Here is a 102668-nt window from a genome sequence, read left to right as displayed (position 1 = left end):
TCCTTTGCATTTCAAAGCTGCATCGTAGCTGACCAAGAGCAAATCTAACTTTTTGAATGCTGCTGTGCTGGGAGGCAGCTGGAAGAGCAAGATGCAATTCACTGAAATTGTTTGTGGCCAGGTAAATTGACATGTCCTGAAATACCTGTGTGTGAGGTCCCATCTCTTATGTAGGAGGGCTGCAGTGCACATCCAAAATTAAAAGTTGGGGAGGGAGTTCCTGGGGTACCGGGAAGGCCGCCTAATTTTTCCCTCAAAACTGAGAAGTTAAAAGCAGAAAGCAGAAATGCCATTTACTGCTCACAAAAGAAATGAATACACAAAAGGGGATCAAAAAAAGACCTTTCAGAAAAATCACCTGCAATTTGAGTTTTTGTCAAATTCTCCATTAAGCTCTTAAGAGGTTTTAAAAACAGCAGTTGACAATGCTTGAATAGCACAAAATGTCACTGGCGTGATGCAGAGCTTTCTCAGAATTCCTGATTTATACATAAATATATGTATTATTTAAAAACACATGGAATTTGGCGTGAGCGGGAGGAAGTGGTGCTTTCTGCAGGATTTTGTAAGAGCTGCTGGCTCTTTGCAATGCAACAGGGTGATTTCCCAACTCCCATGGAGTGGGTTTGGACTCCTTGGGCAGGCTTGATCTCCAGGTGGGAGAAAAGGGAGGCATAGTCAAGTCAAATGCTTGGGATTAATTCTAGATTATGATTTATTTTTTTTTCCCTCTTCAGTCTTTACCTCTGTTAAAATTCCAACTGTTTGAGCACATCCATGAGGAAACTGAGACAGGCTGGAACCACACAGGAAATAATAAACACCAGGGACTCAATGTCAAGGGCACGTTTGCAAGAGCAAAGAAATCAAGTGCCCACAAGCACAAGTGCCAATTAACAGATTTAAGTTTAATACAAAAATAAGAGTTTTCAGCAGGAAAACGGAGCAAGTGAGCCTTGAAAAACAGAAACTCCACCACTAAAAACGTCCAGGGTTTCAGCCTTGCTTTCTTGGGACTGGATGTGGCACCGGCTGTCAGGGGTGGATAAAAGCCAGCATTCCATGGCCCTGCCGGTGACACACGAGAGCCACCAGGGCTGCCCGAGCGTTCCCTGCAGTGACACACTCCGGTCACGCCCCTTTCCCCACTGGTCCCGCCCCTTTTCCCCACTGGTCCCGCCCCCTTTCCCCACTGGCCCCCGCCTCCCCGTGTGGCCACGCCCCCTTTCCCGCTCCGAAACCGCCCCCCTCGGCTGCGGCTCCGCCCCCAAGCGCTCCGCGCACCTCCCATTGGCCGGCGGCGCCGCCGCGCGCCCGCCGCGGCCTCCCATTGGCTGCGGGTGCCGCTGTTGTTGTTATTGCTGTTACTGCTGTAAACAGGAGCGGAGCGGTGCCACCTGTCAGCTCCGGTCAGCTCTGGCCACATTTGGTCACCTCTGGTCACCTTTGGTCACCTCTGGCCACCTTTGGTCACCTTTGCTGAGCTTTGGTCACCTCTGACCACCTCTGGTCACCTTTAGTCACGTCTGGTCACCTTTGGTCACCACTGGTCACCTTTGGTCACCTCTGGCCACCTTCGGTCACCTTTGGTCACCTCTGGACAACTCTGGTCACCCTTGGTCAGCTGTGGTCACCTCTGGTCACTTCTGGCCATCTTTGGTCACCGCTGGTCACCTTTTATCGCCTCTAATCGCATCTTACCACGCCACCTCTCACCCGTCATCTCTTTTCACCTCTCGCTTCTTGTCACCTCCTTGTCCCCTGTCGCCACTCGTTTGCCGGAGCTCGGCCCTCGCTCGCCCGGGCCATGTCCCTGCGCGGCGCCCGCGGGCTGCCCGTGTCCCCGCTGCCCTCCCCGGGCACGGCCCCACTGCCGCCGCTGCCGCCGGACGGGGCTGAGAGCCCGCACAGGTGAGGGGTGACCGGGGGAGCCGGGCTGGCTTTGCCCAGGGACACCCCGGATGGGACATGGGACACTAAAGGACGCTTTTGGGATGCTCTCGTTCCCGGGGCACTGACCCTTCCCCGTCCGACCGCCCGCAGGTTCCGGGACACCCCGAGGAGGGGACACGGGCGGCTGTGGCACTCGCTGGCCCCGGAGCCGCTGGCCTCGGACCGTGCCCGTCCCCGGGACTGCTGGCAGCCCAGGGATGCAGGTGAGGGGCGCGGCCGCTGCGCCCCACGGCTGTGCCGAGGGTGTCGGGGGGGGTCGGGGGTGTCCGGCAGGGCTTGGCCATGGGAGTGGCGGCGGGGCAGCTCCTGGGGGGCGTTGGGCAGGAGCCCGTGCCCGGGGCTCAGGCGGGAACCGCTCCGCTGGGGACACGCGACATTCCGTGCCGCACCGCTGCTCCCAACGGCGCTGCCACCTGCGGCTCCCGGCCCGGCCCCATCCTGCCCCGGCTGGGGCCCCATCCCCACACCCTGTGCCTTGTTCCCCGCAGGATCGCGGCCGGAGTCTCACACGCAGCAGAACCCCGCGCAGGAAGAGTGAGTGGCGCCATCCCCGTGTCCCCCCGGGGACAGACAGACAGACAGACAGACAGCCGCTGTCCCTGCCCCACCGCTCCCGAGCAGCAGGGCCTGCGCACCCTGCTGTGACCTCCAGTCTGTGTCTGGGGGTGACAACCTGGTGGGGGACGCGGATGGAACACCCGTAAATCCCATCTCTGCTCCCCCCGCAGCTTCCAGAAAACCATCGCGGAATTTGGGAGAGCTCTCAAAGAGTACTTCAGGGGGCTCTGTCCTTGCGGCAGGACATCAATACCAGGCTGTCCTCGAACTCGGGCTGTCCCTGTCCCTGTCCCAAAAGCCAGGCTGTCCCTGTGCCAAGGCTGTCCCCATGTCTGGGCTGTCCCCATGTCCAGGCTATCCCTGTCCCATTCCCAAAAGCCAGGCTGTCCCCATGCCCAGGCTATCCCAAAGGCCAGGCTGTCCCCGTGTCCCTCCTGGGGTCCCACTCAGGCCATCGATGTTCTCTCCGTGCCTGGACGTGCTGTTGCCCCAGGTCCCTTTGGGAAGCTGTGACAGCCCTGGGGAGGTCTTACCCCACCCTGAGCTCATCGGGAACAGAGGTGACAATGGCAGAGGGGTGGGACACAGCGGTCGGGGACACCTGCAGTCATTCGACGCTTTCCTTTCCCGGCTCTTGCAGCAGGAAGCTCCTTCACCAGAGGATCAGCTCCATGCCGGTGAGTGCTCCAGGACCCTGCCGGGTGTCCGGCCGAGCCGGGGCGAGGAAGATGGAGCCAGGAGAGGGGACAGGGCCGTGCAGCGCCGCTCACCCCGCGGCTGTCCCGCAGCAGCGCCAGCTGGAAGCCAGCCCGGTGCTGAAGGACATCTCCCAGCTCCAGGTGCGCAGGGACAGAGTGCGCCAGAGCCAGCCCGAGGATGAGGTGAGGGGCGCGGTGACACCGGGGGGGGTCAGGGAGGGGACACGGGTGCTGGGGGGGGTCAGGGAGGGGACACAGCGGTGCTGACGCCGTGTCCTCCCCGCTGCAGGAAGGTTTTGTCCCCAAGAAGCTGCAGAGGCTGGGCCAGCGGAGCCGCCTGCCCGCCGGCCACGACGCTGCCAGGAGAGATCTCCTTGCCAAGAGCCCCTGCGGCGCTCCAGGAATGCAGGTGAGAGAGGCTGGAGCGATCGGGAGGAAGCACGGATGGCTGATCATGGGAAAAGTGGCATGCGCCGCTCCAGCCTGCCCTGGAGGCGTGTGCGTGCGGGAGATGGGCGGGCTGGGGGCTCATGGGGACACGCTGGCTCCAAAGCTGCGAGGCACTGGGAGGTGGATGGACCTGGGCTACGGGACCCGTCCCTAACGGAGGGTGGGAAGCAGCTGGAATTCCCTCCAGGATCTCCTCTGCTTTTTCCCAAAGTTCCCCCAGCTGCCGCCGCCCCAGGCCATGGAGAAGCCGCTGACCACGCCGGTGATGAAGAAGGAGGAGGCAAAGCTGGTACGTGGCCACCTTTGGCAGTGGATGGAGCTCCACAGTCCCCTCCTGGGGGCTCCGAAGGGGGGTCCCTGGGCTGGGGGCAGCTCGGTGAGCAGCCCCAGCCCTGTTGCTTGCCAGACCCCCCAGGCAGCAGCGCGGGCTCTCCCCACAGCGCCCGGGCAAGCGCGGCCACGGCCGGCGGCTCTTCCTCTCGCCCTCGGTGCCCCGCAGTGTCGCCGGGCCCCTCCCGAAGCGGGGACTCCCCTGGGACAGGGACAGCCCTGCCAACGCCCAGCGGCAGAGCAGGGCGGCCGGCAGCCCTGAGCAGGAGGGGTCGCTGGAGCCGGTGGGTGATGGGGAAGGTGTGGGGGCAGAGCCAGCGTGTCCCCGGCAGCGCTGGGACACTGTGCCAGAGCCCCTGGTGACATCTGGGGCTGTCTCTGGTCGGTGCCTCCGCAGGGAGCGTGGCTGGAGCCCTGCGGGTCTGCCCAGCTCCAGGAGATCGAGAACCTGCTGTCCAGCGATGACCAGGAGCTCATTGGGGACTTCTCCAAGGTAGGGCCACCAGGATGGGGCAGCTCCGGGGGCACTGCAGGGGCCATCATCAGAGCAGGGACCATCATCGGAGCCCCACAGTGCCGCCACGGAGAGCCCAAAGCCAGCTGGTGACCCTTGCTTGGGGACACGGGGCCTTGGGGCTGTGACCTTGCACGGAGTGAAGAGCCCCTTCACTGCTCCTCTCCTCCGTGCCACAGGCACGTTTGTCTGTCCCTTCCCCTCCCGGGGCTGCAGAACCGGCCACGGGCTGCTCCTGGGCTGGGGAGACAGTGCCACCCCCTGGGACAGAGCTGAGCCCAGGCTGTGTCTCCTCCAGCCTCACCTCCTGCCCACGGTGGAGGGCAAGGACCCGGGCCTGAAGTACATCTCCCCTGGCACGGTAAGAGGACGGCCGCCCTTCCGCAGCCCCCGAGGGGCCGCCTGCCTCTCCCCAGCCCCGTGTATCCCCTCTTGGTGACCCGGTCCCCCCACAGCTGGCGGCAGTGCTGTCGGGACGCTACAGCAGCTTCATCGGGAGCGGCGTCGTCGTGGATTGCCGGTACCCCTACGAGTACGAGGGCGGCCACGTCAAGGTCAGAACCCCCCCCCCGTGGCCCCGGGGCTGGGAGAAAAGGGGGGTGTCCGACCTCCAACCAGCCCCAGAGGTGCTGAGCCCATCCCGGAGACAACAGGGATTCAGATGTGGAGACAACAGGGGAGACATTCAGGAGGCCCCGGGATCTGTTGGGTACCCTCCGAGAGATTAAGCAGCCCCTGCAAAGATGCTGAGCTCCCAGAGAGGAGTGAAGCAGCCCCCCAAAGATGCTGAGCTCTCTGAGAGGAGTGAAGCAGCCCCCCTAAGATGCTGAGCTCTCATCAGGAGTAAAGCAGCCCTTCCAAAGGTGCTGAGCTCCCAGAGAGGAGTGAAGCAGCCCCTCCAGAGCCCCTCTGGGGGTTGAGCAGCCTCCCATGAAGGGTCCCAAGCCACCCAGAGGGATGGGGCAGCCCCTGAAAAGCACCAAGCTGCCCCACAGAGGGTTGATTACCACATGGAAAGAGGAGCATGACGGTGGGGGAGGCTGGGGGGTAATGTTCTTGGGTCCCTGGAGAAAATGAGGTTGGAGAAAGAGGGGAAAAAGACACCTGGTGTCCCTCCCCAGGGTGCTGTCAACCTGCCGCTGCAGCGGGACGTGGAGGAATTCCTGCTGGAGCGCCCCATCGTGCCCCAGGACGCCAGCAAGAGGGTGATCCTCATCTTCCACTGCGAGTTCTCCGTTGAGCGGGGGCCCAAAATGTGAGTGAGGGCACGGGGAGGGGGCACAGGGGTGAGTTGTGGGAATTCCGCACATCATTCCTGATGTCCAGAGTAGCCGAGACAACCCTTGGGGGGCTCGGAAGTCCTGGAATGCGACCAGAAGTGCTTGGTGGCTAGAATTTGATCCTGCACAGGATGTAACACCTGTATGAGGATGAGAGGATCACACGGGGATAAGTGGTGAAGGGATAGATTAATTATAGAGTGAAAACACAGGTTTTAGAATCTCGGTACAGGGGGGTTCTAGGAGCCAAGATGGAGGAATTAGGACGTGTCCTGTCCTTCTTCTTGTCATCCATCTTTGATGGTGATGGTGGCACTTTGAGATTGGTTCTTACTGAATTTGCACTTGTCAATAGGAGTGAAAGGTATTGGGAGGAAAAGGTAAATATCCTACACGTAGTTTTTGGTATAAAAATAAGCGGCTGCCCCAAGGGAGGTCAGTGTGCCCATGGCTGACTTGCTGTGCGGACCTCTGTCGGGCCGGGAGACAACACTGTAGATAAGAATTAATAAACAACTCTGAAGAAATGAAAAACCTGAGGACTCCTTTCGTCCTTTTGAGCGTGGGCTGCCTCAAGGCCATCCAGAGCCTTACCAGGCCATTTCAACAGCCGAGACAGGATAGTGAGTGAGGGACCCCCAGCCGGGGCTGATGCCATGGGCTTTGCCCGGCCACAGGTGCAAATTCCTGCGGGACAGGGATCGCTCCTGCCACAAGTACCCGCGGCTGCACTACCCCGAGCTCTACGTCCTGAAGGGAGGGTACCGCGAGTTCTTCTTGCAGTTCCCGGTGAGTTCCTGCCTGCCTGCCGGTGTCCCCATGGGGGCAGGAGGGCAGGAATTGGGAGGGGATAGATGGATGGATGCATGGATGGATGCATGGATTCATGGATGGGGGGCACAGGGCAGCGGGGAGGGGCGGCTCTGGGCATCTTCCCTGCCATGGGAGGGGATGATGGAGCTGTGCGTTGCAGGGACACTGCGAGCCCCGGGACTATAGGCCCATGGAGCACCCGGCGTTCAGGGAGGAGCTGCGCAGGTTCCGCGGGCAGAGCCGGCGCGGGCGGCGGGCGCTCTCCATCCTCTGAACGCGCTGGGAGAGCGCCGGAGCCAGGACTGTGGGATGGGGATGCACCTCAGCTTGGGCTGGCTTATGGCACGAGCTTGGGGTGGTATTTAGTGTTAGGACTGGGTTTGTGTTTGTTTGTTGCTATAAATATTTTTGTGTTACTTGTTATAAATAGTTTTGTGTTTATTATGCTTTTTTTGGTTGTTGGTATAATAGTTTGTTTGTAGTTATAAATATTTTGTGTTTGTTGTTAGGCTTTTTTTGTTGTTGGTATAATTGTTCGTTTATTGTTATAAATATTTTTGTGTTTATTGTTATAAATATTTTGTGTTACTTGTTATAAATATTTTTGTGTTACCTGTTATAAATATTTTTGTGTTTATTGCTATGAAATTTTGGTTATTGATGTATTGGTTATTGTTATATTGGTATATTGATATATTTTGTATAGATATACTAGGTTTTGGGTATTGGTTATTTGCTTATTTGTTTGTTTGTTCATTATAAATATTTTTTTGTTTATTGCTATGAAATTTTGTTTTTTGGTATATTTGCTTATTGGGTATATTGGTATATTGGTATATTGGTATATTTACTTATTTGTTTGTTCATTATAACAATATACTTTATAAACACTTTTGTGCTGACTGTTATGAATACTTTTGCGTTTGTCTGTCGTTGGGGCTGTTTGTTCCAGTCTCTGTTAATAAATTCTTCTTGCAGGAGAACAAACCCGACTCCTGAGCTCTCCAGTTTGGGGTCAGGGCTCATCGGGGCACTCAGGAGCATCAACCCCTCAGATTCTGAGAAACAATTCTCAATGATCTGTTAAAACATTCTGGGGGAAAAAAAAATAATATCAAAGCAAATTAACTTTATATAAAGGGTTGCCACAACAGTTAGGCTGTCACACAATACATTCCCTCACTTGTAAATAGGAAGGGCTATTCATTTAATTGCTGATATCTTTTACATTTCCCTTGAAATGCTAAAAGTTTGACCTTCTGGTTTACATGTTCCTAGGCGCTTTGGTATCCATGGCACCTGCTTTGGTATGGATCTGTGTCATAGTAACAAAACACAAAACGTAACTCTTTCTCCAGGAATTTTAATATGCTAAAGCTTCAGTGGGCTTTGGTCTTCGCCAGCTGCCATAAAATAATGATCATAATATTGTATCACTAAGTAATTTTTCATTACAGAGAGGAATTTAACACCACGAGAAATGGCAAATACAATCTACACTGACACCCGTTGTGACGTGGCTGTGGAATACACAACGACTAAACAGTAAATAAAACCAATGGGTATGGTAATGCTTCGTCATAGCCCCATTTTAAACAGGCTGCTGACTAACTTTGGCGTGGAAACAGCATGACAGCAAATGCAAATTCCCTGAAACTCGCTGAGTGTTTATCTGAGGCGCGTCACAAAGAAGCCAGGAAGGAATTTTCATCGTGGGCTGCCAGCAAGAGGGATTTCCCTGCAGGGTGCTGTGCTTAGACCAACGCTGAGGAGCAAACTTTCTGTGTGTTACCCTTGTCCCAGCACAGACAGGAGGGCACGGTTATAAAAGCCACCTGCAAAGTTTTTAGGCTGCCCTCATGGACCTGCAGCCACACAGTGTTAGGCCCAGCTCTGTAAAATCCTCCATAAATAATTGCATTTGACCTGTACTTATTATTCTGGCCCACTCTTTACCCTATGCATGATCAGGAAACCAAACCAGACCTGCTCATTCTGCTGCAGATCCTTGCAAATTGAGTTTTCTGGGACTGCTGGATCTCCCTGACAGCTCAGAGCTCATTAGGGAATCTAATTTAACATCCTGGCAGTGTACAACTGCTTCCCACAGCATGCAGGGACACACAGCAGCCCCTGGATTTGGAAGCCCCACAGCAATGCTGCTCCCACTGTTACAACTGGAGGCTGATACAACTCTCTGAAAGGAAATAGTGATATTTTTTCCCTCCTCTGTTCTTTTTTCCTCCACTGTTCTTTTTTACATCTGTTCTAGGCCTCTAACAATCCAGCAAAGGGCTGTTAGTGCCCTGAGTGCAAATGACATGATATCTTTGACCAGGAAAAATAATCCAAATAATCAGTCTCCAGTCTTCAAAGGCATTTCCTGGAGCAGCTGCTGCTGGGGACAGCCCTGTCCTGAGTGAGGTGTGTTGTGTGACTCAGTGTGCCCAGAGTGCTGCCAGAAATAAAGAATGGAAGTTTGTTTCTCAGGTATTCCAGCCCAGAACCAGGAGACGATCTTACCAGTGTGACCAAACTGCTCTCCAAGAGGTGGCAGAGGATCAGCCTTTGGCACAAAGCCCATCTTCTGCCTGTTTCATTTACAGAAAGAGTAGGAAGGGTCAGAACAGCCATTTCCTGCTCCCCAGATTTGTGTCACGTTATCATGCCCAACCTAACTGTGGAGTTTTCTTCTTGCTGCCAATCTTTAGCCCTGCAAGATCTGGGAAGCTGAGGGGTCAGGTCCATCATCCACTGCTCCTCTTCTAAGAGGGCACACAAGAACACAGAGAGGTGCAGAAATGCAACTTTCAACCTTTTAGTAATCCTCTTATTGTCCCCCAGGCTCACACACCCTGAATTTTGCTTTGTACCTTACCTCAATCACTGTAGTCCTAAATTTTTCTTTTCTTTGAACACGCAGGATGTCTTCATGCCACGTATAAAACTCAGCCTGGCCTTCTGCTAACGATTTCCTTCCCCACCATCTGCCTCAAGCCCCTTCTCTCCCCCACATAACTCTCACCTGGTTGTTCCTCCCTCTCTTTTCTGCTGCCCCATCATCCTCCAAGACCAAGTCCATGGTCCCAGCCTTGCACACCACGTGTGATACACGCCTCTCCTCTCTTGGGGTCTCTAGGTGGTCAGAGTGACCCCAAGAAAAGTTAGAAAGTCTCTTTTCCCAGCCTGGCAGTCGAAGAAGGAGTCAGAGCCCTTCATTTCTCGGTCTCAAGGTTGTTTATTGTTTCTTATCTGTAAAATTCTTTCTCCTGTCCAGCTGAGGTCTGCTCAGCAGGACAGTCAGAGACACACTGCCCACCTCAGAGGTGGTGTTTATACTATAGTTTTTTATACTAAAAATTACGTGTACATTATTTAACATAACTTCCCAATACCTCTCACTTATGTTAGACAGTGAGTTTCTACTCTAAACCAATCCAAAAGTGCCAGAACCACAGCAGAAGATGGAGGCCAAGAAGAAGAGGGAGAAAGGCTGGACATGCCCAGATTCCTCCATCTTGCCCCCCTGAATCTCCATTCTAAAAACACCAAAAAATCTATTTTTCACCCCGTGATAAATTCACTATCATTGTACGTAAACTTTCGTGGCTTGTAATTCTTCATACAAGTTTGGCAATTGTTTTTTCCATGGGTCAAGATCAATCCCACAGGTGTTGCGGGCTCCGTGCCGGGGTCTCTGAGCCCCCTGACAGGGTCTCCAATCCTCCAGGGCAGCCAGAGGAATTTCCTGGGTTCTGACACTCCTCCACCCAGACCTTCCCTCCAGGTCACTTCTCCTCCATCTCAGACCTGAGGTGTCACACAGCCACGGCTGCACACCCCAACCCTGCTCCTGACACCTGGGACAAGATTCCTCCCTTTCCACCTCTCCCTCTTTCTCTCTGTCATGTGTCAAGCCAGATATAAAATCTGTATGTGTCACAGATTAAACATCACCTGAGAGGAGGGAAAAAAGAATGGGAACTGTCTCCAACTCCGGCTTGCCCTGATGGGGAAATGTATTGAAATCTCTGCCCTGCCTTTTATGAGATCAGTCGATGACCTGTCCTGCATCTGTTTTAAACTATAAAATAGCTGTTCTGCAGCTATTTTAAGCTCTAATCTCCTTGCTTTCTGCTGGCAACAGTTAAAGTGGCTGCATTGCTACCTCCTTGCACATCCCTGCTCCAATTCCTCTCTCTGTGGAGGAAACCAGGGGCGCCAATCCCTATAAAATGTCTTGTTGGGATTTTCAATTGCTCTTGGCTCTGACCCCTTCAGCAAGCCAAAGGGGAGGGCAGAAAGGCACTTTCAAGTAGTTTTAACCATCTCACATTAAAATTACTTAAACAAGGACTCTTATGTAGGGTTGGTTTGAATTTCACTCTTCAAGTACCATTAAGGTGGAGGTGGAAGATGCAGGGTCTCTTGTTAGCACTGCAGTCTCCAAAAGACAACAAAAAACACAAATAGAAGCATCACTTTGTTTCATTCAGAGGCAAGACCCAGATTCAGGTCTTGTGGTGATGTGGCAGAAGCCCTGGGATGGTGCAGGCCGTGTCAAAGGCAGCAGAAATGCTGGAAAATTCACACTCTCTATCTTTCTGGCTAATCTTTGCTTCTCAGACCTTTGACAAAGCTCTCCAAATGTGCCCAACAACTTCTATTGGCCTGAGCAAAACTGCAGCAAACTCCAGAAGAGCTCAAAGTCCTGGAAAGCCACAAGCCAGGCCTTGGCCCGAGTGGTTGAATTAAAGGCTGTGGCCATGGCATTCCAGACATTTTCTCAATAGTACCTGATAACTGTATAATGTCACACCTGATTAATTTCAAATAGTTGTTAGTAACTTTCTTTAGCAGTTCTCTGTTTCAAGATTCATCAGTTCTCTTCTGAAGAGAGCTGCAGCCACACATGGCCCCAGGAGGATCTGGGTAAAAACACTTTTAAATATAAAATGCCCAGCGGATTAATTAAACCCTGTGATTTGTTCGGCCAGCAAAAGTCATGCCAGCTTTTCTAGCTGGGAAAAAGGTGCATCGCCTTCTCCTTGTTATGAATACGAAGCTTGACTAGGCCAATATTCAACCAACAATTAATTTATTAATTACTATGGAAAAGTATGAGCAATACAGCGCTGGGTACAGTGGGGGAAGTTTTCCCTCCCACTGCACACTGAGAGTTGAGGCTTACAGATATTTATAGGGGTACTCATCAGCTTTCTCAGCAGTTTCTATTCCCAATTTTTACTCATCAGCAGTTTCCCAATTTTTACGTCACAATTCTATACAATACTGTGATTTAGTTTTTCTCTGGATGTATCTCAAAGGAGTATCCCCCGGTGGTGGTGGTTTGGTTTCTGAAAGAAGATGAATCCCATCTGGTGAGGTCCAGCTCCACAGATGTGTCCACCTTTTAATTGCAGAGACTAAAAATCTCATAACAGTGATGTCCAGCTTCCCTTTGGTCGAAACCATAAATCCTTGAGGTGATGTTCATCTTCCTTTCTCAAGCTGTTTTTCTCTGCTTTATTAAGGTGTGAGATAAGCATATTTCCTTTATATATATTCCAAAGCTATAGTTTCAAGGACACAAGCAATATTGTAAAATTATACTTCAAAAGGTTATTATTGCAGAACTCTTCAAGGATTAACTACAAGCAAAAAGCAACATCCTTAACGCTTTAATTCCAGTGCTCCTAAATCAACCAGGATTAATTGCAAACAAAGGATGGGTTCAAAGGCCTTCTTCCATGCTTTACTTTCCTCAGTTATTATTAGGATTTGCAACTGTCCCATGGTTGGTCTCCACACATATCACAATCACAAATACACATATTGCCTGTATGTACCTAAAACACAGCTTTGTATTTCACATCCTCGGGCCGGGCAGACAGAAGGGACACAGTGCCATCAGCTGGGCGCTTTTCCAGCCGCCATCCAAGCGCTTTTCCAGCCAGGAAGGGCGGCAGGAGCTCAGCCCTCCCTGAAGAAGCTCCTTGCACAGAGAGCAGCACACGCAGAGCCTGTGCCCGCCCTGGGTGAGGAGGCCGAGCCAGCACAAAACCAGGATTAGCAGCTCCTGAGCCCATTAGGAGGACAGCAGCTAATCCTTGCTGCAAGGAGCTTTAGGGACCTTGTGTCCTGCAAGGTGCGCCAGCATTTTTTACCTGGTTTGGGCTGGGATGGATTTAATTTTCTTCCAGGCTGCTGGGCAGGGCTGCTTTGGCTCTGTGCTGGACACAGTCTTGGCAGCCCCGGTGTTGGAGCCCAGGGCACAGGGAATGTCTCCCTGCCTGTCCTGAGAAGTCCTGATCCCCGGGAGTACCCTGCTTTTAACCTTGGTCCATGGGGAAAGCTTCCAAGACTTTGGGATGAATTGGAATCTACGAGTGTGTGAAGCAGATTGTAGTACAGGTTATCACAGGGTGAAAAATAGCTTTGGGGTTTTAACATGGAGGTAGACAGAAGACAGGATGGAGGATTTTGGGTGTTGTCTGATCTCCTTCTTGTTCTTCTGTGGGAATACAGGAAATTCCTCTGGGACTCAAGACCCTGACCAGGGGGCTCAGAGACCTTGGCACAGAGCCCAAGACCCCTATGCCTTTGATTTAGCCCCTGGAAAAAACAATTGCCAACCTTGTATGAAGGATTACAAGCCACGACAGTTTAAATAGAATGACAGTGAATTTATCACAGGGAGAAAAATAGATATTTTGGGAGTTTTTAGAGTGGGAGTTGAGGAGGCAAGATTGGGGAATCTGGGCATATCCAGCCTTTCTCCTTCTTCTTCTTGGCCTCCATCTTCTGCTGTGATGGTGGCACTTTAGATTGGTTTAGAGTAGAAGCTCACTGTCTAACACAGGTGATGGGTATTGCAAAGTTATGGTAAACATTGTACATGTAGTTTTTAGCATAAAAAGATAAAACTGCCCCGGGGCAGGCAGAGTGGCTGGATTGTCTTGCTGAGCGGGCCTCGGCTGGACAGGAAAAAGAATTTTATAGATAAGATACAATAAACAACTTTGAGGCCAAGAAATGAAGAGCTCTGACTCCTTCTTTGACTGCCAGGCTGGGAAAAGATACTTTCTAACACATCTTGGGGTCACTCTGAACAGCCAAAGACCCCGAGATTCTTCATCTACTCCATTTTCTGCTGTGCCAGGAGCACAGAGTAGTTTGTTATAAAAAAACACAATGCAAATGTTGCATGAAGAGAAAAATAATCAGTTATTTGGTAGAAAGGTAAAAATAAAATATGTTCTAAGAGTTAAATGGACAAAACAGTTTTAAAAGGCCTTGAACCTGTGTGTCTTGTGACTTTTGGTGCCTTTCTCTTTGTACGCTGTCTTGTGTGCAGATGGAGTGCTGAACTGTTGATAAGAGAAAAAATAAACAGCAGCCAGAAGACCAAAAACAACCCCAAAAGTGCCATTTGTGTCTCAATCCTGGCTCAGAACTTTTTAGGGGTCTCCCCATCAGGGGTTACTCAGGGAGGGTTTCCACACTCAGGGATCTATTTGTTACTGCTGAAGAGCACTTGCACAGCATCAGATCCTTTCCTGCTTCTCACAGAGTCCTGCCAGCGGGGGGATGCACAAGGATTTGGGAGGAGGCATAGCTGGGAGAGCTGATCCCAGCTGACCAGAGGGATATTCCAGAGCATATGGTGTTGGGGCCAGCAGGCAGAGCTGGGGGCAGAAGGAGGAAGGGGCTGTGTTTGGAGTGATGGCTTTGTCTTCCCAAACCACCTTGGTGGAGCTGAACACCTGCCTGCCCATGGTGAATGAATTCCTTGTTCTGCAGGTACAGGATGTGTCCTTAAAGGCTTCAGACTCCCAAGCTTTTCTGTCACATTGATGATGTGAAGCTGGGGTTGAGAACAAAAAGATTTCACCCCACCTAGCCTGATCTATGATGTACTAAGTGATGACTGTGGGTTTTACATCAATCTCACCAAATTGTTTCCCTCCCTCCTTGCAGTTCCACTGGAGACAGCTTTACCACTGACTTACAGTGCTTTAAATGATACAGGTACTATTTTTAAAGATTCAAACCCTCATTTGACACCATATTTATACTGGAAATGAAGGTAGCGCTAAATAAAGAGCAATTCAAATCTCGGGGTTTGTGGGGTTTTTTTTGTCTCATCCCACAAGTTTTCTCACTTTCACACTTTTGATTCTCTCCTCCATCCAGCTGGTGGGGCAGTGAATATGTGGCTGTGTGATGGTTGGTTGCCAAGTGGGGTTAAAACTACAATATGTGTATAAAACTAGAAAGGAAACGGATTTTAATGGGAATTCCAGGGGAGAGAAAAAAAAAATCTGTATTTATCTTTAACTTTTTTTTTTTAACTTCTAAACTTTTATAAACTTAAACTGTATTTATCTTGTCCCATGAGTTTTATCACTTTTACCCTTCTAATTCTCTCCCCAGAGAATCCAGAGAGAATTGGAAGGGTGAAGGTGATGAAACTCACGGGTTGCAGGGACAGTGAGTGAGCAGTTGCTGGCCGGGGTTCAGTCAGTGACAGCAGTGGTGGCCCTGGCCCTAGCAGCAGCCCGCCATGGAAGCAAAAGCTTCTGCCCACAATTTGCTTTGGGACCTCTGAAAAAGGAACGGGAGGTCCACATGACAAGCTGGAGAAACAGCATTCCTTAATCTTTAATGGCCAGAGGAGTGCAGCTGAGGGTACAGCCCAGCAAAAAGTGCACGCAGCCTTGAAAACCTCATTAATTCTGCTCCTTGTCTTCCCAGCCACAACTGGCCTCTCCACTGGAGTGTGCCAGCACATCCCTCCCTGAAGGGGACAGCTCTTGTTTTCTCTTCTCCTCTTACCTTCTGCTACATGAAAAAGCCAGGCACCTGCACACCCTTTTCCCCAGGTGTGCTTGCTATTATGCCAGGTGAAAAAAACCCTCCCTTTCTCTTCTTTTCCCCTCTTTTTGTTACCTCTGCAGTTTATCTCCCCACTGCCTGCCTTCCTTCTGCTGCTGGCTGGCTGCAGGGCTTCTCAAACCTGGTTTTAAAATGTAAAGTGACTTTCTGACTGTGTGGCTCTGAGCCAAGCCTTCACAGGCAGTGGCTAGGCAAAATGCACTTATTCCCTGTCCTCTGAGGTGGGTCAAAGCTTATTCCAAGAGGTGCTTTGGCATGAGAGCAAAAGAAAGCTTCAGAAACGGAGAAAGTGATGTGATTTGAAGGACTCAGAGTTCAGCTTCACGGGTGGGTGGCTCCTGACCAGTGTCCATGCAGGGAGTCTTTTTGTTTCTTTCCAGCAGCTCTCATGAACTCCTCTGGCTCTGCTCAATTCGAGCCATGCATGTGGATGTATCCTAGCTACACAGGAAATGGGTATATCCTATTTATAGAGGAAATATTTATACAAATATTTTCTCTCTCCTAAGAGCTTCTCTCTCTCCCTTTCTCTCTCTCTCTCTTTCTCTCTCAGGGGTTGTTGAGGAAATTTTCCAGCCTGACCATTCAGGCTCTCTGGGATGAACCACACTCCCACTACCCAAATCTTCGACTGCTGAAGCCACTTCACAGCACGCAGTCAGAGAGGTCAGAAAAGAAAGAAACTCACAGCAGTTAAATGAAATTGAAGGCCAAACTCGACTGAGCCAGGTCCCTTTGAAACTTACCCAATGGAATCAATAGTAGGAAAATGAAATTCACAGCAGGGCAGTGTCCCAGCTGTGACACCAAAGCAGCACAGGGCAATGCATGGCATGAACAGAACTGATTTTGCTGGGCTTGGATATTCCCTTTTATCCCCACAGCTCACGAAATCTAATGCCAGGCCAATTTTCAAGGACGGAGAATGTCTGTTTTCTTTCAGTCCTGGCTACCATGAGCTCTGTACCACCTTGTGGCACTGAAGGGTTGTTTCCTGCAGGCTTGGATGTCCCCAAAACGTGCAGCACCCATTTCCCCTGCAGCCACATGCAGGTTGTGTTACCACTCCAGTGATCTGAGCAGGACTGTGACCCAGGCACAGCCCTGGGGCTCTGTGACACCTCTGGTGCCATGGCAGAATTTTGTCTCAAAGGGGGACCCAGGCTCTGACAAAGGAGCTGACTTAAAAATCAGATGTGAAATGGTGAGTGGTGCTCAAGGGAAAGTCATGCATGGTGGCAATATCCAGAGTGTGAAACCTAGGGAAGTGGGATAGAAAAGGAATGTGGATTTTAACAGTTAAATGTGTCGCAGACATCTTTTCATTAAAATTCTTTCATTAGGCTTTTTTCCTGCTGAAGCTGAGAAATTTTAGCAACAAAATGTAAACAATGGTTACCTGCTGCTGTGGAATGCAACAGGTGGATCCGTGCTTGGTCTCCTGTGGATGTTTGGATTTACTGACCACTCATGGCAGGGCTGGGTCTCTCTCTCTGCTGGGACACAGAACTTTGTTATTGATTCCTTTTCTATTCTTAGCTTAGCTAGCTTCTGAGAACCTTTCCTTCTATTTCTTTTTAGTATAGTCATAATGTTATATATATATGATAAAATAATAAATCAAGCCTTCTGAACATGGAGTCAACATTTTCGCCTCTCTCTCACTCTGAAGACCCTTGTGACCACTGTCACAAAAATGTACTCAGGAAAGCATAAAGTGTCTAACTGATTCGTTTAGGTGTCTAAACTCTACTCTATAATTTCTTCTGGAATATTTTTAATTGTAAGAACAATTTGTAAGAACATAAGGAGTACCAGGAGCATGTACGGGTGTTTTCAACAAAAACCCATAAAATTAACCTGCATCAGCTGGGATGTTTATGTCCCCTGGAAGAGGCTGTGGTCAGAAATTCTCTTCTCCAGGAGCTACAGGGCTCCTGTGGGGCAGCCTGTCCTGCATCCACTGTCTGTCCAGCTCACTGTGCTTACAGGAATCAGGTTTCTACCCAGGCAAACAGCAAAACTTCCAAATCCAAGTGCTGTGTCTGACAAAGGAAGTGCTCCATGCCACATTTTTTTGTTTGTTTTGTGGGGGGTTTTTTGTGTGTTTTTGTTTTTATTTTTGTTTGTTTATTTGTTTTGTTTTCTTCTGGGTTTTTTGTTTGTTTGGTTTGGTTTTTTGGGGATTTTTTTCTCCCCTCAGAAATATCCAAAGTTTGAACTGCAGCCTGCAGGGACCAGTTGGGGAGAGAGCCAGGACAGCCACTCTGCTGCCTGGTACAGGATGTGTCCTTAAAGGCTTCAAACTCCCAAGTTTTTCTGTCACGTTGCTGATGTGAAGCTGGAGCTGAGGACGAAAAGATTTCACCCCACCTATCCTGATTTATGATGTACTAAGTGATGACTGTGGGTCTTACATCAATCTCACCAAATTATTTCCCTCCCTCTTTGCAGTTCCACTGGAGACAGCTTTACCACTGACTTACAGCACTTTAAATGATACAAATGCTATTTTTAAAGATTGAAACCCTCATTTGACACCATATTTATAGTGGGTATGAAGGTAGCATAAGTGAAGAGCAATTCAAGTCTCGGGGTTTGTGGGTTTTTTTGTCTCATCCCACAAGTTTTCTCACTTTTATGCTTCTGAATCTCTCCCCCATCCAGCTGGTGGGGCAGTGAGTGCGTGGCTCATGATTTTCTCTTCTCATGTGTGATGGCTGGTTGCCAAGTGGGGTTAAAACTACAAAATGAGTATAAAACTAGAAAGGAAACGGATTTTAATGGGAATTCCAGGGGAGGAAAATCAGTTGCTCAAGTCTCAGAACACATTTTACTTTCCTCTGTTTCTAACTGGAAATTACTACTATGAAAATCCGTGAAGAATCAAAGCTCTGCTACACTAAGTGAAGGTACATAACGCACAGTTCTTATCACAGAGCTGTGCTTGCGTGCAGATTTTAATTTTAAATAGTAGTAAATAATTTTAAATAGTAGCAAATAATTTTAAACAGCAGAGCCTACTGTAGAAACAATAAAGCAGTTCTGACAGTCACAGATCTGATAGTAGTAAATAATTTTAAACAGCAGAGCCTACTGCAGAAACAATAAGCAGATCTGATAGTCACAGCTTTTTCTGCACACAAATAAAACCTCACTGTGTCTCCTCCAGTGCAAGGGCTGATTCAGAGGCTGAGGGAAAGCCTGTTTTCCTCTGCCCAGCCTTCTGCTCTTCTGAGCAGCAGAAGCTGTTAGTGTGGAGCAGGGAACTTGACAAACCTTGTTTTCTCGGGTTGCGATGGAAACGCTGCATTAATTACGCGCAAAGACAAACGAGCCATCGGCAGAGTGACTTCTTTCTGAGCAGCTTTGCCGCTCACGGAGGTAATGAAGTGATAAACAAGCATTGTCATGATCTCCAGGCCCACCCTCAGCGGCTCCCTGCCGGCAGCTCGGCCATTTCCAGGTAGTTTGATGGGAGGAAATCCGAGGAAATCTTTATTGTTCTCGGATTATTTCATGCCCTGTTCACAGAGGTTTCTGTGACCTGCCCCTGGCTGGCTGCTTGTGCTGCTGGCTCCTGGCCTTCTCCAAATAGCGACAAAATAGGAAAAAACAGGAAAGGAATGATGCACGCACAGCGCAGGGCCTGCTGAGGCAGTTTGTGACTCACTGCTTGCTTTGTCCGCTTACAGGCCCCCAAAACCACAGGAGGGCTCCAGGTCCGTGATTGTGGATTTAGTTTAACCACCCCAAAAAAGGTGTCTCCAAAGTCACGGTGACCTGGAGATGCACAAGGAGAGGGCACAGCTGGTGCCAGAGCCACGCTGGCATTAGAGCTGCTTCTCAAAGCCAGCTCAAAGAATATTTACTGTGTCATAAAGGCCTTCTTCCTCTCCTGTCATTTGGTTAGCTTGGTTTCTCAGAAAGAGGTTTTGTGCCATTTTTAACTACTTCCAAGCCTTTTTCCATACAGAAATGCAACAAGCTGCTGCCTCCTCTTCTCAGATTACATAGATTCATCTGGCACTGTAAATAAATTAAAGTGCTGTGGCCTGGCTATTGTTTGAAAAAAACCCACAAAAACAGCCTTATCTTACACCTGAAGCAGCAAGAATGGTGTGTTAATATTCTGTTTCTTGTGACTTTCAAGATAGTAAGTGCTTTTAGGAGGCGGCCAGGTGAGGCTAACTCTTGGTTTATGCTTCAGGGGTAAAGTGTAAGGAAATATTGTCTTTGGTGGCAGAAGAAAACTGCTCTGGGGAAAAGGCCTCCCTTAAGATTGTAAGCCTTGTTACAAAAATAAAAAAAATTGATAAAGAGATGCATCTAATTTACCACCCTGCATGGAGATGGATAAAATGCGACTTCTGCTTGTATTATTTGTGGTAGCCCAAGCTGGTCCATTATTGTTTTTCTTCCTCCTTCAGCTTCTTGCCATTGTTTCCTTCAGGTCTTCTGTCTGTGACATTTCTTTTTGGCCTAAAATACATGAAGATTGTTAACTGTGAGGATATTTTTTATCCTTTCTAGCACCTGACAGGACCTTACCACCCTCAGAGGGAAGAATTTTATTCCCCATGCTCAATCTAACCCTGCTCTGTGCCAGTGTGAAGCCATTCCTTAAGTCCTTCTAAATTCTCTCTCTCCATCTTTCTTGCTGGCTGCTTCAGGTATGGGGATTAGTTCTGCCCAGAGCTTTCTCCTCTCCAGGCTGAGCAATCCCAATTATCTCAGCCTTTCCTCGTTTGGGATGTGCTCCACCCCTGTGGTGCCCTTCTCTGGACTCATTGTCACAAGAGTGCTGCAGGAACCCATAAAATATTGTGGAAATATTTCTCCATGGTTACATGGAAACTCCTTTCACAGTTTGGAAAGGAATTTATGATTGAATTTTCCTGCACAATCCAACCTGGGATTAAGAAGTGGGCCCACAACTGCAGAAATCAGTTTAACCACCCACCCCAGAACTCAGCAGAGGGTTCCAGTATCGCCCCTGCGTGTCTGACCACAGGCACCATTTCTGATCCTGCTGCCTCCCAGGCCAGGAGATGAAAAATCCCTTTGGATTTCAGTATTTTGTTTCTAAACTGTTTGGGGAAAACCGCAATTCATGGGCTCATGGTCATTGTCCTTGCCTCTGGACAGCCTGAGGCACGGCATGACCAGACTTGATTTTCTCTCCTCATCTTCTGACTGGCTGCAAATTGAAACTACCACTACCAGCCCAGGTTGTGGGTGCTAATTGGAAAAAAATAAAATATCAGGTACTTGGAAAAAACACAAATATTCAAACCACATCCAAGGCCCAGCCTGGTGCCAGTGAATGCTGGAGGTCTCTGATGGAGTTGGGAGACTGGAGCAATGCTGCTGCATCCTCCTGCCCTGGATTTCTGTCAAGTGCAATTTATGCCCTTTGAACTGACTGGAGTCTCACAGCATTTAATTGCTGTATTGTGATATAACAATGTTTAGGGTAAGCAAGAAAAAGCTTTAAGAAGATAATAAGCAAAAATATTATAGTAAGGCTACAAAACGCAAGTAATAAATGACACGGTTATGAAGGTTTCTTTTTGGGTGAACAGAGAGGGGGAATTGTGGGAATCCACAAAATCAGAGGGTTTTGGGAAAGCTGCAAAAGGCAGGCCTCAGAGACATTAGAACTGTGATTAGAGCTAAGCAGCAGCCATGAGATAGGTCAGCAGAAAAGTTATTTAAACTGTAGAAAAGCATGGACAAATAGAACAATAGAACAATGGTCTGTGTATTAACGCTTGTCTAGAATAACTCTCTAAGCTACTGAAAAGTTTATCTAGCAAGATATTAGGAAGTTTGAAGCTTAATAATAGAGCTCTGTGCATTGTGTTTTAAGGCTTACAAGTAGGTGTTGTATTTGAAATAAGCAAGCATTGTTTTAACCAAAGGTATGTGTGCTTATAGTGGTTGGATAGAACTACTGTCAATGTGCTTTTGCTTTGTGTGATTGGTCAAAAAACTTATAAAGTGAGTTGTAACATTAAGTTCTTGGTCTGCTGCTGGGGATGTGAGCTGCTGGCATCTTCCCATTGTCATAATCATGTAATGAGAGTGATGCTGGAAAACAAAACAGCTCAAGGCACGTTCCACAGCAGTCCTGTCCCATTTGTGATTTGTATATAAACCCCAGCTGGTGTCAAAGCTGATAATGGAGAAGGCACAGCTGTGCTGGGAGGGGACTCACAGAGGCAGAGAAGCCCTTAGAGAGGGGCTTCACTGGCAGGGGGCAAAATCTCCCCACAGTGGTGAACTTCCACACTGGGAGTGGTTTCCTATTGCTGTGTCCATGCAAAAAATGCTGCATTTTTGTGGGGGCCTGAATAAATGTATTCTTATGGTGAGAGTCCCTGTTAAGATCTGTGTATTGTAAGATCTGTGTGGGTCCGAGTTGCTCCAAATGAGCTACAGCTGCAAAGTCCTTAGTTGGGCAGCAGCTGTAGCTTGTGAAGGTAACTGGAATAAATAGGGGTGGGTTGAGAGCCCAGGAGGAGCCTCTGAGAAGATACATGAAGGAGTGTGCTGTAGAGAAGAACAGCTTGGTACAGTATGGGACTTGAGAAATATGAATACAACAAGAATACAACACATTTTAATTCCAGCACAGTGCTCAGAACTGCCAGGAAAGCACCACGCTGCACTCCAGCCCAGTGGCTGCATCTCTGCCAAATGCCATCATCATGAAGTTACTATTCCTTTCCAACACCACAGCTTTGGGGAAAAATAAATACTCCCTAAGATTGGATTAGTAAGATGTGAGGTAAAGTAAAGCTACCTCACAGGACATCCAACTTCATACGATGGAATGATGTCCAGAGAAGGGAATGGAGCCCCAGGGGAGGCTGAGGGAGCCGGGAAGGGGCTCAGCCTGGAGCAAAGGAGGCTCGGGGGGCCCTTGTGGCTCTGCACAGCTCCTGCCAGGAGGGCACAGCCGGGGGGGTCGGGCTCTGCTCCCAAATCCAACTGGACCGTCCAGTGCAGGGACACCTGGAGCAGGAGATATAGGAGCACGTCCAGATGGGGTTTGAATGTGTTCAGAGAGGCAGCCTTCCACAAAAGTGTGGAAAAAGATTGCATTATAGACATGTTATGTGACAGTGTTCACAGGGTTCCGAGGATGAAGGAAGAGATGAGGATCTGACTCCATGCTTCAGAAGGCTTGATTTATTATTTTATTATATATATTTTATTAAAACTATACTAAAAGAATAGAAGAAAGGATTTCATCAGAAGGCTGGCTAAGAATAGCAAAAGACAGAATGAATAAAAAAGGCTTGTGGCTCGGACAGAGTCCAAGCCAGATGGACCGTGATTGGCCATTAATTAAAAACAACTGCATGTAACCAATCACAGATGGACCTGTTACATTCCACAGAAAGAGTAAACCATTGTTTACATTTTGTTCCTGAGGCCTCTTAGCTTCTCAGGAGGAAAAATCCTAAGGAAATAGGATTTTTCTTAAAATATCATGGCTGCAATGTAATATGTCAGAGGGTCTCCTAGGCAACTTCCAAAGCTCCTGGTCACTCAGGGCATGAGCATTTCGAGCACTGAGAACAGGTAAGCTGCATTGCATGGTAATTTCTTGCACAGCTATCACTGTTTCCTGTGTTTAATGGCTCTCCACAAATTTTGACAGCCTTTTCTGTGCCACTGTTATTATCTTTAGGTCTCCTCCTTCACCTCTAAATAATTTCATGCACTTAAGCATCATTATTCCTTTGGTTGCATGACTATGACACCCCCTTAAAATCTATGCTGTATGTGGGCAAGAAGAATACACTGTTGGATGCATTCACTCTTTTATTTCCTTTTAAACCAAAAATAACAGGTAGTGAAAGGAATAAACGCCCACACATCTCAGCATTGCCCTGTTACACAGCAGCCACCGAGACCCCAGGTCAGAAGCAGCTTCTTCAACAAAGACTCGCTGGAAGAGATTCAAAATGAGAGGAATAGCAGATTTGTCTTTACAAACAAGCTGTGGGTCTGCTGGTGGATAAAATCAGCACTGGGGGATAAAAGAAACAACGGGAAGGATTCTACTGATAGATGAAAAAAGATATTTGTTTTTACAAATAAACTTTAGGTTTGCTGGTAAATGAAATTATACATTGAAAGATGAAAGAAACAATGGGGAAGAAAAACCCCCTAGATTCAGTAAGAATTAAAAAGTAAATGGGAGGGTTACACATTAGAGGGAAATCTTTGGTATCAGGTGTTCAGGGAGCCTGTACCTCTCAAGTACCTCAGCCAACGGGGAAAGAGAGAAGGGAAATGCGGCTGGGAAATTGGCATAAAAAGGAGGCAGCGTCCTCCAAAATGTGAGATCCCTGGGGAATGCCCCATGGCCTCTCCCTTTATTTGAATAAAGTAAAAAGACTCCTCTGTCTCCTTTTTAGACATAAACCTCTGGTGTTTATAGATTAATTTTCCTAACAAAAGAAATGTTGGTGGGTGAGCTGACCAGTGACCTGCCATCCTCAGTGGAAAAACTGAGGGGGAAGACCTGGTGTGAAGTTTATGGCACCAGCAAAACGAGTTTGGAGGAATTTATATAGATTGGAGGTATCAATATGGGCTGGAGATATTGATATGGATTGGAGGTATTGATATGGTGTGGAGGTATTGGTATGGATTTGAGATACTGGTATAGATTGGAGGCATGGAGCTGAATTGGAGATATTGGTATGGGTTGGAGGTATTGATATGGTTTGGAGATATGGGTACTGATTGGAGGTATCAGTATGGATTGGAGATACTGGTATGGATTGGAGATATCGGTATGGACTGGAGGTATTGGTATGGATTGGAGGAATTTATATGGATTGGAGGTACTGGTATGGATTGGAGATATTGGTATGGGTTGGAGATAATGGAATGGATTAGAGTTATTGATATGGTTTGGAGACATTGGTAGGGGTTGGAGGTACTGGTATGGATTGGAGGAATTTATATGGATTGGAGATACTGGTATGGACGGGAGATATTGATATGGATTTGAGGTATCGGTATGGACTGACGAGACGCTTTCTCAGTGCGAACTGGGCACCGCCTCTCCCGCCGCCCATCTCCGCGCCGGGGCCGGGACTCGAACCCGCGGCGCGGGGGCTGCGGGCGGGGCGCGCAGGCGCGCGCAGGCGCGGTGCGTGCGGGGCGGGGCGCGCGGGCGCTCATCCCGCGGGAGCGGCGGCGGCGCCGGGAGCGCGTCCCCGCTCCGCGCGTCCCCGCTGCGCCGGCCCGGCCGCACCGAGCCGCAGACATGGACGAGGAGCGGGTGAGTCCCGGCGGGGCAGGGGCTGCGGCCGCCCGGGAGAACGGCGGGGCGTTTCCCCGGCCATCCCAGGCGCTCGGCCTGGGAAGAGGCTTGGCGCGGTGCGGGAGGGATGCTGCCGGCGGAGTTGTGGGGGATCCCGAGTGCGCTTCCCTGCTGGGTGTGTCTCCCTCCGTGTGGAGACGTTCCGGTGTGAGCCTGCTCTGCCGCAGGGATTGGGTTGGTGCTTCCGAGCCCTGGCTGTTCCGCCGTTCTGGAATGAAGTGCTCCAGCGGTTGTGGAGCTCTTTCATTCTGTGTATTCCTGTCATAAGTAATTATGGTGCGTGCGTAAGCCCTTCTGTTTGCCGTTGATGTCATCTAGTGTTGAAAGGAACTAATGCATAAAAAGCGTTTTGTTGGGGATTTTTATTTTTTTTTCCGCTGTGGTTGCTGCCCTGTAATTCCTTCCTCCCATTTCTTGCCATCAGACCCCTCGGAGATCTCACCGAAGGGCAGAGATGCGCGCACCCAAGCGTTGGGGCTTTCTTGAACAGATATTCCTGTGCAGAAAGTTGTGGCTCAGCCTCTTGCCTTCCAGTCCCTCAGTGCAGAAGGGCATCCTCTGTGTCCTGTGGATGCCGTGCTTTCCTCAGCTTGGGAATGGGTCTGTGCATGTGGGCCTGAGTGATTTGGTGCTGGTAATGAAATGGACAGATCTGAAATTTGGTGCTGATAATGAAATTGACATATCTCAAATTTACTGTAAATTACGGAAATTGACAGTAATTTTCTCTTGCTAAAGCCAAGCCCCAGCGCTGTAGGAACTGGGAAATTACTGAGGAAATTAACCTTATCCCTGTCAGATACAGAACTTGGTGTGAGTTCACAGCTGGCAGCCCAAGCCTTCAGCAGATCCAGCTCCTCATCCTAAGCAAGCAACACCCTAAATCACAAAACACTGTAATTCTGTATAACTTATTTTGTGTAAAGCTTATTTATGCTAATATCTCCAAAGGTGTACTTTGGAATGTGAGATGTGAAATGCCATAAAAGGTGTGTTTCTGGTAGAAACAGTCAATTTGGGTCTGTCTGCCTGCTCCATGTGAGATTTGTCCCTCTGGGGGAAGAATAAATGAGGAGTGCCCCTGTTGTGGGTGCTCCCGGTGATATTTCTGAGTGGGGTCATTGATCATATTTGAATTCCATAGGTTCTGGATGCAGCAGTAAAACTGCAGTGGATCTTGTATTTTACAGTACCTTCTCTGCCAAGGGTTAATTTGGTAATGTCACCTGTACTGTACGAACTTCTTCAAGCTCTGGCAGCCTCGCTGTGTTGACAAGTGCAGGAGTTTAAATTAATGGAAGCTAAGCAAGCATGACCTCCTTGAAATTTGATCTGGATATGAAGGTTATAATGTCTCATGATTTTGTCCTAGACCCAGGACTGTTTCAGAAGCTGTTCTGCCTGCAGTCAGCTTGTGAGCCTTCAGTGTGATCTTGAGCAACTTTGTAACTTCCTTATTATACAGCATTGCCGTGATTGTTTAATTTATCAAAATTTAGTTTTCTATGAGGTGCCTGTCTGCTCCAAGAGGTGCCATGTCATGTTAGTTACTCACTTTCAAAGATGGGTGTTCTGTTTTTATCCACCTGGCAAGACTACAAACTACATGTTGTAGGGCTTCCTTTTATTTTTTCTATCCATCCTTTGCTCTACACGCTCTTGCTTTACCAGTGGCATGTTTGGGTTGTTTTTCTTTTCTCCCTTAGCAGAGTGCATCAGATTCAGAGAGGAAAATTAGGACACAGAAAGGAGAAGCATCTGAAGCTCCCTGGCAGCAGCAAAAATTACCTCTGTAATAAACATTTCATAATGCTTTGAAAATCCATTTGAAACTGACCTCACATAGAGAGGTCAGAGAGAAAGCTCAAAGAAAATTGGTTTAATAGAATTCTGTGAAATACTGCATTCATCAGTGGGCAGTAGAATTAAATGCAGAAATACCAAGAAACTTTGCTGGGCTTAGTGCTGTTGAGATTCTTCTATAAACTAATGTAAAACGTAGGCCTCATCTGCTGCTTACATTGGTAATTTTTCTAGAAGCCTTTTTTCCATTAAATTACACTGGCTTTTCAGAAATTCCTCTTAAAGGAAGAAATGGAAATATTGGAGCATGTTTTTAATTTGGCATGTATGGTATGCCAGGAAGGAAATTTATTTATTGCTTATTAGTGAAGAGAAAATTATGTTGGAAAATAGAGTAAGATAGTGGTTCCCAAGGGCAGCCTTTGTTATTCTGGTGGCTTGTGCATTAGTGTTTTAGAAAAACTCTCTCTAGTATTGGTGGATACATTTAAAGAGCATTCAAACTCATTAAAATTTCACCAAACTTGGTTGAATTTCGTAACAGAGAAATTGCTAGCTTACTTAAAAAGAGCCATGCCAACCCACATTTAGTCAGCCAACTGTAACTTTAGGTGGAAATCTTCTTTAACAGCTGGCTTGCAGTTGCTGCCGTGCATTTGGCTGTGCAAAGGCCTTTTAAATGTTCCTCACACGTGGATACTCCCCTTTAACCAGGATGTTAAAGGCTATAAAATGAAGGAAAATTTTCAGCACTGCACACAGGAACACTTTTCCCCCATGTGCTGCAGCTGAGTAAGCCCTGAGATCCGTGCTGAAAGAGGATTGTGGGTTTTCCGTGTTCATCCAAATTGACAGTTGTGCTCATAGGATCTAAGGCTTATCTCCAGGCTATCTGGCCCGTGGAAACAATTGCCCCTGGTCAGTGGTGAATGCAGAAGCAGCTGGCTGGACAATGGCTATTCATCGGGCATTCTGGTGTGTACAGAACTGCCTTCAGACGTGCTCGGTAATGAAGTGGTCAAGATTTTCTGTGCCTCTGTTTCCTGTGAGAAGCCAAGGTCCTGTTTCTGTTCCCCCAGAGCCCAGACCTGAGTCACTGCTGTCTGTTCTGTTCCCTCTGTGTGTAACACCATCCAGCACCTGTGGTAAAGGCACAAAAATTTGTTTTTTTCTATTTGTGGTTTAACTTCCTGAGTTTGGCACTGTTAAACAGGCAGGGGCTGGAGTGCCCATAAATATCTCGTGGGAGATTTGTTGGCAACTGCCCTGAGAGGTGTCAGGGGAAAGAGGAAGGAGCAGATATTAGGAATAATGGAGAAGTTCTTTAAATCTGATGTAGTGTTGAGGTTCACTGTGGATGCTGTGAAAGGATAAAACATTTTTCTTGATTTTTAGCAAATAAATGTGATCTGGGTAGTACATGGTTATTAAGAAATTGCTTCTGGGAGGGACTTCTGCAACATCCCTTTGGTGGTCTGGCTGTTTCCAAGGTGTATTTTATTATCTTCCTGTGCCTTGGTTTTCTAAATTTTATCAAGTAACAACATGAGGATGAGGAATTGAAACTCTGGATTAGCTGAATAATAATGTATTAATTAAGACAATGTTTACCTGTCTTTTTAGAGTTAGATTTGCTTCTAAAACTTCTTATCAGCCACCCTGAGTTAAACTACAGAAAATTCTTAGTTAACTCCTCATGTTATCCTTTATTTTTACTTACATATCCTGATACGCTTTAATAATACAACTTCACTTAAAATTCTTGAACTTGAATGCAATACAACTTGACTTAATTTTATTAAGTACCAAGCATTGATGTGTTTTTGTCAAATTCTTAGACTATGCAACTAACTGCTCAACAAAATTAGAGTTGGTGCTCTTATTTAATTTAAAGTAAGTTTTGGTGTACTTTGATGGTTTTGCTGGCTTGGTATGTATTTTGTATGCTGAATCTACTGCTTTTTGGACAGCTCGGATGCACATCACTGTAATAACCTTCTCTTTCTCAGCTGTCAGTAAGCTTTCCTCTTTGAGGTCCCTTTTAATTGGAATATAGAAATTACTCACCCAAAATATTTTCCCACTTGTAGAATAAGTTTGCAAATGTCTTTTATGGATTTATTCTGCACATAGAATAAACTGTCAGCGTGGTTATTTCACAGTAGCGTCTTTTGACACAAGGAGATCTTCAGCTTTTCTTCTGGGTTTCCTTTTACCAGCTTTAAAAATTTTCTTTATTGGTTTTCTGTTTGGCTGCACAAGCACCAGTTTTTTCATCTGGAGAAGCTGTGGTGCCAGTGGGTATTTTGGTGCAGGACACTTATGAAGAAAAACATGTCTAACAGTGGGGTATCTTAAAGCTGGTTCTTGATTTCTCTCAGACTAACACCTCAAGATCTTTAATGCTTCCTAGAGGTCTAATATTCTTTCACTGTCCTGAGAAAATGCCTTTTCTCTTCCTGTCAGAACTGAGTTTGCTGCAGCTGGAATGTCTGTGGTGAATTTTCATGTATGTTTAAATGGTGATGATTTGAGAAAAAAAATTGCAAGACAATTTTTTACAACTTCTCTCACTTGTTTTTGTAATTCTAGGAGACTCTGCAAAGGATTGTCAGTACTCTAGTGAACAAAAATGATGAAATTCACAACTTCATTGACATGCTGAACCATACAATATCAAATGTTCAGGTATTTTAGGCTTCCTAGCTTGTATCTGTGAGGGGGGCACCTTTGCACTTTTGTTAGTCTCAAACTCTGTGTAGTGTCTAAAAGATGGACTGTGAGAATCCAGTTCAAAATACATCTTCATGTTGGACCTAGATAGAAGAACATTTTATTTTTTAAGTCTGTCTCTAGATGACAAGTGTGGTGGCTTTGCATTTTGTCTGAAGATGTTTTGTAGAAAACAAAACCTCTTTTCCTTTGTGTGGGAAAGATCATCTTTAATCTGATGCAAGATCTGAGTCTCCCATTAGTGGGAAATAGTCTGTATTTTCAGATTCCTGCTTTGTTTGGCAGACTGAAAAATGAAAACCAAGAGAGAATTGTTTAGTCTTTCTGTTTTCACCAGTTTCAAATTGTTGGGCTCAAGTTTAGAGTTAGATGTTGTTGTTAGAGCATCTGCATGAGGATGAGGTTTAGGTCCCTTCAGCCTGTCAATCAGCCAAAAGTTGTTTCATCCTAAAGCTGAGTCAGGTTGGCTGCAGGAATGAAAATTATCCAGCAAATCTTTAAACTGCCTTCTTGAGTGCAGTTTTTAGCATCAAATGAAATATTTTTATTTGGAACTGGGCAAACTCCTCCTCCCTCCAAATGTCTAGTGATCCATATACAATTTTGTGAGGAAAATCAAGGTTTTTGGCATGGAACAAAGTTGCCAAGTGTGCTGATTTTGTGCAAGTTAGGAGACTGTTAGATCATTCCTAGTATTTTTTCCCTTTTTGATAAGCTGAGAAGCAGTTGCAGGGTATCCAATGGTCGTGGCAAAAAGTGTGTGGGGAGTTGTGTGACCTTCAGTTTCTTGGCATTGTTTCCAGTGTAAACAGCATTTTCAATTCTCCTCTCAGGTAAACTCCTCTAATGCCATCAGTGAGCTGGATGAGGAGTTTGATGGTCTGTACTCTGTGCTACATGAGATGAAGGGGAGCATGGCTAACACTATTCAGCAAGAAGAAGCTCGTAAAATTCAAGCTCTGCAGGTAAATAATTAATTCCTCCTGAAAAAATCTTGCAGCTGAAAAGAAGCATTTTAAAACTTCCTGTGTTCCTGTTATGCTATCTGCATTTGTTACACAGCAATATTGATTTTCAGGATTGTCTTGTGACAGTTCTAGAGCTGGTAAAGTCACCATCTTTTTCAAGGCTATTGCTACACAGTCATTCAGTGATGAAGTGCAGCCCTGTAAATAGAATTTGTAGTGCACATGAATGTAAGTGTTTATTTCTCTGCTTTCTGAAACCCTGAAGCTGGGGGAAACAGGACATTGAAATTAAATCTGGCTTTTAAGTCAGGCTTCAGCTTTCCCCCCCTTGGAGTTGTGGGATGTGCCAAGTGTCACTGTGCACTTGTCAAGCACAGTGAAGCGAGGGCACTGTCAGGGGCCTTGGTTATATAAGGGAATAAGTTGTCACAAATGCAGAACAAATCCGTGGAGTTCCTAGGACTGGTGCCTCACAAACTGCTGTTTTGGTGGGAGCACATCACATTATTCTTTCTGCTTTTGCTCCAGGATCAGCTGAGCCAGTGCAGCCGTGCCCTGGAGAGCTCAGAAGAGCTGCTGGAACTTGCTGTGCAGTCGCTGGACATAAAGAACCCCGTGGAGCTCTTAGAGGTAGAAAACATTGACTGGATGTGTGGGAGACAGGTGTTGGCATCTGTCTTTATTTGAAATATCCTTTGCATTACTCTCCTGGACACTGCAAACTTACCAGCTGTACTTGGAGTGAGGATAGGCAGGCATATAAAATACTGCTCTGCTGAAAAGCCTAGTTAAACATTGTAGTCCTGAATTTTTATGCAATTTCTGATAAAACCAGTTGGCTTTTTTCTTATTTAGTGTGATGGGATGGGAATACAGTACCTTCTCCTGGACAGCTGTCTTTGTTAAGCAAACTTGCACAATGACCCAGAAAACGAGGGTGAGATAACATGTATCTAACTGGAAGAATATACTTGCAAATTAAGGAAACAGTTCCCCATATCCACTGAATAAGTACAGTCATGCTTGCTACAGTAATCCCGCTGGTAGCACTGGGATCAGCCACGCCAAATCCAAGGCCCAATTACTTTTTTTCTCTCTACATTTTAACAGGAACAAGGACACAAGTCAGTTTAAAAGAGTGAGGGGGAAAGCTGTCTTCCTGTGTCAGTTTTACTTTTGGCTGCATGTTTGTGTGCTGTCGTGCTTTCTGGGTGCCAGCTTTGATTTATTTGCCTCTAAGAACACCAATTCCTAAACAGTATTTTTCTTCAACTGGAGTTGTCCTTTCTGCCTTGTAGCAAGAAATTAATTTGGCTCTTCAACTCTGTGCAAAACGCAGCTTTGACTTTCCTGGAAGTTGTTCTATTTCATTAGATTTCTCTAATGCTTTTTTTTTTTCCAATCAAACACACCAAGGAAAACTGTCTGAGCATTTGCTGGGGGAAAACCTCTTCAGATTTGAAGTCTGAAGATTAAGATACTGAAATCCAATTCAATGAGCTCTAATATGTAGGATTTGATACTGGTATTACACTTGTGCACTAGGGGATGACATTTTAAGGTAATATTGCCTTGGCTATTAGGCAGCTGATTGTATTGCTCTCCTGGTAGGAGAAGCACGTGTTCCTGAAGGGGCAGCTCCAGCCCTGAGTGTTGTATATTCACAAATTTTCCTTGGATATTCCAGTAAATCAGTTCAGGAGCAACTAGCATAAGATTATTTTAATTTTTTTCCCCCTATGTTATATTTTTGAGGCTTTATTCTCAGAATTAATTTACCTGGGAGTCAAAAGAAACATGAGTGGCAGATTGCAGGAGGATTCAGTGTTTAGGTAGGATGTGATCAGGCACTGCTGGGCAGCTGCTGTGGGGTGGGCTGATCCTGCTCTGTCAGTGGCCTGGAAACAAAATTAAGTCAGTGAAGTTAAGCTGGGACTGTCTTGCAGAAGATGTTGAGTTGAGTCCTGGCTACGTCATGTTTTACAAGACATGGAAGTGAAACCCAAGGATTTTGTTGGGAAGTATCTCTGTTTTATGTCGTGTAGGAAAATCAGTAATTCTTACAGTAACTTTGTTTTGAGGTAAAGCGAAGCTAAAGTGGAGTTCCTAGCACATTGCTCCTAGACCTCAGTAGAACAAAGAAGGAGGGTTGTGTTATTCCCAAAGTACAGGTTCCTCCCCATTTTTGAGGTAACTCACTGTACACTCGTTGCCCACAAATCCAATATATCCCATCTGAGGCTTTCCATTTCTTATCAGTTTTCTCCAGTTGTACCCAATAAGACCTCAGGCTGTCGATGGATTGGTAGGGGTTACCTCCAGGACTTCTGTACCAGCATAAATTAATCTGTTCATCCCATTCACAGTTTATTTCTTTTATTGATCCCCAATGTCCAACGGGGGTTTCAGGTCACCAAATTTTTGAATGATTATCCATATTAACCACCAATTTGGATTTACAAGGAGTATGCTCTACTATTTTATTAAATTTCCTTCTTTCTCGAGTTATACAAATGATTCCAATTACTTGATGGCTTGAAATCCATCCTTCAGGTCTCTTCAATGTTCCAGAAATTTGGGTGTGGTTCCACTTTAAAAATTGCTCTGGAGCAAAGCTCTCACCTTTCCACAGCCATCTTTCAGCCATTTTTAGACTTTCACAAATCCCACATTTGGATAATTCCAATTCTGTAGCAATCCTTTGCATCAATCCCACAAACAGATTCTTATTCGAGGCTGGCAAATCCCAATCTTTGTAGTACTGTTTTAGCTGTTTATACAATTCACCTAATTCTGTTGACTCTTTTCTCCTGTTCTTTCCTCTATTCTCCTTTGTTTCTTTTTCTTCTTTTATTTTCTCTTTCAGTTTTTCTCTTAGTGCCTGGTTTCCCATGCCTATACTTGGATCATCTCTATTATCATCTTTTTCAAAACAAAAAAATCTTTTCATATTGAGGGCAAATTTGATTACCATGGGGATAAGGAGCTTGTCCATTATATTCCAAATTTTCCCCTACCCAATACTTCTTTCCTTCCTTAATACAAACATCTATAACACTGCTGTGATTGTAGCAGACAGAACTAACATACAGGTGTGTCACAAACACAGATTCCATCTTGTCCTTAATCCACACAGGGTGATTGCAATAATCACAAATGTTGAAATTGCTGGGACTTGGTTTTTGCCCTGTTTGCCTTTTCATTGCTGAAACTCTGTCCAGTGTGGCTCTCTGGCTTTGGCCAACTGCCAGGGGTACCAGAATGATCACAGTGAAAATAATCCTCAGGAAATCTACCTTTCTACCTTTCTCAAGGCCCCTTGGGTTGCAACCAAGGGCTGAGATACCAGTCTTCTTGGTAGCAAAGGTAATATTCCGGGATCTAGTCACTGGTGCTTTTAGTTTCCTTGGTACCCATAGCCCCACAGAGTTTACTTGTCTCCTTTTAAATGCCATTTCCCAGTTGTAGCTGGTTAAGAAGCAATAATTAAAACAAAAAGAACAGGGAAAAGATTAGGCCGGAATACCATAAACTTATATTTTCCAAAATTTCAGGGATGTGCCAACCACAATAAGATTTTACTAATTATCTTTCTGCTTCCAGAGCAGGGAGTTTATTAAATCACTGTCTCCAATAGGCACACTTGTGTGCCCTTGGAATGCACCTATGATGTGGTATATAGAATTCTTCTCCACAACAACTATCAATTATGAGACGCTGGTCTATAATGATATTAGTTGCTCATTTTCTTATTTGTGCTATAGCAAATATAGCAAGAACCAATTGACCTAAGTTTTCTATTAATCCAATTGCTGCTGGAAGGGTCCCGTCTCCTAATCTCAAGGATATTCTAAAAAAATCACTAACAATGTGTTCTATAATTAGCTGGCTAAATACATAACCATAGCAAAGCAAGCAAATCAATTGTCTCTCCTTCTCTTCTCTCTTAGTTACTTTCCACCATGAGTTAAAGCAGAGTGTGCAAACAATACATATCCATGGATGACACCCTAAACCATGTTTACCGCACTACCAACATTTTACTTGTCTCTGAGCTCTTTTAATAACAGGTGTTATCAATCTCAGTTTCTGGAATTGCAGTTCTGTAATCAATTCTAATAAGGTTGCTGGTGGGTGATCTTGGAGGAGATCTTCAATCTTTTTAGGCTGTTCCCACCGATTCAGAAAGTCTTTTATTCTTTTTCCACTGGCGTTCTTCTGCCTCCGAGCTCAAGGGAATTGCGGTCCGCAGCCACTCCAGGATGCTTAGTTCCTTCTTAATAAATCAGGGTTAATATAAATCAACTTAAATCCCAGCATATTATCACATTCTTGGAATTACATGTTGTCAAGGTCTGCCCGAAATAAATGGGTGATGGATGATTTTTTGGTGCAAAAAATAACCAACAAGGCACAGGGGCTTTGCAGTAACGAATCAACAAAATGCAATTTTATTGATTATAACCACAGCTGAACATGCATTTGGTTAGGGAATCTGGGGAAGAGAAGGGTAAGACAAGGGAAAAAGGGAGGAAAGAAGGGTGAGGTAAGGTGTAGCTACCAAAACGTGTCGTTGTCCTTCGGGGTCCCGCCACCGAAGCTCACTGGTGCACGTCTCAGGAAGATCTCAAAGGACGGTTGGATCGCACCCCAAAAATACACCGTTTTTCATTGGGGGAAGGGTGGCCGAAGTTAGGTTTCATGAGACTTTCTTTCCCAACTGGCTCAACAGTTTTTCATGGCAATTGTGAAGTAAAAATGAAGGATTTTCGGATAGACTCTCACACAACCCTGTGACTCACGATTGTCTTGAGGAATCTTCATCAGCAGAACTCTGGAGTGTCCTTGATAAATCTTCGAAACTCTTTGCACATCGGTAGCATAACCCCGGAAAAGTAGAGATGACAGGAAAGAGGGGATAAAAGGAAAGAGAAAGAAAAGGAAAAAGAGAGAGGGGAAAGGGAACCAATAAACATAGACATAATTAATATTGATCATCATAACAATTTCCACACATGGTTATTCTTGTATTACAATTTCAAAAATGGTTAATTAATTACAATAATATCATTTGTTTAACAATTTCAAAAATGATTAAAACAAATCACCAATAATCAAAACAACAAGCACATCACAGTATAAGCACTGTCTTTTAAAAGTTATTTTCTAAAAATCAAAGTAACTTTCTCTAAATCATTCTTGACAATTAAGAAATTGTTCTAAAACACATATGCTTGATTCATAATTATTTTGTGTCAAGTGTTTCGAGGACATCTGGTGTATAGAGTACATCAGCTAAGCGGTGTGCATTGATTACAGTTGGCAATCTGCTAAGCTTTTTCATCATGTTCCAATTCATAACGAATAGGGCTGCTGACAAGATAAAGCCAAGCGTAACTAGGATCAAAAGAACAACAATTGGATGGCACACGCTGTTCAGGACACCTGTGGCAGTAGGTGACCACCCAAAAAGAGTACCCCACCACCTATGCTCAGCATCTTGTTTTACCCTCTCCATAACCCGGTGTATTTGTCTCACATTGTGATGAACAGTCACCAGAGTCTTCTGTTCGTTCTCCTTGATTTTCTCGAGGATGTCAACCAGGTCCTGATGGAGCAGCAGTTGTCTCACGAGGGTGGGGTTCATTCCGATAGGAGTGGGCATCAGCTTCTGGATCAGTGTGTAGTTGGATTGCAATAGGTAGTGAGAGGTAACTGGAGCTTTGTAAAAGAAATCACATCCTACAATCTCAGTAAAGTTACAAGCACAAAAGTTTGAGTGATTCTTTGTATCTACCACAACATCTTCTACAAAAACAGAATCACATGTGGTTCTAAAGCATGCACAGCCATTGCCTATGTATATAAGAACTGTCTGGGTATCCTCATATGGACGAATCTCAAAATGACAGATATTCTCCTCTGTGTCTAAACAGATATCCTGAGCTGCAATTGCATTGCTTTCACAGATGAACCCTTGCTGTTCTCGGACAATACAAGATTCCAGATTAACAGTTTGCCATTTATCATTGACCTGACGGGCCCATCCCCTATGTTCAGTAGGATAGAGAACAGCTCCGTCATGGTTTAATCCTAATGCAATAACAGGGAAGACCAAATGTACACAGGCATTGCGTATGGTTAAAACAAAAGCAGTGGCTGTGTTTGAAATGGGATCATAGGTAAAATTCACCAGTTTCCACCAGGATTGGAATTCCCTTTCAAATTCAGTGGCACTGTCCCAGATTATTTTCTGAATTTCTGTGGGGAAGGTGCCTTCCTCGCCCTCTCTTATAATTGAAGCAGAGACTGACTGCATCCACAATTGTGCCTGGATACAGCTGAGGGCTAGGGAAACATTGTCTTGTGTGGCACTTAGTGCATCAATTACCAATTTGTGATCATTCACATTCACTCTTTCCCAATTTGGCAAAATGTTTGACAGCAACCCCTGGTGCATCCCCAAGGCTAACAGAGATGACCTCAGTGATTGCTGCAATTTAGTCAAATCTCTAGTTGTAGCAGCCAATTTGTTCATTAGTACTTCAGAATCAATGCTATTCAGAATTCCCAATCCTGTACCCACAACACCGGTCACATCTGTTGGTGTTCTAGTTTTAAAGGAGCTTCGTTTCCGAAGCCAAGTGGTCCAGCCTTCAAAAGAAGTTTGCAGGAACGGAGAACAGGCTGGCTGAATATCTGAAACGTTGTTCTGCATTAGCAATTTGACCTGTTTGAGAGACCATGCTGGATTGAACAATATTTGTTGTTGGCCAGTTTTCCTGATCACATAAGGTCCAATCTCGAAAATTCTCGGGGTGAGTGTGACCGGTGGTACAGGTGAAGTGGTGACAGTGGTTTCAGCATTTATTACAAATTCAAAAGAAAGGCCTTGAGTATCCTTGGCCCAGAGACAAATTACCTCTGTAGTGTCAGTTAATGTAAAGCTGTACCAGCAATCTTGTATGCTTGGGTGCGTACAGATTCGCTTCTGTTTGTTTTCCCGATCTGTAGAAGCACTGATTGACATGGCTTTGCTGTAGTCAGACCCATTAACCATTCGGCACCCAACACTAATTAGTTCACCCACTACTCCTTGAAGCTGCCAGGTTTTGTGTTTCTCCCATTCCTGTCTAGTGTACAACTTATCCTCATGTGTAACTACTGTTAGTAAGTTCAGACCTGTGACATTTCCCATAGATCCGGTGGATTGTAGGAAGGCTTGAGACCAGGGCCAGGTGAAATGGCTTCCTGTTGCCTCTGCCAACTGGGGTGTGACATTAGAAAAAGGATTCACACTTTGGGTCTGAGAGAGTGTAATTACAGCACTTGGTGTGGGTTTTGGTACGGTGTTTATCTTAAATGTGTAAACCAAGCCTCTTAGTCCTAATGGACTAGCTGTTTCATTCTCCCAGCGACATGTCACATAAGTGGGTTTGACCAAAGTAAAACTGTACCAGCAATCTAGTGATTCATCATTGCAATCCCTTGTAATTGCAACATTGGTGGTTTTGGTACTGGAAACATAACTACCAACATGTTCCTGGCGGCAACACAAAGTAACGGGACTTTCTATTTTGGAACACCCCCATTTCTTTGTGGGACACAATTTTGCTGAGGGGATGTCCAGATGATTCCTTCCACCTGCTTCCATAAAATTTCCAGCAATTATGATGGAGGTGGCTTTTTCATGGAGGGTTCCTTCCACCTTTCTGCATGTTACCACAATTGACTCACCAACCGTTCCCATCAGGGTCCACATCAACTCATTCTGGTCCCATCTCCACTCATTTGGGCGGTACACCTTGGAGTCATGCTGCACTAGGGTTGCCAGGCTTGGGTAACGGCCCTTGGGATAGGTTCCAAGAACATTGGTGTGCTGAGCGATGGCTTCCGGCCACAGCTGCTCACCAGGGGGTTGTCCATGAAATTGTGGTAAAATGCAGAAAAGTATTAGCAAGGTTATCATGTTTTCAGATGATTCTCATGTCCCTCGGGGTTCTCCTGTAAAAGCAAGAACAACAAAAAATCCTGCCACTGAGAGGCAGAAAGGAGTTTAAAATGAGGGGATTATCCAGCGTGTGTGTATGCGGTGCTCTTTTCCAAGAGTGTCAGAGGCTACCCATGCATATTTATTCAGAAGGGTTTTCAGCACAAGTGGTACCTCGCCCACCGTGGGGAGGTCCACTAAGACAAACAATCCTTTTTCCCAGGTGGTATATCTTTTCTCAGCATCTTTAAAACCATGGGAAAAGAAGCTGGCAGGCCTTGTTGGACCCTCAGGACCTCGCTGCCAGATGTGTATTGATAGCCCTGAGGAGGCAAATCCCCATTCCACTTGGAAAGGATCTTTTGGATGAATGGGCCCCAATGCCTGATGTGCAGTGGCTTCAAAAATCAGTAATTGCAGTGCTTCCTCCTGAAAGGAGTCCAATCCCATTTGACTGCTTTTCTTAGTAAATTGTAAAGGGGCCTAGAAATTGAGAAATCTGGGAGATGTTTCCTCCAGAATACCTACAGTCCTGAAGCTTGCTGGAGGTCCTTTTTGTTTTCAGACATTTTCATCTGCTCTAAAGAAGTTAAAGTGTCAGGTGGGATGCACGTGCTTCCAGATCACCACCAAATTCCCAGAAATTTTACTTCCTGAGAAGGCTTTTGAATTTTCTCTGAGGGAATCTTTAAATCAAGGCTGTCCAGATGAGAGATTATATTCTGTTGGAGATCCCCCACCTCTTTAATTTCTTCTCCTCCTACCAAAATGTCATCAATGTATTGGTACACAGCTACAGTGTCAGGTTTAGGTATGTTTTCTAATTCCTTAGCTAAAGCATGATGTGGTAGAGCGTTTGTATGTTGGAGAGTGTTTGTATCCCTGAGGGAGTCTGGTGAATATGTACTGTTGTCCCTCCCATGTGAATGCAAAGTGGTCCTCTGGTTGTATAGGTATCATGAAGAACATGTCTTTGACATCTATAGTTGCCATGACTGTGTGAGCTTTTTCTTGTATTGATGTTATCAATTCAGCTAAATTTGGCATTGCTGCAGTCAGAGGATCAGTGTTGGCACTGAGCCTACGGTAATCGACCGTAAGCCTCCACTTCCCGTTGGGTTTTCGGACTGGCCACACAGGTGAATTGTATGGGGAGTGTGTGTTAATTATTATTCCTTGATCACGCAATTCCTGAATAACTGGTTTGATGCCTTCTCTAGCTCCAGAAGGCAAGGGATACTGTTTCACATTGATTGTTTTACTGTAAGGCAGTGTGGGTGCAGTCTGAAGCAGCCTAATGTTAAGTGGCGGAGTGCCAAAAGACCACAGAAAACCCTCGGTGTCTTCCCACTGCCTTCCTGCAAGGACATCCATCCCTTGCAGATTATTCGGGATGTCCCCAATTACCATTTTGACAACCAATTGATTTTCTTCTCCAGGGAGTGTTACTTTGACTAGAGCAACATTCATGGGTTCTATGGTTCTTAAAGCATTAAGAACACAGCATTGCCTTTTTGTTGGAACAACTCCGCACTTCTGGGCATCTCTATGTGTTACTGTGGAGATCTGGGCTCCCGTATCAACAATGTAGGTTACCAGAACTTTTTTGGGGCCTGTGAGAGCTGTAATTAACCTGTCTCCTGATTTACTTTTTGTGAGCATTCGTAAGTAAACCCAACCTCCACCCCTTCGCTCACCTGTAAGCGGTGGAGATATTAGTCTCCCGAAAGCTCTGTTGGTGAAGATTCACTGTTTGTGTTTTGGGGCACGGGCGGGTGGGCAGTTATGTTGCTTAGGCTCTGTGAAAGAAGTTGTAAAAGAGTTACTTCTGGCTTAGTGCTAGTGCTTTTCAGGAGACATGCAGCCAGGGTTTCACTGTCCAAGTTCTGTGAAAGAAGCTGAGAAAGAGTTAATTTTGGCTCACTGGCTGTGTTCTGCGGGAGAGGCTGAGACGCAGCTTCACTGCCCAGATTCCAAGGGAGAAGCTGGGAAAGGGTTAACTTTGGCTCACTGCCTGTGTTCTGTGGGAGAGACTGTGATGTACTGTGTGTACTGTACTGTGTATTGGTAGGAGTGTTTGTTAGTTTCTGATGAGGGAGGGGGATAGGTGCACTGGGGTGGGTGGAGGTATTTGGTCTCCTAAAATTCCAGTTAGTTATAACTTTCTGCAATTTTTCAAGTGGTAAACCATCCATTATGTCCCGGGGGACCCCTTTTCTTATTCCCAGCATCCACCAGCGTTGTCTGTTGGAAATCTGTTTTCCTGGTTCTGTGTTTTCAGTGTTAGAGATTCCCATAAATCGGACACCTTTTGTTTTTTCTGTTTTTTCCTCCAGGTTTTTTACAGGCTCATACTGTCTACAATAATTTATTAAATCAACTGCTACTTCACTCCAAGTCCAAAACTTACAGCTGCTACTAGGTGAATCAGATGGTGTTGTGAAGATCTGTGTTGGTGTATAGGGTGATGGTGCAGAGTCCGTAGACTCAGACGGATCAGTGGAGTTAAAAAATCTATCCAGTCTATCTATTGGGCTTAAAGCCATAATTGTTTTTTGAATAGTAATTGCTGTTGATTTCAATGTTTCTGGAAGCCCACGAATTAAAGGGGTCATAATTTCAGGCTTCACAGGCAGTTGCATTGGGGATTCAAAGCCAGGAATTAATTTTTTCTCATTAATCATTTGCAAACATGCAGCTTTTTGTACACTTTCTAGGATTTGGTCAGGGGTAGTGGCAATTGCTAGGGGATCACCCCTTTTCAGGGGATTTATTCCCCCAGCCCAATAGGCTGCACGTTGTGTTAGAGACCAGGCGTCACGCTTATCTCCTGTTGTTAGGAAAACACCATGTCCCCAATATCCACTGGCTTCTTGTTCAGTTAACTTAATCTGGTCTCTGCCAGTGAGACACACACGGAACACATATTCCGTTTCTGATTCGTGGGGGAGGCGACCGAATTACTTTTTCAATTTAGCTAATTTGGTAGCGCTGAATGGTGTTTGTTTAGTTGTTATGTGGGGATCCAGGTCTTCATCATTAATGTAATTATATTCAGTTTTAATAAAAGGTCTCAAATGAGGACAGCAATTTTCCCCACAGTTTTTAACTGTTTCAGATTCTTTGTAAGAATAGTTTTGTTTTGCTGCCTCGAGCTCTTTGTGTGGGTAAATTTTTTTAATGCAAGGTGTTCCTTTTTCTTCCTCCTCTGTAGAGGAGTTGATTTTGTGTATGTTTTTGGTGTGTTCTTCCCTGAGAGCAGCTCGCAGCATGTAAATTTCATTTCTGTCCTCATTTAACTGTTTTTGCAAGATTTCAACTAAATTTTGAAGGGAATCTATAATTACCATTTCCTCACTTCTCCGTTTACAGCGGTTTTCTATGGCCGCAGTGAGACATGCTCCGAGGACTGAGCAAAGAATGTTTTTATTTTTACCCATTTTGAATTTTGATTTGTGTTGCAGAGAACATATTCTATCAATGACATTTTCTAAATTAAACCAATTGTTCTCTACCCAAGTTTCTCCGCCAGATGACGGTTTTGCATTGTGTTTAGCAAGCAACGAGTAAAAATCAGCTTTTGCTTTAGGATTGAGATTTTCATTCATTTTGTGTGAAGGGACCAAAACTATACCAGGGAGCTGATTTGCTAACTCAAGTTACACAATCATACAGACCTCTTTGTCCCCTTCGTCTCCCTAGATAGCTGAAGAAACAAAATCTGTCTGGAAGGCACTGTGTTAATTGCTTCAGATTGTCCCTTCCTTTCCAGACAGTCCAGATACATGCACTTACACACACACACAAGTGTTTTCTTTGTGAGGGGACCAGAACCTAGAACAGGAGGAAAGCCACTCAGCATTCACTGGGCCGCCCCTCACTCCCCTGTGTAGGTGAAGGGACAATATCTGTCTAAAAGGCACAGCTTAATTTCTTCAGGTCTGTTCCTTCCTTTTTAGACAGTCTAGGTACACAAATACAGCAGTAACAACAGTAACAGGTTCAGATTCAACTCAAATACAACAATAACAGTATCAATATCAATATCAGTAACAGCATCAATATCAGGATCAGGAGCAGTATCAGTGTCGGTGTCAGTGCCCGTATCAGATCAGCAACAGTAGTGATAGTAACAGTTTCCCCTGCTTTTGCACCGAAAATATCTTTTGTGTCAATTCCGGAGCCTGAGTGCTCAATTGAGCATGAGATTTGGCTTTGATGTGTGCAGTCTGCGGGAGATTAGAATCAAACACTTTTTCAGGGCAGATCTTTCTTTCCCCTGATACAGACTACACAGAACCGGCAAAATCCCACTGGCTACCAGAATCCTCTCTGTGACGCCAGTTAATGTCGAGGTCTGCCCGAATGAACGGGCGACGGATGATTTTTTGGTGCAAAACAAAAAAACCCAACAAGGCACAGGGGCTTTGCAGTAACAAATCAACACAATGCAATTTTATTGATAATAACCACAGCTGAATATGTGTTTGGTTAGGGAATCTGGGGAAGAAAAGGGTAAGACAAGGGAAGAGGGAGGAAAGAAGGGTCAGGTAAAGTATAGCTACCAAAACGTGTCGTCGTCTTTCTGGGGTCCAGCCGTTGAAGCTCACTGGTGCACGTCTCGGGGAGATCTCAAAGGACAGGCGGACTGCACCCCAAAAATACACCGTTTTTCTTTGGGGGAAGGGTGGCCGAAATTAGGTTTCATGAGACTTTCTTTCCCAACTGGCTCAACAGTTTTTCATTACAATTGTGAGGCAAAAATGAAGGATTTTCGGATAGACTCACACATGTTCCAACAATATTGCTCCTAATGTCCTTATAGCTGCCAGGTCTGCTAGCAGAAGGGAGAGTGTCTCTTGCTGAATTTCTATTTTTTTGTAAGGTCATGATTTCAGTATCTCTTTTTCTTAAGGTCACTCTTTTTGCTTCTTCGTTGGCCAAATTATTTCTTTCTAACTAATATTCTCTTTGGGCCCTTTAAAGCTTCAAGTATCTGAATTATCAATCCCCCGTTTCTTAACCCTTTCCCTTGAGTGTTTATAAGTCCCCTTTCTTTCCAAATTTTTCTAAAAGTATGTACTACACTAAAAGCATATTTGGAGTCTGTATAAATAGTCCCTTCTTGCCCTTTTAGTATTAATAATGTACAGAGTAACGCATAAATTCACAGGCTTGTGCTGACCAAGAGGGACTAAGGGGACCAGACTCCTTTATCCTGAACTTTTTCCCTCTCCACCTGAATGCCAACCTGTGTCATTAATTTCTAGATTATCTTCTTCAGTTAAAGAATAAATTTTAAGTTTTCCTTCACAGGATTTTATCTGTAAATTTAAGGCTATTATTAGATCTCTGCCTAACAAATTATTCTCGGCCTCTGGTATAAACAATAAATCATTTACTCCAACTTGGTCATCTGTTTCAATTTGCACTCCTTTTATTACATGAACGGGGAAAGCATCTCCCGTAATTCCGATTACTGAAACTTGCTCATCACTTATCTCACATCCCTGGGGTAATTTTGTCACTGTTGACCGAGAAACTCCTGTATTTACTAAAAATACAACTTCTTCACTCTGAGGACCTACTTTTAGTTTTATTATCAAAGGCTCTTCTGGTTGTAATTCGGTCCTCCTCATTAAACAAAGCTCTTGCCCTCTCTGATTCTCCTGAGAAGTTTTCTCATCTTGCTGTTTCTTGCTGCAATTTTTTTTCATGTGCCCCTTTTTATGACAATAAAAACAGGTGGGTCCTGCACCCTTCAAAGTGGGGCAAGAATTTTTTAAGTGTCTTTTCTTGTGGCGGGAAAAATGCACAGCTCTTGTGTTCCTAAAATTAGATCCTGACATCCACTGCTTGTTTTTCCCTGCTGATTTTTCTATATTCAAAGCTGCCTGCATTTCTTGAACTGCTGCCACCAAAATTCTGGCATCTGCTTTCTGCTTTTTCTCATTTCTCTTTACAAACACCCTTTGTGCTTCTCTCAGTAACTCTTGCAGTCCCCTGTCCTGCCAATCTTCTAATTTTTCCAGCTTTTTCCTAATGTCACTGCAAGATCTGGTCACAAACTGAATTTTTAACAGAACCTGCCCTACTGCAGTATTAATATCTATACCTGAATATAATTGCAAGTCTCTTTTTAATCTTTTTAACCATTCTACCGGTGACTCATATTTTTTCTGATGCTCACTCGAAACTTTTCCTATATTATGTCTCTTAGGCACTGCCCTCTGAATTTCTTGATTTTCTTCCCTTCGGGATTCCCATTCATCCCAAAACCGCATTAACATCCCCAGTGGGCTGTCCTGAGGAACGCTCCCCCCCTGAGAACCCTCCTCACGGTTCCCAGATACCTCAAACCCCTGTGAATTTTTCACACAATCCGCAGCCCCTGGGTCAAGGAACTTGCTTTTTCCCTGACCCATTTCTGGCGGCAACAAACTAAGAAGTCCCCGGTACCAGGAGAATCTTAGTTTCCCACACTCAGCTTGTGGCTCAACTTCCTCACCTACTACTCTGTCACACTGCCTTTTCAATCTACCTGTTCCACTCCTATGTCTCCCTCTGCAATCTACTTGTTCCACTCCTCTCTCCCTCTTTCTAAATCTATTAGCCCCGTCCTCTCACCATCTAATCACATACTAAATTGCCTGCTACCAACCCCTCCAAGGAAATTGAACCTATTCATTCGCTCTCTCAGTCTCCCTACTGAGTCAATCCGTCCTGCCCAAGGACCTTCCCACAGGTGCCTGGACCAGGGATCCCCTTCTTCCCCCTGGGTCAAACCCTCCCGGGGTCCCCACTCTTTCACTTTTCTTTCGCTTCCCTCCTTTCCCGGCCGGCCTCCTCTCGGAGGGCGCGAAAACGCGGTACTGGGAGGTCCCACTTGCTTCGGGAGTCCGGGACTGCCCAGCCCCCGTCTCAGACGCTCCACACACACTCACACACACATACAGCCGCCCCCCGACCCAAAACTTCGTGATACTCACAGCCTCCTTTTCTCACGAGGGTCTTTGTGCACAAAGCAGTTTTCTATAGGTACTCTCTCTCCTATAAGCTGGCACTCTGATGGGAGCCTCTCTTGTGCGCTCTTAAAAACTAATTTGCTTATGCGTTATTGTAAAAAGGACTCTCTTTTCCCAAGGGAGAGTGGTCTAGCCTTGGGACCACTTAAAATTCTGGTGGGGAGCTCCTTCCCAGAAGCTATCCACCTCCCCGGAGTTAAAAGAGTCCCAGGTTTCGGCACCAAAATTGTTATGCTTGCTGAATTATCCTATCAAAAAAAAAAAAAAAAATCTAAACAATATTAAAAGTAGTAACAATTTTAATTGTATAGTTAAAATAAAAAAAATAAAATTGGATACAATATAATTCAATTAAAATAAGGGATAATTTGGTCCCAATAATAGCGCATAAGCAAAAGGTAGCAGAGGGGTACAGAGCGCAGGGCTCATGGACCCATGTGCCACCTCAAGTACAAGCTTGCCAAGTGAAAATCACCCCTTATATGCTATGTGTCAATACTATCTCCTCCCATTTTCGGTTCATCATATTTTTATCTCCGCCCTCATTATTACCTTTTACATTATTACCTTTATTGCGCGTGCGCCACCACTCAGTTCGGTGGTTGCACAAGTCTTTGGGGGGTCGTTTTGGATGAAGACCTCTCCTCTTCCTCTTTGTCCTTTAATTCACCTTTGGGTTACACATGCACACCAAGCCAGTACAATGTAAGCCAGGACTAACATATCACTGCATCTACATATCAAGGCAATAAATCCCTTATAATTAGCATTTTCTGGGACCCAACCAGGTTCTTGTTCATTTTTAGCAACTGCATCTTCAGCCTCTTCCTGTGGTCCTTGAGAGCATCTGCTGGGAAGGGGGGGGTGCAGCCCCTCCTCTCCCTCTCCTCTTGTGCACTACTACTTTTAACTATTTTATTCTCAACTATTAATTACTGTATCAATATTGATTACTGTTTCAATTTTTATCAGCACGAATCATACCTATTTATCACATATATAATCAATTTTGTAGCAGGGACAGCCTGATTTTCTATTTATTTTTCTCAGTGTGATTTGTATTTAGTGAAAAATTGGGAAGTTCTCCACTTTTTACTTCAAACTGGGAAGCTGCCTGATGATTCTTGTCTCTTTGAAAGGGAAAATAATTCAGCTGAGTGAGCAACTGGATCAAGGAGCAGTGTTGAAGTAAGACTTCAACAGACACAACAAGCCCTCACTACTTCAGCAATAACTTTTTTCTTAAGTTTGCAACTCATTTTGGTGAAGGAGAGAGAATTTTTGCCTTTCAACATAGCAATTGATATTTGTCTTTTAAATGTCATCATTTCTGCATCTGCTTCAGTGCTATTATTTGAGAAGAGCTAATTGCTGTTATTTTGAATGCTGACATGCAGAGAGTTTTATTATACCTTTGCAACAACAATTTCAAACTTTTGGAACAAAAGGTAGAATAACTTGCTTTTTTCTTATTGCTCAGGGCATCCATCCAGGGTGTGTAGTTCAGCAAGTAAGGCATGGTTAATGTCACAAATAAGCACTTAGTTTCACAGAAAATAACATGGCAGTTAAATGTTAATGGCTTCGTTCTGTAGCTCTTTTAAAAAGCCATGGATAGTAACTCTGATTAAGAGAAATCTGAGAACACAAAGTCACACTCAGAAAGTTGAGTAATTTGGAGTTGGTTTGGTGTGGTTCTGGAAATCAGTTTTTTTCCCTACCAGATGTTACAGTGTTGCTGTGCTAACCCATGCTATTAACATGCTTCACGGGGCAGTTCATTTTGAGGAAAATGTTAAACTCATTTTGAGCTTTAAATCTGAGCAATGCAGCAGAGATTGTTCTTGGCCTTCTTGCATGTTACTGCCATTGATACTTGCATGGAAATACTAACTACTTTTTCTCTCTTCTCCCTGACATGCATCAAGGCTTCCAGACAGATCAAAGATAGGTACAGTACAAAATCTATCACTTTTGTGTCTTTGAATTAATCTTATCCTTGAAAATGCATTTACTGTAAAAGGGCCATAGTCAGCTTTAATCAAATTCATTGACTCTTTCCTAAGTGTTAGTTATCACAACTTCTTAGAGGGAACTAAAAACTTCTGTGCTGCTCATGTAGTATGGTTTTTCTTGGCTTTCCATAACTTTAAATAAAAAGATATTTCTGATGCAGGAAAGTGGAGCTCTGCATCAGCTGCTGCTGCAATTATTGTCTTTGAATATATATGTATATCATTAATTATTATTGTTAATAAGCTTATTATTAATACCTCATGGCTGAAATTTAACAATGTTTCAAGCTGACTCTGACCCTTTTAGTTGTGAGAGAATCTTGTTGGGTTTTTTTTGTTTTTCAAGTACTTAAAGACTTTGGTAGCTAATTTTTCTTCAAAATGTAAAAAGTCTTGTAGCTGTTTAAATACTTCTGGTTACACTAGTACCATGAAATTATTTCTGATAGCTTCTCTTTGAACAATTGTTTAAAAAGCAAAATTTGGCTGTATCAAAATCAATACTAAGGCCATTTTCTTCACTTGGAAGAATGTGAACTCTATTCCAAGAGTATGACCTTTTGGTTCAGAAAAGCTTCTATGATGTACATAATATTTTGAGAAGCAGCTGACAGGATGTTGTTGCTTTTTTGGACCAAATAGGTTAGCTTTCAATGTTCAGGGTTTTCAGTGAAGGCTCTGATTTACTACATTCTCTGAACTTCTGTGTAAAATGAGTAATTGTTAGAGTTTAATTTAATCTTTGCTTTTCCAGAGGTAAAGATTTGGTATCCTTAACAGATCAGAGGGAGAGTGGATGTGTCAGTGATGTTTAGTACTTTTTGTCAGTAATAAGTATCCTCTTGTGGTTTCCTGAAATTATCCTGAAATTTGAAATTATCACCAAATCCTTTGTGGTTCTCTATCCAAGACTGGTGTCTGAGCAGAAGGTGAAAAGTTGTCTGAAGCCCGCTGTTCCCTGGTGTTCTCTTGCTGCTAATAAGAGGATTATTCTTCCTTAAGGAGAGATTTTCTCTACCCATCTGGCTGAGCACTGATGTGCTAGGCAGCCCGTGCTGAATTTCAGAGCATGAGCTTTGTCTTGGGAAATCAATTGAATTGTCTTTCATGATGTTCAGCTCAGTCTCACAACTGTCTCATACCCCAAAATTGCAAAGCTCATCACTCCTTACTTGCATATAGCTTTAATATCCAACTTCACATTTCCTCTTCCTTCCACACTACCAGATATTTTTTGGTTTTCAGTGTTCTTTGATGTATCTGTGGTTAGCATGCAATCTCTCTTACATAGTAGTGGAGTGCACGAAGGAGTATGTATTAGGTGTTCTAAAGGCACCACACATCAGTGGGTGTAAAATGCATTCGGGTCTTGGCAGTTGACTTTTGTGGTGTATATATTACTTTGTAGTTGAGAATCTTTTTTTTAAAGGAGGAGTTGGGATCTCTGTGCTGTCTGAATCAGTGTTACTCAAAATCTGCTTCATAGCCTGGTACCTTCAGAGTTAGAAAATTACATGAGAGCCTTGTTTTTTATTGGGATTTTTTGGTAGTGTAATTGGAGTACAAAAATGTCTTGGGAGCCTTCATAATAGTATTCAGCTAAGATTTCAGGAGTGGAAATGGGAGCTGTGCTTCACAGAATCCCAGGATGGGTCAGGTTGGAAGGGCCATGGTGGTTGATCTGATCCCACCTCCGTGCCCCAGCAGGGTGACCTCAGAGCATGTGGCACAGGATTGTGTCCAGGTCCTGGAATATCTCCAGTGAAGAGGAACTCCACAGCCTCTCAGGGCTCAGTCACTGCACAGGAAGGAGTTCTGCCTCATGTCCAGCTGAAAGTTCCTGGGATCAGTCCCTGCCCATTCCTCTTGTCCCATTGTCCCTACAGAGCAGAGCCTGGACCCTGCTCTGCCCCACCCTGCAGAAAGGGACACCCAGGGCTGAGGCCCCTCTCAGCTGGGGCTCCTCTCCAGGCTGAGCAGCCCCAGCTCCCCCAGCCTTTCCTGGTGAGGGAAATGCCCCAGGCCCTTCCTCGCCCCCACAGCCTTGGCTGGCCCTCTCCAGGAGCTCGGTGTCCCTCCTGCCCTGAGGATCCAGAGCTGGACACGGCCCTCCAGAGGTGCCTCCAGGGCTGGGCAGAGGGGCAGGATCCCTCCCTGACCTGCTGGCAATGCCCTCCCAAGGGCACTCCAGGATCCCCTTGGCCTCCTTGTCCCCAGGGCACTCTGCTGGCTCAGGGACTGCTCTTTGTCCCCCAGGAGCTGCAGGTCCTTCTCTGCAGAGCTGTTTGTGCTGGTGCTTGGGGTTATTCCTGCCCAGCTACAGGACCCTGCATTTCCTTTGTTGAATTAAGGTCCTTCAGTGTTTAGTGTATCTTGGAAAACTGGTCTGGTGCTTGCATGTTCTAATTCACAGCTTGAAAAATCTCTTAATCCCCTGATAAGGTAATAGATAGATATAATATCAGCATAGTCATCTTGTTAATTTCTGTTTAGAAATGCACAAACATGATCCTGAGTTTGCACTACTTCAGACTTTTCGTACTTGGTGAATCTAGGTCAAGTGATGTGAGGGTTTTTTTGTTTCTTATCCAGGTTTTTTTGTCACTAGTTAAGAGTTTTAAACTCATCTCTAGTCATCTCCTTAGTATTTATTTGCTTAGTAATATGGAACAACTGGTAGCTCACATCATTATTCTGAGACAGTCACATTAGCAAAACTTTCTATTTTGAGTGTGCTAAATGGTAAACAATTATGTGTTAGAAAAATGTTCTAACCTTTGATCAGTGGTTTGACGTCAGTGGTACAGATTGTCTGATTGCTGTTTGGGAAAATGGGATATGGGACTTGACAATAGGAAATACATTTTGCTAATGCTGCTTTCTTGGCTTCAGTGTCACAGTGGCTTCAGCATTCCGCCTCTCTCTGAAACCGAAAGTCAGTGACAGTATGACTCATATGATGGTGGACTTTGCCCTGGAGAAGAGGATGCTCCAAGCTGTGAAGTTTTTGCCAGGTAAAAACCATATTCAGTGAGTTTAATTTGTTGCTACGTGAACAGCTTGCTATATTTAAACCAACCAAACAAAAGAAAATTACACCTCTCTCACTCTAATAAGCAATTTTTTCATAGTATCTAAACTCATTCTTACTCATTGTATGTTAAATTGGATACCTTGAGGATGAGAGTTTTCTAGTTTTATTGTGTTGATTTCTACACAAGACACCATTTTGGAAAACAGTATTGGTCTCAGAAGTGAGAGTGAGTCTTCTGGACCATGTTTTTTCATGAGTTGTCAGTTCCTCTGTACTCTGTGAAGTTAGCTGAGGTTTCTTAAGACTGTCCATGACAGCTTGATCCTGAATGACACTCCAAAGTCCTGCTCATGTGCAGGAGTGTTATGTGTGAAACCGTAAACTTACACATTGCTTGCTAGAGTGGTGACATAGTCTGCAATACAGGTGAGGGACAGTCCACTATTCAGTGATACTTCCATATTACAAATTGTGTATTAATCCATCTGTTCCTGTTTGATAGTAAACTTGGGTGCATTAGACCAGCGTGTATCTTTCATGCCTTTTTAATCCTATTGCTTTCCAATCTAAAGCACTTTGCCCTTGGCTGTTACTGAGAATATATTGACAAGAGCACTGCTGGCAGGGATGTAAAGTTGTTTCGTCTCTAGGTCACGAATCCAAATCTGTTAAGGACTTGGCAGCATCAGTTTTCATTTCTGCCCCATGTGTTGCAGATACAGTATGTGGTAGCAGGTGTGGTAAATGACCACTGTTATTCCTAGTGGTCATCTGGCAGTGTCCAGGCAGAAATTCACCTTCTAGTCTTGGACTCTGGGTGTCAATCACTGCCCTGCATTTCACAGTGCAAAGATCTAACAGCAAGTGTGAGCAAAGTTTTGCATCTCGGTAAAGGTATTGTTTAGTGTGACTCTTATACATTTTTCCTTGTTAAATATATAGGAATTTGAAATGGGCCTCTGATTTGTTAACAGGAAAATTCACTGTCAGGATATCAATCTTGCCTTTTCTGCTGTAGTGCTGTGCTTCCAAATTACTCAGACACCAAAAGCTCCAACTGATAACAGTAAAACTTATTTTTCATTTCCTGCAGCAAAAGTCTTCCTTGCATGTACTTTAGACTCTACAAATACTATCTAAATGCCTTCTTTTTCAAAACTTTTTTTCCACAGACTTAAGTGCTCTTTGATTTCATGTAAGTAGAATTTTGTTGCCTGTAAACAAAACTTCAGTCTTTAGTGGAACTTAGGAACTGTTTCCCCCTTCCTTTCAAGGCAAAGGGGTGAAAAGAAAGGAAAACTGGGTAACTGAAGAGAAACTAGTGCAAAATATTAATGTCTGTAGTGATGAAAATAAGTGATGCTGTGTGAGGGGTGCAGCTGAATTTACCTTCCACAGACATAGGAACAGAAGTTTGCTTCTTGGTGTTGTTCCTGTAGGTTCATATTTTTAAGTCCACTCTACTCTAGCCTTTTCAGACTGACCTGTGTGCTTGTGTTTCTGCAGTCCCTAAAGCTCCAGAGATAGATGTAGCAGCGTGTCTGGTTGCTGACAACTGCATAACAATATCGTGGAGGATGCCTGAGGAGGACAGCAGAATTGATCATTTTGTGCTGGAGTATAGGAAAACCAACTTTGATGGGCTCCCTCGACTAAAAGGGGAACAGCGCTGGGAGCTGGTTGACTACATTAAAGCTACTCAGTACACATTATCAGGTAAAGGTTTTTTATGCTTGAAACTCAAGAATATTGATATAACTCTTTATGCTTGGAAGTTTTGCAGAATGCCCATTTTTCTGCATGTAATGAAGCTTCCAATATAGCACATCAGTCATGGGTGCTTTGTACAATAACAGTTCTTTTATTTTGACTTTGAGGTTTTATCAAAAGTTGTGTGTTAAACGAAGTTCACACTGGTATTCAAGCATGTTTTTTGCAGATTGAGATAAATGAAAGGCAGCTACATGGGGATGGATCTCAGTCTTGTAGGAGTTATCAGTAATGAACACAAATTCAAATTTGTAAACATTTGCTTTGTAGGTCTGAGATTTGATACAAAATACATGAACCTTAGAGTACAAGCTTGCAACAAAGCTGTGGCAGGTGAATACTCTGACCCCGTGACTCTGGAAACCAAAGGTAAAGTTTAAAAAACCCCTGACCCTTATCTGTGGTGAAAATCCTGCACTTAAACTTCCCTGCCTTCATATATGAACCTGTTATGTTCAGTCTGCTTCTGCATGAGCCCTGCTGAAACACTTCCTAAGTGGAAAGAGAAACAACTGTAAAGGATTAAGAAGCTTATTGGCACAGAGCTGCCCTTTTGGCATCCAGACCCTGAAAAAAATGGGGCAGTTAATGTCACTGTCTCTAAAAGCTTGGCCTTGGTTGCTTTGAACTGTGGAGTGACAGTCCCATGTGCTGCTGCATGATGCCAACATACAGCAAGAAGAAGGATGAATATTGTGGGTGACTCTTCGGGCGTCCAAACAGTTGGTGTGATTATCCTGTTATTAGTGGCAGACAGCATTCTGTAACTAGAAATTGCTGGAAGAGGTTTTCTTGACTTGGTAGCTGCAGTTTCTCTTCACTGTCAATGTTTAAAAAGCTGGCAGCTTCCAATTGCCTAAGGTGTGCAGTCGTGATGTTAGTTGATGTGAGAATTGTTAGATTGGCTTCCTAACATTCTGTAAATAAACTGAAAGAGAAATTTCTTGGAAGGGATGTTTTGTGACAGGACACAAATCTTAGCTATTAAGATGAGAGAGTGATCCTGAGGTTTCATTTAGATCCCGGTCTGGTATAAAGGGCAAAATGACTTATATCAACTATATAATTTATATAAGTATAAATTCTCTTCCTTTTGAATGTTATTTCATAGGAAAAAGCTGTATACAATTTGAATGAGCTGATGGGCATTCTGGTAACTTTTTTATAATAATTTTAATACTCTTAAGCAACAGTCATTGTCAGAGACATAGTATCTGTTTAATAGCCACATAATTCCCTAGTCCAGTACCAGAAAACTAATTCTGGTTTTGATTGTCTGGGCAGTTACCATGCTTTCCATATTATTTTCATTATTCCTGGGTGAACATTTAGTTCACTTTCTTTAATAATCAACCCAGAGAAAATAAATTTCCTTGTCCATATGCTTAACCTGACTCTTGTTTACACTCATGCATTTTTGAGCTCTAAACTGTTAAAAATCTCAGATATATGTTCTTTCAGGGTCAGTCTGTAATATCTGATGATATCAGGATGTTTATAGAACAGTCTGTGAATATATTTAGGTAATTGAGCCTGTATTACTTTTTTTGATTCCATGTGTCAGCTGGAATCAAAAAAAGTAGTGAAAGCAGCCTTTCAGTGAAAAGCTGCTGTTTCTATTATGCTCAATAAAACTCTGCTCACTACGCTCAATAAAACATTTTTACTACTGCTTTTATCATTTTCTCTGAATAACCATTATACCATTTCACTGTTTTCTCTTTTGTCTTGACCAGCATTTGTGTTCAGTTTGGACAGTACTTCATCTCATCTGAACTTGAAAGTTGAAGACACCTACGTTGAATGGGATCCTACTGGAGGCAAAGGCCAAGAAAAAATAAAAGGGAAGGAAAATAAAAACAGGTAAGAATTCTGTTTTGTAAGTGTCTGGCATATCATCTTGCAGTTAAAGGAAGAGGACAGGAATGAGTTAAAGAACTTGGGGACAGTGGGACATGAAGGGAATTTTCATTCAGAAGTGTTTCTTTGGAAGAAATTTTAATTTTTTTCATTTCCCTTCCTCTGCCACACTGATGCAGAGGCTAGATTTGTGTCATAATTGTTAAATAATATTTCTTTATTTAAAAAATGCATTTGTTAGGGTATCATTCAGTGTACTGAGCTAAGGTGTAGTTGTGGTGGACTGACCTTGGCTACCCACCTCCTCTATGGCTTCTCCTTCTCCTGCTACCTACCTTGTCAGATAAGGCCAGGGCAGTAGATAAGGTAAATGTGAACAGGCAGCTGATGTAATTCTGTGTTTACTAGTGTTGCAGCTCAATTCTGGTCAATAGACAGCATTTCTACTATAAAAAAGTAAGGTAAGAGCTGACTGCCTTGCCTTTTTGAGAAAGAAGAGGTTAAATAAAACTGGTACTACATACAGGCGATGTCTGTATTTATCTCAATCCCTCATTGGAGGGGAAAAAGTAGCAATGAAACAAAACCGACAGCAAAAGCTAATGGATAATGAAACATAACTATTGTGGATGTGGCAGCTCTAAACATACTGATTTCGTCCAGGAAAAGCACTTAACTTCAGCAGAGCTCTTGGTAGGTTTGTTAGATGTCTGCTGTTCTGAGTCATTGGATAAACACTGTTGGAAGAATGTTTAACTCTGTCTACTGTGGCTGAGCCTTGAATATTTCCAGGGATGAAGAATGTGTGGATGAGGAATGTGTTAACTTGCTAGCCCTCTGTTTCAGGCCACTTTTATGGGAGGGGAGGAATATCCTGGTACCTGACTGGAATCCCCTGTGGTGCAGTGACTCCCAGGTGCTTCTCAGCCACCAGTGTGATCCCTGTGAGGACAGCCTGGCTTGATCTTCTCTGCTCCCCTTCCTGTTACCTCATTAAAGACAGCATTTGGTTCTTGTCTTCCTCAGGCAGAGCAAACCCCATTGTCTTTCTGTGCCCCAGACCTTAACTGTGGTGTTGGCTCTCCACAGACTTGCTCTGCTGTGTCAGGGTGTAAATTTGAGGAGCCCAGACCTGGACACAGCTGCCAAAAGGACAGGAGAAGTCATTTGCCTTGGGCTCCTGGTCACTGTGTTGGGACTGCAGGCTGAGTGTGGCTGTCCATGACGGCACTGGGCACTGTTGTTGTCACCTTCTGCTTCCCACACTCTTCAGTGGCTTTCCCCCAGCCTGTCCTGCTGTGTGGATTTCCCTCACCTGGAGGGCTGGGAGCCTGGTGTTCAGCTGGATCTGTGCAGAGCCCAAGCCCCACTCCCAGTCTGTGCCTCACCTCTTGGGCTTTGGGGATACTCTGTGGGATTGGGTTCACACAAACAGCTTCTCCCTCAGCCATGGATTATTGACTTTCCATAGTCAGAGCTGGAGATAATTTATGAACAAATACATTCTCCACTGGCATATATTGCCAGAAGCGTGACAGAATAACTTCTGTTAGCATTTTAAAACTGGGGATAATTTACTCTAGTCATAGAACAGTTCTTTAATGACTACTTATTTCTGTCGACAGTGGCCAGAATCCTCTGCTGAAGAGCAATAGAAGGTGATAATATACCTCTTATCCCTAGGATCTAGCACCTAGTTTTGTTGGGAATCTGTGCTACTTCCCTTTGCTTGATGTCATGAGAAGCAAATCTAATAGCCTTTATCAGTAACAGTGCACATGTGCATGTAGAAGTTATTTCGCAGTTCAATTTGGATTCATAGAGATGATCTGTTCTCCAGTGACTGGAAGAGAGTCTTTCTGGAAGGATTCATCCTAATGTGTATGAAACTTGATTTGCAATGGCTGGAAGGGCATCCTGTGTTCAAACGTTGATCCAAAGATCCCTCTTACTTACAGACATATTGATGCTTCCTTAACCCTTTGGCAAATTTGTTACAAATATGATAAAGGTCTCCTTTCTGAGAACTTTAAAATATTTTTTTGTACTTATTTTTGAACTTCAAAAACCTCTTTGCTTCTGAAATTGTGCTGTAGCTGTTACCAGACACCAGAAGGTAAGAAGTAAGTGTTTTTACATGTTTGAAGAGAATGAAGCATATGTTAAAAGCTTCATGGTCATTCCCATTGCAGAACCAAGTGTTTGAATGAGAAGGCCTTTTTTTTTTTTTGAGATGTAAAGTTAGGTAAAATATTCTCCTATTCTTCGTGCAGTTGTGTTTTTGTGGTGTCACATCTTTTCTTTTTTTTTTTTTTTAGTAAAACACCTTTTTAAGAAATTGCTTTTCCCATTTTTGATATCTTGCTCTCATTTGCTGGTTTAGAAGTCATGGGACTAAAAGAAGTGCCCAGGATCCTAATTTCTTACACATTTTAGTCCCCTGTTATTCATCTATCAGGGGGATCAATCTCTGATTTGAAATCAGAAGTAAAGAAAAGCTTATGCAAAAAGCAAAATAAGCTCCTGAAGCCATGCCGTTTCAATTGTTCTACTACACAAATTATGGCAATTTGTGCTAAACTAAATTTAAAAAATGTCTTGGAGATGCTTCTATCTGCTCAGCTCAGGGAATTTTACACCTTGCTCTGTCTTTGTAGCTATCAGTAGAGAACTTCCCTAGTTCTTGGCTCTGCTTTGCTGGAAGGACATGGTCACATGTTCAATTTTGCATCTCAGACTGAGCTTTTCTAGCAGGGGATTTAGATGAGCTTTGTTCTTGTAGGAGGCTTTTATTCCCACCTGAAAACATCTGTGGGATGTCTGCGTTAGAAGGGAAATTTGGAGCTGCCTCCATGGGAGCTGGCTCCATGGAGGTGGGGAAAAAACTGTAGTGTAGTTATTTTAAACAAAAAATGTCCCGTTTTGAAGAGTTGGAAATACACAATCACAACAAAATTCTTAATTATCTTTCATTTATTAGACCAGAAAAAAGCCTCTCAATGATTTCTGATCTCTTTCCTTGACCTTTCTTCTCCAGAAGAGAATACATGTTGTGTGGAGTATATTCTGAAATGGATAAGGAAATGGGGACTAATTGCAGTGCTGTAGGCAACAATCCTAAACCATGAGACAAGAATATCTGGCCACTGAATATTGGAAGAAATGTGTCAGTTACTGGCTAATAAGGACTGTGCTCTACTGGAAAACAGGCACAAAACTGAATTCCTGCTATGAAATTTGCTGCCTTCCATTGGAAGGGAGATGTAAACACTGTGGAGGAAAAAAAAGCCTGAGCAACTGTTTTTTTGCAGCTTCTATGTCAAATGGTCAGTGTAATTTTCTGAACTGATAAAGGCTATTAAATTGTGAGAGGACAAAGCACATGCAGTGGCCATTTACAGACTTGAGCAAAGTAAATGATACCAAGAAGCTTTTAATGCTTTCTTAACCTTGTGAAAATTCTAGCAAAGTGCCTCCATTTTTCTTATTGTGATTCTCTAAATGGCCACATTGCTACATTGCTTTCTGCATAGCCCATTTGTACTGGGTCTAATAGAAAATTTTCAGCAGCATTTGTTGGGAATGTGAGTGGATGATGTCTGATGCACATGAAGCAGGTTGGAATCTGCAGAGTGCCTCCCTCTGAAATTATGCTTTAATTCTTGGCTTTGCTATTTTTTTTTTCATGCTATCACTTGCTAACTTTTTCCTTTGGTAAGTAAACTGCAGCATCCCCCATATTTACAAAATCCAAAAGCTCTTGATGTGGTGCACCTGTGCAATGTACACTTAACCCCTTTGTGTGTCTCTTCTGAGCACATTGGAAGCAGAGTTGTCTTCTGTTACATACTAAATAGAGAGGCTTAAGTAAACAGCTTTTTCATCACTAGTTTTTTTTGTAGGCTTCTATAAATGGAATTAAAAAATGGTCATGAACTAGATTTTAGCATACATACATTTGGCAGCGTAGTATCACTTAGCTTTTGATTCCTATGTGACTTTATTTTCATGGTGGTATTAGGAAAAAGGGACGTGTCCCAAACCTTTCTGGAATGGTTTTTGAGAATAGTGAATGAATTGGAAAGAAAACAAGCTGAACTTCACTGCATTAATGGACATAAAAATAGCAAGTAGCTTTAGCAAATAGTAGCTGAAGGAGCAGCTGGAGAGAAAACTCTTTTGTAGGCTGTAGGTGATATTTCTTCCAAGGCTAATGTGTGATAGACTCCAGAGGATGAGAAATTAAAAATTACTTCTCAAGTGTATTTCAGAGACTGACTTTGTACTTTCTTAGGGTTTTTATCAATGAAATTAAACAGTAAAAAACTGTACAGCTATATCTGAGAAGTTAGAATTCTTTGCTACTGATTCCCATTGAAGTAGTAAGCAGATGTGATTCTCTGTCTACTGAGAAATATTGCAAATAGCCCTCACTCAGTTTAATGGTTAAATTATTGGTAATTATTTCTGAGGGCCTAACCAAAGTTAAAAAAAGTTTTAAAACCTCATTAGGTTAAAATTATTCTTTTATACAACTGATTGCTCATTAGAATATTCTCCATCCTAAAGTGTTTCATTCAAACCATGTGCCGCACATCTGCTTTCCCCCCCCTGCTCTGTTTCCATTCTCAGCTGCCTCTGAACCTGTTTTTTTACAACATTCTGTATGTTTTCTTCTGTCACCTCTTCCCTCTCTGCTGTTGTGCATGCATGCTGTTAGAGGCATCAACTAATGTGTCCTTTCTAGAGTGTTTGTGTGCGTGTCTCTTGCACCTGATGGGCTCAGGGACACCTGAGTGTGCACTTCTGTGGCCGTGCCCAGGTTCTGAGTGGTTGATCTCTCCTTCAGAAGCAACACAGCGTCTCCCAAGAGATCCACTAACAGCCCAAGGGCCTTGTCGAGGGGCAGCCGGGATCGCTTTGCTGGTGAATCCTACACCGTGCTGGGTGAGCTGAACTTGTTTGCTCCGTTAGGAAAGGGCAGATCAGGCAGGAATTAGAGGGAAAGTTTGTGGTTGTTCAAGGCTGTGTACTCAGCATTGCCCTGCCTGGAGCAGTTTGTCCATGTAACACCAGAATTTTGTGTTTTCAGCTCTGCTTTGGATTACAAAGCTCTTGGTGACTGGCATGCACTGCTTTTAAACATGAATTGGTGTTAAATGTATCTCGTTGTAATGAGTGTAGCTAAATACGCTCTTATTATTCTGTTTTATGTTTATATTCTATTGTACAATTTTCTTGTTTCTTATAGTTCAGATTTCTTTGCTTTAAAATAGAGAAGACATCACTGCTACCTATTAGGAAGGCAGCACACCTTAGTAAGGTACACTCAGTTGTAATTAACTACTCTCAGCTGTAATTAAATGTATTTCTGTTGTTAGGAGACACTGCTGTTGAAAGTGGACAGCATTACTGGGAAGTGAGAGCCCAGAAGGACTGCAAATCCTACAGCGTGGGAGTAACGTACAGAAACCCGGGGAAGTTTGACCAGCTGGGAAAGACTAATTCCAGCTGGTGCATCCATATCAACAACTGGCTGCAAACCACCTTCTCAGCCAAGCATAACAATAAAGCAAAGACTCTTGATATACCTGTCCCAGACAGAATAGGAGTATACTGTGACTTCGATGGAGGTAAATTTCTCCTTAGGAGATTTAGTAGAAAAGAGTTAGTTACTATTTCTGTTGAGCTGGAGCAGTCCAAGGCTGAGGAAGTGCATTACTTCCAGATGGATCCAGTCTTTTGTGACAACACAGACCCTAAGTGCTTGTCATGCCAAATGACAGAGTTCATCTGTATGACAGAGCTACTGAAATTCAGAGAAAATAGTGAATTTTCACTCTTGAGGACTGCACTTAGCATGTCCTCGAAAAGAATCAATTTTTTTGTACAAGTTAGACAGCAACTGCATCTTTATCTATGTTTAAGCTGAATTTCAACTTGTTCTCTGTCTTTCTTTCTCTCTCTCTTTTAGGTCAGCTTTCATTTTATAATGCAAGCTCAAAGGCATTGTTACACACCTTCAGAACAAAGTTTACCCAACCATTGCTACCAGGCTTCATGGTCAGTATCTATAAAATCTTGCCATTTCTAGCACTGAATTCAGTTTTACTTGTGTGTTTTTTTTAAAGAAGGAAACTGCATGCGCTTGGTTTGGCTGACTAGTAATTTTTAAAAGTGTTTAACTGTTCTCTTTCGGATTTTGTGTGGTGCTTACAGTGGCACCCCAGCAGGACTCTGCACCTGGATGTCTCAGCTGTGTAAACAGAAGTCATTAAATTTGTGTGTATGAAATTAACAGCACATTGCAGTGGCTGAGGAGCCCACTGCAATAACTGATCTGAACTGATGGAGCCCAGGATGCTCTGAGCCACCAGAGCAGGTGTCATGGGACAGAACAGCTCCCGATGCTTTCCAGTGGGAAAAAACATCTCCACCTTCCACATCCTTAAAAGCTCAGTGGGATTTTCTTGCCAGTCAGTTCAGTGCCCTGCATAACCTTTTCTTGTCGCTCCAAGATAATTGGCAACAACTTTTTGCAGTGTTGAAGGCTCAAACCTTGCCCAAAACCCACAGGGGAACGATTAGTTACTATTAGTTTTCCTTTCATTTTATTTAAGTAATTAGTTAAGCTAATTTGGGAGGCCTCAGCTGTGTTGTAAGGTACTATCAAGTGCATCATGCTTTGGGAGCAGGGTGGGTGTAGGCCTGGGATTTTAACAGGTCTAGATTTTTTCATGGCTGTTTATTTGCCTTGCTGATCCTTTTCAGCATAAGGGGGAAAAGAGCAGCTTCAGAACTACAGGGGATACACGTGTCAGCCATTCCCTAGCATAGCAAAAGGCTGACTCATGTAAATTCAGTTCCCAAGTCATCTGGGGAAACTGTTGCTTGCCAAAATTCGGGCCGTCCCTCTGCACCTCACACAGCCAGCACCTCACAGGGTGACAGCAGCCTTACTGACAGAACAGGACAAGTGAAAATGACAAACTGCTTAATTGCAGCTCTCAAACTTATTTATAATAATGAAAATACAGCATTCTTTCATGTGCAGAATAGTAGTTGCTGACACCTGTGCCCCTGAAGCTTCTTAATTTTTTTTTGTAATATGTTTATGCTGACATAATTATAGCATGATTTGACAAAAATAAGTACTGCTTTGAGGAACTGGAGCATAGTGAGAGTTGCTTTTCATTGTCACTTTACTTGCTGCTGGCAACATTTGCCTTCAAAGAATTCTTCTAGTTAGGAGCAAGTGATTTGAGTGCTATGTCTTTGTTATAAACTTAGTTATGAATCATAGTATGTGAAGCATCTTAGATTTATGGACTTAAAAATCAGCACGTCTGTGATTGTAATATTTTACAGAGAGCTGTGACAGGGGACACACAGCTGTGTTTGTGGTAGTTAATTGTGGGATGGAGGAGAGGGATGTGTTTGGTTCATAATGCAGATTTTTCTCCTTTTCTCCCCCAGATCTGGTGTGGTGGCCTCACAGTGATGACTGGATTGCAGGTGCCAAGTGCTGTGAAAACTCTTCAGAAGAGTGAAAATGGATTGGGTGGTTCAACAAGCAGCCTAAATAATGTTGCCTAGTAATGTCTTGTTTAAAACTGCTGCTGCTGAATGTTTTTGTTTCTCTGTGTAGCTACTACTCACGGAAGCTTGTGAGCATTGGATTTTACTGGGTTTGCTACCTTCTGCTGTTTAGGGCCCAGGTACTGATAGTGCAAAGGTTTTGGGGCGAAAGTGTTAGGAACCAGTGCAGGGAATCCAGAAAAATGTCAGAAAGCTGAACTGTTGCCTATTTAAAAAAAAAAAAAAAGCTAAGAGCTGTTACTATGGACTTTTCTAATACTGTATTCAAGGATTTTGTTACAGACTTGAATATTAATTTTGTTATAAATGCTATTCTTCTATGAAGAATATAGCAAATGCAATTTTTTAGCTCTCCTAATGGAAATTACTTAACTGTGTATTTAATAATTACATAATTAAATAATAATTAATGCTAGGCTTGCCATTAAAATTTGTGATTTCTGAGATGCATTTTGAAAACAGACTGATTTGCTGGCCTATCCTGGCAAAATACCACAGCAGCATGCTTTCAGAAGGATATTATAAGAATGTCTAGGCCTGGTATGAAGAAACAGTAAGAGCAGGCTGTGAATATTTCCCCTAGTGGTAGAAAATCCTCCTATTTTCCATGAGTAACTCCTTTTTAAAACCATGTGTATTGATATTGGCTCCTGTTTGTCACCATTGCGTTAATTGCATTCTAATTACATTAGAAAATTACATATAGATGTTCCATTGCCTTGACCCCTGTTTGCAAGCCTAGTAAAACAGTAGTCAAATGAGTCATAGTAATGGGAGAGCTAAAAAAAGAAAAAAAACATCATGTTATATTCTTCGTGGAAAATCCCAGCTTGTCAGTGGGAATTACTAGGTTATTACAGGCTTTTTTAATCTGCTTTCTTCCCTCTAATCAAGCCGAGGAGCCTATAAATAGTTTTCAGGTACACTCGTGAATCAGGTGTTTCCTAACTGAAGATTGTTTTCTGGTATCACCTGAAAACTGCTATAAATTCATGGTCCATAATGATTTGGCTCATTTGCTGCTGGGCCAATATATTTTCCTTCTGTATATCCTTTAACCCATAGAACCATAAACATCTAATCGTGTTAAACCTCAGTATTACCAATGGCTCCTTTCTGTCCATCACAATTTCTCAAGAGAAGGAGAAATTCCTTGAGACACCTTCTAATAAACTGGCTATGATGTTCAGTGAAAAAGTTGAAAATTAGCAAGGAAATGTAATTACCTGTTCTGGAAAGTGTTATTTTTCTTGAGGAATCATGAAGTTGACAGGTTGGCTGAGCCCTAAATGTTTATTTTGTATCGAGAACTTGAGCATTTCTTAATTATTTGCATTGTGAACTTGTAATCTCTTTTTGCAGAGGAAAGTACAAACTAGTTCTCCCAGTTTAACTGTACCTTCTTCTGCGTGTTCTGTTGCTTGGGCTTTGGGACAAAGATACTCAGAAGTGACGTGGTTCTTGGTCAACAGTGTTTGAATCTGCTTCACACATTATCTGCAGGTGTTATTGTTATGCAAGTACTCTGTGTAAAACCTTTTCTCTTTCCATTTTACTGCAATGGACACCTGACTAGGAGTTCTTGGGGATAAATTGCTACAAACTCAGTTTTGCAGCCAGCTCTAGTCCGGGGATATGGTGCCCAGGCACCAGGACAGACTGGCACCTCCTCATCGCCATTCATCCACTTGTCTTGATCATCATGGGTGTTCAGCTGCAGTTCCCCTTCAAATTTCCCTCTGTGGAAAGAAAGGGGATGTTTACAAACAGCTAATGTGTTGTGAGAACCATGAGTATTATCCAGCCCTCCACAAGAGCATTCAAAATATGCAGTTGTTTTTTTTGTTTGTTTTTTTTTCCTCTTTTTAGCAAGTTGTAGTATAGCCTGCAAGGTGAATTTGATATCCACCGATGTAAAAATGTAAATTTCTCTTTTAACAGTTAGTTAGAGGAAAGCTTGGGAGTGTTTCATACTGTGACTTGTGACTTGCAAGTTTTGGTTTAACTCATGTCCTAGGTGAACCTTAAGATGTGACATTTTACCCTTAAAAGGATGGATTTGTTATATAATAGTTTGCACAGATGTCAAATTTTTGCTGCTAACATCTAGTCCAGTTGTCTTTAGTAAATGGGGATATGAAGAATTGCCTTAAGCACTTTAGATTTTTTTTTAGACTTTTTTTTCTGGACTAGTGTCTCTCCAGCACCCATCATCATAGGAAGATGAGCGACACCACACTGCTCCCAGAGATGCTTTTTGTTGCAGTTGGTGCAGGGTTTGTGCTTGCAGCTGGACAGGGATGCCTGGAGCCTGTGGAATTACCTTTTCCTTTGGGAATCCACTTTCAGGGATTTGGAGAGGGGTGGCTCTTTGGCAGTGGATCAGATTTTTTGAAGGTCTGCAGTTCAATCCACCAGGCTTATTTACTCTGGAGCCAATATGCATGGTGGCAAAACAGGAGTTTTCTGCTCTATGACCAAAAGGAGATGCCTAATTTTTTTCTTCTTTTTCTTTTTAAGTACTTACTGCTGGTATTCTGAAGGTATTTTAACTCTGAAAGCCTGACTTTTGAGGAACGAAAGGTTTTCCTTGAGGTATTAATACATCAGATGAGCATAGCTGCTGTTGTCCTGTGGAAAACTAAGAACTGTGTTTTAACTGCAGCTAGTGATGTCAGTGTCAGACAGGATGATTTAAAAAAAAAAAAAAAAAAACAAACAAAAAAAACCTTCTGGGGATATAAATGCTTCTGCAAATACCAAACAGGCAGGACAGAGGTGGCAGGTTCATTTTTCAGAAATGCAGGAAAAGCAGAGTCGAAGCAGCTTATTTGTACACAAAAACGGGATTTTGTGTACAAATCCCGTTTCCTCACCCCTCCCACGTGTCAGATGGAGACCGGGGCAGCCACCTGGGAGCGTGTTGGGCCTGACCGTGTTTTTATTTTGAGGCGTGCGGGGTGTTGGATGGACGCTGACCGTGACTTGTGTTGATGTCGTGCTCCAGCGTCGCTATTTTTGGGTGTCCTGCGGCAGGGCCAGCCTGCCCGTGGCTTTCCTTCGGGGCGCATCCCGGTGATCCCTGGGGCCGCTCCGCGGGCTCTCTGCCCGGCTCCCCCCGCCATGGAGGGGACTGGGAAGCAGGGGCGGGTGCCGTCCGCGTGTGACGCGATGTTTTGTACTAATACAGAAATCTGCAACCCTGTGTGTGTGTGTCGCTGTGTCGTTTTAACTCCGCCTCATTTTGGGGGGATTTGGGGCGGTTTTGGGGGTTCGGGGTGGGTGAGGGACCCCCGTGAGGGGGAGGGGGGTACGACAGCGAGGGGGTGTTTTACGACGGCGGGCTGCGCTTTGCGGCGTCGCTTTCCGGCCTGAAGCCGCATCGCGGTGAGGGCGGCCGGGCAGCGGCTCCCGGGGCGCCGCGGGGCTGATGCAGAAAATCAACAGGAACGTGGTGCTGGCGCTCCTCTCGCTGACCAGCCTGGTCTTCCTGCTCTTCCAGCTGTGCTACTACAAGTTCTACCTGTCGCAGAAGGTGAAAGAAGGCAGGGCGCTGCCCGCGTTTCCCTGCGCGGCGCTGTGTAGGCGGCAGTCCCGCCCCCGCCGGGTTCCCTGGAGCGGCTCCGGGGGCGGGCGGGGAGCCCAGGCCGGTGTCCGGTGCCGGGGGTACAGTCGGGGTTGGGTTCCCAGCCTGGTTTCCGAGTCACTGTGTCAGCCAGGGCCTTCCGATTTCTCCCGCAGGGAATGATGCCCCCGCCAGCTTCCAGCCACCGCGGCTTTCCACCTTCCGCTCTCGTTTATCTGTCACTTTTATTGCCCCCCAAGTCGCAGCGAGCTCTGTGAGGGCTCTGCCGGAGGGAGGCAGCATCTGCTGGGTGCAGGTTTTCCAATGGGTTTTCTATGGCGGAGAGAAATCCCAACATTTTTTTTGCAGTCGCCGTAGGGTTTTGTGACTCAGTACTCCTAAAGTGCTGGGTGTCACAGTTTAAATCCTGGTTTTATACGTGGAATGCTGTTTGTACCTCTTTTTATACCTGACCGGAAACGTCCAGGCCAGTGGTTTTCTGCGACAGCAATGGAAGTCAATGTTACTGTAAATTAAATCCTCTGGTGGTTCTTAGTTTACAGTTTCAACTCCGATTCCACAATGGAAATCCCTTTATTTTTACAGAAGAATCGTGCAGGTTTCAAAGCACCCCGGCTCATTTTTTTGGCTTTTCTTTCCTTATTAAGTGCAGGCAGAGTCAGTGATAGCTGCTGCTGCAACCTTCAACTTCTTTCCCACCGTTTCTGGTTTTTAAACAACGACTGAGAAATTCTCCTCGCTTTGGAAAAGCCAAAAAGCTGAGCCATGAGCTGCCTTGACTCTCTCACATGAAAATGCTGTCCTTAAAATTGAATTGTCTAGGATTACACCTGGAAAGACTGAGGCACAGTGCCACTGTCCCTGCCCCTGTGGTATTTGCCTGACAGGGTTTGTCATCCTCCTATTTTACATTTGCTGGCACATTGGCTTGGAAACCCGAGGCCTCACCACTCAATGCTTGCATGTTTGGAGGTCCCTGAGGCTTGGGTTGTCCTTCTAAATATATTTAAAATATATTTAAGCCACAGCAGTTGTTTTGTGATTTCACATTCAGCACTGTAGCTGGGTAACCAGAGGCATAACTCCATTATCCATGAAGTGGATGTCATGTTAGGAAAACAAGGATTCAACTGAAACTTTGGGGGTTTTATCTTCTTTCTTCCTTCCCTTCGTTTTGTTTTGTTTTGGGTTTGTTTTTTTGTTGTTTTTTTTTTTTTTTATAGAATGGAGCAGCTTTTTCCAAAGGCCGAGGAAGCCAGTCAGGCCAAGACAGCACAAGATGGGTATGTACAGTGGCACTGGTTCATGCAGCTCTTCCACAAGTCTCAGAACTCGCTTGGAACTGCAAATCCAGGGTCCAGCTCTCACTCTTCCCACTCTTCACTGGGCGCTTTCTGCTTTGAAGGAGGAAGAGATACACTTTGTAACTTTGCTCAGTAAATACAGTATCAAAACATCACTGTAAAGTAACACTGAGAAACAGTTACAGCTTCAGAGCCTTTGCCTATGCAGTGCTTCCCTATATTGTTAATGTTTCAGGAAGAAACACTTTTTCTTTCTGAGACAGAAGTGTTGATCCAGGGTTTTGTGTCCTTTCAGGCTGGGTGTCGGACAGATTGGCTGCTTTGCCATGCAGCTTCTTTGCTGCTCTGAGAAGCTCCTGGCTCACACAACCCTGCTTTGCCCACTCCAGGTGTTTAACCTGCTGGTCACTGTTCTGTTACCTGCTTGTGCTGGGTTGTAAAGCTCTTCCCAAGCAGGAAAATGTCAATTTCAGCATTCCAGCCCTCATGACCAGTGCTGGGAGTGCTCTTAGGTGGTTGAAATGGGATATTTGTTGTGCCTTGCAAGATTGAATGCAACCAAAAGCGCCCACCCTGGGGAATCAGAAGGTCCCCTGTCATATTTGTAGTTGGGGTTTGTTTGGAAACAGTTTTGCAGAAGACTTTTTGTTAACTGATCTCCCAGTGGAAAAGCAGCACAGATGGTTAAGGAGAGGGATGTGCTGGGAGCTGGCTGCCTTTTGGTTTGGATGCAACATGATAACGTCGCTAATTAGCAGAATGGCCATTTAAAGGCCTGGTTTCTGCTGAGCAAGAGGGAAGGTGCTCTGGCTAGGAGCTGTCCCTGGAGAAAATCCAGACCAACTGCTCTGTGCACTGCTTGCTCGTGCCAGGAGTGCCTTGCTATTCTTGGAGGTGACACCCCTTGGAGCTGCCTACCCGGTGTGAGGTGTCACAGAGCTCTCCTAAAGGTTCAACTTGCTCTTCTGAGATCAGTGAGAAAGGATGTGCCATGATCCGGCCACCTGCTGCACTTCAGCCTTTCCTTAGAGTCCATGCAGTGGTGTGTCCAAAATATTAAATTTGAACTCATTTCTCTTGATGACTTAACATCAAGGCCATGTTTTTCTACCATTATTTGTGGGGTTTTTAACTTATTTATGTTTCAGCTGAAAGCATCTGTTTTTCTGGAGTAGTGATGGATTGGGAAGGTGGATACTTTTGCACAGACTTCTTTTCCTGTTCATCCTTCTGGTGGGCCAGTTTTAGTCACAGAAGTAATATGAGCACATCGCTCAGCTTTCAGCTTTGTGTAGCTGAAATCACTGTGGGGGTGGCCTTGCTTGTGCCTGTACCACACAGGTAATGCTGCTGCCAAAACTCTGTTATTGACCCACTTCCTGAACTCATGTTTTCACATCTCCCTGGAGCCAGAGCTTTAAAATCATTAAATGAAAATGTTACAGTTGAATACATTTAAGTGGCAGGGTGACTGTGGCTGCTCTAAGTGGTTTCTCTGTGCCACTGACATTTAAATGTGCTTGATTACTGTTCTCCACTGACTCAGGTTAATAACCCCTTGCATTAGGCACAGAACATTCTTGCTGCAGCTTTTTTACTCCTTATGCAACCTTGAGTGCCCTGGGAAGACCAGAATCCAAATTCTGTCTGGCATTTGCATCCCTCCTTCTCACTCAGCCTCACAACTGTTTGTGGAAGTGAAGTGTACACTCAGAGGATGTATTTGGGGGTTAAGATTTCCTTCTTTCAGTGGGTTGGGGTGTCTTTCTGTCAAAGAGTTTTAATGCAAAGATGGTCTTTCTGTCCTCTGTCAAACAGCATGTGGTTAGGAAGTTCCTGGGATTAATATCCAGTCACAATATTCCAGTGTATTTGATTGATCCTTTGATTCTGGGACTGGTTAATAAAGACATTGAGCAGATCAGAAGCTCTCCCGATGGCCCCAGCCCAGAATGCAAATACTTCTGTGCTCCAAGAGACTTCACCACCTTTGCTCTACTAGACAAAACATGGAAACATGATGTAAGTGCATGTTTTCTGTTCACATTTGTGCATTTTAATGCATTCTTTGATGTTGTCACTTAATGTTTGAATGTTTGTATCTGAATTCATGTGGTGGTGATATTGTAGGCAGAGGAAACTTTGTTTGAAAGTAAAAGTTGCCCATTTACTAGCCTGGACACATTAGGAGTAATTTAAAAAGCTGAAACTTTTTAGAAGCTGTCTGCAATATTAAGAAAAACACTGGTAGCCAGAGTCTACCAAAAGGAAAGAAAGAAGGTCTGTTAGAAAGGAAGAAGGAGAACCTGGAGCCTGTAATGTAGGTACATCTGTTATAAATCTGGAGTTTGGGAACTCATCAAGAAGAAAATGCAGTTATTGATGTGACAATTACCATAGTCTGCTAATTTACATTTCTTTTAGCACATCTTTGTAATGAATACCATTTCACTTCATGTATTGCTGATACTTAATGGTGTCTCTGCTTCTCTGTAATGTTAGGACACTTTTAATGGCTGTGTTAAAAATAGAGATGTAGCATGTGAGAAAGGACAATTTTAAATTCAATATTATTTCATCAATTAAGTGTAACCAGGAAATATTTATTAGATTAATTTCCACAGACTAAAAATACCAGTGACAAACAGGTTTTTTTTTCTTTTTTTCCTTTTTTAAATTTCATGTTTTTAAATTGTAAAATTTTATTTTATTAGAAAGAGCAGAAGGCACTGAAATGATCAGTGACTCTTTCACTGAAGAACTCAAGTGAAGAAGGGTGTCACTCTGGGCCTGATCAGGCAGCTGTTTTACCCACAGGTGTGAAGGAATTCCAGAAGCTAAGAGTAAAGTTGTATGGCAGCACACTGTGATAAATCCATTTTCCCCTTGCTTTGTGATTCAGTGATAATTTCTGTATCATTCAGGGGAGAAGCTGATATGCTCATACAGAACATTTCAAGTGGGGAAATTGAAGGGCTCTTCAGGTGCTGATTGGTTTGTTGTTTTTTTTTTTTTTTTTTTAATCAGCCAGAATTTAATTCCCTTTGTTTGTAGAAATATGAAATCCTGTTACTTGAGGCCAGTGGTCAGTGTTTGGTGAGATTTTTATTTGCCCCACAAAAGAAGGTTTTGGGCTAATCATTTTTGTGTTATTATTCAAGGACTTAGGAACACCAAATTCTGCAGAAGAACAGTTTTAGAGAATAGTTTCAGAGTGCAGGGTAGGGTGCTATGGCAAGGAACAAACCTAATCCAAACATGGCTTACAACATTAATTTGCTGTTTCATTTTGTAGTTTGAGAGACACAATTTAAGACAAGGAAAAAAGTTGGTTGGAATTGCTTGTGACTGCTGGTCTTCAAGCTCTTAGAGATTTTTGATTAATTTGTGCTTAAGCCTGATTAAAAAATGAAATGAGGAATGGTGTGTGTTAGTAATAAGCATTCAGCTTCCAGTTTTGGTTTCTCTAATCTTTAGCCTGCTCTGCCTCCTGTGTTCCTCATTTTCAGGTGGGCCTGTTTAGAGCTGCTGAGAAGATGGGGTTCCAGTGGCTGAAGATTATAAACAAGGACCCCCGCTTGGATGGGATGGATGACCTGTCTGGGATGGAAATCCCTTTGCACTACATATTCAAACTGGCATCCCATGCCATTCACCTGGTGGTCTTCTATGAGAGGAGTGGCAATTTCCTCTGGCACGGACCCCTGAGGCTCAAGCAACACATGGACAGAAAGTTTGTGCCTTTCCGGAAACTCCACTTTGGCCGCTACCCTGGGGCCTATGAAAAGTGAGTTCACCACAGGGGAAGGAGAAAGCCACCATGGCACTCCCAAAATTCCTTCCTCTGTGTGTGAAACTAATCCCTTTCCTGTAGTCAGGTCCCAAGATTCTGAGAGTCAGACCCCCAAGCTGAGAGTCAGACCCCCAAAGTGCAGGCTTTGAGAACATAGTTTCTGAGAAAATGAGAAAAATATTGAGGCATTTCACACATCAAAATAAATCTCTTTAACTTTTTCCATTAATTTGACCCCCTCCCTTTATCCTTTTAAAGCATGGAATCTGTATGAGTTATGTGCCTAAATGTTCAAAGGAAACCGTGTAAGCTGTTAAATAATCTCTCTTCCATCATTATGAAGGCTGAATAGTTTTTAATTTTTAAAAGCAAGTAGCTCCAGAGTAAAATTTGATTCTGAAGTCCATCCTGTAACACTTAGACAACCAAACAGCCTAAATTTTGATGCCCTGAACAACATCTCTGAACAAATTCAAGTCATAAGTCAGTAAAGGAATCAGTGATCTGACAAACCAGCTTGGGGTTTGGAGGTGTAGGAATTCTTTTTAAACAAAGTTTTGGAATGTATGGAGAATTTGCTGAAGCTCTTGTTGCTTTTTTTCATTTAAAATTGGTTTGGCCTGTATTTGGACAGAGGGATCACTGCCAGTAGTGCATTTAGAATATAACCTGAGTTAAAGGATAAAGTGCCATGTGATTTGTAATGAAATTAAATAGAGTAATATATTATCTCTCTTTCCATGCAGGCCAGAACTTCTGCTTGTTTCCATTGATGACTTAAAAGTTCAAATTCCAAAAAATCCGTCCAGTTTTCTAGAGGAGATGTCCCACTCTAGATTTCTTGAATGTAGGTACAGAGAAGCTCGGGCTTTCTTTCAGGTTAGTGGTAACTGGGTGGTGTCTCTGAGATGAAATGTGTGTTTTCACTGATTGACCCAAACCTAAGAACAGTTAACTCTTTTTTTTTTTTTTACTTAAACAGGACTGTTCACATGCACACAGCTAAATACAAAATTTGTTGTCATTCCACAGAGTGGAATATGGTGATGAAATCAAAACTTTACCTGAAGATCATGGCCTTTTTTTGGTTTTTTACTTTTAAGCACATTTTTTTTCCAAGAGGGAACGAACATATCCATAGTTCTTACACACCCTTACTGTTAAATGGATCTTATGTAAATAAAAATAAGTGGTTTTATTAGAGACACAAATAAAACTTGTGTCTTAATGGCTGAAAACTTTCCTTATAACAGTCCTTGAAGTTTTGAGAAATATTTAATTTTAGATGTTTTGAACCATGTCCTGCAGTTCCATGTTCCTCATTTACCTGAAATGGTCACATTCCAAAGTGACTGATTTAATTGCTTTTCTGACTGTGTAAGCTAATGTTTTCAGAGCATTGTTTTTAGAATTTTGCTACTTGATTTAGCAGATAGAAATGTTTCTGCTGTAGTGTGGGGGGCATTTTGTCCTAACTTGGAAAGGACATGAGTTACAAAGTGATCAAAAGTTCACAGTTAAGAGTACAGAGTCAGAGTCAGACCATTGAATCTGAGCCATCTCTGAGTTCATGCAAGGGGGACAAGGGCACTGGAGGCTCCAGTCTGCACTCATTCAGGTGTTGGGGAAAGGGAGGACCCCTCCTGTTTGCTCTAGCAGGCTGTAGATCCTAGTTTGGGTAGCAGGAGGGTCACAAGGACATCCATGTGTTATCCCTTCACGTGTGGAAGACAAAAATGTTATCCACTTCAGCCTCCAGGCAGAAATCACCACAGGCAGAGACAATGTGCTCCTAAATGTTTATTGAACTTTGCTGGAGCTTTAACACTGAGACAAGCAGCTGGCACCTGTTTGGAAAAATTAATTTTGGCTGCTTGATGCCCAAGAGCTCTTACAGAAATCCATCACAAAGCCCAGTGGTTGTTCCTTTGTTAGAATTGGTAATGTTTGCCCAGCCTCCTGTGTTGGTTTTGGCTTTGCATGGGTGGCAGACCTTGCCACAGTTCTGTCTGGAAGATTTTCGTGTTCACACCGTTTCTCCTGGCCAGCTCTCCTTAAAACTCAACACCCAATTCTGACACTTGGTGGCGCCAAATAAATTAATCATAGAGTTCTGGAGGTTGGAAAAGCCTCGATGTGCTGGCAGACACTGGTTCTGTCCCTGTGCTCTCCTTGGACTCCAGGAATTGACTTCAGCATGTGCAGAACAAGGGCTCACCCGTGCTGCTGCCAGCTGCTGAGAATCAGAGTCTAATACATATTTTCTTATTGTAATCTACTGTGAATTTTCATTCTTGTGGTTAGGAAAAAAAAAGGAAGGTTGATGAGTCAGTGATTTAATTTCCACTCTGTAATTCCAGTGCATGTTCTGAACATGGACTGTGTATGTAAAAAAGATATTGGCCCAGGTATTAGTTAAGTAAATTTTTAATGCTATTTTTCCCTAGGATGCCGAAAAAATGAAGGGACAGGTTTACTGTCCGACAGTAACTAGCTTACTCTTGCCTTCCAGCTGTATCCTGATGATTCCTCTCTTGATGCAGTGGAATTCAGGAAAAAGGCAAAATCCTTGCTTCATCTGGCTGCCCTGACACTGAATAATTTGGGAGTGAAGTTCTGGCTGAGCAGCGGAACATGTCTTGGTAAAAACTTGTGTTGTGTTGCATTTTTAAACTCACCTGCAACTTTAAACACTTCATCCTCCACTTCTTGGGATGTCAGCAGAGGCCAAAAGTACTGGGTTGGAAGGTAATAACTGTATTGCAGTAGGACTTTTCTTCTCCTGAAAAAAAGCTTTTTCTTTAGAAACCTGAGCAGCAGAGCTGCTGGGCAGATTTCCAGTGTAGCATTTAGTGTTGCTAGCAATTACCTGTCTTGTGTTCATCCCTGCTAGGAAGTAATCAACAGTTCCCTAATTTGTGTGACTTGGAATTCACTGAAGTGCCAGTTGGAAAACAGAGTGATGAGCACATTGTTCTGCTGTCCAAGTACACTCTAAGCCTGTTTTCCTTCCCATGCAATTGGATGCTTGTCACTGACTTCTAAAATGCAGGTTACACTAATTTATTTTCTTTCAAAACAAACTTTTAATAAAATTGCAATCCATTGGAGTATGTAATGCAAGTTTTTAGTTCTGCTGAAGGTACAAGTGTCTTATCACTGGTGGGGACTCTTTGTGAAGACTTATACGTTCGCATTTGCCATATATTTATTTAATAGTAGGGAATATAATTTTCTGAATGAACAGTTACTAAAAGATGGCTTAATGAAACAGATAAAAGAATGTCCCACTTTGTGTCTTTCTGCTTTGCAGTGGTGATTGAAAGATGATTAACATCTTGGATGCAGTGTAAAACAATAGTTGCAAATCAGAAGCACAGCTGTGGCCCTGTAGCTGTTAACTGCTGATTAGATTTGGTCCCACATAAAGAACTTTTTTATTTTTTTATGCATTTAAATTAGGAAACTGAAGATACATTATCTTTGTTTTTTCTCAAATTCTTGGCTTTCTGAAGGGAGAGAGATGGCTATAAGTGCAGTAATACTTGTTTCCTTTGATGTGGTTCATCCCATACTAAAAAAAGTCAGAAGTCTTGTTTATGGCCTCAAAAGTCAAAGACTTTTACCTGCTGATCTTAGGGCAGTTCATTTTTCTGTTGCTTTGTTTCTATTAAATTCACGTTCCTGAATTAACTAATTTGGGATTTTTCTGCTTTATTTTCTTCCCCCTCAGGCTGGTTTAGGCAGTGCAATGTTATTCCTCACAGCAAAGATGTGGATTTGGGAATCTTTATAAGGGACTACAAAGCAGATATCATTCCAGCCTTTCAGAAAGCAGGCTTGCCACTGAAGCACAAATTTGGCAAGGTACATAGAAAATTAACATTTTACTTCATGTGTGTGTTTCTGTAGATTTGTAACTTTGACTTCAGTTGCAGAAGTGCTTGGTATTAAAAATAATGCAGAGTTTGAATAGTCAGTTAGAATAGAAATATATCTGTATATCTGAAGAAAATGAATTTGTTTTCTGCTGGCATAAGTTGCTTTGTATTTCTATGTGTATATACAGTGTGTATTTTTGTATTCCAGGTGGAAGACAGCTTGGAACTCTCTTTTCAAGGAGAAGGTGATGTGAAACTTGACATTTTTTTCTTCTATGAAGAGGATGACCACATATGGAATGGAGGAACTCAGGCCAAATCGGGCAAGAAATTTAAGTAAGAACTGGATTTGTACCACTAGCAGGAAACAAATTGAACAAGATAGTGTTTACTGATGGCATTTTGTGTGCTGTTGCCTGGCAAAGCCTGTGCTCTTTGTGGAAATGTGGATGTCAGAGGGGAATCAGTGGAGATTCTGCACTCTGAGACCAGTGAAGCAGAGAGAGAACAGTCCTGTGCCTTGCTAGAGAGTAAATGTCAGATCTCTTGTGAAATCAAAAGCAGGGCTGGCATGTCATATATCAAGCAGATCTTATCAGACTGTGACAGGCCCCCAGTTACATAAGCACCCTAGATGAGAAAAAAATCTCTAAAACAGTGTTCATTGCACAATCTAATTTTGTAGTAGAACATTAATCCTTAGGCATCTGTCTTGATGAGGAGGTATTATGGCAAAAAGCCTCAACTCTCTTTGCACAGAAAAGCCCACAATTTGGGATTTTGAGGTAGCAGTTTGGAATACTGGGTTGTAACAGCAACACAGACAATTCCTGCAGGCCGTACTATTCATGTTCTCAAAATGGAATTTTGAATAGGATCCTCTGTTTCTTGTTCCACACCTTTCAGTATTAAATCAGCAATGATTTAATAATTTAATTTAATAACTTAATCCAAATCAATTTAGCAAACTGAATATGGGTTTTGATAATTAGATTTATTTCTTTCAAGCACATTCCTTCCCTCAGAAGGATATTGCTGCAGACTAGTTGAAAACCTTGTAGACTTCTATAGGATTGCATTATCTTTCATATTTTGCCTGAAATATATTTGTTTGTATTTAGCTAATGGGAATTTAGTGAACACTGTCATCCAGTTGGAGATAATGTCCAAATTCTTGTCTTAGTTATCTTTGTTCTGAAGTGATAAATAAAGACTGGGAACGATATTTTGATAACCAGCTTCAAAAGGCACATTTAGAAATAGACAAAAGAAAGAGGTTTGCTATCCAGCATATTTTCTGTGGGAATATTCTGTGGAATATCCCCACAGAAAATGTGCTATATAGCAAAGTATTTTTTTTTTCAGAATATAGCAGCAGTTCCAGTTTTCATGTGTGGTGCATTCTGAAGAGCAAGCTGACCAATAAATTCCTTTCCTCCTCTTTGTGCTTTTGTTGCATCTAAATTGCAGTAGCTGTTTCCATGCCAATGGAGTTGACACTGCTCCTTCAAAATTCCATCAAACCTTTGATATTTGAGAGATGTTTTTCCCCTGTTTTTTGATAATGACTGGTCCAAGACATGAGAATAGCAGGTCACTGTGACCCTGTGCTGCACTCCAGGTTTTGTATCTTTGGAAATTACAGCTCTTTTGGAACTCCATCTTCCACAAAACTCTTTCCTTTTCTTGTAGCCCTGTAATTATTTTTGGTGGTAGCTTATTAAAAGTTCCAACATAGCTTTCTTGTTCAGTAATAACTTTGCTTAGGGAAGCCAAGCTTTTAATTCTGAGCTGGTGTTTCTTAGTTTAGTACACACAGAAAAGGACCAGGAAAACTGCTTGTTTACCACCATAAAGGCCCTGAGCCATGAATTGTAGCTGTTCAGAATCCTTAGCCAAGTAATTCCAGACGTGTTATTCCAAATACACACTCAAAAAGAGAAAAGAGGCCCAGCTTTTGTTACTGTGAGATGTGAGAGTACTTGGCATGCTTAATCTGACTATGTACAACACCAGAATCACACTCAATTTTGCTTCATCTCCAGCCCTATCAGAATTTTTGTGGAAGGCAAAAGTGAGGAGGTCAGTCAGAAGAGAAGTGATTGTTTGCTCATGCTGAATCCTAAATCTACTCTCACAGTTTTAAAGGAATTATAGTGTCAGAGGAGATGCTGATTGCTACTGGGTCATCACAGAGAAGGGTGGAAGTTCTTTTCTAAGATTAAAACTGAAAGGTAGAAGGTATTTTCTTCAGAAAACTAAATATTTGCACAGGCATACTTTCTATACATCTAAATTAGAGGGTGGAGAGCTAGAGCATTTCTCATTGAGTCCCTAAAATATTTCTCACAATCATTTTTAGCCTCTGTTTCCTTGGAGAGCTGGTTTCTAACCCTCACAGTCTGGCTGTGTGGTTTGCTTTTCCATGTGCACAAACATTTCCTCAGCATTCCTGACACAAACATGTGCATCCTCCTGATACTGTCTTGGAGTTGCAGCAGTTGAGGCTTCTTCTTTGTTTGCAAATTGAATATTGGACAGTTGCAATCTCCAGCAGGGAATGGGGTATCTACAAAAACTGAGTCTGGGAATCAAATCCACACTGTTTGCTTTAGTCCTTAAAGTGAGCTAATTCTGTAGGTTTTTAACAAAGAGGACTTTGTGTAAGAGTTTAGTTTAATTAGCAGTCTCTGGATATATAGCCAAAAAATGCTTGATCACTTTGTTCTTTCCTTCCACTTAAAGCATGAAGCACAATTGCTTTATTTTCTCATATTGTTTGTTGAGAGCTTAGAAATTAAATTACCTTCATGCTTGCAAGAAGATGGAGGGGGCTGTTCTAGTTCATCACACAAATGTACAAACCTTCTTTAAAAGGACAAAGTGCTTATGGTTTCATTTTAACCTGTGAAAAGGAATTTTAGGATCACTTTTTTTAAAAATTCTTTTTGTGTGGAAGTTTTCAGAACTTCAGAAGTGGGAATGATCCTCTGCAGGAATAGTGGGTAGACGTTGGTATTGTTTGGCACCTTGACTTGATAGGATGTTGTTCTGGAAATTTACCTGTGAGCTGCCACTCCTGTAAGCACGCAGTGCTTTCTAAAAGGGGTAATAATTAAATCCCATTTGTAACAGGCAAAGCAGAGGCAGGGACAAACCTATAGGTGGCAGAATGATGTGAGCACAAGCAACAAAACAATTAGAAAGGCTCCGTCCTAAGTACATGAAGCAAATGTTCACCAGTTACTGTTGATAACACCCTTGTCCAGTGTGTAAGACAAAAAACAGCATAAATGTAACACAGCCACTTGCTGCAGTTGCTTGCTTTCTCCTTGAACTTACTTGGAGGTGCATTCTGGCCCTTTGTCAGTGACCACACCCTTTTGTTCTGGCACAGGTATCTCTTTCCCAAGTTTACTCTGTGCTGGACTGAGTTTGTGGAGCTCAAGGTCCACGTGCCCTGCGAAACCCTGCAGTACGTGGAGGCCAACTACGGCCCAGAGTGGAAGGTGCCTGTGAAGAGCTGGGACTGGAAGAGCTCACCCTTCAACGTGCAGGACAACGGGATCTGGCCTATTGATGAGTGGGACAATGTCATCCAAATCTACTGAGCCCTGTCTGCTGACAGAGCCTATCCCCAGCATTGTCAGTGTGTGATTTCCCAGTGCCCAAAGGCATTGACATTCATTTCCTTTGTAATGCCCCACGAGTTTCCTGAGGAGGCATTTTCCTCCCTTTGCTTAACAGGTGTTTCCTTCACCTTCATCGTGCTTTTTCCACCTGGTTAAAGGAGAAGATGAGGGAAGGGAAGCTGAAAGAAAAGCTGCACAAAGGGAGTAGAGAGGACTGCAGTGGACTTATGGGCAGTTGACTGTTTAAATGTGAACAGTGGCCAGGTGGCTTTGACTTCCCTGGGATCATCAAAACCTTCAGACTGTTCAGTTCTCAAGCTTGAGAGAAGCTTAGGATGGGAAAATCTCAGAGAAGTTCCTCTTTTTCTAAAGGAGATGTGTGACTGTTTAACTTCAAAACACCAGAGTTACTAGTGTTTCAAATGTGCTTGATTTGAGACTGGTACATCCCTACCATGAGCAAGGGGTTGCTCGTGGGAGTGGAATGTTTCTGTGGCACAGAACCTGTGTGACCGCCTGCTTTACATCCAGGAGGTATCTGGTGATGGTGTAACACTAAGTGAATGGAAGGAGAAACCATTGACACTGGACATTTTTCAATTTGTCCTTCCTAAAGAATGTGAAGGTGCATGCTGCTGGGATGGCTTCCCCATGAAAAGAAATAAAATTCTGGTTTTAATGTCCCAGTCTGTGTGTTCTCCCTGAAAAATGTTTTACTGTTTTTTAGCAAATCACAGCTATCGCTGCTTTCCTGCAAGTAGATAGAAATGGGGGGTTATTCACAGTTTTCTGTTCCACAGAACAGAGGCTTCTCTTTAAGGGAAAGGAGAAATGTGTACAAATACCAACTGTTCCATCAAATTTGCAGCAGCAATCCTGCCAGTCCTCTCAGTTTCAGTTTCTCCTGTCACTGAAACATTGGAGTAAATTGTTCAGCTTCTGGCAACAACATGTCAGGCTGGCTCTTCAATTGGATGGTAACTTGTTCTGCCTGGTTAAGAGAGATGAAAAATCCTGCTAACACCATTCACTTGCTAAAGTAACCATGACATGATAAATGATAACTTCTCAGGTAGAATTTTTTTTGTACCTTTTCCTTAAAATGGAAAAAAAAAAAGAAAAAAAGTGAATGTCCTTGTGGTTTTCATGTTCATAACTCTGTTGTCCTGAACTTCTTGGTGTAATAACATGCAGTGAGTCTGTGAGTTTCTCGGATGTGATAAATGTTTAAGAGTGAAAGAAAAGATGCTCTCAGAAAATTATAATCTGTCAAATTTTTGACTTTGTAGATGAAAAGACTAATGAAAAAAAAAAATGCATGTCCTTGAAAGGGAGGATGTCTTGAGTAGTTGATTATACCTGTAAGGTATTCTTCAGGTTAAAATGTTTTCTTTTCAGAAGATACAAGTGTATATTTAACACTGATTAAAAGGAGAGTCTAATTTGCAACTTGAGCTGCTGTTTCATCCTTTGTTTTGTCATCTTGGGCAGCATTTAACACACTTCATTGCAGTTACCATGACATAATGCATGGAGGAAAATCCTGAAATGTTTCTTACTCTGCTTATTGACTCCTTGTCTTTGAGCATTTATCTTTTAATAAAGATACTTGGATACAGCAAAGATGCTCTGAATAAGGCAGAAGCCTACATGTAGGAGAAAGGATCCTTCAGTTGCACAGAGGATTGCACACTGCACATCTCCTGTCACTCTCTTGCCGTGCTCCGGCAGAGATTTCCTGCTTGGATGCAGACTGGGTGCCCAGGAGTGGTGTGAACATCATGGAACTGCTGCTCTTTGAGGGCACATCATGAGGCTGAAGCCTTGGCATTCCCACAGAAACAGCCTGATTGAGGTGTCCTTCCTCTTGGGTTCTCCTGAATTGCCTCATCTGAAATGGATTCTTAATTCTTTGTTATCTTCTTAACTTACTAACTGCCTTCATTTTGGAAATGCTCTGGAGAGGAGGGTAATTCCTAAATTCTCCTAATGGTCTTAAGCAACCACATGTGAAGTCCCTTGGCTTCCCTGTAGCAAACAAGGTTTTTCATGTTATTTATGTGCAGCTGATAAAGACAGAAAAATGATCAAAGCACCAGAATAACATCAAGGAAAGATTGAAGAACTAGCATTGCCTGAAGAGAAGGGACCATAAAAGGCCATTTTCAAAAGCCATAAAAGATGGTTACAGAAAAAGGAAGGGATGTGTGTGCTCCTTTCTGTGGGTGGTAGGAAATAGAAGTAAATGGGAGGAATGCAAATTGATCCACCTGCACAGAAGCTGGAGTATTTAACATGTGGAAATGTGTAAAATCTGTGACTTTGGGGGTCTGAGAACACATCAGGTAAATGTCAGCCAAAGCTGAGCTGACTGTAGTTAAGGACTGACTGTACTTAATCCTGTCTTCCTGCTGGAGGGAGTTCCTCTTTCTCATGATTCTGTAGTATTCCATAACTTCCTGCTTTTACAAGGTGGAAATTGAATAATCGTTTGTATATGAGCTTAAGGAAGGATCTGTTTCTGGAATCTGACACTGGAGCTCACACGAGGAGTGATGCTCTCACAGGAAATAAGAGAAAACTGTAGCATCTTGAACACTTGAAAAAAAAAGTGATTGTTTGCACCAAAAGGGTGGATGCAGTTCTTCCAAAACAGGTGTGTGTGATCCAAGATGAGGCTGCAGAACAATCATGGGATGGACAATGCTTGGCTGCACAGAGGCTCTGAGGGAGATGCTGATGCTTTCCACCTGTCCACAAGCCATTGACAGAAGGGCCCGTGTCTGTCCTACCATGCTGCTCTTTTAACCGCAGACACAGAAAATGGGCAAAACTGTGCTGATGCAGGCAGGAGAGGATCCTGGAAGTATGATTGTCTTTCTCTGCTATCCAGATGAAAAAGTAGTAGCTGATCTTGTTACGCCCTTGCTGTTGAAGCAGAGCCTGGGAGATGCTGGTTGCTGGTGTTAAACAACTTGCATCCTTTGCTGCTTTAGAATTCTCTAGAAGTCTGAAATCTGTCAGCTCTAGAAAACTGTGGAAAAAAAGCAGAAAAAAACAGTCTCTGCTTTGCAGTGCCCACTGTAATTGTGTGTTTTGCCCAGATGAACAGACACCTTCCTCCCAAGGTGACAGCCTGTCACGGCACAGTGGCTCCCAGGGATGTGTTTCTGTCCCTTATTCCTCCCCAGCGGAATTCCCTGGGCTCACACAGCAGCTCAGGAAGCTCAGGGGCAGCTGCCTCGCTGCTCAGGCTCCTTTCCTTGCTCTTTGTGTGTTTCTATCACTCTGTGAATTGCAGAGCAGAACAAGGGAACTTGAGAAATTACGTGGAAGGACATCAAAGTCTGCCTGGCACTTGTGTTCACTGATCATCATCAGCTGTTTTGGTAAAATGGCACCAGCAGACGATTTACACCAGCTGATAATCTTTGCTTAATAGCATTGTGTTTCCTCAGCTCAGCCATTTCTGCTCTTTCCACTTCAAGCCCAGGATAAGCCAAGTGGCTCTCTTTGACATAAAGCAAATAATTACAGCGCCTTTCACCCATCCACTTCCTGTCAGAAAAGTCAAAACTCTTGAGTAAAGCAGCTTCCACAAGGAGCTACTGTTGAACTGTGTGGCCTCCCTCCTTGAGCTGACACCAGCCCTTCTTTATCACTGCCATTGTCCAGAGCAGTGTCTCAGGAGCTGGTTGGAGCAGCAGGAGCATTTTCTTTATTTAAAAAAATCTGTGTGTTTGCTCTCTGGGCTCCTGTAATCATCTCACATTGTCAGCATTCAGGCTTGGTCGCCTGTTGGTAACAACCTTTCTCAGCTGCACTGGAAGAGGGATTTCTGAACAAACATGGAAGGGGAGAGAAGATTAAATAGGGAACAGCCGGTAAAGACAGGAGCCGGGCCAAGCTGTTGGGTTTGTATTTTTATCCCTTTTTTTTGGTGATTTGTTTTAATTAATTACTTTATTTAAGGAAGCCAAGATACATTTGTGCCATTTAGAAAGGGGTCCCTCCGTGATGGACCAGACATCTGGTGAAAAATTTTCTTTATTGTCATGGCTTCAGCTCGGACAGAGTTAATGTGTTCAGTAGCTAGTGTGTTGCTGTGATTTTGGACTTGGTATGAGAATAAATGTTGATAATACGTCTGTGTTTTAGCTGTTGCTATGTAATTTATACTCTAAATCAAGGATGTTTCAGTTCCTCATGCTGTACCAGTGGGCAGGTGCATAAAAAGCCATTGGGGCAGGTGAGCTGAGCAATCCAAAGGTTTCAGAGAATATAATGCTCTGGGTTCAGAGAATATTTCAGAAAATGTCATAAACTGGGGGGAGTTGGCTGGGAGGGCTGATCACTGCTGGGGGATGGGATGGGCATCAGTCTATGGGTAGTGAGCAAACTGTGCAGTCCACCACTTACTTTTGATGTTTGCTTTCTCTCATTTTATTGTTACTATTATTATTGTTATCAGCATTGTTAGTATTTCACTTTGTTTTCAGTCACTGAACTGTTCTTATCTCAACCCATGAGTTTTACAGGTTTTTTTCCCCGATCTCCTCCCCATCCCTCTGTGGGGGTGACAGGTCAGCAGATTATACCCCTGTACCCCCCCAGTTAAATGATCCAGTGGGTTGTCCTGCATTATTTGGAAGGAAATGAGGTGTTTTTTTCCTTGGAGCATGCCCTCTCCAGGGTCTGACATCCTCTGCAGGGTCTGACATCCTCTGCAGCAGTGCAATGCAACTCCTCCAAAACGAGGTGTCCTGCTCTGTGCTTGGAAAGAAAAGTGTGTTTCTGTGATTCAGTCCCAGCACAGACAAGGAAAAGGATGCCAGGAGGGCTTTTTTGCTCGCCTTGGAGGTGCTGTTTTGCTCTGTGATCCTCATGAATACATGTAAGAGAATCAAGTAGGGTGGGAAAGATCTCTGGGATCATCAGGTCCATCCTGTGACTGATCACCACTGTCACCCAAAACAGAGCACTGAGTGTCACCTCCAAACTTTCCTTAAACACCTCCAGGGACAGTGACTCCACCACTGCCCTGGGCATCATATTCCAATGTCTTATCACCCTTTCTGTGAAAAAATTCTTCCTAATATCCAGCTAAACCTCCCTCCTGGCCCAGCCTGAGGCCATTCCAAACTCTGCTGCTGTCCCTGTTCCCTGGAGCACAGCCCGACCCCCCGGCTGTGCCCTCCTGGCAGGAGCCGTGCAGAGCCACAAGGGCCCCCCGAGCCTCCTTTGCTCCAGGCTGAGCCCCTTCCCGGCTCCCTCAGCCTCTCCTGGGGCTCCATTCCCTTCCCGGCTCCGTTCCCTGCCCCGGCCACGCCGCAGCCCCTCCATTGCCCGTGTGAGGGCCCGGAGGTGCCGCAGCCCTCGAGGTGCGGCCTCAGCAGGGCCGGCCCAGGGACGGGCCCTGCCCCGCTCCTGCTGCCGCCCCCCGGCCGGCACAGCCCCGGGGCCATCGGCCTCTGGGCCCCGGGCACCCCTGGGCTGTGGCCGGCTGCTGCCACAGCACCCCCGGGGCCTGTCCCAACCCTTTCCCCCAGCCTGGAGCTCCATGGGGCCGTTGTGAGCCCAGGGGAGGACCCAGCACTGCCCCTGGCTGTCCCTCAGCCCATGGATCCCGGCTGGCCAGAGCCCTCTGCAGAGCCCTCCTGCCCTCCAGCACATCCACATCCCACCCAGCCTGGTGACATCTATAAATTCATTAATGGTAAACACAGTCCCTGTATCTCCAACATACCTGGACACACAGGAACACCACCAGTGAAGGAGTTTGGGGTCCATCTCCATCAAACACCTTCCTGTAGCCACCTGTGATGCCTTTCCTGCACTGCCGATGTCTTTAGCCCCTGGCTGTTTGCTGCAGCCACTTTCTCTGGGTTAATGATGCCTCTGTAGTGCATTTGGCGTTTGATCAGGAGAAATGCCTCTTCTTTCTTGCTGAGATAAAGCTGTTGCTGAGGTCAATGTGCTGAGACCATCATTAGCCCCTCCTTTGCTGGTCTTTTACAGCCACTTTGCTGTAAGCAGCTAATGAAGTCAGCCAATTAATCTGCTGCCCCTCAGCCCTCCAGGTTCCTGCCTTCCCTTGCAGCGCAGTGGAGGTGTCCTAACCTCTGAGTAAAGGTCCACAGTATCTCCTGTGAACAACGAACAAGGAAAGGCCCAGAAATTATTGCTTTTTCTTCTTTCTTTGACCACCAGAGCTTCCCATCCCTCCCAATATGAGTTCTGAAACACTCTGGTTGTTATCCAGTCCCCATGAATGTCTCATCTGGCAGGCTGGCATGAGGCTGGTGGAAGCCTGGAGATGGGTACTTTGGATTTTGGCCCAAGTGGTGACCAGACTGCCACATCTTCCATCTCACTTTTTGAGGCAAGGGAGTTTCATGAGAACTTCCACTGAAGTGGTACCAGGCTTTGCCACTCTGGTGGCACAGGCCCACTCACTCACTGCACAGGCCCAGATTTCACCCACAGATGGGCCTGAAAAGGAGGAATCTGATTGATATGGGGCTAATGCAACTTTTGTGATGGTCAGCAGTGCTCGTGCTGAGGGTTGGAGTCCTTAAAAGACGTGAGAGAGAGTCGTCCATACTTGTGGCACTAATTGTTGTGCTGTTACTCCACAGCATTAGCAAGGACTGAGGTAGAAATGCAAAGCCCTACCTGGATGCTTTCTGCTTTGCTGAGGTCTTTCTGCCAAAAAACCCCTACTAAAGTGTGTGCAGCAATGGCAGCTGGAAACAACAGGTGATACAGATTAAGTGGCTTTGTAATTGTGCTGGCTGTCAAATCATGGAAGGCCCTGTGTTTGTTAATTGTTTTTGGGTGGCTGCCTTTCTCTGGGACTCTCCATCCAAAGGGGGCTGGAAAAGGATTTTCTGACTCAGAATTAGTGTGATAACCTGAATAATGCCCAGAGTCTGTGCAGAAATGGGCATCCACCTCCTGGAAAGGCAGCACTGTCCAAGCAGAATGGTGTTGGTGCGTTCCCTGCCGACACTGCAGGTGCTGAGGAAAAAAGAGGAGGAAAAGCTGAGCTCCAGAAGATGTTCTAATAGTTTTCTGTGATTCATCAAGGCTGTTTTATAACAAAATATGGCCTGTTTGAAGAGGGCGGAGGGAGGAGTGAAAAGTTGACAGGGGCTTGGGAGTCCATAATTTCACATGTTAGGGGTTGTGGGTGTTTTTATGTGAGTGATGCCTTGTGAAGGCTGCCCTAGAACAGAGAATAGATGGAGCTAAAGAATAAAGCAGGGATTTATTAAAAGGATCTCCTCAATGGATGCACCTTGGGCAGCACAAGAGCCCAGCCAGGGCTGCACCCAAGATGAACCAAAATGGTCACAAAATGCAGGACCAGTCACAGGGTCTCTCACTTTGATAAGTTCTGCTCTATTTGCATATTGGAGTTATTTGTCCAATTCGAGCTTCAACCCATGCAGTCCCATCCTTCTTGTTTTTCTCTCTTCAGTCCACTGCTGTTTGTGCTCTTGGGCCTGAGATTTGGATCATTTGCCCTTGGTCCCAGCTACAGAAGTAATTGTTTTGTCTCCCTGCTCTGTGCATAGAGCTCACCATCCCCTCATGTGAAACTCAGACTAAAGCAGCACAGAATCTGAAAGACATAAAGGCCAAAACCTGAGGCATCATGAGGAAGTGGGAAAACATGAAATCGAGGGAAATATAAACTCCTTTTCCCTGTTCTGATCCTTCGCTGGTGCAAGGAGGGAAGGCTGTTGATGCCTTGGAGAGGGAAAATCCAACCCACCCACGCCCTGTGGATCAGCACCACAGCTCTAACAGTGACCAGTCATAAATGGGAGGTTTCAGGCTATTCCCAGCCCTCCCCCACTGCTCCTGGTCCGTGTTCCATCCCACAGACCTGGGACACAAGCAGGGACCTTAATTTATAGAGGGGAAAAACAAAATGTCAGCGCTGACAGGCGGAGAGGTGCAGGTGGAAATGAGTTGTGCTGATAAGCCCTCCTGACTGTATTTTATTTTACCGAGGTCCTTAACAAACCATCTTTATGAAATGCAAACCTGGCTTATCAGGCTAATGCAGATTGTCTGAAATCCTTATCTCCATGGGCCAGTTAGCTGGAGTGATTCCCTTTTCATAAGGAGCAGAGAATGAAGAGCTGCACACAAGCCTTCCCCCCCTGCCCCACCTCCTCCCAATCGCTGCCATTTACTGGCAGTGAAGCGAAGGGCTCTGATTTCCAAACTCATAAATAACGCAGGGCCCCCAAGCTGAGCTGTCCTGGGCTCCCAAAGAATTGTTCAGCTGCACAGGGAGGGGCCCAGGGCAGGGCTGGGCAAGGGGGAAAGGGAAGAGACCCTGGTTTGTTGCACCTTTCTGAGAATGGCCAATGTCTAAGCTGACACCTAAAGCTGGAGCAGCACAACCTCCTCACAAGATCCATCCTCCCTCTCAGCACTCTGAGCAGACCTAGATCCTGAATTTTGAATGTGTTTCCTTGGAGTGATTTTTGCTCCGTAACTTGGCCTGCTGTCTGCTGGGGAGGCGCTGCTGCTGCTGCTATTTGTATGTTGAAGATTTATTGTGAGAAATGTGCCCGCTGCTCAGGAGAAGGTTTTTTTCCCCTTGATTCTGTTTGTGCTGTCTGTGTATTTTCTGTGCCTCATATGGGTCAAGTTTGTGTGCCTGGGGAATGGATGGCAGCTAAATAGCTCTGCTGCTTTTTCTGGGGACAGAAGCATGGAAAAAAGGTAATAGCAGCTGCGAGGAAATGTTTTTGTTCTGGTTGCTGAGCCTCTGGGGAATATATATAAAAGTCCCTCTCTGGGAACACAGGACAGAGTAAACAGATGCTGCTGTTGTCTCTGCTGTCTGTGATCTCTGGAAATGTTCTTCTTTTCTGGGACACCATGAGATGCCAGATGATCTTCATTGGGCCCTAGCCCTTCAATTCTTGTACTGAAGTGACAAGACCTGGTGAAGAAGGGGCCTGACTTTTACCCACCAGCACCTACAAGTTCCTCTCACATCCATTTTGCCAATTTGAATGCTTTTCTGATCAGGAGACAAGGGTCTAGATTAAACAATCATGAGGTGTAAGGAGGCCTCACAGAGGTACAGCTGTACAGAAAAATAAGGCTCTGCAGGGAACAGGTTTCCCACAGCACGTGGCACTGAGAAATTCTAGTGGGGTTGCTGTCGGCTTCTCGTTCCTCTTGGCATCTGGGAAGATGCCAGCATGAAGGATTAGTTTAGCAACAGAGATTATCTTTCTCAAAGCAGGAGAGCTTGTGTACCCCAGGATGCAGTGTTATCCCTTTCTGTAGATGCTACTTAACTCCTAAACCCAGGAATATTAATTACACCAAAGCATGGGAATATCTTGGCCACGGAGAGGAGCACGGAGATGCCACTGCCATGGACACCTTGGGCACCTTGTTGGACATCCCACAGGTGCAGTTGCTGTCCAGCCTGGCAGGCCAGCCAGCAGCTGGCAGGGCTCATCGGTTTCCAGGCAGCACTGAGGGCTGAACGGGGAAAGGACATTTCTCTGTGTCACAGCTCCTTGAAAAAACCCAACCCACTCAGTGGTGATGGCTGGGCACACACAATGTGTCCCCCGGTGTTCTCTTCTTTGTTCTTGTGGTTTTTACCCCCAAGTCAGAAGCATTTCCCCTTCTTGAGTTGAGAAGAGGAGGAAAATTTGGATAAGCAAACAGGCAGGATGACTTCACCACACTCTGCAACCAGCCTGCTTTGCTGGGCCACCATGTTCCTTTGTTCATTCACACCGTGGGCAGGAGTGAGGGGAAGACACACTGAGCTGTAAATCTGTTTAGGTGGTGCCTGTGAGTGGCAGCTGTCAGGCAGGTCTTCAGAGACAAATGCAGCAGCCTGAGTCACCAGGGAATATGTAAAGCATCTCCCGACCTTGCTGTGAGGATGGAGTGTGCTCCTGGAAACAAAGACTCACAATTAGTCTTGGGTGATTATATTGCAGCATTTCTACTGGTGGAGAGGGTGGGGTGAGGCAAGGATTAAATTTGGTTTTGTGTCTCTTTTCTTCTAGGAAGTCCAGTTTTAGTATTCTTGGAATGTTCCAAACCCTTTATAGTTGCCCGCCTTGCAGATGTCCCTCTGTATAATGGAGGAAAAAATAAATATCCAAATTTTTCCTCTTTCCCTGGTTTTGATGAGAACGTGTGCAGGAGGGCCCAGCTCACAGTGTCTGGCTTTTCTCCTGAGCTGAAGATCTCTGTGTCCCCAGTTCTTTCCATTCTAGAGTTCATGTGTTTCTCAGTTTGGGGTTTCAACCCTTCATCATGGGTGGATTCTTGGGGTGCTTCTGTTGCAACCAGCAGATGCTGAATGCATCTTGCCTTGCCAGGACCTGAATTCCACCCACCTCCCATTCCTTCTGGGAATTCCTTCTGGACTTAGCCCCAGTAGATGCCCTGATGTGGTGCTGAGTTTGCAGTGTGTTAAAGGACCTGTGGCATTTAGCTGTCCTTCCAGGTTGGTTTTTTTTTTATCCTGCCTGCTGAGTTGTTTCAGGAGGGTTTTCAGCTCTCCGCTGTAAGAACTGGAATCATTTAGCCTGGAGAAAAGGAAGTTTGGGGTGGGAGCACCTTATTTTTCTTTCAATTACCTGGAAGGCAGTCGTAACAAGGTGGGGATTGATCTCCTCTCCCAGGTGACAGGACAAGAGGAAACAGCCTTAAGTTGTGCCAGGGGAAATTTAGACTGGATACCAGGAAAAATTTCTCCTCTGAGAGCTTTGTCAAGCACTGGAAACAGGCTGCCAATGGAAAGGTGGAATCACCATCCCTGGAGGACTATAAAAGACATGTAGATCAGTCACTTAGGGATGTGTTTTATGGTGGGCTTGGCAATTAATGCCTGGGCTTGATGATGCTGGAGGTCCCAGAGTAAGGGCTGGGCCTGGTCTGAGCAAGGCACAGGGGAAATTGTGCTTCAGGTCCTTGCATGTGCAGGACCTTTCCACCCAGCTCGTCTCATAGCAGGTCAGGATGGGCCCCTCGGAACTGGCCACAGGGAGGAGCCACACAGGCTGTCCCTTTTCAAAGGTGATGCCTGTTCCTGATAATGCCAACTGGCTCAGCTTTCATTTCATCTTCCTGGTGACTAATGCAGACAGATCAATTAGGGGCTGCACACAAGGAGCTGCAGCTCCTCAGCCCTCCCCCAGATAATAATAAAAATATGCCCCTGCTTTTCTCCTTCCTTGAAGTCCCCAGGAGAGTATTAGCTGGTGCTGCAGGTGCAGCCGCCCTGCAGGGTGGTGAGAGCAATGAATAGTAAGGTTTTTAGCTCAAGCACACTAAGGCTGTTCAGCAGCCATTGGATAATCCTCTGTTAATCAGATTATGTAAATTACTACTTCAGCATCCCTATCCCATCTCTCATCCCCGCTGCTCTCCAAGCTGGAAATAAAAGGCACTCTAAAAAGGAACATTTAAACTGCAAAAGGCAGCGCTGCTGAAAAGGGGGTGGGCAGAGGGTGCTGGGATGAGGAGCAGGGGAGCAGGGCTTTGTTTCCATGCAGGCAGGCAGGCGTTCTGCCCTGCCCAAGCAGTGGGGGACACCAGGAGGCCACAGGCCAGGAGTGGGTGCTCCCTGTGAGCAGTGCCTGGGTGCCGGGCTGGGCAGAGCAGTGCTGGTGCCTTTCTGGAGAAATTTGTCCTAGGATGGGTCTCTGGTGTGCTGGAAGAGCATCCCCAACCTCCTTGGAGCACAGAGACCAGGAGTGTTTGGACAATGCCCTCAGGCACATGGTGGGGACAGAGCTGGGCAGGCTCAGGGGTTCGGCTGAGGATCCTTGAGGGTCCCTTCCAGCTCATCTAATTGTGTGATTCCTGCCTGCCACTTTGCACTTGTGATATGAGTTTTTTCATTCACAGTGGAGAGCCCAGCAGCTCAAACAAGGCTTGGCTGAGAGATGCTGTCCCCAGCCTGGACTCAGCTCCTGAGCACAGGGACCAAACTGAAGGAAGGGACAGCTTGCCAAAAAATGATCTGTGCCTGCAAAGCCTGGACTTGTATTTGCCCAGACTTTCTCCTGTGCTTTAGTGCAGGCAAAGTAATCCCCACCTCTGGCTCTGGGCTTAGAAATGAGCCCCAAAAGCACTTTCCCCAGGTCTGATCATTGCTCAGAATGGGGTTTGTGGCTCTCACTCTCTGAGGTCTCTGAGGCTGCCACATTTTCCATCCTCTGAGAACTGAGGGTATTTTTTTCACCAACTGGACTAGAAAGCTGGAGAAGGCAAGGGAGGTCAGTCGTAATAAAACAGTGGAGCTGAGAGCTTGTTAATTCTTTGTGTGCTCACTGAAAATGACCCTGAAAACCAAGCTGAGCTGCATTTGCGGGTTAGGTGCTCCTGGATAAAGGCAATTTGTTTGTGACAAGGATGAGGCTGCCTCTGTTGTGGCAGGTACAACTAGGGCTTTGCACTGGGCTTTTGGAACTCACAGATGGCCAAGAGAATTTTCTCCCCAGCCCTCCTCCATTGTTGAACATGCTTTCTGATATTTACACCTTTTTCACTCAGTGTAAGCAAAAATGTCTGTTTAAAATTTGACGGCTGTTTAAAATTTGTCCACACAGGTCTCATATCCTGCAGGTTTGATGGGTCCAGCAGGTCACGGGGCACATCAGGGTCCCATGGGCTCAGGGGACAGACACAGGTGGGGTGGGGACACACTGATGTGTACACAAGGGACCTCTCTGGCCCCAGTGGAGCTGCTTCCCTGGGCTGTGGGGTGAGAGGCTGAGACAGGAGCTCTGCAGGAACAATATCCATGGCCAGGTGGGGAAAATGAACACCCTGGTGCAAACCATTAGGAGCTTCTGCCTTGTGGGAATCCACAAAATCAGAGGGTTTTGGGAAAGCTGCAAAAGGCAGGCCTCAGAGACAGCAGAACTGTGATTAGAGCTCAGCAGCAGCCATGAGATTGGTCAGCAGAAAAATTATTTAACCTGTAGAAAAGCAAGGACAAATAGAACAATGGTCTGTGTGTTAACACTTGTCAGAATAGCTCTCTAAGCTACAGAAAAGTTTATCTAGCAAGATATTAGGAAGTTTGAAGCTTAATAATTGAGCTCTGTGCATTGTGTTTTAAGGCTTACAAGTAGGTGTTGTATTTGAAATAAGCAAGCATTGTTTTAACCAAAGGTATGTGTGCTTATAGTGGTTGGATAGAACTACTGTCAATGTGCTTTTGCTTTGTGTGACAGGTCAAAAAACTTATAATGTAAGTTGTAACATTAAGTTCTTGTTCTGCTGCCTGGGATGTGAGCTGCTGGCATCTTCCCATTGTCATAACCATGTAATGAGACTGATGGTGGAAAACAAAACAGCTCAAGACGCGTTCCACAGCAGTCCCGTCCCGTTCATGATTTGTACACAGACCCCAGCTGGTGATACTGTCTGACCTTGAGAAATTATTTTGAAAATGCGGGCAATCAGATATGCATCTTGCACAGTTCTCACCTGTGCAATAGGAATTTTGTCTAAAGTTTGTCTTCCTTTCTCTGTCTGCCCTTGGCTCCTGTAGTGGCCGTGGGAAGTAAAGGGGTGTTTAGCATGGTCATGGGATGGAATTCAGGTGAATTGAAAGAGTAATGGTTTGATTCCTGCAGGCTGCAAATCAGCACTGTTCTGTAATAACTGATGAAAGTTCATCCCTTTGCACCAGCTGAGCATCTGAAGTACAGAAATACTTTAAAAAGTATTGATCAAAATTGATAAAAAATGATAAGAAAGTACTTAAAACAACTTAACAAAACCACTGAAAGTGAAACTTGAAGCTATATCATCTCTCCACCATCAAGGCAGCAATATTGGCATACATTCACAATTCAGCAAAATAATAGGATGGAGTAACTTTAAAAGTGAAGGAAGAAAGCTACCTTTAAGAGTCAGGATAGTGTGTACATCTGTTTTTTCTATATGAAATGAAGTGTAAAATCATAGTGAACTCCTGAAAGGCTGGCTTCATTGGAGTGTCCCTCTGCACACACATGCACAGCTGTAAGAGGAGCAGCCCCAGGCACCAAACCTGGGACCTCTCCTCTGAGGATTTCAACCTCAGCCATTCCCATGCAGCAAGCTACACTAAGGGGTGTTAGAGAGATTCAGAGCAAATTCCCTCCTTGCTTATAAGAGTTCACCTCAGAGAGCAAGCTACATGGTTCCAAAGAGTTGTACATGAAGGAAGAGGACTTGCCAGACTCTGGAAAATCCTGGAATCCCCAGCACATAAAATCCAAATGGCTGGGGGTTGAGGGTTTTGCCTGAAGTCAGACTGGAAATTAAAGCTCTTGGTCTCTTGACAACTTTTTGTCATTAATTGTAACTTTGTTGTAGAAGGTGTACCTATGGCAAAGACTTTTGGGTCTTTAGTCTTTTTGGTCAGAAAGATTGTATTAAATTCAACTTCATGTTTCTTTTAATCCCTGTTTTGAGTGATGCTGATGTGGGTGCCTTACTGCTGCATGCAACCTGGCTGAGCCCCACATTGTGTGCCCCTGAAAGTGGCAGCTGCTTATCCTTTCAGATGCCTGACTTGTTTTCCTCTATTTTAGGTGATTTCCAGTAACTTTTAATGTCGAGGTGCATCTGTGTCAAGTGGAAAATGAGCTGTTTGTCTCTCCTCTTGCTCCTAGTGAAAAGGTTTAGAGGCACATTAGGTTTTCAGTCTCTTTATTCTGTGGCTAAACATTTTCTTCAATGCTATCAGCAAGTTTCAGCATTAAAAAGGAGGAGATTTTTGGCTTCTGGAATTAAGCCAGAAAGTGTGGCCAGAATTTAAAGCACCCCCTGATGCATTTTGTTAACACTAATAAGAGATTCAAAATGCCACGGAAAAGCTCTAAATGATGAAAGTTTAATATTTCAGCAGTCTGCATGCAGCTGCCATTCTGAACCTCAAGCAGCCTCCTCCAGCTCAATATAATCAAAATCTATTAATCTAAATTATGATTTTAAAGGGCAGGACCCCAGATGTGAGTAATTGTTCCTTATTGTTCCCATATGTAGAGCAGGGCTCTGAAGTCACAGTGGTAACTCAGCTGTGGGTTTGCAGCCTCTCTCTGTCCTTCTCCTGCCCATCCCTCTGTGTCTGCTGCTTTCATCAGGCTCACCTGGGACACCTCAAAAGGCAGAAAAAATTACTCAAATCCAGGCCTATCCTTTGAAATCTCTGCTTGTATTTAGGCAGGGTTCTCTGCTATATCCTGGCCACTTGCAAGTAAGAGTTTTGCTGGAGAGACACAGAGTTTGAGGTCTGGCCCAGTGGGAACCATAAACATTTGTTTGCCCATCTGACTATCACTCTTTTTGGAGAGGCTTCTCTTGGCTCTGGAAGTTGTGCAGCAGGATGAAGCCTTTTGCTCCTGCTGGCATGCCACTCAGTCCCCTGCACCAGAAACAGCTTTTCTTTCTTTTAGGAAAAGGAACAACCAGGGTTTTGCCCCTGGTTTGTTTCAGGGGCTGGAGTTTTAATTCTGGCATGCTGGAGTTCAGAAAGAGGCCTGGTTTTGAGATGCTCACACTCTGCAGCCACCCACATGTTCTTGACCTCTTCAAAATGGTGTCCCACTTCACAGAGTGACACGTGGAAATGTGTGACTCCATAATTTCCTAAGACAGAGCATTCAGTCTGCTGCTCCCCCCAGGTCAGACAGTTCCTGTGGTGCAGAGGTGAGGAGACTGAAGTCACCTGCTAACATCACACCTCACAAAATCCATTTGGTGTCCCCTCAATTTCCATGAACTGGTGACAGGTGGCTGCTGAAAACCAGCCCTGTTGCAGGAAAGGAATTGCCCCAGACTCCAGGGAAACTGTTAGGATTCATCCAAGCAGAGATTTTTGAGGAGGAGCAAGCCCTGGGTGCAATGCTGCTCCCACAGTGCTTGTTCCTGGCTGAGCTGCACTATTCTGGTCTGTGGAAAAGTAAAGCCAGGACTGCAGGGATGGATTGTAATGTGTTCCCCCAGCTGCCAGCTCACTGACAAGGATGGAGAAGATGGATAAGACTGGTGTGGTTCATGGGTGCCATGTAATCACAGCTCAATAGGAAGCTTAATAAAGACACAGTGAAGCAGACCCTGGTGTAAGACCCCTTCAGAGCATTTTGACAGCATGAAAAAGACCCTTAAAGCTGGTGTAAATGTCAGCAGCCCTGTGCCATCTCACCAGTGCTGGGACCTCCTGCCCAGTGCCTGGCAGTGGGTCCTGGTGTGCCCCAGCAGTGCAGGACAAAGTTCTGTCACATTTGCATCCTCTCCTGTGTGGATGCACAAGTGGGGATGAAAAGCAGTCCATCCTACTCCTCTCCCTGCAAAGAAAGGATATGTGGGACCATTGTGGGTTTTAATTTCTTGGGGAACACTCAATGAAGTAAAAGCTTGCAAAAAAATGGTGACAAGCATGATTATTTGTTTTACTTGTGTGAAGAGAAGCAAAAACTGCACTAGAGAACGTGTCTATTGAAATGTAGCCATGATATTTTCTGAAAAATCCTATTTCCTTAGGATTTTTCCTCATGAGAAGCTGAGAAGCCTCAGGAACAAAATGTAAACAATGGTTATCTGCTGCTGTGGAATGCAACAGGTGCATCTGGGATTGGTCTCATGTGGTTGTTTCTAGTTAATGGCCAATCACAGTCAGCAGGCTTGGACTCTGTCTGAGACACAAACCTTTGTTATTCATTCTTTCTTTCCTTTTCTATTCCTAGCCAGCCTTCTGATGAGATCCTTTCTTCTATTCTTTTAGTATAGTTTTAATGTAATATATATAATAAAATAATAAATCAAGCCTTCTGAAACACGGAGTCATATCCTCTTCTCTCCCCTCATCCTAAGACCCCTGCTAACACTGTCACATTGAAACATGAATATTTTAAAATTTATCAAAGGAAGAGTATTTAGTGATATTTGTTTGCTATAACTGCAGGCTTTGTAAGCTTTGTAGGTTGACTGCTCCTGTAGAAACAGGAGGTTGCACAAGCTGACAGTCAGGGCAAGTATTGATGATAGCCTTAGCTTGGCTTTTGGAAATTTGAAATATTCCTACAAGTGCTTGCGCGTTTTGGTGAAAAAAGGCACGACTCAGTTTTGTTTGTTTAAAAATATTTGGCAAACTCTTTGAAATAACCATTGTTAGCTTATTTGTTTTCCTGGTTGTAGCTCTTTTTCTGGACAGGTTTTGAAAGCTCTAGGCAGTGAAGTACCCATACAATTAGGGATCAGGAGCTTCAGTTCGCTTCCCTTTCTGGACCTGCAAGCCTCCTCCCCTACTTCTGCCCGGAGCATCTCAGGGCAGGTTTTGGGAACGTAATAGGCTGGAGGAAGTAACAGAGATGAGGGGCACTCTCCAACTCTCCAATGTAAATTACATGGAAATTAGGCTTCTGTGAGGCCAAAGGCCCCTCCGGAATAGGGCCTTTAGTTAACATAACACTTGTGCTAAATGAAGCGGTTGACACAGCTTTCAGGCTGTAGTGCCACTGTTAATTTACCGTGTGAAAGGGCTGAACCTCCGCTCGAGTTCTGCAGGGAGCAGCCCTGCCCTGGCAGGGACCCGCGGCTCATTCTCTGCGGAGAGAGCCACAGCATCGTTCCACTGCTGCCTTGTAAATATTCATGGGGCAATCCGTCTGCTGGAACATCCTCAGCGCTGCTACAAACCCAATAGGTGAGCACTGCTGAGCCGTCTTGCTGGTCTGGGAAACAGCTGAGCTTTTCCTGGGAGCTGGCAGAGGGAAGGAGTGGTGCAGTGCTCCTGGAGCTGCTCATCCTGGGCGCAGGAGTTTTCCTTCCCCATAAAAGTGTGGTGGTGAGCTGGGGCTTCTCCTTCCCTACGTCTTGTTCTCCTTGGTATCCCCAGGATATTTCCTTCTCCAGGGCATAAACAGGTATCTTGCTCTTTTTTTCCCTATTTGCTCTCAAGTTCATCCAAAGCAAACTCCCAGCACTTAATGGAGAAGTGGATGGAGGAGCAGAAAGGATTGGATGGATCCCAAAGGATTTATGGTTGCAGTAAGGGTAGCTGGCCTGTGCCTGGGGCATTTTATGACTCCTTTCATAGAAACAAAGACTGGTTTGGGCTGGAAGGAACATTTAAAGGACACCTAGTCCAACCACCCTGCCCTGAGCAATATCTTCAATTAGTTCAGGTTGTTCAGTGCCCCATCGAAAGAGACCTTGACTGTTTCCAGGGATGGAGCAGCCCTCACCTCTCTGGGCAGCCTGTGCTGGTGTTTGACCTATAAATGAGTGATAAATCACCTATAAATGACCTATAAATGAGTGGTTCCCCAGGGCAGGGGTGAGGCTGGATGGACCTGTCCCTGTCACAGACACAGACACAACCGGGGTGGGGTTATAATCCTGCAGGTTTTGGGTTTTGCACTCAGATGTCACCTTGCTGGCCTGTTGTCCTTGCTCAGAGAGGAAGCTTTAGGGACACCCCAGCAATGGAGAGGAAGCTTTGGGGACACCCCAGCAATGGAACACAAGTCTGTGTTTCACTGACCCTACATCTTGTCCACAGGGGTATAGAGCTGGCTCATCTTTGCTGTAAAAGCATGGGTTAACCCTTCAGTGCCCTGGAGTGAAGGGCAGGCTGGAAGAGGTGTGAATTCACCTCCTGCTGCCACACAGAGTGAGGCAGAGGGGCACCAGGGCTTGGGACAGCAGGAGCAGCTGTCACTGTCCTCTGGCTGCAGAAGGTGCCAGCTGTGACTCCAAGTGAGAGGGAGGGCAGGATCCACTGGTCTGCACATTTTCATCCCCCCAGAATGTGACTTCACATTCTGTCAGAGCAGAGCAGGAGCTTCCTCCTGCTTGGGAGTGCAATAAACAACTCCCACCGTGTTCCTTAGGAGGGCTTTTGAAAGAGCCATCTCCGCTTCTGGAAACACTGACATTGTCAGAACTGGATAAATAAGTAATTTTTCTTTTTAAATGTCCTCAAACAGAAGAGGAAAAAGAGGGGAAAATTACACTATTGATAAAGCTGGCTCCATCCTTTCCTGCAAAGTTCTAGCCAGAGTCACTGAGATAAGTGACTAAAGCTGGCAAGGATGGTTCCAGCTACCAGAGAGGGGCAGGGGGGGCATGTGGCGAGCAGAGAGGAGGCAGGACAGAGAGAGCATCTCCTGGGAGATGCAAAACAAGCTCCCTGGATTGCCAGGACTAGTGGTGACACGCGCCAGACAAAGGAACTGCTACTCTATAAATGAGGCAGCCGGGACCAGCGCTAGGCTGACTCCAGCAGGAGCCAGCTCCGTGGGCAGGCACTGGAAAAGCAGCCGGGAAAGAATCACAGGAAGCTCCTGGTTTTGCTGCCTGTTCGCCCCTGACCAGGTTTCCAGAGGCACAAGTAGCAGAAAAGTAAGTGAATGGCCTCTTCTCTTTACAGCTATCCTCCCCTCTTTTGGGCTTATCTTGCAGCTTTCTTAGGAAAGCCAAAATTTCCCCCCGGAGCAGGGAATATCCTAAAAGGATATTCTGCAGTGGCCTTTTACCAGTTCTCTGGATTTTTATTGTGGCACCTCTGGTTCTTGTCATCAAAAATTTAAGAGTAAGGCATCTCATCTGACAAACAGCCACTTAGAGGTGGCTGCACTTCATCAAGTGAAGAGACAGTTTGTACCTGAACTTTCCAAATTCATACTGCCCTCAGGGACTCAGAGAGTCAGACCTTACCAGAAGAAAATATTGATTGGTTTTACTGCTTTTGAGAGAAATGTTGGTGGTGAGATGTGGAAGAAACAAAAGTGATGTTATAATCACTGTTCTTAACTATTCCTAGATTTTCTTACAGCTGTATAATTGCACATTAGGCAAACGCATTTATAGCGCTGCAAGCTGCTGTAAATCAGAGTTATTGCACTGGTGCAAAAGGATTAGACAGAGCATCATAGATTCTCTGAGTTTAGAAATAAAACATAAGTGAATTCTCCAATGCTGTTTGATATTTAAAACAAATTCCTTACAAAAGCACAAATAATAATGTACTAATTACTCACTAGACTGTGTGGAAATTCAGTGTCAACAGGTAAAAGTGTAAGGAATAAGTTTTAAATTCCAGTCCTCACATATTTAAAAATATCCCCATACTTCACTGGTCATCTGTGTTACAGCTGATGCCGATGTAAAATATATAGGCATTTGAATTTTCTGCAGTTCAACAGTGCACTTAGGAGGAAAAGCTTAACATTTAAAAAAATTTTCACTTTTCCTGTTAAATATTAGTAACTCTCAGATTTGTGACAAAACTTTTGAAACTGCCAATATAAAACATGTTTCTATTTCCAGGGGTAGCCTTCTGCATAAAACAATTTTTTGAGAAACTTAATATACAGCAAAGCATGCACGTTTTTTGAAGTAGCTATCCCTATCCTTCCTAATTTCCTTGTAACACTACAGGACAATATTTTGTTTTCAGAATCTTTTTCCACCATGCATTTCTATATTATTTCACACAGATACAAAAAAAAAAAAAAAAAGAAAAAAAAATAAAGGCCAAACACACAATGAACCACAAAGCTAACCAACCAGAAAAAAACCCAGAAAATCAGAAAAAAACCCAGAAGATAAAGGCAGCTTGGTTTTTGCTGCCTGCTTACATAAACCTTTAAGGTAGTTGTGATATGAGCAGGTGGTCCAGGGAATGATGTGCTCATGGAGCCAGCATGCCAGGCAGGAAATCTGTGGACTAAACACAGGTGGCTGAGGCAGGGATGATCTTAATATTGTTTGGGGGCCACATCCAAACACAATAAATATCTACATTCTCCCTGATGCAAATGTCCTTTGGCTGGATTTTCCCCTTTTTGCTCCCAACAACTTCTCTAACAGCATGAGGTGCTGCAGGCTGCTCTCTGCTGAGGTGTAAGATGTGCAGCATCTGGTTCCACTCCTCACCTGAAGGAGGATGTGGATTTCCCTACACACACAGGCAGGGAAATGTTTTCTGCTATTCACAGCTGCCCTCCTGCCTCCTCAGGCCAGAGAGAGGGGGGCAGGAATGGGTGATGCAATGAGGTGGGGGAAATATCAGTGTAGAACAGGATTTTGCACACTGGGTCTGTGTGTAAAAAAATTAAAAAAAAAAACCAAAAAAAAAAGACCTGAAGAACTCTTGGAACAGAACCCAACTGTTTTTCATCTCTGTGTTTACCTTAAAGCGCCGTGAGGGTGTCTCTCTGTGGTTCTTGGGCTGTTAATTTGGCAGAGACTGTTGTTAAAGGAAACCCACAGGTACTGTCATTCAGGCCAGAGAAGCACTTTTCCAAGAGAGACTCTCAGATTCCCTGGAACAGAAAACAGCACAAGTGCAACTTCAGCAAATAAAAGCTGAACCTGGCAGAGTGTTCCTTTCTCAGCTTAGCAAGCTGTCATGCCCCTGCCAATGCACTGAAACTCCATTTTGCAAAAGCTGTTGCAGCCCATGGGTGGGTTCTTTATTTTTTTTTTTGTATAATTCATCTTTCTGCAAAGAGCCATGCAAAGTATTGAGCAGAAGAGCTACATGAAAAAAAATCCAACAACAACAACCCCCCAAACCCCAAAAAAGCCCACTCCCCTGTGAAGAGTGCATTTAAACTCCATGTGTAAACCCTTCCTTGGGCTACATCTTTATCACTACTATTAGGGCCTTGGCCACATACTCTGTGCTCTCCCAAACCCCATCTGGCTGTCAGCACATTCATTTCTTTGCAGATTTTCCTTTCCCAAGGCAGGCCTAGAGGGCATGATGGCACAGTGTGCATGCTGTGGAGTCTGATTTCCTCAGAAAGTAGAGCTCTTCCATGCTGAAGACCTGAACTCTCCAGGAGGGCAACTGGATTTCAAAACTCGGCAACCCAGGGGCAGCACTGGGTCAGGTGAAAGAGCTGCCCCTTGGAACTGGGATCATGTGCAGTGCAGTAACCCCAAACACGAAGGGTGACTTAGTCCTGAGACCTTCACACAGCTGCTTTTGACGACTCCAGTGATTTCCTTTTTCTAAAGGTTCAGTGAGAGCACGAGTGTGACTGTGAGAGCTCCTGTAAATGCTGCCCTTAGACAGGAGGGCTCCCAGGAGCAGGGATTCTGCTGTGTGCATTTTGTCCTAGATTTAAAGGCTCTAAAAAAGGTAAATCACTGTGTCAGCATGGACTGGTTTTTACAGTGCTTTTGCTGCTCTGCTCTCCTGTGTGCTGTGGTGTGATTGTCACATAACACCCCCAACAGAGGCATGAGGCAGAGAAAGGAGCCCTTGTTTACTCTGAAGTAGTTCCTCTTCCCACACCTTATTTGAAATAAAATGAAGTTCACTGATAGTGTAAGGAGTCACCCTGGGGATGCAGGGAAAGGCTCTTCTCATTCATTTTACCAGCACTGCAAGGCTGGGCCACCCTGTGCTTGTGTCTGCTCTAACACACAAATTCTTACATACACTTAACAATTTTTTTTCCACAAACCTTGCAGATGTTAATAAACAGGAGGGTCAAGGAGGTGCAGGGATAAAAAGAAAAAATGGAAAAAAAAGGAATTTGCCAGAGGCAAGGGAACCACAGGAACACAGACAGAAGCTCAACTCCCTGGTTGCCAGCCCAGCATTCACTCTCAGCACTGAGATCTCTCTGTGTCCTTGTCCACCGGTACTCCAGTGGGATTTTGGGTGGGAGGCACTTTGGGAAGGGTCAACACTGAGGTGCAGGGAGGCAGCAATGGGGAGAATGAACTGAGGAAAGCAGGGGGAAGAAAGTGTACCTGGTGGTGAGCTGCTCCTCTTGCAATCCATCAAGCTGGGGTGCATTGTCCCCTCTGCCCTTCTTTCCCCTCCCAGCCCAAAGAAAGTCCCTGAAATCCAAGCAGCAAACTGTGCATGGTTAAGCTGCAAGCAGTGAGTTTATTCCTCCTAGGGAATGGGAAAAAAAAGTCCCGTTGTGGGAATCCACAAAATCAGAGGGTTTTGGGAAAGCTGCAAAAGGCAGACCTCAGAGACAGCAGAACTGTGATTAGAGCTCAGCAGCAGCCATGAGATAGGTCACTAGAAAAATTATTTAAACTGTAGAAAAGCATGGACAAGTAGAACAATGGTCGGTGTATTAACACTTGTCAGAATAGCTCCCTAAGCTACAGAAAAGTTTATCTAGCAAGATATTAGGAAGTTTGAATCTTAATAATGGAGCTCTGTGCGTTGTGTTTTAAGGCTCACAAGCAGGTGTTGTATTTGAAATAAGCAAGCATTGTTTTAACCAAAGGTATGTGTGCTTATAGTGGTTGGATAGAAATACTGTCAATGTGCTTTTGCTTTGTGTGATTGCTCAAAAAACTTTTAAAGTGAGTTGTAACATTAAGTTCTTGTTCTGCTGCCTGGGATGTGAGCTGCTGGCATCTTCCCATTGTCATAACCATGTAATGAGACTGATGGTGGAAAACAAAACAGCTCAAGGCACAGCAGTCCCATCCCATTCGTGATTTGTATATACACCCCTGGCTGGCGATATCCCATGTCAGCAATAGGTGGTGTTTTGTCTCGTAATACCCATGGCTCAATCTTGCCCTCTGCGTGAAGCCGAGTGCCTCACTCTGAGGCCTGTGTGAAACTGAAGAGTGGAGCTGTGAATCCCCCCTTTCTCCTCCGGCCCAAATCACAGGGATGCAAAGCGAACAAAGCACAGCAGCAAGGAGCGATGGCTGGAGAATCTCTGCTCGCTGTGGCAGACCGGGCTCACAAGCACCTGCCTGGGAGAGGAAACCATCTGCTCTTCTGTTGCCATTTACTTAAGGGCTGGGGGGACTTAACAAAATCCAGCGCAGTGTCTTAAATAACCAATTTTAGTAGGCACCGGGTTTCCCCTGTGGAGTGATGGTGCGGGACTGCAGGTTTGCTAGAAGCACTCCAATTCTTGGTGGCAGCAGGCATCTGCTGTCTGATTAAGATTTGCAGGAGCAGGTCTCCAGCGGCCAGTTTCAGCATGGATTTAACTTCGCCGAGGTCAGAGGTATAACTTGAGGGAGGAACTTTCTCGCCCAAGATCTTTAGTTAATAGCATCCCGCTAATTATGACTGAGCGCCGGGCTGCCGGCGAGTCCCCTGCCAGCGCTCAGACATTAACCGCTGGCTCGGGGGCCATTTGCTGGGGAATGTCTGGCAGAGATGTGCTTTGTGCCCGAGCTGCTCTGCTGCCGCCTGAATTGCCTGAAAGGCTTTAGCACGGAGAGTCTGTGAGAACTGCTGCTGGGAGAGATCTTCATCTCCGCGGCCGCTCAGTCTTTTGTCTGGCTGCGTTGGAAACAGCCACTGTTCCGCCCACCACACATTTTTATATTTTTAAAATGGGTAGGCAGGGGGTGCAAAGAGCTTCAGTTGTCTCTTTGGTGGGTGGCGGTGGCTTGTTTTTCCTTTGTTTCTTTGCATAATTCTCTTTACATGTTGCAGACGTGCACTTTAGCTCATGAAACTCCATTTACATCCTACTTCTGGACATGCCTTCCTGACCTGAGTTAAATACTTTCCTCAGTGCAAAATGTTGTCCTTCAAAGTAATTCCTGCCGTGAAAATGGTGTAAACTTCCAGATTTAGGTTGCTGAGAGCATAATTAACCCTCTTGAATTTAAGTTGCTGTTTTATCGGATTTTTAATTCTCAGCTAAATGTGGGGCTGTTAATCTGTGGTTAGAAAAGGTGAGAAAAAATACAGAGTCCAAACCTGCAGGTTAATGCAATAAATCTACATGTTATTTGTACAAACACGTGATTTCTGCACAGATTTAAAACAGACCAAGCAGTTGATGTGTATTTCATACAGGGC

The 102668-nt window shown here is 44.5% G+C and overlaps 5 protein-coding genes across 8 annotated transcripts in view; 4 read left to right on the top strand and 1 right to left on the bottom strand.

Moving 5' to 3' along the window:
* Window positions 1-1807: 1807 nt before the first annotated feature.
* LOC135460132 (M-phase inducer phosphatase 2-like) lies at window positions 1808-6965 on the top strand. The gene is given in 14 exon segments (XM_064736803.1): window positions 1808-1911; window positions 2044-2156; window positions 2442-2487; window positions 2682-2723; window positions 3152-3188; window positions 3300-3392; window positions 3499-3948; window positions 4100-4273; window positions 4387-4482; window positions 4802-4864; window positions 4959-5057; window positions 5625-5758; window positions 6461-6572; window positions 6757-6965. Coding segments are annotated over 14 exon segments (1677 nt in total). The 3' UTR covers window positions 6871-6965.
* A 17732-nt stretch (window positions 6966-24697) lies between these two features.
* Window positions 24698-64848, top strand: FSD1L (fibronectin type III and SPRY domain containing 1 like). 4 transcript variants are annotated; one of them, XM_064735624.1, is made up of 14 exons: window positions 24698-24804; window positions 29242-29337; window positions 30216-30347; window positions 30879-30980; window positions 47294-47316; window positions 50273-50394; window positions 51921-52130; window positions 52455-52553; window positions 53921-54047; window positions 55670-55702; window positions 58897-58991; window positions 59426-59677; window positions 60019-60107; window positions 61521-64848. In XM_064735624.1, exons 1-14 carry the CDS (start codon window positions 24790-24792, stop codon window positions 61638-61640), a joined length of 1515 nt encoding a protein of 504 aa, XP_064591694.1. In that variant the 5' UTR covers window positions 24698-24789; the 3' UTR covers window positions 61641-64848. The 4 variants fall into 4 exon arrangements, with proteins under 4 accessions (XP_064591694.1, XP_064591693.1, XP_064591696.1 ...); XM_064735623.1 differs by having other exon boundaries at window positions 58894-58991; XM_064735626.1 differs by lacking the exon at window positions 55670-55702.
* On the bottom strand, window positions 35596-40214 carry LOC135459657 (uncharacterized). The gene is made up of 2 exons (XM_064735888.1): window positions 40038-40214; window positions 35596-38354 (listed from the first exon to the last, which is right to left on the bottom strand). Exon 2 carries the CDS (start codon window positions 38317-38319, stop codon window positions 35596-35598), a length of 2724 nt encoding a protein of 907 aa, XP_064591958.1. The 5' UTR covers window positions 38320-38354; window positions 40038-40214.
* Window positions 64849-64960: 112 nt separating the features above from the next.
* On the top strand, window positions 64961-79293 carry FKTN (fukutin). Its single transcript, XM_064736282.1, has 9 exons — window positions 64961-65178; window positions 66453-66512; window positions 68352-68555; window positions 70043-70320; window positions 71073-71205; window positions 72839-72968; window positions 74060-74193; window positions 74416-74543; window positions 77605-79293. The coding sequence occupies exons 1-9, from the start codon at window positions 65074-65076 to the stop codon at window positions 77816-77818; spliced, it is 1386 nt and encodes a 461-aa protein (XP_064592352.1). The 5' UTR covers window positions 64961-65073; the 3' UTR covers window positions 77819-79293.
* Window positions 79294-97141: 17848 nt separating this feature from the next.
* The window catches only part of TAL2 (TAL bHLH transcription factor 2), an 11325-nt gene continuing 5798 nt past the window's right edge, over window positions 97142-102668 (top strand). The window contains exon 1 of the mRNA XM_064735727.1: window positions 97142-97252. The gene's annotated coding sequence lies outside the window, so the exon portion shown is untranslated. The remainder of the gene's footprint in view (window positions 97253-102668) is intronic.

Source organism: Zonotrichia leucophrys, chromosome Z, assembly GCF_028769735.1.
Source record: "Zonotrichia leucophrys gambelii isolate GWCS_2022_RI chromosome Z, RI_Zleu_2.0, whole genome shotgun sequence".
NCBI classification, from domain to species: Eukaryota; Metazoa; Chordata; class Aves; order Passeriformes; family Passerellidae; genus Zonotrichia; species Zonotrichia leucophrys.
Note: the sequence above shows the minus strand (reverse complement) of the source record. Positions and strands in the feature narration are given on the sequence as shown.

Excerpts from the sequence above, each read along its gene's own strand:
- LOC135459657 (XM_064735888.1), bottom strand. The coding sequence starts at position 38,319 with ATGATAACCTTGCTAATACTTTTCTGCATTTTACCACAATTTCATGGA.
- FKTN (XM_064736282.1), top strand. The coding sequence starts at position 65,074 with ATGCAGAAAATCAACAGGAACGTGGTGCTGGCGCTCCTCTCGCTGACC. Across the intron at positions 65,179-66,452 it reads AGTTCTACCTGTCGCAGAAG|AATGGAGCAGCTTTTTCCAA; the intron begins GTGAAAGAAGGC and ends TTTTTTTTATAG. Across the intron at positions 74,194-74,415 it reads TGAAGCACAAATTTGGCAAG|GTGGAAGACAGCTTGGAACT; the intron begins GTACATAGAAAA and ends TTTGTATTCCAG.
- FSD1L (XM_064735623.1), top strand. Across the intron at positions 30,348-30,878 it reads GTAAAATTCAAGCTCTGCAG|GATCAGCTGAGCCAGTGCAG; the intron begins GTAAATAATTAA and ends CTTTTGCTCCAG. Across the intron at positions 55,703-58,893 it reads CTGCTGAAGAGCAATAGAAG|AAGCAACACAGCGTCTCCCA; the intron begins GTGATAATATAC and ends TCTCTCCTTCAG.